Source organism: Octopus sinensis, linkage group LG21 (genome assembly GCF_006345805.1).
Source record: "Octopus sinensis linkage group LG21, ASM634580v1, whole genome shotgun sequence".
Classification (NCBI taxonomy): domain Eukaryota; kingdom Metazoa; phylum Mollusca; class Cephalopoda; order Octopoda; family Octopodidae; genus Octopus; species Octopus sinensis.
The window spans coordinates 24,753,376-24,892,499 of NC_043017.1; the positions used below are offsets into that span (position 1 = coordinate 24,753,376).

General features: G+C 38.4%; 6 protein-coding genes across 25 annotated transcripts in view; 4 read left to right on the forward strand and 2 right to left on the reverse strand.

Moving 5' to 3' along the window:
- Positions 1-610: 610 nt before the first annotated feature.
- Positions 611-15,469, forward strand: LOC115222870 (protein PFC0760c). 6 transcript variants are annotated; one of them, XM_036511938.1, is made up of 5 exons: positions 611-992; positions 5,066-5,134; positions 10,362-10,486; positions 12,265-12,455; positions 13,173-15,469. In XM_036511938.1, exons 3-5 carry the CDS (start codon positions 10,382-10,384, stop codon positions 13,324-13,326), a joined length of 450 nt encoding a protein of 149 aa, XP_036367831.1. In that variant the 5' UTR covers positions 611-992; positions 5,066-5,134; positions 10,362-10,381; the 3' UTR covers positions 13,327-15,469. The 6 variants fall into 5 exon arrangements, with proteins under 6 accessions (XP_036367831.1, XP_036367832.1, XP_029649096.1 ...); XM_029793236.2 differs by having other exon boundaries at positions 612-992; XM_029793238.2 differs by lacking the exons at positions 611-992; positions 5,066-5,134 and adding an exon at positions 2,290-2,306.
- An 11,184-nt stretch (positions 15,470-26,653) lies between these two features.
- On the reverse strand, positions 26,654-93,420 carry LOC115222818 (zinc finger protein 271-like). Its single transcript, XM_036511775.1, has 10 exons — positions 93,046-93,420; positions 89,574-91,132; positions 87,097-87,264; positions 81,764-82,713; positions 76,290-76,385; positions 67,640-67,806; positions 56,213-56,309; positions 54,930-55,373; positions 28,037-28,477; positions 26,654-26,673 (listed from the first exon to the last, which is right to left on the reverse strand). Exons 2-10 carry the CDS (start codon positions 90,770-90,772, stop codon positions 26,654-26,656), a joined length of 3,582 nt encoding a protein of 1,193 aa, XP_036367668.1. The 5' UTR covers positions 90,773-91,132; positions 93,046-93,420.
- Positions 93,421-93,876: 456 nt separating this feature from the next.
- Positions 93,877-103,370, forward strand: LOC115222819 (zinc finger protein 271-like). 2 transcript variants are annotated; one of them, XM_036511922.1, is made up of 2 exons: positions 93,877-94,145; positions 100,670-103,370. In XM_036511922.1, the coding sequence occupies exon 2, from the start codon at positions 101,018-101,020 to the stop codon at positions 103,040-103,042; it is 2,025 nt and encodes a 674-aa protein (XP_036367815.1). In that variant the 5' UTR covers positions 93,877-94,145; positions 100,670-101,017; the 3' UTR covers positions 103,043-103,370. The 2 variants fall into 2 exon arrangements, with proteins under 2 accessions (XP_036367815.1, XP_036367816.1); XM_036511923.1 differs by lacking the exon at positions 93,877-94,145 and adding an exon at positions 98,161-98,216.
- On the forward strand, positions 95,736-112,427 carry LOC118767407. The gene is made up of 2 exons (XM_036511935.1): positions 95,736-97,519; positions 112,412-112,427. The coding sequence occupies exon 1, from the start codon at positions 95,914-95,916 to the stop codon at positions 97,444-97,446; it is 1,533 nt and encodes a 510-aa protein (XP_036367828.1). The 5' UTR covers positions 95,736-95,913; the 3' UTR covers positions 97,447-97,519; positions 112,412-112,427.
- Positions 112,428-116,852: 4,425 nt separating this feature from the next.
- On the reverse strand, positions 116,853-121,012 carry LOC115222820 (zinc finger protein 726-like). Of its 2 annotated transcripts, none has more exons than XM_036511936.1 (3): positions 120,825-121,011; positions 117,748-119,540; positions 116,853-117,286 (listed from the first exon to the last, which is right to left on the reverse strand). In XM_036511936.1, exon 2 carries the CDS (start codon positions 119,228-119,230, stop codon positions 117,779-117,781), a length of 1,452 nt encoding a protein of 483 aa, XP_036367829.1. In that variant the 5' UTR covers positions 119,231-119,540; positions 120,825-121,011; the 3' UTR covers positions 116,853-117,286; positions 117,748-117,778. The 2 variants fall into 2 exon arrangements, with proteins under 2 accessions (XP_036367829.1, XP_036367830.1); XM_036511937.1 differs by lacking the exon at positions 116,853-117,286 and adding an exon at positions 117,633-117,691 and having other exon boundaries at positions 117,749-119,540; positions 120,825-121,012.
- Positions 121,013-137,609: 16,597 nt separating this feature from the next.
- Positions 137,610-139,124, forward strand: part of LOC115222836 (palmitoyltransferase ZDHHC9) — a 207,983-nt gene continuing 206,468 nt past the window's right edge. For 8 of the 13 annotated variants that reach the window (XM_029793168.2, XM_036511925.1, XM_036511926.1 and 5 more), the window contains exon 1: positions 137,612-138,841. In XM_029793168.2, the coding sequence (XP_029649028.1) occupies positions 138,540-138,841 (302 nt within the window). In that variant the 5' untranslated portion in view covers positions 137,612-138,539. Of the gene's footprint in view, positions 138,842-139,124 lie in introns of all 13 variants that reach the window. The other 5 variants (XM_029793167.2, XM_036511933.1, XM_036511934.1 and 2 more) reach the window with 2 other exon arrangements.

Sequence of the window (139,124 nt, forward strand, 5' to 3'; positions counted from 1 at the left end):
CCTAACTAACCGATTCCTGCCAGTATTTCTGTACGAGCTGTGCGGTCTTTGAAATATCTTATGTGAATGGCTGTACGATTTAGAGAGAGTATTTTACCGTTTATTATTAGGGAGGAGAAATTTTAATGAAAAATGGAAATATTAAGACCCATTTCATTCAACATGAGACAACATACACATACAGATGCGCCCACACGTACACACAGATACATAGACACAACTACATACAAATACACACATAGATATAAACACAAACACGTATACACAACTACAACCACACACACGCACACTCAGATAGATATACACTAACACATATAAAGAAATACAGACACAGATACACATACACATAGACACAACTACATACAAATACACACATAGATATAAACACAAACACGTACACACAACTACAACCACACACACTCAGATAGATATACACTAACACATATATAGAAATACAGACACACACACACAGATAGATATACACTAACACATATATAGAAATACAGACACACACACACACAGATACACATACACATATAAAGAAATACACACACACACTCACATACGGTATGGAGAAACTAAGCGATATTGTAATATTTCTAAAACGAGGCTAATGTATTGGACTTTAAAAAATAAATAAATAAGGCGCGTATTGAGGTTGGGGGATGGATCAACGGAAGAAACAAACGCAAACAATTATGGATTTGCGGAAATCAAAGCATATAGATGTATATTCTCTGTTGTTTACTGGGAATATTACCATCATCTGATTTTTAAATATCATTTTTGTCAACTCAAGTCATCACCATCGAATGATTTTACTCCATTTTTACTTGCATTTGTATCTTTATAATTTTAATGTCTCATAATTAATACCGATGACTGTATCTACGTTATTAATCACCACCACCACATCAATCTTCTGCCAATCTCTCATGACTACTGTATACATGAATACCAAATAGATCTCGAAACACTGCGCAAATTCTCAGGTATGTACTATAAAGCCCCCCACCAGCTAAAAATTCTCGTATTTTTACCCTATTTTGTATTTTATTTCGTTTGATTGATTTACTGGTATTTTGCGGGTCCTTGCGATGTGGCATTTGAAATCTCGCGGAATCCAGTCGACAAACCGATTTCGATTCCCATTTGAAACCGTTTCGCATTTATGCGTTACTCATCCAGTTTTATAGTAAGTAAACCAATGCATCGAACCCAACCAACAAAATTATTACCATTGAATCAAAATAAAAAACAGGCCGAGTTCAAAGTAAAACCCTTATGTAAACAATAATCATTGGTACATAATGTTATGCGGAACTGAAGTTGAACCATTAAAAGCTATACTGAATGAAGTAAGGTGTCCGGTTGTGTCTGGTTGAAATCATTTCTTTCCATTTACGTCACCGATATCTTTTGGAAAGACTTGCGACTTCGCAACATGCTGACTCCATTCAAGGACACGAGCTAATGAGACAGTCACCATGTAATTAATTAATAATTTCCCTGAAAACCACACTTTTTTTTTAGACAACGTATACGTGGATGTACGAAATAGACGTTGATAACTATGGCTGGAATATCGTTGATTACTCGACCAGGGTTAAGTTGGAGCTAAACGATAATTCATCAAGGACGCTATCAGAAGCAATTGATTATGTTCTTTAAAATATTTTACTGTAACTTTTGGTCATTTCTGCGGTCTTCATAACACAAAGGGGACCTAACTATAAAGATTAGCAGTCGTCTCTTATTGCATGATAGAAAGCATTCGCTATGAAAGAGCGCGCTAAATCTAAAACTACACTCTATTTTTTTAGTTTAGCTGTGTGGGATTATAGATATCTTAGAATATTTACAAACATATATACCACACACACACACAATAAAGTAATATTAGTGGAGAGACAAAAAAGGACGAGGGGCAGAATGGTTCGTTTTTGTGATCGTTTAACACAATCGTTTTTATTTGATTTTAGTGTAAAACTTACTACTGAGACAGGCTCAGTGAAATAATCTTCCCAGCCTGTTTATTATGATCTGTAGCATACATACTTAATGTTTACACTATGCTAGGCCAGTTTCTAATTCCGTCTCTCTGATATTTATTATGTTTATAATTAAGCAGGTCTATAAAAGATGTTATTATCTCTAGATAAATGCAAGACTTATAGTCAGTGTATATACATGAAATATACACAGATGGCTTTGTTATTACTCTTTTACTTGTTTCAGTCATTTGGGTGCGGCCATGCTGGAGCACCGCCTTTAGTCGAGCAAATCGACCCCAGGACTTATTCTTTGTAAGCCTAGTACTTATTCTATCGGTCTCTTTTGCCGAACCGCTAAGTGACGGGGACGTAAACACACCAGCATCGGTTGTCAAGCAATGGTGGGGGGGACAAACATAGACACACACATACATATATACGACAGGCTTCTTTCAGTTTCCGTCTACCAAATCCACTCACAAGGCATTGGTCGGCCTGAGGCTATAGCAGAAGACACTTGCCCTAGGTGCCACGCAGTGGGACTGAACCCGGAAGCTACTTACAACAGGGCCACTCCTGCGCCTATTGTGAAATAAGCATTGCAGTGAGTCGCATAAATCAGTTTCCAACCATTTCTTTTTATTTATAGATGTCTTTGATTACTATTTTATTGTGGTGGACCCCATAGCCATTCGGTATTGAAAAACTTGTTTTATAGAAACTTCTTTTATAATTTCTATTTTGTTTTTCACACATTGTGTAGGGTGAACTAGGTAAAATGTTGGAGAAAGGAACCTAGTTGTTCCTTGCAACACATCTAAAGCAACGTTTTTTTCAGGAACCATTAAAATACATTTGTGGATCCCCAATTTATGATTTTTGTTACGTGAACCCCCGCAAAAATTTATATCGAATCCGGGTGAGAATCACTAGTGTAAAATGCCTTACAATCTCAGCAGATAAAATGGCGCGGTAGAAGAGCCTTAGATTCAAAAAGAAACCTGTCAGAGTGAACTTGTGGTGTGATCCATCACCTGCCTAGTGACAGAGCCCGATTCTGTGGCAGAGTTCACCAAGTTGCCAATGGAGACGGTAACACAGCATGTCGCACCCCGGGTGGAAGAGAAAATTGCGATGTCGTCCAGTCTTTTCTCATCCTGCCTGTTAGAAACATATTTGATAATATCAATGGTTAGTGAGATTATTTCACGGAGGATCTTGTTTTCATAAGTTCTAAACTAAAGTCAGATAAAAACGATTTCGTTCGAGGCATACAAATACCAGCTGTACATTATAAAGCCTGGAACTTATTCTGTCGGATGTTGTTTTTGCCTAACTGCTAAATTATAGGGATGTAAACAAACCAACACCCGTTGTCAAGCGGTGGTGAGGGACAAGCATACACACACATGTATGTATGTACGACGGGCTTCTTTCAGTTACTATCAGTTCCACCCACAAGGCTTTGAACGGCCTGAGGCGATAGTAGAATAATCTTGCTCTAGGGACTATGCAGAATATTTTAAAATTAAAATACAATATTTTTTTATTTAATAAAATTAAGCCAGTGGAGGATAGCTTGTACATTTCTGTGCACCAAATTTGACTCGCGGGTCGCCTATGTTTGCAACTGCTAATTTAGCAGCTATTTTGTCGGTTCGCAACAGAATTCATGTCTCAACATGGTACAGAAACACTTTTTCCAAATTTGTCTCTGTTAATTTCAACCATTCGTCGTCATTTAATGTTCACTTTTCCACGTTTGTGTGGGGTCAGATGGAATTTGTTGCAGCAAATTTCTCTTCAGCCAGATGTCCTTCTTGTTGCCAACCCTCACCTATTTCCAAGTAAGATAATATTTACCGATGACCAGACATGTCTTCATGGAAGATTGGAAACAAGGGACATACATTGCAAGATACTCTCTCTCTTTACTCTTTTACTTGTTTCAGTCATTTGACTGCGGCCATGCTGGAGCACCGCCTTTAGTCGAGCAAATCGACCCCGGGACTTATTCTTTGTAAGCCCAGTACTTATTCTATCGGTCTCTTTTGCCGAACCGCTAAGTGACGGGGACATAAACACACCAGCATCGGTTGTCAAGCAATGCTAGGGGGACAAACACACACACAAATATATATATATATATACATATATACGACAGGCTTCTTTCAGTCTCCGTCTACCAAATCCACTCACAAGGCATTGGTCGGCCCGGGGCTAGAGCAGAAGACACGTGCCCAAGATGCCACGCAGTGGGACTGAACCCGGAACCATGTGGTTGGTTAGCAAGCTACTTACCACACAGCCACTCCTGCGCCTGGTGATATTTGTTTTACAAATATTACATTAAGACAAGACAGCAGTAACACAAAAACTTATATGATGGGTTTCTTGCAGTTTTGTCTACGAAATCCACTCCAAAGGTTTTAGTTGGCCTTTGGGTATAGTAGAAGGCACTTGCCCAAGGTGCCACAGCGGGCTTAAACCTGAGAGCAAATTTTACACCACACAGCTGCATCTGATTTATATCACCATTGGATGTCCACTTCTTCATGCTTGCATGGGTGAAACAGAAATTGCTGAGGCAGATTTTTCTACAGCTGGATGCCTTAGCTGTTGGCAAGCTGTTTAACCCTTTCATTACCATATTTATTTTGAGACGCTCTGTGTTTCTTTCAATTATTTTAAATATAACAAAGAATTTAGTAAAATAACTTAGTTACCATTAAGCTAGTGTTAGGAACATGAAATGTGACTAAGGTTTGGTGGAAGATTTTAAAGGCGGTTTTGGCCGGGTTGGTAATGAAAGGGTTAATATTTCCTCTATGATCAGACATGTTTTCACAGAAGGCTGAAAACAATCTCGTTTGTATGATGATGATGATGATGCTCATTAAACAACTATCATGTGACATCCAGACACAGCTACACAGCCATGTGTGCAAACACACAAGCAAATACACTCATATATATATTTATATATATGTATACACATATTTGTATATATATACTTATATATATGTATATATATATATATATATTTATATATATTCTTTTACTTGTTTCAGTCATTTTGATTGTGGCCATGCTGGAGCACTGCCTTTTAGTTGAAGAAACCGACCCAGGACTTATTCTTTGTAAGCCTAATACTTATTCTATTGGTCTCTTTTGAAGAACAATATGGTTACATATGTATAAATATATATATATATAATATATATATATATGTACTTATATATATATATATAAGTATATATATTTATAATTATATATATTTATGTGTGTGTGTGTATGTATACATACATGATGTGTGTGTGTGAGTACATATATATCTTGTCAATTCAATGAACGAACAATCAAAATGAAATGAATACACAATAAACATGAGTACATGCACCAGACATTAGTTTGACATTTGGTGAAAGGAGAGAGTTTTTAATGTTTCAAGCATGGCTTGTCGGGAAGAAGGGAGAAGTCCAAACAAAAACAAAGGAAAATCACCAATGGGCCACATGTGGTTACATTTCTGAAGTGACCAGAATGGAAGGAGATAGAGAAAGTGGGTATGTATGTATGTATATACTCTTACTCTTTTACCCATTTCAGTCATTTGACTGCGGCCATGCTGGAGCACCGCCTTTAATCGAGCAACTCGACCCTGGGACTTATTCTTTGTAAGCCCAGTACTTATTTTATTGGTCTCTTCTGCCGAACCGCTAAGTAATGGGGACATAAACACATCAGCATCGGTTGTCAAGCAATGCTAGGGGTACAAGCACAGACACACAAACACACACACATATATATATATATATATACGACGAGCTTCTTTCAGTTTCCGTCTACCAAATCCACTCACAAGGCTTTGGTCGGCCCGAGGCTATAGTAAAAGACACCAGCCCAAGGTGCCACGCAGTGGGACTGAACACACAACCATGTGGTTGGTAAACAAGCTACTTACCACACAGCCACACCTATATATATATATACTAGCTGAAGGTGACCCGCTCTACGCGCGGGTAAGAGTGTGGTTGTTACTTTCTGTTGCTTCCTTTCAGCACGTAAAAAGCACCGTCCGAACGTGGCGGAATGCAGCGCCGCCTTGACTGGCTTCTGTGCTGGTGGCACGTAAAAAGCACCAACTGATCATGGCTGCTGCCAGCCCCCTTGGCACCTGTGCCGGCGGCACGAAAAAGCACCCACTACTCTCACAGAGTGGTTGGCGTTAGGAAGGGCATCCACCTGTAGAAACACTGCCAGATCAGACTGAAGCATGGTGCAGCCTTCTGGCTTCCCAGATCCCCGGTCGAACTGTCCAACCCATGCTAGCATGGAGAACGGACGTTAAACGATGATGATGATGATATATATATGTGTGTATGTATGTGTATATATATATAATTATATATGTGTGTGTGTATATATATATATATATGTGTGTGTGTGTGTGTGTGTGTGTATGTATATTATATATATATATATGTATATAATATCTATATATGTATATACATGGTGCAAAAAATTGTGCAGCAGCTGTCCTGGCTATACCAAGCACAAATAAAGAATCTTGCCCACCACTGTGCAAGACTACCACAGTCAACAGACATGGGATGGCCTCCCCTAATGCCTGCACAGTTGTCACACCAATACTTTTACTAAATATTGGGGGCCTGTTGCATCATGATGAAAGCAAAATTTCTTTCGTGAGAGATCTTGCTGTATGCAATCAAGCCCTATGCATAGCACTCGTGGAAACTCACCTCAGCCCTGATATAGAGGATGCAGAAGTACACATACCAAACTATGCCATACTGCGAACAGACAGAAGGGAAAGGAACCATGGTGGAGTTGCTGTATACATCCGTGGCGACCTCACACCCCAGGTCTTACTGTCATACTCAAATTCGATATGTGACACTCTAATTGTAAAGGCAAGACAACATAATATGGTAATATGCCATACATATTGCCCACTGGATGCACCAAACCACATAGGCAAGTTTGAAGATTGCCTCACAGGAATTAAAGAAATTCTCATAAAACTGGAACACCACGTGACCATATTTCTTATGGGTGACTTCAGCTTATCCAACGTCAAATGGTCCGAAGATCTCGTACTCTCAGGAATGACTCATTGCAAGCAAGCACAGGTGGAGTCCCTGCTCAACCTCACCAATGTCCTATTCATGGAGCAAGCTGTACTCAAACCAACTAGGGTGAATAACATTTTGGATCTCTGCTTCACGAACAATATGGACATCATTCATGATGTGAAAGTGACACCGACATTAGTCTCGGATCACAAAATAATAGAACTGTCTATGTTTGGGCTGAAAGTACCCAGAGACATACAGCCTAAAGGAAGCACCCGAAATCTCTCCAATCTGAACTTCCAGAAAGCAGATTAGAAATCGATCCAAAAAGCGATCCTCAGAGAGGACTGGCTGAAATGTCTCTCCACACCAGACATTGACATGAAACGAGAATGTTTTATTTCTATTGTGCAAGCCATATACCAGAAATATGTCCCAGAGCACAAGGCCAAAACAAATAGGAACAAGATTCCAAGGGAGAGGAAGATCCTCATGAGACGATGGATGAAGGTTGCAAATCGGCTCAACCAACATCCCAAAAGTGGCAAAAGGGCCCACTTAAAAACAACACTGATGGCGATTGAAAAATAGGCTGCAACAATCCTATGTGAGGAAGAAAGCAGACAAAGAAGCTTGGGTTATAAAAAACATTAAGTCAAACCCAAAGGCCTTCTTTCATTACGCGAAAGAAACAGCCTCAGTATGCTGCAAAATAGGACTCCTCTTCCAGAAGCATGGCTCCCTTACAGACAGTCCAATGATGATCAGTGAGGAACTGAATGACCAGTTCAAAAGTGTTTTTACCACTCCGTTGGAACACAGACAAGTGAATGAATCAGTGGACTTTTTTGCCACCTCACCTATAACCAGCAACATAGTTACAATGGAATACATCGACATTAGCGAAGAAGATGCAAACTCAGCTGCTGATCCTAATGGTTTCCCAGCAATCCTCCTCAAATCGTGTAAGTATGCCCTGGCAAAACCCCTCCAGATTCTCTTCCAGAGCTTTCTTACAAATGGCAAACTGCCAAGCAAGCTGAAGAAGGGAATAATATGCCCAATACATAAAGGAGTAAGCAGAGCAGATGCCAAAAACTATAGGCTTATCTCTCTGACTTCACACATCAGCAAAGTCATGGAATAGATAGTCAGAGGGAAACTAATTGCAATCCTTGAAGAAAATAACTTGCCGAGTGATACCCAACATGACTTTCGACCAGGTAGCAGCTGCCTCACCCAGCTCTTACAACATTATGACTGGGTGTTGAGGCAGTTACTCAAGAACTCGAATGTGGATGTAATATACCTTGATTTTGCAAAAGCTTTTGACAAAGTAGATCATGGTATGATATGCCACAAACTGCGTGATCTCAGCATAGCTGGAAAACTTGGAGAGTGGTTACATGACTTTCTGAAAGATAGAACTCAGGCAGTTGTGGCTAATGGAGCCACCTCTATGAAAACATAAATAGTGAGCGGTGTTCCACAGGGCACTGTCTTGGAACCACTGCTGTTTATAGTGGCTCTCTCAGATATGCCCGGATAGCCATCCTTACAATCTATGCAGACAATACAAAAGTCTCGTAGAAAATACAGAACCCCAGTGATGTTGCACATCTGCAGCAGGAGTTGAACTCAATTTACAGATGGGCTAAGGATAATAGTATGCAGTTTAATGCTGAAAAATTCCAAGCGCTGCGCTACCAGCGTCCAAAACTGAATATGAAACTTACAGGGTACACTGGTCCACAGGGAATTTCAATCCCAGAGCCTAAATATATATATATATATTTATTTATTTCCGTGGGAATTATTGGTTGGCAAGCCAACCAACTATGGGATAGTACCTAGCCAATATGCTGCTGGTAGTGTACCCAATTATTAATACCCAATAGCTGGTTATTGCGTGGCAATTTTGCAGTTGGGCGTCATATATGGGTGGGTGTACAAAGTGGTTTACCCTTAATTTATAAGGCAAAAATATAAATTTAATTATATTTTAATTTAATTATAATTTATAAAGCAAAAAAGAAAATGGAGAGGATATAAAATTGACATACATTAGCCGGTAGACATTCTATTGTGTCTATTTATTCTAAAACATAAGGAAGTATTATAAGAATACATACACATGCAAAGACTGTGTGCTGCACAAATATATACTAGTAATACATAGTGGAGGCGCAATGGCCCAGTGGTTAGGGCAGCAGACTCGCGGTCATAGGATCATGGTTTCGATTCCCAGATCGGGTGTTATGAGTGTTTATTGAGCGAAAACACCTAAAAGCTCCACGAGGCTCCGACAGGGGATAGTGGTGATCCCTGCTGTACTCTTTCACCACAACTTTCTCTCACTCTTACTTCCTGTTTCTGTTGTACCTGTATTTCAAGGGGCCGGCCTTGTTACTCTCTGTGTCATGCTAAATATCCCCGAGGACTACGTTAAGGGTGCATGTGTCTGTGGAGTGCTCAGCCACTTACACGTTAATTTCACAAGCAGGCTGTTCCGTTGATTCGGATCAACCGGAACCCTCATCGTCGTTACCGACGGAGTGCTTCTCTCAGTAATACATAAAAGAGTAAAAGATCACTTCCTTACGGGCGTTTCTGCCACGAGGCCACGATATCCTCCATCTCTTCAATGTTCTGTAGGGATGGGTAGATAGAGGCTTCTCCAGAGGGTCTAAAGGGTTAGGAGAGCTGATACATATAAGAGTGAGTTACCAAGTTCTGCTCCTATTCTTCTTATGCCCTCTTCAATAAGAAAAATATGCTGTGCAAGTGTCTTCTGCTATAGCCCCGGGCTGACCAATGCCTTGTGAGTGGATTTGGAAGACAGAAACTGAAAGAAGCCTGTCGTATATATATATATATGTATGTGTGTGTGTGTGTGTTTGTGTGTCTGGCCCCCTAGCATTGCTTGACAACCGATGCTGGTGTGTTTACGTCCCCATCACTTAGCGGTTCGGCAAAAAGACCGATAGAATAAGTACTGGACTTACAAAGAATAAGTCCCGGGGTCGATTTGCTCGACTAAAGGCGGCGGTGCTCCAGCATGGCCGCAGTCAAAATGACTGAAACAAGTAAAAGAGTAAAAGAGTGTGACAAAATTTGAAAGCATTATTGCTGTGAAGTGCATACATGTATGTATAAACAGTTGTGTAGCAGTATACTATGTGTATGTGTGTGTTATATGAAGCTAAGGTTGCTTCTGTTTGATGGGTTTTTATCCTTTTGTTAACGATGTTGCTTCAATTTGTCATTGCAGTCCATAGCTGACATGCAAAGATGAGTGTATCAGACTTCATTGATCGACAAACTACTGGTGACCTTGACCTTTATGATGACATCCTCGAGGAAGACTTTGCATGTGAGAAGGAATCTCTTGCTGAGGTAGGTGGAAACACAAATATTTATTCCTCCTTCTAGAAGTGTTAGTACCCCTTAAAATCAGGACCGAAAAATTAGATACATATTGTCTTATTCACTTACTCCAATCCCCCACTCCCTATGGATCATAGGTCATTGATGACTTTTCTTCACTGTTCTTGACCCTCACCTGTCTGTTCTACTTCTCCTGTTGGATCCCTGCTTCAAAAGGGGAGTTGACTCTGAAGCCTTTCAGATGTTGCTGCATCATGGGGTGATGGGAAATCCTTCCTCTCCCAAGACTTGTTAGTTTTCATTTGCCGGTATAGGCCCTATGCAAACCTATTTTTACCCCCGGGGAGAAGCAGTCCATATCAGATTGGCCTTTAATCTTTGACCCTAAGAGCTTGTGCCACGGCTCTCAGGGTCATTGAAGCACATAAACCACTATACTGCAACAAGGACTGGACCTTGTGGCAAATGCATAGTAGTACTAGATACTCCTAAAAAGACAGGATGGTCTCAGCTGGAATGTCTTTGACCATAGAAGATCTGTTATATCAAGGGGCTAACCCTAACAACTTGTGCCCCTCTGTTTTTTTCTTTTTCTTGCCCATTGTGTATGTTTACATTACATGTCCATGGTTGTGTGGTAAGAAGCTTGCTTCCCAAACACATGGCTTTGGGTTCAGTCCCACTGTGCAAAACCCCAGACTGACCAAATCCTTGTGAGAGAATTTGGTTGACAGAAACTGAAAGAAGCCACACTCTCTCTCTCTTTTATATATATGTATATACTAGGGGGTGCTGAAAATTTTCTGGCTTTAAGGGGTATCATGAAAGGCCTGGTTGGAGGCCCAACCTTCTCAGTTCTTTTACAGGGCTAAGAAAAACTGAAGGACTGCTGCAATAAGTGTGTGAATCTGAGAGGGGAATATGTTAAGTAAAATCATAATCAACTGATTCTCCTGTCTTTCCTTTCACCCAAAACCAGGAACTTTTCAGCATCCTCTTATATATAGATACCATAACTTCTGACATATAAAGTGCACTTTTTTTCCTTGAAATTCCCTCAAAAAATCACCCTGTGACTTATATGCTGAAGGTCAGCTTTTGGGTAGTGTTATTAAGGATGGACACAACTGGTGATGATGGAGGTTAGTAATGATATTTGGTAGTGTTAAGGTAAGTATTGTAATTTAGTCTACCATGATAGCTTACCAAAGGGCATCAATCTAAATTTTCATGGTTTCTGTTCATGGAAATGTCTGAGATATTCAGCTCAGCTTGGAGATTCATGGCTAGCTGCAGATTAGGCCTGCTTAAATCGACTGGCTCCTGTGCTGGTTGGTATGTAAAAAACACCGTTTGAGTGTGGCTGTTGCCAGTACTGCCTGACTGGCCCTCATGCCGGTGGCATGTAAAAGCACCCACTACACTCTCAGAGTGGTTGGCGTTAGGAAGGGCATCCAGCGGTAGAAACTCTGCCAGGTGATCAAGATTGGAGCCTGGTGCAGCCATCTGGTTCGCCAGTCCTCAGTCAAATCGTCCAACCCATGCTAGCATGGGAAACGGACGTTAAACAATGATGATGATGATGTAGATATGTATATCTGTGTGTATGTATATATTTTAATATATATATACAGAGAGACAGAGAGAGAGAGAAATCCTACAAGGTGGTGCCCCAGCATGGCCTTAGTCCTGTGACTGGAATGAGTAAAAAATAAAGATACCCTAGCTAATGTCTTTGATGCCCAACCACTTTTGAGACTCTCTAATGAAATTATTTTTTGTTTTAGTTGCAACAAAAATACCAGGAAGCTCTGCAGAAGATTGCTACTTTGGAAAATACTGTGAAAGAACGCACTGCGGCTATGGAGTTACTGGAAAAGAAAAACGTATACTTGCAGAAGAATATATCGATGCTGTACAAAACTGCATGCACAGAAATCAAAAGGAAAAACGATAATATTGAGTCTTTAAGAGAACAGTAAGTTTGTTGGTCTATTTGTCTTTTCGTAATATTTTTTATTGACTCTATAACAGACAGGTGGAGTCTGGATGTCGCCATGTTACACCGAATAGCCTAACCACCAACTCACAAGCCTGATAATGAAGCAAATAGTATCATCATCATCGTTTAGCGTCCGCTTTCCATGCTAGCATGGGTTGGACGGTTCAACTGGGGTCTGTGAAGCCAGAAGGCTGCATCAGGCCCAGTCTGATCTGGCAGTGTTTCTACGGCTGGATGCCCTTCCTAACGCCAACCACTCCGTGTAGTGGGTGCATTTCATGTATGATGAATTTAAATTAAGGTGGCGAGCTGGCAGAATCGTTAGCACACCAGGCGAAATGCTTAGCGGTATTTAGTCTGCCATTACGTTCTCAGTTCAAATTCCGCCAAGATTGACTTTGCCTTTCATCCTTTCGGGGTTGATTAAATAAGTACCAGTTACGCACTGTGGTTGATATAATCAACTTAATCCCTGTCTGTCCTTGTTTGTCCCCTCTATGTTTAGCCCCCAGTGGGCAATATAGAGATAAATATGATGAATTTAAATCTTTCATCACAAAATTCCTTGAATACGTAGGAACCAATCAACTAATTTGTAGAACTTATTTAATGTCTGTGTGTCTTGATTGTGGAAAATATAATTTTACAATGCAACACACCTATTTATATTCTGATTTTTGGTTCACTTTCCAGATTGGAATCTTACGAAAAAGAAAACTATCTGAAGAAAAGACAGTCGGGATATTCAAAATGGAACGGTGATTATCAGAGCAACAGCAAGCCTTCACAAACTTATAGACGTAACTCTTATGAAAAAGAGAAATCCCCACATATGTACTCATTTTGACAACTTCCGTACACAATCTCATTCCGCCTATACCTCCAGTGATTCGATTATTATTTCAAAAATTTCTGAAGGTATTTTATATCATCAAAACAGGTTTGAACCCAATTCTCATTGCATAGCTCCTACTGTGCCAAGTGCAAAGTTGATGCCTTCTGATTCAGTATGATCACCTACATTCGAAAATATTACAACTTCTTCACAGACACTGAATACCCCACATTCTACAAATTCAAAATTAAATCGTTTTAAATGTGAAACAGAGAAAACTGCTGCTGATAAAAGTTCCTACAAGAAGTCTTTGTACGTCATCCATTATTTGAAAGTATTGACCTGAGAAAACCTGCTAGCATAAATATAACTTCCCTGCCTGACTGAATATCACAAGAAGCTTATAGAAAACAATTAAATGTTCAAACTCAAGAGGCAGTAAACATATCACAATCAACTGTTACAGGGATTGAAGAGATTTCAAAGAAAGTGATAGGAAATATTCCTAGCATTCTGGCTCAAGAGAACAAAGGCAGAATGAATGAAGATATGAGGAATGACATTCTAGTTGAGATTTGCAAAAGCCTGAAACAACAGATAATAGATTATTGGAAAGGAAACCATCAAGACACTCCAGAAATAAAACTAATTCTTCAAATATAAAAATGGAAAATTCCTCAAGAGAACATAAAAGGGAAGGTAGTAAACAACATCACTGCCAAAGGATGCCTTCGTCTACAAAAAAATTATCTTTGAGGTCTGAGACTACAAAATCTCATACTGCTCCACTCAAAGAAAAGCACAATTTATCTAATGACTCCAGTGAATTCGGTAATGCCAAGAGACAAGATTCTAAGTTGATTGATTGCCAGCAATCTGTAGAACCAATCAGTGTAGTAACACAACTGTCAGTAAAATCTGCAGGATCTGATGCAGAGAGCTCTAAATCTTCTACTGGAAAAGTCTCTCCAACGGACAAACATCGCAGTAAAATGTGCGATCCAGTTGTAACTTCACCAGAACTGACAACTAAATGTGATAGAAACCTCTCACCTGTTATTTCACAAAAGACCTCAGTCACATTGAATAATCAGGAACCTATAGTTACTGAGTGTTTTGGCAAATCTAATTTAGAAGATTCTCGTTCTTCTGTGATTACTCCTTGCTTTTCTAGCAGTGTGACAAACTCGATGGCACCTGAATCATTGAGTAGTAAAGATTCTGACTGCGATGATTCCATGACAAGGAAGAAAGCCTCTGTTCGTAAACTTTTCTCACCAAGTAAACCTGATTATGAAGTATCAGTGGAAAATCCTATCCAAGATGACACACTAGCAAAGAATCACAGCCTTGAGTTTTTGAATGAAATGAAAAAAAAACTATCACAAGAAATTGCTGCCCATAACAGAAGGCAACAAGATGAAGATTGTGAAGATACAACACAGTTAGTTGATATCTATCAGACTCATGATGAGGAATATTGCAGTAATGACAGTCTGAGAGAAGATCAGAATTCTCTCAAAACATTTTCTCCTCAGCCACAAAGTGATTTACATGCAGTCACTGAACAGTCAGAAACTGAGTGTGTAGACTTAGAAAAGGGGGGGATTGCGAGCGATGATGATGATGGTGACGACGACGACGATGATGAAGATGATGACGATGAAGATGATAATGATGACGATGATTGTAATGATGATCGTGATGATGATCATGATGAAGAACAATTTTCCAAGGACAAATTCTCACCTTCACACATTAGCACTAAGCATGGAAGTGAACATATTTCAGGGCAACCTTCCAAAAAAAGGAGTTTATTAGGGGATGAAACGTTAACTAAAATTAGGAATAAACATAATAACAGCTCTTCAAGAACTGAAAACAAAAAACGAAGAATAAATCGGTGAGAATTGAGACCTAAACAAAAGTTATTTTTAACACTATCTTATTTAAGTAAAACTGAATTTTATCCTCCTCTTCCTTTTCATCCTGTTTATGATATTGTATTTGTATGTTTACGTTACTTCCATGTCATTTATACACCACGTCTTCAATCGAAAATACACCGAAATACACAATTCAGTATTTTTAAGTGTGTATGATAATTGTGTAAGTTAATTGTCAATATTGCTACAGGGCAAGTAAAGAAAAATATAAAACATGGTGTTTATGTGTTTAAATAGATGGGGGGAAGCAAAAACATTTTATTTTTCATTTAATACTATACAGTCAGTTTTTTATATTTGTATTTACTGCCATCGCAACTTAATTCTGTTAAACATTTAATTAAAAAAGATTGACACAGAGTGTAAGAGAGATATGTTTAGTTTTTTTCTAAGACTCAGGTACTTCAAGACTGGTGAGATAGATATGGCTACATTCACCTTAAAACATCTGCAAAAGAAAAACATAGCTAGGGAGAGATTTCCTAAGTGTCTTAATAGAAAATATAGTTTGTAATAATTATAATCATTATGTGGAGGCGCAATGGCCCAGTGGTTAGGGCAGCGGACTCGCGGTTTCGATTCCCAGACCGGGCGTTGTGTGTGTTTATTGAGCGAAAACACCTAAAAGCTCCACGAGGCTCCGGCAGGGGGTGGTGATCCCTGCTGTACTTCTTCACCACTCTTTCTTCTGTTGGCCTGCTCGCTTAGCCAGCGGGGTGGCGTCATTCGAAGGCTAAAACAATGCGAACGCATTGTGACCAGCGATGTGTAGCAACATCTGATGGTCTGGTTGGTCATGTGATAATCATTATATCAGAACTAATGGCATTGCTAATAGGGGACCAAGGGGAGAACTGCTTCCTCATGACATTTTTCAAAATTGGCACCTTTTCAACAATTTTTAAATACTTTTATCATCATTTATCTTCTTTTTTTATAATTTTTTTTTTTTGTTAATCACATGGCCTTGGAAGAATTTTCTGGAGTCATTACTTTATTTGAATACCCACCTGTGTTTTTAAACTGTCTGCTTGATTTCCTGTGATCTGTTGGTGGCTGCTGACATTTGAAGAACCAAGACAAACCCAGACATCTTAACACTGGACGATGCTGTGGAGTTTCCTCTTTCTCACATCACACCTGTGTCAGCAGTTGTAAGTTAATGAAACATGAAATTAATACATGTGGAATACAATTATGTATTTTATAACTAACAAAATATTTCATGCAATAATAAATCTCTGAACAAGATGACCTCCCTTTGCAAATACCATAAGAGCGCAGAAAATGTGCCTAAAGCCAGCTGGAGACAATGATCTCTTGGGGCTAAAAGCTACAGTAACACCCACCCTTTGTGGTTAGCCATATTGAGATGGCTAGTATACTTTACGAAATATTTCATGTAATATAAGAAAAATGAGGTAAAAATTGTTTGGTATGTGTCACAGCACCTTTTTTTTTATGTGCTCGCTTCCCCTAACTTTAAAACCTGGATACATCTCTGATCAGAACCTCTGTTAAGGTAGTGGAGAAGGGAAAATAGTTGTTAAACATGTTGCAATAATTAATAATAATCCAGTTCTTCTGTTCTCAAATCACTGCTCAATTGTCTTTGCTTCCATATCTGGAGTGAGTTCTGTAGCTGATTCAATGACTCAATGACTGCTCATATCAAAGAAACAGTTTCATACCTCACCTTCTTTAATCTCATTTAAGGATCCTGTTAGTCAATATCTTAGTAGACTTTGCTTCAATGCTTCTGGTGTTGATAATATAAGTACCAGGTGAGTATTGTGGTTGATTCAACGACACAGTAAAATAACCACTGTTCACATCAAAGAAACAGTGTCATTGCTCATCCTCCCTAATCTTGAACAACACTAAATAAAAACCCCTCCAAATGTCAGCTCTCATATTCTCTGGTATCAATCCTCTCTGGCTGAGCATTCTTCATCTTTTGGGCTTGTAAGTGCTTGTGCCATGTAAAAAAGAACTTCTGTGCTGCTGCTGGTTCACACAATTCCCTTGAAAGCTATGCCGGTGATATGCAAGCTCTTTCTAGGGCTTCCCATGCTGCACAGGTCAAAGGATGAAAACCAGACTAATATGGACCACATCTTTCCAGAAGTAGAAATGGGTTCGTTTAGAGGCCTATACAACCAGCTAGAAGAAAGCAGCAAGGTTCAGACACATTGACGTTGATTCAAAACCAACAAGACCTGGGCAAGAGTAGACCAGAGTTGAGACCATGATCATCATCATTGTTAAATATCCATTTTCCATGCTGGCATGAGCTGGATGGTTTGACCGGAGCTGGTATGGTCAGGGACTGCACCAGGCTCCATTGTTCTGACATGGTTTCTGTGGCTGGATGTCCTTTTTATGTGGCATCAGCACCAGAGCTTTTAACACAGCATCAGCACATGTGCCTTTTATGTGGCACCAGTACTAGCATCACTTATGCTAAGGTGAATAGATCTTCTTGAGTACAGCATGGCACCAAATATCTCAGAATCATCGATGGCTTATACTCTGTATGGGATCAAAGGGCTTAAGTAAGTCCCATCTTGCAGAAAGTGAAAGTGAAAGTGAGAGAGAGAGAGAGAGCAGGTCTCATATGAAGCAGCTTTCAGTTAACTCTCAGAAAAATTTCACTGGCTGCAGATTTACTCCACTGCAAACTGATTGAGTAAACCTATGATGGAAGATGTTCCATGCTGTGATCTTACTAACTTTTCTGCTAGATAGTGTATCTAGGTATAAATCAACCAGTCTTTTGCATTCTTTAATATAGTAGGTTGTGATTTGACTGCTATTTCTAACAGATTGCATGGCTAGTTCAAGGCCAGTTGTGTTGGCATTGCTAAAACTTACTCAGAGTCACTCATTGCTACCTCAATGGCAGTATTCTTTTTATTGAAATTAGTTCACTTATGAGCACAAGTTTAACTGTGGTTATAGAGTTTGCTTTGAGTTCAGTACTATTACTTGGCACCTTGAGCAAATGTCCTTCCTTCATTAGACTGAACTGCTCTCTGTCTCTCTCTCTATATATATAGATACTAGCAGTATTGCCGGGAGTCGCTCAGGTTTGTTTCAACCCGCTGGAATTGGAATTTTTGAAAAGTAAAAATTTTGCATTATGTAGCCTGTTATTCTCTTCAAGTGAACATTTTTCTGGTTGGCGACACAGCAGTGAAAAAGTCGTAAAAAATAGGAATTTTCATAGAAAAAAGCACCTTTTTGATGTAAATAATTTTTGGTGTTAACATGGTCCGATTTGAATTTTATCTTCTACGGAAGGAAGAGCAACCCTTCTTGTATCATACTCTCAATTTTGGTCAACTTGCGCCGCAGGGTCTCGGAGGAGATAGTGTTAGTTGAAGGCTACCAAACCTGGCGCACACAGACAACTTCAGCTTTATATAGAGAGAGATAACACACACACATTAATACACATACATACACACACGTATGTATGTATGTATATATGTACATCTGTCCACTTCTTGCCATATTTTTATCCTTCACTTCCTACACACTCACACACACACACACCTTCTTAGCTTACAATTTCTTTCTTTCAACAATTGACAACAGAAGTACACTCGCAAATTAATACTACGAAAACTTAGCGACAGAAAGTAAATTAAAAACCAGTTTACCTTTTCTGTTGAGTTATCATGGCAATTCGACCGTCTTTCCTTAAATCTGTCTCTTTTCTTCAACTGAACTTACTTCCTATTGTTTCTTCAAGTCCTTTGTGAAATGTAGGAGTGTTTTTTTTTGTTCTTTCTCGAGAAAGTTTTGTTTCCTCGACACTAAAAACTAACGGGAAGTAGACAACAGTCCCAGTACAATTGGTGTAATAGTGTAACTCATAATGTGAGTGGCTAGCAATCTACTCACCATATGTCAGTGAATTGTTGGTGTGTGTTTGCAAATGTGTTCGAATGAGAAAGTGAATTGTGTTTGGCACCTTTTTTACTAATAACAAACACACGTGTGTTTGTCACTGTCATATATGTATATGTTTGCGTGTCTATGTGTGTAAAGAGAAAGTGTGGTAATAGAAAGAGTAAAGCATTTGAAGTGAGAGAGGGAAATCGTAAAATAATGAGTTTTCTCGAATTTTTGCTTAATTGGGGGTCAAATTGAAAGAAATTTATATGCCATGACCCAATGGAATGTACTTTGAAAAATCATAGGTAAATTCCAATTGAAGAAATTGTGTGAGGAGTAAATCGTTATGTATTTATTTGTTTCTGTTTCCTCTGTATTTTTTTTGAGTAGTGGTTTAAGGTACACTTGCAAAGAGAAAGTAGGAGAAAGTGTGGTAATAGAAGGAGTGAAGCACTTGAAATGAGAGAGGCAAATCGTAAAATATTTAGTTTTCTCGAATTTTTGCTTAATTGGGGTTCAAATTGAAAAAAATTTATATGGCATGACCCAATCGAATCTACTTTGAAAAATCATAGGTAAATTCCAATTGAAGAAATTCTATATTGTACAATTGTATTAAAAAGAAACATAGTCACAGGCAGAGAAAATCTGCCTTTTATAAGAGATATAGGCACAGGTTTGGCTGTGTGGTTAAAAGCTTGCTTCCCAACTACATAGTTCCGGGTTCAGTCCCACTGCATTGCACCTTGGGCAAGTGTCTTCTAATATAGCCTCGGGCCGATCAAAGCCTTCTGAAAGGTGGTTGATGGAAACTGAAAGAAGCTTGTGTATATATTATATATATATGTAATATATTTATGTCTTTGTCTCCCCACCCCATCGCTTGGCAACCAATGTTGGTGTGTTTACGTCCCTGTAACTTGGTGGTTTGGCAAAAGACACTGACAGAATAAGTACCAGGCTTACAAAGAGTAAGTCCTGGGGGTCGATTTCTTCAACTAAAAGGCAATGCTCCAGCATGGCTGCAGTCAGATGACTGAGACAAATAAAAGAAAATTTTATATAAAGAGCATGGTTTCCATCCAAGGAGGATCTGCCTCACAGCTTCAACAGTATTATGACTGGGTACTGAATGTGGTTGTGACATATCTTTTATTCTTTGACTTGTTTCAGTCATTAGACTGTGGCCATGCTGGGGTACTGCCTTGAAGAATTTGATAGTCAACTGTATTGACCCCTGTACTTAAAGCCTAGTACCTATTCTATCGGTCCTTTTTGCTGAATCGCTATGTTATGGAGACGTCAACACAGCCACAAACACTTATATATGACAAGCTTCTTTCAGGTTCTGTCTACCAAATCCACTCTCAAGGCGTTAGTAAAAGACACTTTGCCTGAGGTACCACACAGTGGGACTGAACCCAAAACCATGTGGTTGGGAAGCAAGCTTCATACCACTCAGCCATGCTTGTGCCTAATATGTAGACTTTGCAAAGGCTTTCAATAAAGTTGGTCACAAACTGCGTAACTTTGGGACAGTTAAAAAAGACTAAAGCACAGTTGTTTAAGGACACAATGCATAGCCCAGTCACCATCATCGTCCTTAAACATCTGCTTTCCATGCTGGCATGTTGAAAGGGGCTGTCCAGACTTCAACTGTCTGCTTAAGGGCTGGTTTCTATGGCTGGATGCCCTTCCTAATACCAACCACTTTACAGAGTGTACTGGGTACTTTTTACCTTCCACTGGCACAAGGGCGTCTACATGGCACCAGCACCTGCAAACAATATGCCTATATGCGTGAAAGTGCATGGCTCAGTGGTTAGAGCATTGAGCTTACGATCGTGAGGTTGTGAGTTTGAATCCCGGACCGGGCTGCGTGTTGTGTTCTTGAGGAAGACACTTTATTTCACATTGCTCCAGTTCACTCAGTCACAGGTGCCAAGCTATATCGCCCTGTGCCTTTCCCTTGGATAACATTGGTGGTGTGGAGAGGGGAGGCCAGTATGCATGGGTAACTGCTGGTCTTCTACAAACAACCTTGCCTGGACTTGTGCCTGGGAGGGTAACTTTCTAGGTGCAATCCCATGGTAAGTCATGACTGAAGAGGGTTTCTCTCACTATAGCTTTATTTAGGTTGGTGTGTCTTCTCAAGTACAGTAAATTGCCACAACAACCTGTTGCTTGACATGTCCTTAGTGAGGCTTCAGAAACTGAAACCACAATTTTACAATCAGGAGTCCAACACCCTAACCACTAAGCCACGCACCTCCACTGCGTATTTCTGAAAAAGCACAGAAATATGCCAACAGCAGATAAAAATCATTCAGTAGAAGCTTATTCTTTTGCCTCACTTCTTATCTCTTTCTTCCTGCACCACCATCTTTCTTTCTCTCACACACACATTACTAATACTTCATTTTAGAATCTATTAATATGATTATAAAACAAAAATGAGAATATAAATCGTTTTCAGATTAAAAAAAAAAATTGTACAAAGGGAGCTAACTGTGATATATTATATAGTTCAAATCCAACCCAAATCAAATCAATCACCCACCCTTTTATACTCTCAGGGGCTTGGGTGGATAAAACTAAACATCAGTTGTGCTACTGAAAGGGTATTCTTTCATTCAGAGGCGGGTAAGGTTATCTGTCTCAATGATTATAATAAGGCTGTAGGAAATGGAGCAGTTTACTAATGAAACATCATCACATGCGTGGCTGTGTGGTAAGAAGTTTGCTTTCCAACCACATGATTCCAGGTTCAGTCCCACCTCGTGGCACCTTGGGCAAGTGTCTTTAGACTGGCCAAATCTTTGAGTGGATTGAAAGAAGCCTGCCGTATATATATATATATATATATATATATGTAGGTCCCGGGTTGAGTCGGGGTTAACCACAGTAAATAAGGTACTTAATACATAGCAGAGTAAATTAATTTATTTTATAGAAGGAGCTTCTACAGGACTAGAACTGTTTCATTCAAAAGAAATCATCAGGAAGCTTGATGATTTCTTTTGAATGAAACAGTTCTAGTCCTGTAGAAGCTCCTTCTATAAAATAAATATATATATATATATATAATCAAAATAAGTAACAAGGATATCCGGAGGTAATGCAGTACGATCGTTTCATGCAACTCCATTTAATTGAACAATGCAATCATTTCATCACATCAGTTTAAAATGTAGAGCAATCTTCAGCTGCACAAAGACATAGAATTTAATTAAATTAGAACAGAAGGACACAGTATAATTTTACCTAAAATCTCCAAGAAGTTAAGGAGACAGACAAAGAACATGTTGTACCAACATCATAGTTGTAACTTATTTTGATTTTAATCACCTTATGTTGAAATTGATAATACCATACTAAATTCTGGTACCTCAACTTAAGTACCATATTCATCTGAATCTCTCTCTCTATATATATACATACATATATAATGTAGAAGTAAGAATCATTTCATATTTATATTTATTCAGCCATAGACCCAATATGTATGAATTTCCCCCAAAGTATATTCAATACATCAAACATAAAAATATATAGATATATACATTAAAAATATACTGAAAAAAATAAATACATATATAGGTCGACTTACAGATTATAAAACAAAGTCTATAAGATAAAAAGTTTTTGGGTGTTAATAATCCTACGGCCGTTTCTGGGAGTCCAGTTATAAAAAAGACATTTGCATTCATTACTGGACACCATCTCCTTCATCAGGGAAAATAAATTTCTAGAAAAGCTCAAATGTCCCATGTTTTTCTAATGGGAATTACCTACTGAGTGTTTTTATAGAGCTATATGCAAAAGACCAGGGAGTGGAAGTATTTTTGAATGGTTGGAGGAGATACAAAGCCCTTTTTAATGACTTTGTTTTATAATCTCTAAGTTGACTTATATATGTATTTATTTTTACAATATATAATGTATATATTTATATATTTTTACATGTTCATTTTTAGTGTATTATTACTTCATATGCTCTTAATATGTTTGTTGTACTGAATATACTTTTGGAGGAATTCATGCATGATGGGTCTAGGGCTGAATAAATATAAATGTATATGTAAATTGGATTTGCCTAAATTTGATTCTTCTACATTATTCTAACACCTCAGGTTTGTATATCTGGAGCACTTCAAAGCGAAGTCTATGCAATGGAGAAAAACTTTTCCTTATAATCACATATATATACAAACACACACACACACACACACATATATATACACTTACTATTTACTCTTTTACTTGTTTCAGTCATTTGACTGAGGCCATGCTGGAGTACCGCCTTAGTCGAGCAAATCGGCCCCAGGACTTATTCTTTGTAAACCTAGTACTTATTCTATCGGGGTCTCTTTTGCCGAACCGCTAAGTAACGGGGATGTAAACATACCAGCATCGGTTGTCAAGCGATGCTGGGGGGGGGGGAGACAAACACAGACACACAAACATATACATACATATGTATATATATACAACAGGCTTCTTTCAGTTTCCATCTACCAAATCCACTCACAAGGCTTTGGTCGGCCTGAGGCTATAGTAGAAGACACTTGCCCAAGGTGCCACGCAGTGGGACTGAATCCGGAACTGTGTGGTTGGTAAACAAGCTACTTACCACACAGTCACATGCCTGTGTTTGAACCCCCCACCACTACTTGACAACCAATGTTGGTGTGTTTATGTCCTTGGCAAAAGAGACCCACAAAAATAAAGCAGAGGGCAAGGGGCTAGGGACAACTCATTTGACTAAAGATTCTCCAGCATGGTTGCAGTTAAATGACCGAAACAAATAGATCACCATTTAACATCGGCTTTCTTTGCTGGCATGGGTTGGACAATTTGACCAGAGTGGACAGGGGATTGAGTGTTAGGAAGATGTTGTGGGGGAGAGATTTGTTAGGGGCAGATTGTGTTAAGGTAAGCTTGCAGGAGTGGAAAAGGAGAGTGGGTGATAGAAAGGGGGGGGAATGCAGTGACTAGTGTAAGATTAATTGTTGGGGAGGTTTGTCACAGGCACATTGATTTCATTAAGTCCAATGTGAGCAGATCCAAGCAGGAATTAGTGTTCTCAGGGGATGAAAAGCAGGTGATTTAATGATAGGGTTAATTATACACAGATGCACTTATACAAATATGCTATATGCATACATTCGTTTGTGAGTGTATAATATACACATATATAGCTCAGTGGTTACAGCATTGGGATCACAATCATGAGGTAGTAAGTTCAATTCGTGGACTGGACTGTGTGTTATGTTCTTGAGCAGCACACTTTATTTCAAGTTGCTCCAGTTCACTCAGCTGTAGAAATGAGTTGCGACATCACTGGTGCCAAGCTGTATCAGCCTCTGCCTTTCCTTTGGACAACATCAGTGGCATGGAGAGGTGTGGGGGCTGATATGCATGGGTGACTGCTAGTTTTCCATAAACAATCTTGCCTGGACTTGTGCCTCAGAGCGGAGCTTTCAACGTGCAATCCCATAGTCATTTGTGACTGAAGGGGGTCTTTACCCTTTACCCTTACATATACATAAGTACCAGGCTTTAATCCTTTAGCATTTAAACCGGCCATATCCAGCCCAAACCTGTTTCGTGTTCAAACTGGCCAGATCCAGCCCAAACCTGTTTCGTGTCCAAACTGGCCAGATCCAGCCTTCCACAGCTTTCTGGACAAAGTTATTCTTGAAATGACATTGTTATAATTTTGAAGCCACAAGATAATGCATGATTAATTCGAAACAATATGGATAAATAAAAGTAAGCATGACATTTGAGAGAATAATCTGAATGCAAAAAAGGTTAAAAAAAAATTCTGAAAAACATTCTTTTCAGCAATTGTTTAATGAAATAATTTATATATTCATTTTTGTTATTCCATTTTTTTTTTTGCATTTGTAATTCAGATGATACACAGGATATCATATACAGATATTATTATTCAAACATAGAAACAACTACCTAACTATCAGCCTTCCCTTCTTCCCAGAAATATAGTTGTTAATAATGGTTTCAAATATTGGCACATGGCCAGAAATTCAGAATGTGAAGATGGATAAAATGCCACTAAATATTCTGCCTGGCATACTAACAATTCAGCCAGCTTGCCGCCCTAATTTTCCTATTAATAATGCATCTATCATTCTTATAGCTCTTGCATAAATCATTCATTGCCTTTCTCTATCTAAATAATCTGTATTGTAATATTGCTGTAATATTTGTTTTCTTTTGGCAGTAACACAATAACCATCATTACATTTGTATAATATTTCTAAATGAGTATTATTTAACCCTTTAGCATTTAAACTGGCCATATCCAGCCTGGGTGTTATTGTCGACAGTGATTTGCGTTGGACAAAACACATCGCTAAAATTGTCAAGAAGGCTGAGGGTGTCTTGGCATCACTCACCAAATCCTTTGTGAGCCGTTCTCCGGCTATCTATCTGCAGCTTTATATAGCTATGGTAAGACCTCACCTGGAATTTGCATCACCAGTCTGGAACCCCTATCTTGCCCAGGATATCAATCATCTGGAAGCCATTCAGCGATGTGCAACCAAAGGAATACCCTCCATCAGGCATTTGCCATATTCTGAACGCCGTACTTCCCTGGGCATGGACACATTGAAACTCTGATGTCTGGCAGCTGACTTGGCAGACACCCATAAAATTATCAACCATCGTACAAACAATAACTCTGAGCACCTTTTCAAACTCCACCCATCTAACACCTGTGGACATATTTACAAAGTCAGAAAACAGCACAGCTCCCATGACTTTAGGAAACATTTTTTCACGCTGAGAGTTGCTGAAGCATGGAACAAACTGCCAGCATCAGTTGTTAGTTGTCGGAGCAGTGCATCCTTCAAAACTTCCATGCTTTCTGAGATTCGCCAACACTACACCTGATTTTCTCCCCTCCATACACACACAAGCATGTATCTGACTCATGCATTGTTCGCTTTCCAGACATTTGTACATTACTGCATATACTCTATATGCACTTTCTGACAAGTTGTGGTGCACCTGAGCACTGTATACAATAATTTCATTATATATATTATATTAAAATATTCCATCTGCTTTCTGTTCAAACTGGCTTGATCTAGCCTCTCACACCAACCTCACAATATCATTCTAAAAATTAACAGTTACCTCATCAAAATCTCAAAGCTACAAAATAAAGCTGATTAATTGAATAATGAGAAAAAAAATAAGCATTACATTTGATAGAATTATGTGAATGCTAAAGGGTTAAAGACTATCAACTTGGAGAGAGAGAAAAAAAAACCGAACAGAAGCAATAGTTTCATATCATTATCATTGTCATCATCGTTTAACGTCCGCTTTCCATGCTAGCATGGGTTGGACGATTTGACTGAGGACTGGCGAACCAGATGGCTGCACCAAATAAAAAAAAAAAATGAAATAAAAATTTAAACAAACAAAAAACAAAACAATTTCTTGGGGTTTCTTTACTTGTAAATGTCTCCACCTGAGGAAGCAGAAACGGAAAAAAAAAATGCTTGTAAACAGGTGAGTAAGCAACAGAAGGGATAGAAAGCTGCCTCTATAAATTCTATCTGACCCATAAAAGCATGGAAAAATTGACATTAAAGATAAGATACAGAAGTGCATGCATTTATAATATTGCCTTTGTTTTTATGTATGTTTGCTGATTGTGAACACTGGCTTCTCTGATGGAGCTGGTTTGCTTGCAGTCCACTGTGAAAGTATTGTCCACGCTTCTTAATATGTCTTAACACGTTGCACCATCACTGTAAACAAAAAGCCCATCCATACAGTGTCGTTTGTTTTAGGTTCTCTCAAGTTATTTGTTATTTAACAGAATAGAAAATTATTACCTCGCTTGGAAAGAACTGCAGTGGACAATAGGAAGTCCTTCCAGCCATAGAGACCCGTGTCCTGACATATGCTCCTCTGAGCCATGCAAGCATGGAAAAGTGGTTGCTGAAATGATGATGATAAATATATGTGTATGTGTGTGTGTGTGTGTGTGTGTGTGTAGAGGAAAAGGCACAGACATAGTCATCTGGTTGAGAAGCTCGCTTCTGAACCGTGTTCTTGGATTTAGTCCCAAGCTTGGCACCATCACCAAGTGTCTTTTACAATAGCTCCAGCCGAGCAAAGTCACGTGAGTTGGTTTGGGAGATGTAAACAAAAACAAGTGTATGTGTGTGTGTGTAGATAGTGGAACTTGGTGCAGTCTTCTGGTTTGCCACTCCTGTCAAGCTGTCCAACCCATGCCAGCATGAAAAACTGAGGGTAAATGATGATGATGATGATGATGATGATGAAGGGACTATTCTTTGGATACTTAGTGTTCTGTTTATCTTCTGCTTCTCTCTCATTTTAATGTGTTTCTGTCTTATTTAGTGACTTCCAGCAGAAAGTCATTTATCAGAAATACCTTGAAGTGGCTTCTCTTCTCTATAAATCAGTGTGAGTGATGTGAAGCCACCCATTTCCAGAGATGGAATTGCCAGAATATATCCTTTTGACTCTATGTGCAAGGCCTGACATTTTGTGGGAGGGGAACAGTTTGATTTCATGAAGTCCAGTACTTGGCTGGTACACTGAAAGGATGGAAGTCAAGCATGGCAGAATTTGAACCAGAACACCAAGGTAGATGAAATACCACTAAGCATTTTGTCTTGTGTGCTACTCCTCTGTATGAAGACGCTTGTGTCTAGTCAGTTGAAAACTTCTGGAGAATGATTTCCCACAGGTGTCACACAGGTAGAGCTTTTCTGCTCTGTGAACATATTTGTGATTTGACAAGGTACTTCTTTGAGAGAAAGATTTTCCACATATGTCACAGTGATAAGGCTTCTCACCTGTATGAGTGCGTTTGTGTAGAGTTAAATGAACGTTTTGAGAGAAAGATTTCCCACAGATAACACAGAGATATGGCTTCTCACCTGTATGAGTGCGTTTGTGTATAGTTAAATATTGTTGAGAAAATGATTTACCGCAGATATCACACTGATATAGTTTCTCACTTGTATTAATGTGTTTGTGTATAATTAAAGCTTTACCATAGGAAAATGATTTGTTACAAAAGTCACGAGGATTTGGTCCCTCTCCTGTATGAATATATTTGTGTTTAGTTAAGTATCTATTGGTAGAGAATGATTTCTCACAGATGTCACACTGATATGACTTTTCTCCCGAATGGATGCATTTGTGTTTGGTTAAATGTCTATTGACAGAGAATGATTGACCACAGATATCACAGTGAAATGGCTTTTCTCCTGTATGGAGACGTTTGTGTTCAGTTAAATATCTGTTCCCAGAGAATGACTGACCACAAATATCACATTTGTATGGTTTTTCTCCTGTATGGATACGTTTGTGTCCATTTATATTTCCCCTATTGGAGAATGTTTTACCACAGATATCACAGTGATATGGTTTCTCCCCAGTATGAACACGTTTATGCTTAGTTAAAGTACCACCTTCAGAAAACGATTTACCACAAATATCACAGTGATATGGAGTCTCTCCTGTATGAATACGCCGGTGTATATGTAAGGCACTACTTCCAGAGAAAGATTTACCACAGATATCACAGTGATACGGTTTTTCTCCTGTATGAACACGCTTATGTATAATCAAGTCACTGCTTCTAGAACAAGATTTACCACAAATATCACACTGAAATGGCTTTTCCCCTGTATGAATTCGTATGTGCTTATTTAAGTCAACATTTTGACAGAATGATTTACCACAGATGTTACAGCAATAGGGTTTTTCTCCTGTATGAATGTATATGTGTCTCCTTAATTTACTTTTATCTGGGAAGGATTTACCACAAATATCACAGTGATATGGTTTCTCTCTTGTATGAATATGTTTGTGATTATTTAAAGTGTGACTGTCAAAAAATGATTTGCCGCAGGTATCACAATGATAAGGTTTCTTTCCTGTATGAATACGTTTGTGAGCATTTAAGTTACCATTTACAGAAAAGGATTTACCACAGATATCACAGTGATATGGTGTCTCTCCTGTGTGAATGCGTTTGTGAGTGTTTAAGGCACCACTTGCAGAGAATGGTTTACCACAGATATCACAACGATATGGTTTTTCTCCTGCATGAATACGTTTGTGATCAGTTAGGTGGCTTTTATGAGTGAATAACTTTTTACAGATATCACAGGTATATGATGTTCCTTCTCTCTCTTTCTGCATATCATTAGGATAATCAATGCTTTCAGTTTCTGTTTTAATTTGAACTGACTCCTCACAGAATTCATTTTCCATAATTATTCCTCTTTGGCAACTTTGTTTCTCCTGTATTTTCTTAACAATTATTTCTACTGCTATAATTCCATAAAACGTGATTTTTATTGATGGCTGAAGATATTGCAAACTCCTGTGAAAATTTCTCCATGGTTAATTACAAAACAACCAACTCCTGAAGATATTCCAGGCACAGAAGTAGAAGAATTTTGCAAATGATCTCAAATCACAACAAACATTCTCCACTAATTCCATCACAAATTTATAGAAACAGAATGATATCCATTCTGTGGAACAACTTCCTTTTTAAAAGATGATAAATATCGACCACACATTTGAAGTAAGCAATACTTTTATGCCCACGTCATCTGATATTTCTGAAATAATAGAGAAACGGTATAAGATGGAGGGATACTTAAAAGTAGATTCAATGATGGAAAATTTGTTACATTTTCATATTGAAAAAACTTAATATAAACATTTACGTCGTCATCTGAACTTTAAATTTGTTATTAAAATTACATCAAACAACCTCACGAGAGGTCTATATATCACAGACTACAGCAGCGCTATCATTATTTATGCAAAACTATAAAATAGTGGACATAGGGCTTTAAACAAAAATTTTCCGCGCCCAAACTAATTTTTGCGTGTGGAGGTGGAGGGAAAAAGATGAACGATTTAAAATAAATATATCTTAATTGTAGTGTGAGAATGTATATATATTCTGATGATAAAATATATTATCTTTCAAAAACATCCCAAATTTATAGACTATATCGTGTATGTTTAAGAAATGGCTCATTATATATATATAGCAGAGAATGAGACATCGTTCATCTGTCTCCCCACTTCGCCTCCACCTACAACTGGGCGCGAACGAGGTTTTTTTTTCTCGTAAAACACTCAATTGAACTAGCTAGTTTAGAGTGGATTTTGTTCAGAATGGATCCATCTTTTTGATAGCAAAGAGGTAAGTAAATTTTTACCTGTCTATATACACGTGCACGCTATTGGAAAGACTTCCTCCCAAATTTTTTATTTTTATTTTTGCTTTTGCCAAAAATTGGCATTTTGAAATTTGCCCTCCACCACCACCATTCAAAAATTGACATTTTCCCTATCCCCTAAACCTAACCCTCAAACCCTAGCAGATTCGTATTCTCCGTAACCGAAAACGGGGGTTTGTGTTAAAAAAAAGAAATAATTATATATCTATATATATGTCTACATTTTACCTGTCTACACACACGCTATTATATATATGTATATATATATATATATATACACCAAATATACACAATTTCTATACATGTTTAATAACGAACCATGTAATTCACACCCAGGAAATTTTATTTCTGTAAAATGTTGCAAGTGGGCGAAACTTCTGAGGCTTCCAGCTCACCCCACTCCATATTTCGAACCGCAAAAAGGGTTTTCTACCTTGTCGGGATGGGTTATGTTAGCATGTCACAGGAATTCATTCAACGAAAAAAAAAAAAAAAAAATCCAATTCGCCACCCCCTTTTCCGAACCAAAATAAGGGATTTGCAGCATATTAGAGTAAGGAGGTCAGAGTACTTGATTCCACGCAAAAAATACGAATTTAGTGAAAATTCCGGGGAGAGGGGCTGCCCCCCTTCCGGACCAATTCCGAACCAAAATATGGGAGTTGCAGCATATTACGAGGTCAGGGTTCTTGATTCCACGCAAAAAATCCGATTTTTTTTTTTCTTTGTGAAAATCGTGCGGGTGTTACTCTGTAATTTTACCCAGGAGGGTAGTTCATTGTCAGGCGATTATTCTTTAACCCCAGGTCAGGTCTCACTGAGCAGAACATCGTTGCAGACATAACAATATCCGTTATTTCTCCTAAATCATACAAATTATTCAATCTGCACTTACGATTTCCTTTAACTCTGTTTATAAATCAAAAACGTGTAAGTTGCTTTAACGTATTTTCCATCTTCGCAATACACGTGCTTTTGAAATGAAAATATTTACTCTTCAGAATAAACATTATTTCGTTTCCATTTTGAAAAGAAATCAGGAAAAAAACAATTTTACCACGTAACGACGAACGTTTAAGAGTTAGTAATAACTGTATTGTAAAAGAATGTGTATTACGGGAGACAGAAAACAATTTAGGTAACAAGTAATTATTTAAATATAGGTGTGGTAAGTAGCTTGCTAACCAACCACATGGTTCCGGGTTCAGTCCCACTGCGTGGCATCTTGGGCAAGTGTCTTCTGCTATAGCCCCGGGCCGACCAATGCCTTGTGAGTGGATTTGGTAGACGGAAACTGAAAAGAAGCCCGTCGTATATATGTATATATATATATATGTATGTGTGTGTTTGTGTGTCTGTGTTTGTCCCCCTAGCATTGCTTGACAACCGATGCTGGTGTGTTTACATCCCCGTCACTTAGCGGTTCGGCAAAACAGACCGATAGAATAAGTACTGGGCTTACAAAGAATAAGTCCCGGGGTCGATTTGCTCGACTAAAAGGTGGTGCTCCAGCATGGCCGCAGTCAAATGACTGAAACAAGTAAAAGAGTAAAGAGTAAGGGAGCAACATATGGATGCGAGACCTGGACACTAAAGAAAGCTGACCAGAAGAGAATTAATGCATTCGAGCTTTGGTGTTGGAGAAGACTTTTACGGATTCCATGGACAGCGAGGATCACCAATGGAGAAGTTCTTAAGCAGATCAGGCCGAAAATGTCGCTAGAAGCTAGGATCACCAAGCATAGATTGGCATATTTTGGTCATATTATGCGGAGAAAATCCCCGGAGAAGGACATCATGCTCGGAATGGTCAGTGGCAAGAGAGGGACAGCGAGGCTCACCAATGGAGAAGTTCTTAACCAGATAAGGTCGAAAATGTCGCTAGAAGCTAGGATCACCAAGCATAGATTGGCATATTTCGGTCATATGCGGAGAAAATCCCTGGAGAAGGACATCATGCACGGAATGGTCAGTGGCAAGAGAGGAAGAGGCCGACCAAGAACCCGCTGGCTTGACACCATCAAGAGTGATACCGGAATGGACATAGCCAATCTGAAAGAAGCGGCCCAGGATAGAACTGACTGGAGGACACTCATCCAACGAGTAACCGAGAGTCGACTTCGACTGAGCGGATAGATAGATGGAAGGGAGATATATATTAATTTTAAGATGCATTAATGCATAACTGTATCAGAAATTATAGACTTGTTTGTCATCACTGCAATATGATGACTGTAGTAAACAATGTTTCCATTTCGTTTCAAGTAAAACGTCATGCTTTATACATTCCTCATATCTTCGAAATTACGCCGTAATTCTTCACATTTACCAAAAGTTAGATTAATGAAAGTGAAAAGAATAGAAAACGATTGAATGAAGAGAACATTAAGAACAAATATCTCGTATAGATCACAGTAATTATTTAGTAATTGATAGTGATCTAGGTTGTTAGTAAACAGATACATGTACGGTATAAATATGAGTACTTTACCGTCAATAAATTCAGATTTCTTTCGAAGTTAAATGATTGTTTTCAGAAGTGATATCAATGTCAACACGAGAGGAGAATAGTTCAAGGTGGTGGCGGGAGATTATATCCGGTTGCACATGCGCTGTGTGAAATGTGAATTGAAAGTAGCGTCTGCTCATGTGAAAATGAGGTACGCATGTGTGTGCGCGCGCGTGTAGTGATCTCGATTCTCGGAGCGGGCTGTGTGTTGGGCTCTTTAGCAAGACACTTTATTTCGCGTTGTTCCAGTTCACTCAGTTGTAGAAATGAATTGCGACGTCGCTATTGCCAAGCTGTATCAACTTTTGCCTTTCCCTTGGATAACATCGGTGGCACGGAGAGGGAAGGTTGGTATGCATGGGCGACTGCTGGTCTTCCACAAACAACCTTGCGCAGACTTGTGCCTCGGTGGGTAACTTTCTAGGTGCAATCCCTTGATCATTTATGACCGAAGGAGGTCTTGTGCCGGTGGCATGTAAAAAACACCATCCGAACGTGGCTGATGCCAGCGCCGCCTTGACTGGCTTCCGTGCCGGTGGCACGTAAAAAGCACCAACCGATCGTGGCCGATGCCAGCCTCCTCAGGCCTCTGTGCCGGTGGCACGTAAAAAACATCCACTACACTCATGGAGTGGTTGGCATTAGGAAGGGCATCCAGCTGTAGAAACACTGCCAGATCAGACGGGAGCCTGGTGCAGCTTCCTGGCTTCCCAGACCCCAGTCAAACTGTCCAACCCACGCTAGCATGGAAACGGACGTTAAACGATGATGATATATGTATATATAAGGCAAATGCTTTTCACTCCACAGAAACTGCATAAGCTATTCTGATTCCATCACAGTAATGGAAACCGTTCCATATCATCAGCAGGTATCTCAGGGTCATTACCGTTTCACTCTTTAGCCTGTATGCTTCGCCTGGGTTAGACAGCGATGACAGAACTAATCTTCTTCTGTAGAAGTTTTCCACTTGCAGTCTCTCATCAACTGTAGCCACCTTGAGCTTGTTTTAGTTGTGCTATCTCCATAGCTTTCTTCACTTGTCTGCATTCCAGTGTTCTTCTGTAGGAAACAGCACACTGACCAAGCTAAAAAGCAGCAGAAGCTGACTTCAATGGGGGAATGAGACTACATTCCTATCCCCTTGAAAAGGGCCAAATCAACTGAGTCCTGATATTTAGTTTTTCTTTACCTAGTAGGAAGTATTGTGTCTGTCCTCCCAGGATACAGAGAGTGTGACCATGATAATTGTTTTTGTACTCCTGGAGAGCAAGAATATGCCTGGTCTGAGTGATGTTACCACTATCTCCTCTAGGAAGACAAGTCTGCCCTTCAGGTCCACTTGCATCTCCTACTCTGAAGCTAAAAGCAAAACAGAAAACAAGCCCCCTACCATTGCCTTCATCTTGGGAGCTTTGTTACCTTCCTGTAATAATTTGATACTCTTTGTTGGTACTGACTGGTGCTTATTGGCAGACGATTTCTGCAAGGATCTTGCCACGACTCCACCTGTGTCAGCCTTCTTCCAAGCACCCTAGGACATCTGGTAAAACTGTGGTTCAGAATACAAAGAGTTGCTCCACACTAATTTCCCATGTGTCTATAGACTTTACTGCTCCTGTTCATCTTCCACACACAAACATTACTTCCTCTGTTAACCTTCCTGTGACACCACTGTACCTCTTGTATCAATAGCTTGCAATGGGTACACTGAATGAAATCCTGCCTACACATTGACTGGTGCTATTTACTGAAAGTGGGTAGGGTCCTATCTGTTTTCTACTTACTAGAATCTTGGTCTTTGTTAACTTTAAAACTTACTGATTCCAATTCTTGCCTCCAAACCTAGAATTCTTTTTAGTTCAGTTACAGATTCTGCCCTATGAGCAAGATCATCAACATATAGTAGCTTCCATAAGCTGCCGGTCTTAAATTACCAACTAATGTCCTGGAGGATGATGAATACGAAAATGCTGAGAACTGAGTCATTAGTCAATCCCTAGTTTCCTCAGAGACCACATCACAGAGCAAGGTACTCTGTTGAAGGCTTTCTCAAACAAATGCCAAGTACAACTGCTTCTTCTTAACTAGATACTTCTCTTGCAGTTGCCTATGACAATAGCATCAGTAGTGCTTCTCCCTGGCACAAGGCCAAACTGCATTTCAACTAGCCTGATTAATTATATTCGGAATTCTGTATATAGAATATATAATTCCACATGTTAATTTTCTACTTACTTTATATAAGGAGTGAGATACAAATCTAACTCTCTCTGTAACTTTTATCACCTGATCCAATAATTCAATGTCTCTATAATTACTTCTTCCTTAGGCATCTCCCTTACCCTAGTCACAACGGACTATAATGCCACTACACCAGTCACTGGAAATGAGCCCTCTTCAACAGGCCAATTGACTATACAGGTGACAAGACGATATCTTACTCTACCACATAGTCAAAGCATCTCAGCAGTAACTCCTGTTTACCAGTTTTCCTGTCGGCACAGCTTTAATAGCTTTATGTATCATACTACTCTCATGTAGGATAGACGGTCCCTTTTTTGGGGGGTTCACAAAGGAAAAACTCCTTTCCATTCTCCTGATTCAATAGTCTCTCATAGTAGCATAGCCTTTCACACACTTACGAGGGAATGCTGAAAAGTTCCTGGCTCTGGGTAAAAGAAAATACAAGCGGATCAGTTGGTTATATAATTATATTCATCATATTCTCCTCTCATATTTACACTTATTGCAGTGGTTTTTCAGTTTTTCTAAGCCCTGTATAAGAACTTGGAAGGTTGGGCCTCCAACCAGGCCTTTTATGATACCCATAAAGCCAGGAATTTTCAGTACCCCTTCATACATGCATTTGTATACTCAAGGTAGTATATCCTTGGTTATGGCATATAACCAGTCAGAAAGCTACCGTTTGTTTCATGTCTACTATTGCACTGGGCAATATAGAAAACACTGTTCAGAGATGGTGGCTTGAGGTACATAACATCTTTACTGATAGAGGTAAATACAGTCTTGGTCTGTTTGGAACTGAAAACCGAATTAAAAAAAAAAAGCCAGAGTGGAAAAGAAGAGTTGCCTCCCCTTGTACGATACTAAAATTACAATGAATTGCAAGTTACTGTTCTCTTCAAAAGTCTCAAAACTTCTTGTGTGTGTGTGTATATATATATATATATATATATATATATATATATATATATATATATATATATAAGAAGCCCGTTGGCCGCTCTGGCAACGATGACACTCGGATGGTGTTCTGTACTAGTAGGGTGCCAAGAACACCATCCGAGCGTCATCGTTGCCAGAGCAGCTAACTGGCTTCCGTACCCGTGGCACGTAAAAGGGCACCATTCGAGCGTGATCGTTACCAACGTCGCTTCACTGGCACCTGTGTCGGTGGCACGTGTAAAAAGATTCGAGCGAGGTCATTGCCAGTACCGCCTGACTGGCCCCCCGTGCAGGTGGCACGTAAAAAGCACTCACTACACTCTCGGAGTGGTTGGCGTTAGGAAGGGCATCCAGCTGTAGAAAGTCTGCCAGATCAAGACTGGAGCCTGGTGCAGCCATCTGGTTCGCTAGCCCTCAGTCAAAACCGTCCAACCCATGCTAGCATGGAAAACGGACGTTAAACGATGATGATGATGAATGCATTCTGTCCACTCAGGCGGGTGGCTGGCTGGTGTTAGGAAGGGCATCCAGCTGTAAAAACCATACCAAAAGAGACACAGAAGCTTGGTGCAGGCTCCTGTCAAATCATCCAACCCATACCAGCATGGAAGGTGGAAGTATGTGTGTGTACATATATAAATATATATTAGCTGATGCCAGCGCTGCCTTGACTGGCTTCCGTGCCGGTGGCACGTAAAATGCACCAATCCGATCGTGGCCGTTGCCAGCCTCGCCTGGCACCTGTGCAGGTGGCACGTAAAAAGCACTCACTACACTCACGGAGTTGTTGGCGTTAGGAAGGGCATCCAGCTGTAGAAACTCTGTCAGATCAGACTGGAGCCTGGTGCAGCCTTCTGGCTTCCCAGATCCCCGGTCGAACCGTCCAACCCATGCTAGCATGGAAAGAAATTAAGAGATTATATTAGAAGAAAAATCAAAACCAAGGCAGAACTAGTATCTAAAGTCATTTAGAATAATTTTAATTAGGGTAAGGTGAATTTGAAGTGGTATTCTGTAATCAGAGACAGGGCACGAATATTTTAGATGAGGAAAATTTACAGTTTATAAGGAATAAAGTAGTAAAATAGAAGAGTATAAGCAGGAGAATAATGTTCACAACTCATGTTTTTCCAGAGGATCTGGATGTTGGTCAATACTTCCATCATGGTACAGGTTTTTATAGGAGTACCGACCAACATCCATATCCTCTGGAAAAAGATGAGTTGTGAACATTATTCTCCGGCCTATATTCTTCTATTTACTACTTAGTTCCTTATAAACTGTGAATTCTATTCCATGTAAACTGTAAATTTTCCCTGTCTAAAATATTCATACCCTGTCTCTGATGATGGAATACCTAGTGCACAGACATACTAAGCAACCACTCGGGTTATCCCAGAAACGTCTGTAAGACTTCAAATTCACCTTACTCTAATTAAATTATTTTAACCCTTTCGTTACCAACCTGGCTGAAACCGGCCCTAGCTCTGATTACAAATGTCTTGTTTTCATAAGTTTTGAATTAAAATCTTCCACCAAACCTTAGTTAAAATTTATGTTCCTAACACTAGCTGAATGATAACTAAGTTATTTTATTAAATTCTTTGTTATGTTTAGAGTAATTGAAAGAAACGCAGAGCATCTCAAAATAAATACAGTAATGAAAGGATTAAATGACCTGAGATACTCATTCTGCCATGGTTCTGATTTTTTTCTCTAATATAGTATGTACATGCTATCACAGAACCCTAACGTGGATCCCTAGATCCAGTCTTAGCTGTGATCTTGGAACCTAATGGTTGATCCACTATAGCACTTATCCAGCATACCTATTCATTTAGATCACAAGTGAACAAAATCCCTCGTATTCTATATGCGTGGCATTTTGGGCAAGTGTCTTCTGCTATAGCTTCGGGCCAACCAATGCCTTGTGAGTGGATTTGGTAGATGGAAACTGAAAGAAGCCCGTCGTATATATGTATATATATGTATGTATATGTTTGTGTGTCTGTGTTTGTCCCCCTAGCATTGCTTGACAACCGATGCTGGTGTGTTTACGTCCCCGTCACTTAGCGGTTCGGCAAAAGAGACGATAGAATAAGTACTGGGCTTACAAAGAATAAGTCCCGGGGTCAAGTTGCTCGACTAAAGGCGGTGCTCCAGCATGGCCCCAGTCAAATGACTGAAACAAGTAAAAGAGAGAAAAGAGATATGAACAGAGTGTCTGAAGTGGTGTACAGATATTGTATAAGAAGAAGGAGGCAGAATTTTGAATAATTCTTTATTATCATTTTCATGTGTTCAAACTCTTCAAGATAATGCACAGAAAAATTCTTCCTCCTTTTACATAAATCGAAAAGAGGGTTTTGTTTTTTGCTTATAAGAGGAGAAATTTCGTTTCTTGGAGAGAGGGAGAAAGAGAAAAAGATAGGAAGGATAAGAAAGAGAAAGAAAAGCAAAGAGGAGGGGAAGAGAGACAGAGAAATAAGGCTTCTTTTCAATTAAGTGCATAAGTTGATCTTTTCAAATCAGGTTGTCTGTGTTTGAACTATAACGCTAATATACATGTTGCATGTATTGCATATAGAATAAGCAACGTTTATTTATGGAAGCATTCATGGCCTTCCTTTGACATCTCTTTTCCTCAATTAATACTCACTTTATGAGGATCATACCATGGATTCATGAGCAATACATGTTACAATACCATTATCACAATACTTTAGTTTGCTCCTGTATCCACAGACTTCACTGTGATATTAGCTTCTTTCTCACATAATGTTGCTGTCTTGTTTTGTCACTATTTACAGAAACTGACTTACTTCAAATATCAGGCGTCTCTATAAATAAGTGTGAATCACATTAAGCCACCCATTTCCAGAGGAGTAGACAAAAATATCTTGTTGATAATGGTTACTCGTCTCTATGAAGATGTGTCTATCTACTTAACTGCAAATTGCTCGAGAAAGATTTGTCACAGACTGTGATACCAGTGGCGGTGGCACATAAGAGAACCATCCCAACGTAGCCGTTGCCAGCGCCGCTCCGACTGGCCTCTGTGTCGGTGGCACGTGAAAAACACCATCTGATCGTGGCCGTTGCCAGCCTTGCTTGGCCTCCGTGCCGGTGGCACGTAAAAAGCGCCATCCGATCATGGCGGTTTGCCAGCCTCGCCTGGCACCTGTGCCGGTGGCACGTAAAAAGCACCCACTACACTCATGGAGTGGTTGGCTTTAGGAAGGGCATCCAGCCATAGAAACATTGCCAGATTTGACTGGGCCTGGTGCAGCCTACTGGCTTCCCAGACCCCAGTTGAACCGTCCAACCCATGCCAGCATGGAAAGCGGACGCTAAACGATGATGATGATCAGAGAAACTACTTTTCTGCAATATGAATATGTTTGTGATTGTTAAAAGCACTTCTGTGAGAGAATGATTTACCACAGATATCACAATTATATGGTTTCTCTCCTGTATGAATACGTTTGTGAGCATTTAAGTTACTATTTTCAGAGAATGATTTACCACAAATATCACAGTGATATGGTTTTTCACCTGTATGAAAACGTTTGTGAGCATTTAAGGAACTACTCGTAGAAAATGATCTATCACAGACATCACAATGATACGGCTTCTCACCTGTATGAATACGTTTGTGAGCATTTAAGATCCCACCTCTAGAAAATGATTTGCCACAGACATCACAGTGAAATAGTGTCTCTCCTGTATGGATACGTTTGTGAGTATTTAAATGACTGCTTAAGGAATAGGATTTACCACAGATATCACAGAGAAATGGTTTTTCTTCTGTATGAACACGCTTATGTTTAATCAAGTCACTGCTTGTAGAGCAAGATTTACCACAGATATCACAGTGATATGGCTTTTCCCCTGTGTGAACCCGTATGTGCTTGCTTAAGTCAACATTTTGAGAGAATGATTTGCCACAGAAATCACAGCAATATGGTTTTTCTCCAGTATGAATATATACGTGTCTTGTTAGTTTGCTTGGAACTGAGAATGATTTACCACAAGTTTCACAGTGGTATGGTTTCCTTCCTGTATGAATAAGTCTGTGAGTGCTCAAGGCACCACTCGTAGTAAATGATTTACCACAAATGTCACAATGATATGGTTTCTCTCCTGTATGAACACGTTTGTGAGAATTCAAGTTACCACTTTTAGAAAAAAATTTATCACAGATATCACATTGGTGTAGCTTCTGTTCTGAGCGAATACATTTGTGAGTATTCAATGTATGGCTTTTAGAAAATGTTTTACCACAAACATCACAGTGAAATGTTGTCTCTTGTGTATGGATACGTTCGTGCCTAAATAGCTGACTTTTGCAAGAGAATGATTTACCACAGATATCACATTGGTGTAGCTTCTGTTCCGAGCGAATACATTTATGAGTATTCAATGTATGGCTTTTAGAAAATGTTTTACCACAAACATCACAGTGAAATGCTGTCTCTTGTGTATGGATACGTTCGTGCCTAAGTAGCTGACTTTTGCAAGAGAATGATTTACCACAGATATCACAGTGGTGTTGTTTCTCGCCTGTATGAACACATTTGTGAATATCTAAGTGACCACTTTCAGAAAACGATTTACTAGAAACATCACAGGAGTATGGTGTGTCTTTTATCTCTTCCAACATCTCATCGGGAAAACCAGGGCTTTCAAACTCTGTTTTAATTTGAACTGGTTTCTCACAGAGTTCATTTTCCATAATTATTCTCCTCTGACAACTTCGTCTTTGATATTTCTGAAAGAATAGGGAAACGGTATAAGATAGAAGGGATACTTAAAAATTGGTTTGGGCATGACTGTGTGGTTAGGGAGCTTGCTTCCTAGCTACATGGTTTCGGGTTCAGTCCCACTGCGTGGCACTTTGGGTAGGTGTCTTCTGCTATAGCCCCGACCTGACCAAAACTTTGTGATTGAATTCGGCAGGCGGAAGTTACTGCCGTGTGTGTACATGTGCGTGTAGGTGCTTGTGCCTCTCCGAAAGAGAGAGAGGGATGGACGTACAAATATATGGGAAACTACCACCTGTGTCATCTTTTGTGAAAGGTAGGAGAGTCCAGTTTGCTGGACATTGCTGTAGAGCTGAAAACGAAGCAATTTCTACTCTTCTCCTCTGGAAGCCATCTACTCGCGATACTGGAGGATGCACACTCTCCTACCCTGATGTAATCTCCAGGGATACAGGCATCCAGCAACAGGACCTCCGTAATGCTATGATGGACCGTGAAGTCTGGCGTAGCATGGTAAATTCCATTGTCTCGACCACGGTCGAACAATGATGATGATTAATGATGGAAAATTTACCACGTTTTTATGTTACTCTTTTACTTGTTTCAGTCAGTTGACTGCGGCCATGCTGGAGCACCGCGACCCCGGGACTTATTCTTTGTAAGCCCAGTACTTATTCTATCGGTCTCTTTTGCCGAACCGCTAAGTAAGGGGGACATAAACACACCAGCATCGGTTGTCAAGCAATGCTAGGGGGACAAACACAGACAACCAAACATACACGCACACACACATATATATATACATATATACGACGGGCTTCTTTCAGTTTCCGTCTACCAAATCCACTCACAAGGCTTTGGTCGGCCCGAGGCTATAGTAGAAGACACTTGCCCAAGGTGCCACGCAGTGGGACTGGACCAGGAACCATGTGGTTGGTAAGCAAGCTACTTACCACACAGCCGAAACTTTAAATGTAAAATGCTAACATAAAGATTGATGTCGACATTTGAACTTTAGATTTGTTATTAAAATTACGTCAAAGAGTCTCATGCGAACTCTATACTTCACAGCTAACAGTAACCCTATCAGATTATTTATGTTAAGCCATAGAATAGTGGAGACGGAGCCTTCTTTCCAGGGAGGTCCTTCGTTGTCGGTCGATTACTGTTTAACTTCGGGTTATTTCAGAGCAGAACGTCGTTGCAGACATACAAGATCCGTTATTTCCCCTAAATCCTATACCTTATTCCATCTTCACTTGTTTTCTTTAACGTTATTTTTTTCATTAAACAAATATAAGTTACTATATTGTATTTTTTATTCCCTTAATACAGGTGTTTTCAAATCGAAATTTTCTCTTTAACTAAACAATATTTCGTGCTCGTTTCGAAACGAAATTAGCGACGCAATCTGACGATGTAACAATGTTTCGCAGTTAAATGTTTCCATGACTTTCGGAAACATTTTTTCACGCTCAGAGTTGCTGAAGCATGGAATAAACTGCCTGCGTCAGTTGTTGACTGCCATGACACTGCATCCTTTAAGGCCCTCATGCTTTCCGAAATCCGCCGAAACTACACCTGATTATATATACACTTTAGATGAGTTGTAGTGCACCCGAGCACTGTACACAATGTTTTTATTATTATTAATTTAAGAATTAACAATACTTCCATTGTCAAAGAATGTGCACTACGGAAGAGAAATAAACCCCATTTAGGTAAAGACAGGCTTAAGAAGAAAGAAAAAGTATTAATTGAACGAAGTAATAATGTAGGAGTCGTCAAAAATTATCCACCAGACCCAATATCTTCGAATTTACGCCGTAATTCGTCAGATTCACCTAAAGTTATATTAATGAAGATGAAGAGAAAAACACTTAGAAAATACCTCGAATTAATCACAGTGATTACTAAGAAGTCAGTGACGGCAGTCATATATATGTACTATAATATACTGGATAAATATGAGGACTTTTCTGTCAGTAAATTATGATTTCTTTCGAAATAAAAAGACTTGTTTTGGAAAAGTGGTTCCAAGACAGTGGCGGAAATTGACGTCCCGTTGCACATGCGCAGTGTGAAATGTCAGGGGGAAGCTTTCACTTTCTCGTCTTTAGACTGGAGTCACGGAGAAAGTCCTCTCGGTAGCACGCCGGGCGAAATGCGATTGTCTCCCTTTGACCGCGATCCGTAATTGAATCTGCCGGGCGAAATGCGTAGCCGTCTTTCGTCTGCCGTTACGTTCTGAGTTCAAATTCCGCCGAGGTCGACTTTGCCTTTCATCCTTTCGGGGTCGATAAGTTAAGCACCAGTTACGCACTGAGGTCGATGTAATCGACTTAATACCCGTGTCTGTCCTTGTTTAGTCCCTTGTAGGTAATAAAGAAATAAGTATTTCGTCTGCCGTTACGTTCTGAGTTCAAATTCCGCCAAGGTTGACTTTGCCTTTCATCCGTTCGGGGGTCGATTAAATAAGTACAGGTTACGCACTCGGGTCGATATAATCGACTTAATCCGTTTGTCTGTCCTTGTTTGTCCCCTCTGTGTTTCGCCCCTTGTGGGTAGTAAAGAAATAGGTATCTCTAGAAAATGGGTGAGGAAAAGACTTCGTTGTCAACTACAAGGGATTGTCTCCCTTTGACCGCGATCCGTAATTGAATCTGCCGGGCGAAATGCGTAGCCGTCTATCGTCTGCCGTTACGTTCTGAGTTCAAATTCACCTTCGTCTTTCATCCTTTCGGGATCGATAAATTAAGTAGCAGTTACGCACTGGGGTCGATGTAAACGACTTAATACGTATGTCTGTCCTCGTTTGTCCACTGTATGTTTAGCCCCTTGTGGGTAATAAAGAAATACGTATTTCGTGTAATCGCCACGTTCTGAGATCAAATTCCGCCGAGGTCGACTTTGCCTTTCATCCTTTCGGGGGTCGATTAAATAAGTACCAGTTACGCACTGGGATCGATATAATCGACTTTATCCGTTTGTCTGTCTTTGTTTGTCCTCTCCGTGTTTCGCCCCTTGTGGGTAGTAAAGAAATAGGTATAACAGTTTTCCCCGTTCCGTGACGGTAGGTCGCCTCATCTGGGATTCCACTTGCTGTGACACAAGCAGCAACTTGCTATATTCAGCTACAAGTCCAGTCTCCATTGTTCGTCAGGCTAAGAAAAGCAAACTGTCAAAGTATCGGTCGCTCCCTGCCAGGTTCATGGTAAGGCCTGTGGCGGGAGAGATGACCCTCCGAAGTGCGAGCGCCGTGAATCGAAGTGGCTGTTGCAGCGCAATCTCCCTCACCATCCCCGAGGATGCATTTTGTCTGCTAGGACCATAAATCGGTCTGAAATACTGGAATTTGTACGTTCCACTTTCTAATGTAAAGTTACTCCATATATCAAAACATCGTATGATGGATATTATTACACGTGGAATATACACGTGTGTGTGTGTATTTATTCGCGCAGTTGAGTGTATATGTGTGTATATATCTATATATATAAAAGTGAAGTTGTGTGAGTGTCTGTCTCCTACGATTTAGATTCCTAACTACTCCCACATTTTGCGGTGCAGTTTAACCAAATTCGGGTATCTTATAATAGTCGTGATTCATATCGAGCCCGTCTGGGTATTAGCGCGCGTCTACGATGAGTCTACGATTTTAAAAATAATTTACCATAATTTTTTTCCATTTTAACGCATATTTTTTAAATAAAGGGCTCACACCTGCACCTGTGTTGCTTCTCCCCCTTCTTCCCTCCCTCGTGAAGCTGTGGGGAAGGGAGTGTAAGGAAATCAACGTCGTAAAGCGTTGTCAAGGAGACCAGCGTTCTTTTAGAACAACGACTTCATGGCTTGAAGACACCAAAACAGAAATGGCTAAGAAAGCCCGAAAGCAAATTCTACAAAATCGGGAAACACGCCACACGGGGAAGGTTTCCCGTGCAAATAATTTGCACAACCGAATGTTTTAGTTGTTGCACAACTTTTACTTAAAAAATATTATCCAAACACAAACTTTTGAAGGCAATATTGTATGGCGATGGTACTTGTGAAATATGGTAATGGATTTAGTAGCGAAAAGGAGACAGCAGAGGTAATAGTATGGTGGTGGTGGAGGCGGTGGTAGTGGCAGCGGTGGTGCTGGTAGTGGTGATGGTGGTCGTGGTGGTGGTCGTGGTGTTGTTGTTGTTGGTGTTGGTGGTCGTGGTCGTGGTGGTCTTCGTGATGGTGGTGGTGATGGTCATGGGCGTAGTGGTGGTGGTGGTGGTGGTCGTGGTGGTGGTGTGGTGGTGGTGGTGTGGTGGTGGTGGTCGTGGTGGTGGTGTGGTGGTGGTCGTGGTGGTGGTGGTGGTGGTGTTGTTGTTGGTGTTGGTGGTCGTGGTCGTGGTGGTCTTCGTGATGGTGGTGGTGACGGTCATGGGCGTAGTGGTGGTGGTGGTGGTAGTGGTGATGGTGTTGGTCGTGGTGGTGGTGGTGGTGGTAGGTGGCTGAAGCTGTCGTCTGGGTTCTTACAATTTTTTCGTGTGTCGGTGGCGGCGTTGGCGTTCATGCTCGCACCTGCACCTGTGTAGCTCCTCCCCTTCTTCCCTCCCTCGTGAAGCTGTGGGGAAGGCAGGGTAGGGAAATCAACGTCGTAAAGCGTTGTCAAGGTGACCGGCGTTCTTTTAGAACAACGACTTCATGGCTTGAAGTCGCCAAAACAGAAATCGCTAAAAAAGCTGAAACAGATCCACAAAAACGGCAAAAACCGCCACACAGGGCAGGTTTCCTGTGCAAAAATTTGCACAACCGAATGTTTTAGTTGTTGCACAAATCTTTATATATAAAAGTCAAGTTGTGTGTCTGTCTCCTACGATTTAGATTCCTAACTACTCCCACATTTTGCGGTGCAGTTTAACCAAAACCGGGTATCTTATAGTCGTGATTCATATCGAGCCCTTCTGGGTATTAGCGCGCGTCTACGATGAGTCTACGATTTAAAAAAAAAATTACCATCATTTTTTCCATTTTAATGCATTTTTTCGCTATTATATAAGGGAGGTAACTCTCTAAAAATGTCTACGATGAGTCAACGATTAAAAAAAAAATTACCATAATTTTTTTTCCATTTTTAATGCATTTTTTTGCTATAACTCTCTAAAAATGCTTATATAGTTATTTCCCTTACAAACCCGAGCAACGCCGGGCGATACTGCTAGTGTTATATAAACAAAACGCACATACATGTATATGTGTGTGTGTGGCTTATATATATATGTATATATATATATATATATATATATATATATATATATATATATATATCGTCGGTAAATCATAAATCCGGAAAAGAAGCACATTCTAAGTTATAGAGCAGCAGGGTATATAGAATATCGTCGGTCTGTGGGGTTACGCAGGGTTTCACGTCCATAAAGCGGTAAGCTTTACAGTATTTCTTCAGACCCTAAACTCGTTGGTCTATGATATCTGTAGAAAATGGGGGGGGGGGAGACTTCGTTATGTCAACTACAAGGGATTGTCTCCCTTTGACCGCGATCCATAATTGAATCTGCCGGGCGAAATGCGTGACCGTATTTCGTCTGCTGTTACGTTCTGAGTTCAAATTCCGCCGTGGTCGACTTTGCCTTTCATCCTTTCGGGGTCGATTAAATAAGTACCAGTTACGCACTGGGATCGATATAATCGACTTAATCCGTTTGTCTGTCCTTGTCTGTCCTCTCTGTGTTTAGCCCCTTGTAGGCAATAAAGAAATATATATCTCTTGAAAATGGGGGAGGAAAAGACTTCGTTATTTCAACTACGAGGGATTGTTTCCCTTTGACCGCGATCCGTAATTGAACCTGTTGGTTTGTAGGTCCGAGGATGTTAGAAGGAATTTCCTGAAGTGCAAGCAGGGTTCATAAGCTTCTGTCCAGGAGTTAAGGATGTTCCATGGGTCGAGGGAGTCTTTTAATATCCTCGTCTGTTCGGCTATGCACAGCTTACAACGTTTGATCCCATTGATGTAGTGGCCTGGATTTTCTGGAATCTTCCGTATTACGTGTAGAGTTTCTTCATTTTCAATTGCCAAAAATGGATGGCTAATGACGTAGCGTATCTCCTCTCTGGGATCTTGAATGAGGATCTATGGTTGGAAAAATACTGCAAGAGGCCTTAGGATATTTTTGTTGATGCTGATGTTGTTGCTGAAGCTAATGTTGGTATTGGTGCGGATGCTGTCAATCCTGGGGTAGGGGACATCATCGGTGGCAGTGCTGTTGTCTTCTTCCAATCAAGACTCACGCCATTAGCCACAAAGAATAATCTCTAATTCGAGCCTACTCTAAGCTACGAAGAATGCGTGCGGCAACTTGAAGATTCACCCACCGCACGCGATAGACTGGCGGTTGCACGGACGCGAAAGCTACGTTGTTATCCTCATTCCGTAAATCGTAAAGGATAGCTTTTAACGGGTGGAGAACTGAACCATCCTGGGGTACAGAGGATTTGCAATCTAGACTAGGGTCTGAAAGTTTACCACACCATATTGGGTTACACCATGGTTCCTCTGCTTTGTGGCAGAAGTAGGAAGAAAGAGTGAGAGAAAGTTGTGGTGAAAGAGTACAGCAGGGTTCAACCCCCGCCGCCGGAGCCTCGTGGAGCTTAGGTGTTCTTGCTCAATAAACACTCACATTGTGCCCAGTCTGGGAATCGAAACTGCGTTCTTACGACCACGAGTCCTGTTGTTGGCACTATGGTGTTATCGGTGCTATTGCAGTAGCTGATGTTGTCACTGTTATCGTTGTTATCATTGGCAATGGTGCTGCTGCTATTTCTGTACAGGTTGTTATCGATACTGCCATTCCTGCTAGTGTAGTTGTCATTGAAAAAAGCCATGGCTGTCGCTCCTACCACCTCAGCTTCATAGATGACTCCCTTGGTTTCACAATGACCTCCCACTGGGCTTCTGTTGTGGTGCCTGAACGAGCATCCCACCTCCGTTCATGGCCTTGAATGTTCTTAATATTAGGGGCGCAGCTACAAGAAACCCTTCGGTTGTGTCTGTTGAATATGTATCCCTACCTACATAAACATGTAGATGTGTTATTAAAATTACGTCAACGAGTCTCATGCGAACTCTATACTTCACTGATAACAGATGTTTTCAGTTTGAATGGCAGTTTTTAAACATAATTTCTAGGTAACTAAGAAATTTTAAACTTTGTATACTGGTAGAATGTGTTTATAAAACATCTTTTTCTCTTGGCTTTATTGAGAAAATTCTATAGTTTGTAAGATATTTGTTGTTTTTCTTCTTCAATTTCAACGAATCAATGACGTCCATTGAGGTAAAAACATTCTGTGCCGTATGAATATGTCCATATCTGCTACCCTAAGGAATATCCTAACTACACACATTTCTATGTTGACGGAGAAGGAGCGGGGCAAACAAAATTATATTTCTGCCGTTCTTCCTTCTGTGGGTGTTAGGGCCTAGCATATAGCTAGCAGCTAGTGCCTCATTATAGTAGGGGACTGTAGCATCAAAAATCACTTGGCTAGAAGAAAGGTTCGTGACTCTCATGTACGTGTCCCCTTCCCCCAGAATTTCTTTCTTTATAGCTTTTGTAAAAATATGGATTTTTCAATGAAATTTTCTACTAGTTCACTTTAGTGTAAATTATGATTATATTGGAATTAGATGTGGGGGGAAAAAAGTGGGCATGCACACATGCATAGTAACACATATCACTAATATTGATACAAAATGAAACTTGAAATGTTGAAGACAGTTGTGATGTATGTCAGTATGTATCAAGCCGGCGAGCTGGCAGAAACGTTAGCACACCGGGCGAAATGCTTAGCTGTATTTCGTCTGCCGTTACGTTCTGAGTTCAAATCCCGCCGAGGTCGACTTTGCCTTTCATCCTTTCGGGGTCGATAAATTAAGTACCAGTTAACGTGGGGTCAATGTAATGGACTGAATCCGTTTGTCCTCTCCGTGTTTAGCCCCTTGTGGGCAATAAAGAAATATATATTTATTAAGGCGGCGAGCTGGCAGAAACGTTAGCACCCCAGGCGAAATGCTTAGCTGTATTTCGTCTGCCGTTACGTTCTGAGTTCAAATTCCGCCGAGGTCGACTTTGCTTTTCATCCTTCTGGGGTCGATAAATTAAGTACCAGTTATGCACTGGGGTCGATGTAATGGACTGAATCCGTTTGTCTGTCCTTGTTTGTCCTCTCTGTGTTTAGCCCCTTGTGGGTAGTAAAGAAATAAATATGTATCAATGCACACCCATGTAGTCTTTTATTTTTTCCTCATGCATTTTGCAATACGATTTTAATCTACACCATTTGAAAAGTATTCTGTGTGGTAAGAAGTTTGCTTCCCAACCACATGGCTCCAGGTTCAATGTGTGGCACCTTGAGTAAGTGTCTTCTACCATAGCTTTAGGCCAACTGAAGCCATGTGAGTGGACTTGGTAGACAGAAGCCCATTGTACATATATATATATATATCTGTGTTTGTTGTCTTTGAGATGATGCTCTGACTTTGTGGTGTGATCTGCAGCAAGCTAATGGCTTGATAGAGTGTACACATTACACATATAAATTGCATATTTCAGTTGCAGTTCACTCATGGCACTAACCTGATAACTTACAGAAAGAGTAACAAAAATTATCTAATATCTCTAAGGATCTTCCTGTGCACACAAATAGACTTTAAAAAGAAAATCCTAAAAAACAGGATTTTCAGAGTGAAATTTTTTTTCATTCTTATTTTCTTTGTATTTATAATCAGATACACAAGACACAAAATGCACATATGAATGTCTATAAAGGAAGAAACACCTACCTACCTGCCCCCCCCCCCCTTCTCTGTTACCAATATTCTTCCTCTCAGAAATACTGCTTTTAATATACTATCACTTGTAGAGCTCTTGTATAAACAATCTATTGGCTATCTGCAGAATAATAGTGCTATAATATTTGTTTTCTTTTGGCACTAACATTATAACCATCATTGTATTAGTATAATATTTCTTAAGGAATATTATTTAAACTCAGAGAAAAAAATCAAGAAACAATACTTTCATATGAAAATAAAATAACAAAACAATAATATAATATTTGAAGTTTATTTATTTGTGGAGGATACGTAGCTTGGAGGTTATGGTGTTGCTGTGTGTTCTGGAGCAAAGCTTCATCTGACATTGTTCTGCGATAACTTTCATACATGATGTGTAACACATCGTGCTACTGTTCAGTCAATCTCAATTTGGCAGACGGAGTCAGCTAATATACAGCACATACATTTGATCATCATCATCATCATCATCGTTTAACGTCCGTTTTCCACGCTAGCATGGGTTGGACGGTTCGACCGGGGTCTGAGAAGCCAGGGGCTGCACCAGGCTCAAGTCTGATCTGGCAGAGTTTCTACAGCTGGATGCCCTTCCTAACGCCAACCACTCCGCGAGTGTAGTGGGTGCTCCTTACGTGCCACCTGCACAGGTGCCAGGGGAGTCTGGCATCGGCCATGATCAGTTGGTGCCTTTAACGTGCCACCGGCACGGAAGCCAGCCAAGGCGGCGCTGGCATTGGCCACGTTTGGATGGTGCTTTTTATGTGCCACCGGCACTGGAGCCAGTCGAGGCAGCGCTGGCATCAGTATAAACAAATTATTTGTGCAGTTTCTGCAGCAAAAAAACTTTTTGGGAATACGAGAGACTACCATCCACACATCCATCCATTTACTTGTAAATGAATCTACTTTAGTTGTAGTCATATATCAAATATATTGTTAGAATACCCTTATCATATTGTTATAGCATGTTTTTTTGTGTCTACAGATACCACAGTGATATGGCTTCTCTTTCATTTTAATATATTTGTGTCTTGTTTAGCCATCACCAACAGAAATTAATTTACTACAAATATGAAGCTGATACTGCTTCTCTTCTGTTTAAATAAATGTGAGTTGTTTTAACCCTTTAGTGTTCACATTATTCTGCCAAAATTAATCCTTTTTTATCCACATTGTCTTGAACTAATCATGCATTATCTTGTAGCTATGAGATTTTGATGAGGTAACTGTTAATTTTTAAAACGATATTGTAGGGCTGGTGTGAGAGACCAGATCTGGCCAGTTTGAACATAAAACAGGTAGAATACTTTTTGTCGGATATGGCCGGTTTAAATGCTAACGGGTTAAGCCACCCATTTCCATAAAAAAAATAGCCAAACATGTCTGTGATATGGTTACTCCTCAGTATGAAGACATTTGTGTTTAGTTACTTCAAAATTCCTAGAGAATGATTTACCAAATATCACAAACGTACAGCTTTTGTTCTGTTCTGTGAATGTATTTGAGATTAGATAAGATACTTATTTGAGAGCATGATTTCTCACAGTTGGCAAACTGATATAGCTTATTAGTATATATAATATATAATAATAATGAAATTATTGTATACAGTGCTCAGGTGCACCACAACTTGTCAGAAAGTGCATATAGAGTATATGCAGTAATGTATAAATGTCTGGAAAGCGAACAATGTATGAGTCAGATACATGCTTGCATGTGTATGGAGGGGAGAAAATCAGGTGCAATGTTGGTGAATCTCAAAAAGCATAGAAGTTTTGAAGGATGCAGTGCTCCGACAACTAACAACTGATGCTGGCAGTTTGTTCCATGCTTCAGCAACTCTCAGCGTGAAAAAATGTTTCCGAAAGTCATGGGAGCTGTGCTGTTTTCTGACTTTGTAAATATATCCACGGGTGTGTATGTTTGTGTAGAGCTAAGTTAACATTTTGAGAGAAAGGTTTTCCACAGATAACACAAGGATATGGCTTCTCACCAGTATGGGTGTGTTTGTATATAATTGAAGCTCAACCAGGAGAGAATGATTTAATGTGAACATCATGGGCATGTGGTCCCTCTCCTGTATGAATATATTGATGTTTAGTTAAATATCAATTGGTACAGAATGATTTCTCACAGATGTGGCGTCCAACCTGTATACTCTTTTACTCGTTTCAGGCATGTGACTGTGGCCACGCTGGAGCACCGCCTTTAGTCGATCAAATCGCCCCCAGGATTTATTCTTTGTAAGCCTAATACTTATTTTATCGGTCTCTTTTTTGCCGAACCGCTAAGTTTACAGGGACGTAAACACACCAGCATTGGTTGTCAAGCGATGTTGGGGACACAAACACAGACACACAAACACGCACATACATATATATATACGACAGGCTTCTTTCAGTTTCCGTCTACCAAATCCACTTACAAGGCTTTGGTTGGCCCGAGGCTATAGTAGAAGACACTTACCCAAGGTGCCACGCAGTGGAACTGAACCCGGAACCAACCATGTGGTTGGTTAGCAAGCTACTTACCACACAGCCACTCCTGCGCCTATTGTCTATTTTTTTTTTAATATACATACATATATATACACATATATTATATGAGCAACCCTCTTCGGGAATCGGGCCGCATGAGCCGTGATTCATCGTCAAATAGGCAAAAATACTAAAAAAAAGTAGAAGACACTTACCCAAGGTGCCACGCAGTGGGACTGAACCCGGAATCATGTGGTTCGTAAGCAAGCTACTTACCACACAGCCAATCCTACACCTGTATGTGTGCGATTGTGTAGAGCTAAGTTAACATTTTGTGAGAAAGGTTTCCCACAGACATGAAAATGGTGTGGTTTCTCAGCTGAATGAATATGTCTATGCTAACTTAAGGAACCACTTTCAGAAACTGATTCACCACAGATATCACACTGATATGGCCTCCCACTTGCCTGAGATTGCTTATGCCTAGTTCAGGTACAACCTCCCGAAAATGACTAAAAGCAGGTGATATAGTGAAATGGTTTTAATTGTATATGAATACTAGCAGTATCGCCCGGCGTTGCTCGGGTTTGTAAGGGAAATAACTATAAAGCATTTTTAGAGAGTTATAGCCAAAAAATGCATTAAAAATGGAAAAAAAATTATGGTAATTTTAAAAAAAGAATCGTTGACTCATCGTAGACATTTTTAGAGAGTTACTTCCCTTATATATGCCAAAAATGCATTAAAAATGGGAAAAATTGATGGTAAATTATTTTTAAAATCGTAGACTCATCGTAGACATGCGCTAATACCCAGAAGGGCTCGATATGAATCACGACTATAAGATACCCAGTTTTGGTTAAACTGCACCGCAAAATGTGGGAGTAGTTAGGAATCTAAATCGGAGTAGACAGACACACAACCTTACTTTTATATATAAAGATTTAACACACCACTACTAGAATAGGATATTCAACAGATACACTCACGGAGTGGTTGGCGTTAGGAAGGGCATCCAGCTGTAGAAACATTGCCAGATTAGACTGGAGCCTGGTGCAGCCTTCTGGCTTCCCAGAACCCCGGTCGAACCGTCCAACCCATACTAGCATGGAGAACGGACGTTAAACGACGATGATGATGATGATGATGATCACAGTGAAATGGTTATTCTGCTGTGTGAACATGCTTATGTTCAGCGTGACAAGGCCGGCCCTTTGAAATACAGGTACAACAGAAACAGGAAGTAAGAGTGAGAGAAAGTTGTGGTGAAAGAGTACAGCAGGGATCACCACCATCCCTGCCGGAGCCTCATAGAATGAGATTTACCAGAAATATGACACTGAAATGGCTTTTCTCCCATTATGAATCTGTATGTCCTTGTTTAAACAAACATTTTCACAGAATGGTTTGCCGGAGTGGCTGTGTGGTAAGTAGCTTGCTAACCAACCACATGGTTCCGGGTTCAGTCCCACTGCATGGCATCTTGGGCAAGTGTCTTCTGCTATAGCCCCGGGCCAACCAATGCCTTGTGAGTGGATTTGGTAGACGGAAACTGAAAGAAGCCCGTCGTATCATCATCATCATCATCGTTTAACGTCCGTTCTCCATGCTAGCATGGGTTGGACGGTTCAACTGGGGTCTGGGAAGCCAGAAGGCTGCACCAGGCTCCAGTCTTATCTGGCAATGTTTCTACAGCTGGATGCCCTTCCTAGCGCCAACCACTCTGTGAGTGTAGTGGGTGCTTTTTACGTGCCACCTGCACAGGTGCCAGGCGAGGTTGGCAACGGCCACGGTCGGATTGGTATATTTTATGTGCCACCAGCACACGTATATATATATATATATATATATATATATATATATATGTATATGTATGTATGTATGTGTGTGTGTTTGCCCCCCTAGCATTGCTTGACAACCGATGCTGGTGTGACTACGTCCCCGTCACTTAGCGGTTCGGCAAAAGAGACCGATAGAATAAGTACTAGGCTTACAAAGAATAAGTCCCGGGGTCGATTTGCTCGATTAAAGGCGGTGCTCCAGCATGGCCGCAGTCAAATGACTGAAACAAGTAAAAGAGTAAAGAGAGCCACAAGTATTAAATGACTATGATTTTTCTCTTGTATGAATATATTTGTGTGTCCTTAGTTTATATGGAACTGAGAATGATTTACCATAAATCTCACAGTGATATGGTTTCTCTCCAGTATGAATACGCTTATGACTATTTAAGTTGCTACCTTTAGAAAACGATCTACCACAGATATCACGATATGGTTTCTCTCCTGTATGAATGGAGGCACTCTGTCGGTTACGACGATGAGGGTTCCGTTTGATCCGATCAACGGAACAGCCTGCTCGTGAAATTAACGTGTAAGTGGCTGAGCACTCCACAGACACGTGTACCCTTAACGTAGTTCTCGGGGATATTCAGCGTGACAAGGCCGGCCCTTTGAAATACAGGTACAACAGAAACAGGAAGTAAGAGTGAGAGAAAGTTGTGGTGAAAGAGTACAGCAGGGATCACCACCATCCCTGCCGGAGCCTCGTGGAGCTTTTAGGTGTTTTCGCTCAATAAACACTCACAATGCCCGGTCTGGGAATCGAAACCGCGATCCTACGACCGCGAGTCCGCTGCCCTAACCACTGGGCCATTGCGCCTCCCCTGTATGAATATGTGTGTGTCTATTTAAGTTACTACTTTCAGAGAATGATTTACCACATATGTCACAGTGATATGGTTTCTCTCCTGTATGAATACGTTTGTGAGAATTTAAGATGCAATTTTCAGAGAATGACCTACCACAGATATCACAGTGATATGGTTTTTCTCCTGTATGTACACGTTTGTGACTATTTAAATTACAACTCTTCGAAAATGATTTACCGCAGATATCACAGTGATATGGTTTTTCTCCTGTATGTGTACGTTTGTGACTATTTAAATTACAACTCTGAGAAAATGACTCACCACAGATATCACAATGATATGGCTTCTCTCCTGTATGAATACGTCTGTGCCTGTTTAAGGTACTACTTATAGAAAATGATTTACCACAGATATTACACTGATATGGCTTCTCTCCTATATGAACATATTTGTGTTTGGTTAAGGTACTATTTTCAGAGAACGATTGACCACAGATATCACAATGATATGGTCTCTCACCAGTGTGAACGCGTTTGTGAGTATTTAATTTACTACTTGTGGGAAAGGATTTACCACAGATATCACACTGATGTGGCTTTTCTCCTGTATGGATACGCATATGTGTAAGTAATGCACTATTTCTTGAGAAACATTTACCACAGATATCACAGTGATATGGTGTCTCTCCTGTATGAACACGCTTATGCTTAGTTAAATCACTACCTTTAGAGAAAGATTTACCACAGATATCACACTGATATGGCTTTTTCTCCTTATGGATACGCATATGTGTAAGTAATGCACTATTTCTTGAGAACATTTACCACAGATATCACAGTGATATGGTGTCTCTCCTGTATGAACACGCTTATGCTTAGTTAAATCACTACCTTTAGAGAAAGATTTACCACAGATATCACACTGATGTGGCTTTTCTCCTGTATGGATACGCATATGTGTAAGTAATGCACTATTTCTTGAGAAACATTTACCACAGATATCACAGTGATATGGTGTCTCTCCTGTATGAACACGCTTATGCTTAGTTAAATCACTACCTTTAGAGAAAGATTTACCACAGATATCACACTGATATGGCTTTTCTCCTGTATGGATACGCATATGTGTAAGTAATGCACTATTTCTTGAGAAACATTTACCACAGATATCACAGTGATATGGTGTCTCTCCTGTATGAACACGCTTATGCTTAGTTAAATCACTACCTTTAGAGAAAGATTTACCACAGATATCACACTGATATGGCTTTTCTCCTGTATGGATACGCATATGTGTAAGTAATGCACTATTTCTTGAGAAACATTTACCACAGATATCACAGTGATATGGTGTCTCTCCTGTATGAATACGTTTGTGTAAATTTAAGGTGCCACTTTTAGAGAATGATTTACTACAAATGTCACAATGATATAGTTTTCCTCCCGCGTGAATATGTTTGTGCTCAATTAAGCAACGTCTTTCTGAGAATGACTTTTTACACACGTTACAGAAATATGACGTTTTTTCTGTCTCTTTTCGCATCTCATCAGGAATATTAATACTCTCAGACTCTGTTTTGATTTGAATTGGATTCTTAGAGTATTCATTTTCCATAATTACTCCCCTCTTGTTCTTGTATTTTCTTTAGTTATTTCTGCTGCTATATTTCCATGGAACGCGATCCTTGCTGATGATTGAAGATACTGCAAAAATCTTTCGTAATAATGTCCAACTTTAATTAGAACATAACATACTCTTGAATGTATTTCAGGCAGTGAAGTAGTAAAACCTTACTAATGATATCACCAATTTTCTCAGATTTCAAAGAAACGGGATTATATCCATTCCATGTAGCAACTTCCTTTTCTTTTTAGATTATGATAAATATCGATGAAACATCTGATGTATGAGATACCTGTATGCCAATGGCATCTGATATTTCTGAAATAATAGAGAAACGGTGTAAGATATACAGGATTTTAAAAGTAGTTTCAGCGATGAAAAATTTACTAAATCAAATCAAACCAAATCAAAATAGATGAACATCAATGGAATTTGTATCCTTGTGGTACCAGTGCTGGTGGCACATAAGAAAACCATCCGAACGTGATCGTAGCCAGTACCGCATCGACTGGCCTCCGTGCTGAGGGCACGTAACAAACACCATCCGAGCGTGGCCGTTCGCCAGCCTCGTCTGGCACCTGTGTCGGTGGCACATAAAAACACCATCCGAGCATGGCCGTCTGCCAGCCTCGTCTGGCACCTGTTTTGGTGGCACATAAAAACACCATCCGAGCGTGGCCGTCTGCCAGCCTCGTCTGGCACCTGTGTCGGTGGCACATAAAATCACCCACTACACTCTCGGAGTGGTTGGCGTTAGGAAGGGCATCCAGCTGTAGAAACACTGCCAGATCTGACTGGCCTGGTGCAGCCTTCGAGCTTGCCAGACCCCAGTTGAACCGTCCAACCCATGCTAGCATGGAAAGCGGACGTTAAACGATGATGATGATGATGATGATGATGATTGATAAACTGTAAATGTAAACATTTCCGTCGATATTTGAACTTTAAATTTGTTAAAATTATAACTCATATGAGGTTTACACATCATAGACGACAGCAACACGACCAGATTATTTATCTTAAATTACAGAGTGGTGGACATGGGGCTTTCTGACCAGGAAGGTCTTCCATCGTTGGTCAATTACTCTTTAAACCCAGGTCAATTCAGACAGAGCAGAACAAGTCCAGCATCTTTTCGGTTTGAACGGCAGTTTTTTCTAGCGGTGTCATATGAAATTGTCACCCATAATTATGACCCTAGTATCGATCTATTGCATTTCAATCCGTTTTAGGGTTAGGGGTGAGGGGAAGGGTATCTTTTTTTCTTCACAAATGTAAATAAACCCAATCTGTTTCTTAAACGAGGGACATATTCATACGGCACAGAATGTTTTTTTTTTTACCTCAATGGACGTCAGTGATTGGTTGAAATTGCAGAAAAAAAAACAACAAATACCTTACAAACTATAGAATTTTCTCAATAAAGCCAAGAGAAAAATTTGTTTTATAAACACATTCTACCAGTATACGAAGTTTAAAATTTTTTAGTTACCTAGAAATCATTTTAAAAACTGCCGTTCAAACCTAGAAGATCCCGAGTCCATGCAAGTTACTCTTACTCTTTTTTTACTCTTTTACTTGTTTCAGTCATTTGACTGCGGCCATGCTGGAGCACCGCCTATAATCTTTTTTTTTTATAAGCCCAGTACTTATTCTATCGGTCTCTTTTACCGAACCGCTAGGTAACGGGGACATAAACACACCAGCATCGGTTGTCAAGCAATGCTAGGGGGACAAATACAGACACACACACGCATATATATATACGACGGGCTTCTTTCAGTCTCCGTCTACCAAATCCACTCACAAGGCATTGGTCGGCTCGGGGCTATAGCAGAAGACACTTGCCCAAGATGCCACGCAGTGGGACTGAACCCGGAACCATGTGGTTGGTTAGCAAGCTACTTACCACACAGCCAGTACTGTATTTTTTTTTGTATTATCCTTATACACGTGCTTTTAAAATGAAAATATCTTCTCCCCGTAGTAAACGATATTTCGTTTCCCTTCCAAAACAAAATCAGGAACACAATTTTACGATGCAACAATATTTAAGAGTTAATAATGTTTCCATTATAAAACAAGTAGCAGTATCGCCCGGCGTTGCTCGGGTTTGTAAGGGAAATAACTATAAAGCATTTTAGAGAGTTATAGCCAAAAAATAGCAAAAAATGCATTAAAAATGGAAAAAATATGATGGTAAATTTTTTTTTAAATCGTTGACTCATCGTAGACATTTTTAGAGAGTTACTTCCCTTATATTAAAAAAAATATGCATTAAAATGGAAAAAATGATGGTAAATTTTTTTTTTAATCGTAGACTCATCGTAGATGCGCGCTAATAACCAGAAGGGCTCGATATGAATCACGACTATAAGATACCAGGTTTTGGTTAAACTGCATTGCAAAATGTGGGAGTAGTTAGGAATCTAAATCGGAGTAGACAGACACACAACCTTTCTTTTATATATAAAGATATGTAGTAGAGGAAGAAAAAAATCTCGATTCAAATATAATTACAGGCAATTAATTCAATACCGACCTATGGGAAAAACATTAATTGTAAGATACAATAACAATAATAATCAGAAATTATGAACTTCCAATTTTTCTGATCATTGTAAATTCACGAACGTAGTGAACAATGATTCGATTTCATTTCACAATGTCAAGTAAAACCCATCGTGGTTTTATACATTCCTCATCTTTGAAATTAAGCCTTAATTCGTCATATTCACCAAAAGTTATATTAATGAAAGCAATAAGAAAAAAACCCCTATTGAATCAAGAGAAGAACATTAAGCAAAATACCTCGTGTTATTAAGAAGTCAGTAATGTTAGTCTTGTGTTATTATATGCACTCATTAAAGTCAGAAGCCCCCATCAGGGATTAATTTATCAATATTTAGCATCGAATCAGGCGACAGAATCGTTTGTAAGACCGGGCAAAATATTTGGCGGCATTTCGTGTCCTTACGTTCGGATTTTCAAATTCCAGCGAGGTTGACTGTACCTTTCCTTCAGTGGGCTCGATAAAAAATATGTACTAATTGAGTGCTGGGATCGATGTGATCGACTGAACCCCTCCACCGAAATTGCTGGTGTTCTGTCAAACTTAGAAATCGATATTTCGTATCGGGAATAAACATCCGGTTACACATGCGCTGCTTGAAATATCAGTTGGAGAGATAGACATGTGGGAATCTGTTGACAGTGGAGGCGCAATGGCCCAGTGGTTAGGGCAGCGGACTCGCGGTTTCGATTCCCAGACCGGGCGTTGTGAGTGTATATTGAACGAAAAACACCTAAAATTCCACGAGGCTCCGGCAGGGGATGGTGGTGATCCCTGCTGTACTCTTTCACCACAACTTTCTCTCACTCTTACTTCCTGTTTCTGTTGTACCTGTATTTCAAAGGGCCGGCCTTGTCACTCTCTGTGTCACGCTGAAAATCCCCGAGAACTACGTTAAGGGTACACGTGTCTGTGGAGTGCTCAGCCACTTACACGTTAATTTCACGAGCAGGCTGTTCCGTTGATCGGATCAACCGGAACCCTCATCGTCGTAATCGACGGAGTGCTTCCATCCATCTGTTGACAGATCGGCTGCAATTAAGTTTGGCTTTATTTGTGTTGAAAAAACTGCTTGTTGTTAAATATTTGGTCCAGATGGAGGATATGGGATCTTTTCAATTCTGAAGCCAGGACCACAGATCTTTCTACTTAACTAAATAATCTGAAACTTCGTATGCTGATAGAGTCTAGCAAAACAAGACACAGGTTGGAACTAGTTTATTTGAGAAAAATCTATTTTATGACTTTAATCGTAGATTAAAACTGCGAATTTTAACCAATCAGATTGTTTGTTTTCATGTGTAAAACTTGACTGCATTCTATTAGTGTGACGTAGAAAGCGCTTTTGTGACGTACTAACGTTCGTTTGAAAACTGTAAACAAACACAGAACGTAACGGCAGACGAAATACGGCTACGCATTTCGCCCGGCGTGCTAACGTTTCTGCCAGCTCTTTGTTTTTTTAATATTAAATTTCTTGCCTTTTGCACAAATAAATACAATAAGTGAAATGAAACGCATTAGCTTAGAAACGAAATCTTGTTAGAAGCCTCGTCACTGAGATGCTACTTCTTAATAGCAAACGAAAGCAAGTACTAACAGAATGGAAACATTTTCAATTTAATACATGTGGCTTATTAACTAGTTTTAAATATTGTTATTAGAAGGTGGCTGACTATAGGATCCTGGAAACATGAGTACGTTAAATAATTAGAAGGAGATTTCACGGAGACATGCGGTCTGTTTACATTTAAGATGTTTAATACGTCACCAAATTGGTGGTCGAGACGGAGTAAATAAAATAAAGCCGAATGACGGAATATCATTGGTTAAAATTCTAATTATTAAACAACGTTAAACTTAGAAGTTACAATTCCGTTTTCATTCTGGTTTACAATTAAGTTTACTTTTGACACATTCTACCAGTATACGAAGTTTCAAATTGTTTGGTTCTGTAGGAAAAATTTGAAAAAACTGGCTTCAGAATTGAAAAGATCCAGGATATGTAAACGGAACCCTTGTCCCGCCAATTTTTTTTTTTAACGAAATCTCACGTTTTTGGCTACGGAGATTCAGATTCTGAAAAAAAAAAAAAAAAAAAAACTTTCAAAAATCGCAACTTCAAAATTTCAGTTCCCCTTTCCCCAGGAGAGAATGATTTAATGTAAAAATCATGGGCATGTGGTCCCTCTCCTGTGTGAATATATTGATGTTTAGTTAAGTATCAATTGGTACAGAAAGATTTTCGCTTTTTCTGGAATTTTTTTTTTGGCGAAATACATACAAAAATACAGAGATTGTGATTTTGAAAAAAAAAAAAAAAAAAATTGCATGAATGGGTATCTATCCAGACCTATTTCTTTATTACCCACAAGGGGCTAAACACAGAGGGGACAAACAAGGACAGACATAGGTATTAAATCGATTACATCGATCCCAGTGCGTAACTGGTACTTAATTTATCGACCCCGAAAGGATGAAAGGCAAAGTCGACCTCGGCGGAATTTGAACTCACAACGTAACGCAGACGAAATACCGCTGAGCATTTCGCCCGACGTGCTAACGTTTCTGCCAGCTCGCCGCCATTTGATACTGCACGTTCAGTACGTCAGGGATGTTCCATCTTCTTGCTTCTGTACGTATTGACTCTCAAGCCACTACTGCGGAAGCTGGCGATGCTGAGAGGCATCCCACAAGAATGTCTCCATTTGCAGACCGATGTCACCATCATAGTGTCTAGCCACAGCTATATCAACCTGTCGGCAAGACACTAAAAGAATACAAAGTGGTAACGAGAGCGAAAATTAACCAGGAAAAGTCAATGGGGTTGCAGCTTAGCACCGGGAGAAGCAAGCCCATGCCATCCAACAGTGTCTCCCTCGTGGGATGCTGGACTGATGGATTGCTTAAATTGCTTGGGGTCTGGTTCGGTCCAGACCTCCAAATGGAGAAGAACTGGGACAAGATAACAAGTGGGGTAGTGACTCTCACTCAGCAATGGGCTGAGAGGAAGCTATCCCTAAAAGGTTTGGCGGAAGTGTTCTGATTTGGCAAGGTTTCTCTGGCTGGATGCCTGTTCTGACACCCACCACTCCAAGAGTGTAGCGGAGGCTTTTTATGTGCCACTCGCACGAGTGCCAATGACTTGACACTGGCATTGGCCCCCAACTACGGTCTCACTTGGCTCGACAGGTCTACACAGGCACGGTGTATTACCGAAGGTCTCAATCACCTATCACTGCGTCCATGAGGCCCAATGCTTGAACGGTCTTTTTTTTTTACGTGCCAGTGGCATAAGTGTTAGTAAGTCAGCACTAGCATTGGCCACGACTACGATTTCACTCGGTTCAACAGCCCAGTATATCGCCCAACGATTGAAGAATGCTTTTAATAGACCAATTACACGACACTGGCATCAGCCATGACTATGATCTTACTTGGCTTGATAGCTCTTCTCAAGCATGGCATCTCTCCAAACATCTTGGTCACTTATCATTGGCTCTGTAAGGTCCAACATTCGAAGATCATGCTTCACTACCTCGTCCCATGTCTTCTAGGGTCTACCTCTTCCATAGGTTCCCTCTACTGCCGGAGTGTGACACTTCTTCACATGGTTGTCCTCGTCCATATGCATCACATGACCATACTAGCAGAGTCATCTCTCTTGCACACCACATCTGATGCTTCTTATGTCCATCTTTTCTCTCAGGACACACTTTGTCATGCATACACACTGACATTACACATCCAGTGGAACATACTAGCTTCATCTTTACAAGCCTATGCATGTCCTCTGCAGTTACAGCCCATGTTTCATGGCTGTGTAGCATAGCTGTTTGCATAATACAGTCTGCCTTTCACTGTCCAAATTTGAAACCATAATATATATATACAGACAAAGGAACAACTACTTACCTATGTACCCTCCCTTCTTTACTATCCTGCATTTCCTTCCCCGCCACCCCAGAAATATTGCAACTGTTACTCTTATAGCTCTTGCATAAATCATTTATTGTCTCTCTCTATCCAAATAATCTGTATTGTAATATTGCTGTAATATTTGTTTTCTTTTGGCACAACAACCATCATTATATTTGTATCTCTTACTGATTACTATTGAAAGACTATCAATTTGGAGAGAGAAAAAAAAAAACAAAGTTTCATGTCAAAAACAGAAATGAAATAAAAGAAAAAAAACCAATATTTTTTTTTTTTAGTTTATTTACTTGTAGAGGTTATGGTGAGACCATGGTTTCAATTCCTGGGCTGGGCAGTGTCCTAACATACTCTCCTCTGAGCCATGCAAGCACAGAAAAGTAGACGTTACAATGATGATGGTGAATATATATATATATATGTATGTATGTGTAAGGAATAGGCACAGGAGTAGCTGTCGACTTAAGAAGCTTGCTTCTGAACCAGGTTTCCCTGGTTTTGGTTCCACTGTATAGCACCTTCAGCAAGTCTTTTATAACAGCCCCATCTGACCAAATTCTTGCAAGTTCATTTGGAAGTACATGCAAGAGTAAAAATCATGCCAAAATTAACCTTGCCTGTGCTAATGCCACATGAAAAGCACTCAGTCCACTCTGCAGAGTGGTTGGTGTTACAAAGGGCATCAAGCCACAAAAACCCTGCCAAAACACAGTAGCTTGAGTAGTCTACCTGGCTGGCTCCTGTCAACCGTCCTACCCATGCATGAATGGAAGACAAATGTTAAACGATGATGATCCTTCCTTCCTATCCGCTCAGTCGAAGTCGACTCTCGGTTACTCGTTGGATCAGTGTCCTCCAGTCAGTTCTATCCTGGGCCGCTTCTTTCAGATTGGCTTTGTCCCCCTCCAAAGCCCAACCGTTCTCCTCACCGTGGTGCTGGGGGTGGCAACGGCATATGGTAAGTATGCTGGCTAAATGGCTCTGGCCCGGGGAAAGACCTGGCCACCTACCCCAGTATCCTGGCCAATATACTCTATGGATCAAAAGTGTAAGAATTCTAATATGATGGTACCAAACACTGGGACCCCCGGGCTGCGGGATACCACGATGATGATAAATACATGTAAATGAGTAAGTTAAAATTGAACTTATTTGCATGTGCAATGGCCTCTCTGATGGAGTTGGCTTGCTTGCAGTTCACTGTAAAAGCATGTCCATGTTTCTTAACATGCTTTAACATGTTGCACTATCATTGTAAACTAGTGCTTTTCAACATTTTTGTTGGAGCGGAACCCCAAGGAATCATTCCACTGGCTCGAGGAACCCCTGTGCAATAATTTAATAGTCTTATGCACACATATCTGCACAGGAGAATTAAAAATTACTGCCGATTTTTAGCAGTTTTGTAACTTCTTGCGGAACCCCTGGACTGTACTGGCGGAACCCTGGTTGAAAACCACTGTTGTAAACAAAAGGCTTGTCCATACTGTATTGTTTGTTTTAGTTTCTCCACAACAGATCTGAGTCAGAATAAGTCTTTAAATCAAGAGTCAATAAATATATTTTGCTACATGGTTTGAGAATTTTCTACCATTTTAACGGTGAAATATGTGTGTTTGTCTATATCATAGGGCATGCCTGTAGGCGCGGGCATGGCTGCGTGGTTAGGGAGCTTGCTTCCTAACTACATGGTTTCGGGTTCAGTCCCACTGCATGGCACTTTGGGTAGGTGTCTTCTGCTATAGCCCCGAGTCGACCGAAGCTTTGTGATTGAATTTGGTAGGTGGAAGTTACTGCCGTGTGTGTATAGCTGCTCAGTGCCTCTCCGAAAGAGAGAGAGGGATAGTTATTATTTAAATATCTACTTTTCTGTGCCTGCCTGGGTCAAACATTTCATTGATGCAAAGTTACACATCACTGTGGCTAACTAAGTTCTTCATGGAAGATTTGAAACAAATGGCATTGCTTGTATGGCAGGGACACCTCACTTCCAAACATCACAATATCAAGACAAGGACACACACACACACACAAGGGAGCTGGGTTGAACTACTAGGAGACTTGAAAGAGAATATCCATCACATGAGCAAAACTTTATTCATGGATACACCAGGTAGAGAATGCCAATAACATTGACAGGAATAGTAGCCTCTTCTGGACATGCAATGTATGCATCGTATTTCATCTAGGCAATTGCTCTCTAACAACAGGAAGTGGCAACTAAATACCTGATTCATGAAACATATACATTTGATTCTAAACTCCCAGACTAGTAGAAAATGATGATTATGCCATGCCAGTGTTGAAGATATCACCCATATCATTAGTAGAAGTACAAAACTCATTAACATCACCAGTTGTAGTTATATACTCTTTTACTTGTTTCAGTTATTTGAATGTGGCCATGCTGGAGCACTGCCTTTAGTCGAGCAAATTGACCCCAGGACTTATTCTTTGTAAGCTTAGTACTTATTCTATCGGTCTCTTTTGCCGAACCGCTAAGCTACGGGGACGTAAACACACCTGCATCAGTTGTCAAGTGATGTTGGGGGGACAAACACAGACACAAAAACATATACACACACACACACACATATATATATACGACGGGATTCTTCCAGTTTCCGTCTACCAAATCCACTCACAAGGTTTTGGTCGGCCCGAGGCTATAGTAGAAGACACTTGCCCAAGGTGCCACGCAGTGGGACTGAACACAGAACCATGTGGCTGGTAAGCAAGCTACTTACCACACAGCCACTCCTGCGTTTATATATAAAATATATTGTTAGAACACCATTATGACATTGTTGTAGCTTCTTTCTTGTGTCTACAGATATCACAGTGATGTGGCTTCTTTTTCATCTTGTTCAGCCATCACCAACCGAAGTCAATTTACCACGAATATGAAGCTGATACTGCTTCTCTTCTGTTTAAATAGGTGTGTGTTGTTTTAAGCCACCCATTTCAGGAAAAGAAATAGCCAAACATGTCCCTCAGATATGGTTACTTCTCTGTATGAAGACGTTTCTGTCTGGGTAATTCAAAATTTCTACAGAATGGTTTACCACAAACATCACAAAGTTATAGTTTTCAGCTCTGTGGATGTATTTGTGATTAAGACAAGGTACTTATCTGAGAGAATGATCTGCCACATACGTCACAGTGATGTGACTGCTCACCTGTATCAGTGTGTTTGTGTATAGTTAAATATTATTCAGTATCACACTGATACGTCTCCTCAGCTGCAGGATTGGGTTTGTGTATAATTGAAGCTTCACCAGAAGAGAATGATTCACTATAAATATCATGGACACCCGGTCCCTCTCCTGGTGAGCTGGCAGAAACATTAGCACGCCAGGTGAAATGCGTAGCCGTATTTCGTCTGTCGTTATGTTCCGAGTTCAAATTCTGCCGAGGTCGACTTTGCCTTTCATCCTTTCGGGGGTCGATAGATTAAGTACCGGTTACGCACTGGGGTCGATGTAATCGAATTAATCCCTTCGTCTGTCCCTGTTTGTCCCCTCTGTGTTTAGCCCCGTGTGGGTAGTAAAGAAATATATACTTATGTTTAGTTAAGTATCTATTAGTAGAGAATGATTTCTCACAGATGTCACACTGATATGGCTTGTCACTTATATGAGTGCGTTTGTGTTTGGATAAGTCATTACTTTGAGAGAAAGATTTCCCACAAGTAGCACAATATGTTTTCTCACCAATATGTGTGTATTTGTGTTTAGCTAAATATCCATTCCTGGAAAATGACTGGCCACAGGTGTCACATTGTTATGGTTTACTCCTGTATGGATATGTTTATGCTTAGTTAAGGTAGGACTTTTAGAAAATGATTTACCACAGATATCACACTGATATGGTTTTTCTCCTGTATGAATCAATATGTATCTATTTAAGTCACCATTTTCACTGAATGATTTTCTGCAGATATTACAGCAATTCATACGGGTTTATCTCCTGTATGAACATATATGTGTCTCTGTAATTTACTTTTATATGGGAATGATTTACCACAAATCTCACAGTGGTATGGTCTCTCCCCTGTGTGGGTATGTCTGTGTTTAATTAGGGGAGATGTGTGAGAGAATGATTTGCCACAGATATCACAGTGATATGGTGTCTCTCCTGTATGAATACGTCGATGAATATGTAAGGCACTGCCTTCAGAGAAAGACTTGCTACAGATATCACACTGATATGGTTTCTCTCCTGTATGAACACGCTTATGTTTAATTAAGTCACTACTTTGAGAGCAAGATTTACCACAGATATCACAGTGATATGGTTTTTCCCCTGTATGAATTCGTATGTGTTTATTTAAATCATTCTTTTGGGAGAATGATTTACCACAGATATTACAGCAATGGGGCTTTTCTCCTGTATGAATATATATATGTCTTTGTAATTTACTTTTATCTGGGAAGGATTTACCACAAATCTGACACTGGCACGGTCTCTCTCCTGTATGAATACTTCTGTGTTTAGTTAGGGATGATGTGTGAGAGAAGGATTTAGCACAGATATCACACGGGTATGGTCTCTCTTCAGCATGAGTAAATTTGTGACTGTTTAAGTTACCATTTGTAGAGAATGATTTACCACAGATATCACAATGATATGGTTTCTCTCCCGTATGAATACGTTTGTGAGTATTTAAGGAACTACTCGTGGAAAAGGATTTACCACAGATATCACAGTGATATGGTTTCTCTCTTGTATGAATATGTTTATGGGTACTTAAAGTACCACTTGTAGAGAATGACTTACCACAGATATCACAACGATATGGCTTCTCTCCTGTATGAATACGTTTGTGATCATTTAGGTGGTGTTTCTGAGAGAATGACTTTGTACAGATGTCACAGGAGTATGGTTTTTCTTCTCTCTCATTCTGAATCTCATCATGAGAATCAACTCGCTCAGTCTCTATTTTAATTTCAATTGGTTCCTCACAGAATTCATTTTCCATAATTTTACTTCCAACTCTTGAAGATATTCCTGGCAGTGAAATAGAGAAATTTTGCTAATGGTGCCAAGTCACAACAACAATTATGTAACACCAATTCTATCACAGATTCATAGATGTGGGAATATATCCATTTTGTGTAGCAACCTCTTTTACTTTGTGTAAGATGATAAATATCAATGATACATCTAAGTTAAGTACTATTAAGCCAATGTCATTTTGATATTTCTGAAATAAAAGAGAAACAGTATAAGATGTAGGCAATATTTCAAATAGTTTCAATTATGGAAATTATACATATTGGTAAACTGTAAATACAAATATTTATGTCCACATTTGAGCTCCAAATTTCAGTGGAATCCTAGTTTATGCACCACATATAATCCCTCATAACTTTTTTGTATTTTGAAATTTAAAAAAAATTTCCAATCTTGTGTTATACACACAAGAATTCATATTATGGAAAAAAAATCAAAAACAAGATTGTTTTTGTTCTAGGCACATCTTATAATCAACTGATACCTTTCTTGTTTCTTTATAAACGACTAACAGTATCGCCCGGCGTTGCTCGGGTTTGTAAGGGAAATAACTATATAAGCATTTTTAGAGAGTTATAGCCAAAAAGTAGCAAAATAATGCATTAAAAATGGAAAAAAAATGATGGTAAATTTTTTAAAAAATCGTTGACTCATCGTAGACATTTTTAGAGAATTACTTCCCTTATATAATAGCGAAAAAATGCATTAAAATGGAAAAAAATGATGGTAAATTTTTTTTAAATCGTAGACTCATGCTAATACCCAGAAAGGCTCGATATGAATCACGACTATAAGATACCCGGTTTTGGTTAAACTGCACCGCAAAATGTGGGAGTAGTTAGGAATCTAAATCGTAGGAGACAGACAGCACACAACCTCACTTTTATATATAAAGATGTATTCATGTTTACCAATATCTTCCTCCACATAAACACATTTAATGGTCCTTCGCTGGGAGTTAAGCAAAAAATTCAGACTGTCAGCACAAAAAAGTTATGTGTAGTTATATGAGGTGTTTAAACCATAAATCCACCTACATTTAAAATAGTAGTACTAGGAGTAGTAGACGGTATTATGTTTCCTTTTCAAAACATAGGTAACAGAATTTGGTAAATTTAATTTACGAGTTAACAATACTTCCACGGTAAAAAAAAAAATACATATTACGGAAGAGAAAAAAAACAACAATATTAAATACATATCTTTATATATAAAAGAGAGGTTGTGTGTCTGTCTCCTACGATTTAGATTCCCAACTACTCCCACATTTTGCGGTGCAGTTTAACCAAAAGCCGGTATCTTATAGTCGTGATTCATATCGAGCCCTTCTGGGTATTAGCGCGCGTCTACGATGAGTCTACGATTAAAAAAAAATTACCCTCATTTTTTTTCCATTTTAATGCATTTTTTCTCTATTATATAAGGGAAGTAACTCTCTAAAAATGTCTACGATGAGTCAACGATTTAAAAAAAAATTTACCATAATTTTTTTCCCATTTTTAATGCATTCTTTTGCTATAACTCTCTAAAAATGCTTATATAGTTATTTCCCTTACAAACCCGAGCAACGCCGGGCGATACTGCTAGTTTAGGGATAAAAATGTTAATTCTAAGATGAAGGGTATAAGAGCCATCAGAAATTATGAACTTATGTTTGTAACCTCTGCAATATCCCGTTGGAAGTAAACAATGTTTTGATTTGATTTGATTTGATTTGATTCTTTTTTTTTTTTCTCTAGTTTTAGCTCAGAGCTGTGGCCATGCTGATGCACCGCCGTTTTGCTCCACTGTTATTACTAAGAGCCTCCTCCAATATGTGGCACTTGGTGAAGCATGGAGTTTGATACAGCTACCCTCATTTGCACCTCTTGCGGTGAGGTAGGTTCATCTGGGACTCTCGACAGGAAGATGTTCAGCTTTGATAAAAAAAACCCCTACATCTACTTTGTGCAAGTTCCTCAGACTCTTTGGGAGAATATTATAAAGCTGTGGGCCCTCGAAACCCAGGCTGTTTTGCAGTAACTGGTCCTGAAGCGTGATGGCATTGCTGGGACATTTGGCACTATGCAGTGTCGTCCCGTTCTGGAATTGGTGTAGCTTTCAATGCCAAAATTTGGCACAATTCCTTCCAGGATCTTCCAGATATATATTACCGCATAGTCTTAACTGTTTCATTAAGAAAAAAACCCCATATTTTTATACATTCCTTCTATATTCGAAATTACGCTGCAATTCCATACATTACACACAATTCATATTAATGAATTTGAAAAGCAAAACGATCGAATGACTAGAAGATCATTAAGAAGAATACCTCATATAAATCACAGCTGTTATTGAAAAATCAGTGATACAAACTCATCAGATGTGTCGTTACTATGACCTGTTCGAAGCGAGAAACTCATCAGCAATTCTTTGGTCGATGTTGGGAAGCGAAACTGAAAATGCGTTAGCGAAAATTGACATCCGGTTGCACATGCGCAGTGTGAAACGTCAGAATGTGGCGTCTGCTAATTCTAGGCTGGCCTTTTTACACGTGTGTGAATTTACATTGCTGTCGAATCTGTGTGCATATTTGTGTGTTCCTAGATATATATCTTTATATATAAAAGTCAAGTTGTGTGTCTGTCTCCTACGATTTAGATTCCTAACTACTCCCACATTTTGCGGTGCAGTTTAACCAAAAGCGGGTATCTTATAGTCGTGATTCATATCGAGCCCTTCTGGGTGTTAGCGCACGTCTACGATGAGTCTACGATTTAAAAAAAAAATTACCATCATTTTTTTTCCATTTTAATGCATTTTTTCGCTATTATATAAGGGAAGTAACTCTCTAAAAATGTCTACGATGAGTCAACGATTTAAAAAAAAATTTACCATAATTTTTTTTTCCATTTTTAGTGCATTTTTTTGCTATAACTCTCTAAAAATTCTTATATAGTTATTTCCCTTACAAACCCGAGCAACGCCGGGCGATACTGCAAGTATATATATATATGTGTGTGTGTGTGTGTATCTTGTCTAGAGATATGGAGATATGGGAGCACGAATATACTAGCACTATGACCAGGTGTTGCCTGGTCATAGTGCTAGTGCATGCATATACAGCTGCGTGCGTGTGCACATACACGCGAGTACTGTCCAAATCTCCAACCAATCACATACAGCTAGCTGGCATTCAATTAACGTATCAACTTTCGGGCATTTTGATTGGGTTTTGGATAGAAAATTCACTTAAAGTCACTTCTATTGATTTTTTAATGGCTTTGCAGGGTGACTGGGGAAACGTAAAGATGTGCACGACCACCCTTGGACGGTTTTGAATGACCATAGAAAGTGCAAGCCCTCTAACTGAAAAATTGTGGATTTGTATAAAGGACACACACACAGATATTTTGCCGTTTATATATATAGAGATATGTGTCTTGTTTCCTCTGGAAGAACATCTTATTCCATTATTACAATCCAATATGTGGACACTGTTGCTGCTATATGTTAGTCAAAATACAAAATTATGGGCTTGTTATTTAGGGAGTTATTATAGAAAAAAACAGGAAATTGGGATATTATTTTGGTATTATTTATTTACATGCGTTTCATTTGCTTACAGGAATTACAAACATGTACGTTAGATAGATATGCAATGAATTTCATCAAAGAGAGAAACAGAATAAATAAGGACAAAAGGTCGATTTCCTGTTTTAGTATTCACTAGCAGGCCCCGTGCTGTCAAAAATGACGGCTAATTGTAGTATTTCATATATAAATATAGATCGTAAATCACAGTAATACACTTGTCAATGTTCACACACATTTATATCCCTTGTACATGCACACACATATACTTAGAGTTGAAACGCTGTTTGATTTTTCTTTTCAGCATTGAATGTTCACTATCCCACTTCTATTGCACACACACACATACACAAACATCCACATACTTCCCTTTTACATACGCACACATATGCTCAGAGTTAAACGCTCCCACTTTCACTTTGCCATCACCCCTTCCTTTCTCATTCATATGCTGTGACAGAGGAAAACACGAGTATTATAGTAGATTTATTTATTAATGTATGTATTGTAACAAGTTTGCTTGTCTGCCTTTAATGAGACGAATAGCAGCTATCACGCCTGTTTTCTACAGAGTTTAAGTGATGGGTAATACATCGATCTAACCTTTCTGGTTTTATGCTGGTTCCCATCCCATCATGTGACTGATCAGCCAAGCATGGGCAATTTATGTCTATTTGCTAGAGCTCGTCATAAGCTATATAAGGAGAACCCATTCTGCTATTCTCTAGTGAGGTGGTTTTGCACAGTCGAGTTTGGATCTCAAGAGAGAGGAAGTTTATTCCATAGGTAGCTTTTGATGTGTACATCTTTTCCTGTCTTCCAGCAGAAGTCATGTCATGTATTTGTTTTCTTGCTCTACACTTCCTTACACCAACCACTCAGCAGAGTGGACTTAGAGCTTTTTATGTGACCCAAGTACAGGTGAGGTCAGTTTTAGTAAGGTTTTTACAACTGGATGCCCTAACAAATGCCAACCACTTTACAGTGTGGACTGGATGCTTTTTAAGTGGCGCCTGCACTGATGAGGTCACCAAGTAACTTGCAAGACGAAAATCTTTTGCAAAGAGAAGGGGCATTGGAGGAGGTGATCTTATATCAGATGATGATAGGTTATAGTGAGACAGAGAGACAGAAATAGGTGCCTTGCTGTAGAGGAGGCACAAAGTTACCCAGCTGGAGAGAGAGAGAGAGATCAACAATGAAGACAGACACAGGCGTGCTGCCACAAAGGAGATATATGGTTACCCAACCTGAGGGAAGAGAAGGAGAGAGAAAGAGAGAAAGAGAGAGAGAGTGGGAGACAGCAGGATAGAGATGGTGGCAAAGTGCTGGCCATACACATAAAGGACAGGGATCAGAATGTAAATGGGATGGTTGAGTAAAGGAAGAGAGAGATATAGATGCTGGCAAGTGCCGGGGCATACTCTTGAGGTTCGAACTCCGTAATATAAGTGGAATGATATGGCAAAAGAAGCGGGATTAGAATGTAAAGAAGGGTGGGGAAGTGAGTGGTGAAAACTTGGGCACATTTAGTGTAGGTACTGGATAGCAGTGTTACTGAGAAACAGGGCTGTGAGGACAGGATTGAGGAGTGAGAGGTAGGCAGTATATGAAGGAGGGAAGGTGAGGAAGAGAAGAGATATAGATTGGTTTGTTGGGATAGGGTGTATGAAAAGTTTTCTTGTCATGTGTTGGTGGAACTTGGGAGTGAGACAGGGCCCAGAAACTTAGGGTAAGGTGCAAGTCCATCACATCAACCCTGTGCTAAACTGGTACTTATTTTATCAACTCTGAAAGGATGAAAGACAAAGGTGACATCGGTGGAATATCAATTCGGAATGTAAAGATGGATGAAATGCCGCTAAGCATTTAGCCTGGCATACTAACAATCCTGCCAGCTTGCCGCCCTAATTTTACTACTAATATTACACAGGTCAGGGGCTAGCCGATGGCAATGATGCAGTGAGACAGGGTGTGTGGGTGGAACACAAAGGTCAGGGACAGGCAGGTAGCAATGAAATGATACAGTGAGTGAGACAGGGCCAAGAGGATAGGATTGGGGAGTGGGAGGTAAGCATGGTACATGAAGTGGAAATACACAAGGAAGAGAAGAAATGCAAGCGGTGTAGTTTGCTTTGTTGTTTCGGAGTGTGTGAGAAGTTTTCTTGTTAATGTAGGTTAGACACTCAGCACTTCTAGAACTCAGTTTCGCTGACACGAGTGGACCTTCTCAAAATCCTCATACTGCCAGATATCTTTCTTCATTATTATTTCCTCTATGAGGCCCAACATCCTGATATGCTTTTTAATTTTGTTTCTGTTGTTATTTTTTATACATAATTGATACACAGGTTATCATACAGATATTATATATAAAGATAAAGCAGGTGAGCTGGCAATATCGTACTACACTGGACAAAATGCTTCAGGTCATTTCTCTAGACATTATGCGCTGGGATACCAGTTGAGCGATCGTGGAAATTAACTAGACCTCCTTCTCCAAAATTGCAGTCCCTGTGCCCAAATTCGAAACCATAATATTTGATAAATACGTAGAAACAACTACCTACCTATCTGCCCTCCCTTTTTCTCAGAAATATTGCTATTACTACAGGTTTCAAAGTTTAGCACAAGGACAGACACTTGGAGGAAAGTGCAAGTCGATTACATCAACCCCTGTGCTAAACTGGTACTTATTTTATCAACTCTGAAAGGATGAAAGACGAAGGTGACATCGGTGGAATACTGATTCAGAATGCAAAGATGAACGAAGTGCTGCTAAGCATTTTGCCTGGCATACTAACAATTCTGCCAGTCCACCGTCCTAATAATGCTATTAATATTACAACTATCATTCTTATAGCTCTGGCATAAATCATTTCTTGCCTTTCTACCCAAATAATCTGTATGGTAATATTGCAGAAACACTTGCTTCCATTTGCCAGTAACACAATAACCTTCATTATATTTGTATAATATTTCTCAATGAATACTGTGTAAAAGCTTTCAATTTGGGGATAATAAAAACAAAAGCAATAGTTTCATATCAACAACAGAAATGAAATTAAAGATAAAACAAATAATTTAATTTTTTTGGTTTGATTTATTTGTGGAAGAATCCTGGAAAAGTCTTTGACGTTTTGAGTCTACGCTCTTCACCAGAAAGGATTAAATGGAAAAAAAATGGAGGGAGAATGAAAAAAAACCTGTCTTAGAGATTAAGTTCAGATTGACCCTGTTTGCATGTGCATTCACTGTTTGTGACCAATGGCCTCTCTGATGGTGTTGGTTTGCTTGCAGCCCACTGTGAGAGTATGTCCATGTTTCTTAACATGCTTTGATGTGTTGCACCATTATTGTAAACAAAAGTCTCATCCATAGTGTCATTATCACATTGTTATAGCATAGTTTTTGTGTCTACAGATGTCACTGTGATACGGCTTGTATTTCAATTTCATGTTTGTGAATTGTTTAGTCATTGCCGAAAGAAATTAATTTACCACAAATATCAAGTTGATACTGCTTATCTTCTATGTGAATAGGTTTGAGGTATGTTCCAGAGTAGTAGTAGCGAAAAAAAAAATATCTCTGTAATTACATTCACTCCTGTGTATGAAGATGTTAGTGTGTAGTTAACTGCAAATTTCTAGAGAATGATTTACCACAAATATCACAGAGAAACAGCTACTCTGCTCTATGAACACGTTCATGACTAGACGACTTACCACTTTGAGAGAATGATTCTCCACAGAGAACAGAGTGATATGGTTTCTCACTTGTATGTGTATGTTTGTGTTGAGCTAAACTTGTATTCCTAGAGAATAAATTGATGATAGATACCACAATGATACGGCTTCTCTCCTGTATGAATACGTTTGTGACTATTTAACTTGAGTCCTGCAGTGAGTGATAACCACGGATATAACAATGTTATGGTTTCTCTCCTGTGTGAAAAAGTTTGTGATGATTGAAGTGACCGATTTGAGAGTATGATTTACCACACACGTCACAGTGATATGGCGTCTCTCATGTATGAATACGTCGATGTATATGTAAGGCACTGCTTTCAGAGAAAGACTTGCCACAGATATCACAGTGATATGGTTTCTCTCCTGTATGAACACGCTTATGTTTAATTAAGTCACTACTTTGAGAGCAAGATTTACCACAGATATCACAGTGATATGGAGTCTCACCTGTATGAATACGCCGGTGTATATGTAAGGCACTACTTTCATAGAAAGACTTGCCACAGATATCACAGTTATATGGTTTCTCTCCTGTATGAACACGCTTATGTTTAATTAAGTCACTACTTTGAGAGCAAGATTTACCACAGATATCACAGTTATATGGTTTCTCTCCTGTATGAACACGCTTATGTTTAATTAAGTCACTACTTTGAGAGCAAGATTTACCACAGATATCACAGTGATATGGTTTTTCCCCTGTATGAATCCGTATGTGCTTATTTAAGTTAACATTTTGAACGAACGATTTACCACAGATATTACAGAAATGGGGCTTTTCCCCCGTATGAACATATTTGTGTCTCCTTAATTTACTTCTATCTGGGAATGATTTACCACAAACCTCACAGTGATATGGTCTCTCACCTGAATGGACAGCTCTGTGATAAGTTAAGGACGATTTGTAAGAGAAGGATTTATGGCAGATATCACAATAATATGGTTTGTCTCCTGTATGAATACGTTTGTGACTATTTAAGTTACCATTTGTAGAGAATGATTGACCACAGATATCACAGTGATGTGGTTTTTCACCTGTATGAATAAGTTTGTGTGTCTTTAATGCACCCCTTGTGGAAAAAGATTTACCACAGATATCACAGAGATATGGTTTCTCTCCTGTATGAATAAGTTTGTGTGTCTTTAATGCACCCCTTGTAGAGAATGATTTACCACAGATATCACAATGATATGGCTTCTCTCCTGTATGAATACGTTTGTGATAATTTAGGTGGGGTTTCTGAGAGAATGACTTACCACAGATGTCACAGGAATATGGTTTTTTCTCTCTCTCATTCTGAATCTCATCATGAGAACCAACTCGCTCAGTCTCTATTTTAATTTCAATTGGTTCCTCACAGAATTCATTTTCCATAATTTTACTTTTATTCTCATTTATTCATCTCTTGTTCTTGTGTTCTTTGATAAAGCATGACCTCTATTAATGTGTGAAGATGCTGCAGCCTCCTTTCTAAACATGTCCAAGTTTAAACAGAAAGCAACCAACTCTTGAAGATATTCCTGGCAGTGAAGCAGAGAAATTTTGCTAATGGTCTCAAGTCACAACAACAATTATGTAACACCAATTCTATCGCAGATTTATAGATGCGGGAATATATCCATTTTGTGTAGCAACTTCCTTTACTTTGTGAAAGATGATAAATATCAATGATACATCTAAGTTAAGTACTATTAAGCCAATGTCAGTTTGATATTTCTGAAATAATAGGGAAACAGTATAAGATGTAGGGAATATTTAAAACAGATTCAACGATGGAGAATATACATTTCAATAGCGATAAAGTATAAATTTAAATATTTACATCCACATCTGAGGTTTTAACTTTGGTGGAATCCTAGTTTATGCACAACATATAACCCCTTATAACATTTTTATATGTTGAAAATTTTCAATCTTGCGTTACACACACAAGAATTCACACTATTATGGAAAAAAAGAAATAGGAAATTGATTTTACTCTTTACTCTTTTACTTGTTTCAGTCATTACACTGCGGCCATGCTGGAGCACCGCATTTGGTTGAGCAAATCGACCGCAGGACTTATTCTTTGTAAGCCTAGCACTTATTCAATAGGTTTCTTTTGCCGAATCGTTAGGTTGCGGGGACGTAAACACACCAGCATCGGTTGTCAAGCGATGTTGGGGGGGGGGACAAACCCACACATATCTCTCTCTTTACTCTTTTACTTGTTTCAGTCATTTGACTGCGGCCATGCTGGAGCACCACCTTTAATCGAGCAACTCGACACCAGAACTTATTCTTTTGTAAGCCCAGTACTTATTCTATCGGTCTCTTTTTGCCGAACCGCTAAGTAACGGGGACATAAACACACCAGCATCGGTTGTCAAGCAATGCTAGGGGGACAAACACAGACACACAAACACACACACGCATATATATACATATATACGACGGGCTTCTTTCAGTTTCCGTCTACCAAATCCACTCACAAGGCTTTGGTCGGCCCGAGGCTATAGTAGATGACACTTGCCCAAGGTGCCACGCAGTGGGACTGAACCCTTAACCATGTGGTTGGTAAACAAGCTACTTACCACACAGCCACTCCTATATACACATACATATACACGACGGGCTTCTTTTCAGTTTCTGTTTACCAAATCCACTCACAAGAATTTGGTCGGCCAGAGGCTTTAACAGAAGACCCGTGCCCAAGGTGTCAGGCAGTGGGACTTAACCCGGAACCATGTGGTTCGTAAGCAATCTACTTACCACTCAGCCACTCCTACGCCTTTTGTGGGATTTAAGTGTTATTTAACTGATATTTTTAGCACATCTTACAACCACCTGATACTGTTCTCGTTTCTTTATCACTGACGTACAGTTTCTCCACATAAACACATTTAACGATCTTTTACTGAGATTTAAACAAAAAATTCATACTCTTTATATAAAAAAAAAGTTACTTGCGGTTATGAGGTGCTTACACCATAAACGCGCCAACTTCTGTTATTAAAACTATATCGAAGAATCACATGTGTGGTCTATATATCAATGGTTACGGCAACACTATTATATTATTTGTTAAACTATTAAATAGTGGACATGGGGCTTTCTGTTCAGAAACTGATGCGTCATCTTTCGAATACTGTTTAATTGGGACAGAGCAAAAAAATTCGTTGCAGACATACTAGATCCGTTATTTCTGCTGAAAATTACACGTTATTCCACCTTTATTTCTTTTCGTTAACGTTGTTTATAATTAAACACAAATTAGTATAATGTATTGTTCTATTCCCGTAATACACATGCTTTAGAATGGAAAATATTTCCTCATAGCATAAAGTATTTGGAAAATATTTCCTTGTAGTATAAAGTGTTTAATTTCCTTTTCAAAACATACGGAACAAAATTTTGCGATGTAACAATGTTAAAGATTTAATTAATAATACTTCCACAGTAAAAGAATGTGCATTACGGGAGAGAAAAACTTAGAAGTTATTAGTTAAATACAGACGTAAGGATAACAATATTAATTAATATTAATTGTAAAGTACAATAAGGTATAAGTGTAATCAGAAATGATGGACTTCTTATGTTTGTAACCTCTACAATTACCACGTCGGAAGTAAACTTTGGCAATGTTTCGTTTGTAGTACAAACGAAACATTGCCTAAACTTTGATTTCACTATTTCATAACAATGCCATGCATTTATAGGTTCCTTACCATCTTCGAAATTATGCTGCAATTCTTTACGTTACACAAAATTCATATTAATGAAAATGAATAGAAAAACGATCGAATAAAGGAAGTACATTAAGAAAAATACCTCTAATACATCACAGCTGTTATTAAGAAGTGAATAATGCTTGTCATATATATTGTTACTACATACTCGTTCACTGAGGAATTCCTCAGCGGATTCTGACTGGCGATTGTCGATGGTAAAAGACTTACAAAGAATTTGCTTAGAATTAGAAGGAAGGAGGGGGGGGGTTTCTCTCAAGGGGAGAGAACTGCTCAGAGCTTATAATCTTTTACTTTTCTTAATTGCTTTTGCGTATTATAATTATTTAGCAAGGTTATTTTCTAATGAGAGAGAGAGAGAGAGAGAGAGAGCATAAGAATTAATATTTCCATATAAATTTTTTTCTTGCTTCTCATTTTCGGTGTTCGAGAACCTGCAGGTGACATTATTTCGCTCTTATTGGAGCTTATCGACACAACGTAAGCTAGGGTCACGAAACTAGTTGGTGTATGTACCTTTAAAACTATACAAGATGGAAATTTTTTTCTTGTGTTTTTCTTTCTGACACCACTAAGAGCGAAGCAAATGAGTCGAGACAAAGAAGGAAAGCAATGAGATCCTCAGAGTCATTTAGAATTAAAATTGCATTATACAATAGTTCGATCAATATTTTCTGTTTTCTTTACATTAAACAGTGGAGGAGAGACGAAGAAGGAAATAAATTAGAAGTAAAAATAGAGTTAATTACAGACAGTGTAAAGATGGACGAAATACCGCCAAGCATTTTGCCTAGCATACTAACAATTCTGCCAGCACACCGTCCTAATAATGCTATTAATATTGCAACTATCACTCTTATAGCTCTGGCATAAATCATTTCTTGCCTTTCTGTCCAAATAATCTGTCTGGTAATATTGCAGAAACACTTGCTTCCATTTGCCAGTAACACAATAATCTTCATTGTATTTGTGTAATATTTCTCAATGAATACTATTTAAAGGCTTTCAACTTGGAGATAATAAAAACAAAAGCAATAGTTTCCTATCAACAACAGAAATGAAATTAAAGATAAAACAAATAATTTAATTTTTTTGGTTTGATTTATTTATGGAAGAATCCTGGAAAAGTCTTTGACGTTTTGAGTCTATGCTCTTCAAAAGACTCAAGAGGTAAAAAAAATGGAGAGAGAATGAGAAAAACGTGTCTAAGCAATTAAGTTCAAATGGATCCTGTTTGCATGTGCATTCACTGTTTGTGACCAATGGTCTCTTAACTCCAACATTGTTACAGAAAATGATGATTCTGCCATGTCACGCATATCTTCAGTGGAAGTACAAAAATCAATAACATCACCAGTTGTTATACAAAACATATTGTTAGAATACCCTTATCACATTGTTATAGCATATTCTTTCTGTCTACAGATGTCACTGTGATACGGCTTGTATTTCAAGTTCATATTTGTGAATTGTTTAGTCATTGCCTAAAGAAAGAAATTTACCACAAATATCAAGTTGATACTACTTATCTTCTATGTGAATAGGTTTGAGGTATGTTCCAGAGAAGTAGTAGCGAAAAAAAAGATATCCCTGTAATACATTCACTCCTGTGTATGAAGATGTTTGTGTGTAGTTAGCTGCAAATTTCTAGAGAATGATTTACCACAAATATCACAGAGAAACAGCTTCTCTGCTCCATGAAAATACTTGTGACTAGACAAGTTACTTCTTTGAGAGAATGATTCTCCACAGAGAACAGAGTGATATGGTTTCTCACCTGTATGTGTACGTTTGTGTTGAGCCCAGCTTGTGTTCATATAAAATAAATTGACCCTAGATATCACACTGATACGGTTTTTATCCCATATAGATATGTTTGTGCCTAGTTACAGTAGACCTATCAGAGAATGTATTGTCATAGATATCAAAGTGATATGGTTTTCATCCTGTATGAATTGTTTACAAAGGTTAAGGTACTACCAGCAGCAAAAAGATTTACCATAGATAACAGTGATAAGGTGTCTCTCTCTCTTGTATGAATATGCCTATGTTTATGTAAGGTAGTGCCTCAGAGGAAGACTTGCTACAGATATCACACTCTCCTGTATGAACATGTATGTGTCTCCATAATTTGCTTTTATCTGGGAATGATTTACCACAAATCCCAGAGTGGAATGGCCCTTCTGTATGGATACATATGTGTTTAATTAGGAGAGATGTGTGAGAGAATGATTTACCACAGACAACACAGTGATATAGTGTCTTTATTGTATGACTACGTCAATGTAGACATAAAGTACTGCCTTCAGAGTAATACTTGCCACAAATGTCACAGTGATATGGTTTTTTGCCTGCATAAGTCCGCATGTGCCTATATAAGCTATCATTTCAAAAGAATGATTGCCACAGATATTACAGTAATACAGTTTTTCTTCTGCATGAATATATATGTGTCACCCAAATTTACTTTTATCTGGAAATAATTTACCAGAGGTCACAATGGTACACGTTCTGATCTGCATGAACAGATTTGTGATTATTCAAGGTCTGACTACTAGAAAATGATTTACCACAGATATCACAATGATATAGCTTTTCTTCTGTATGAATATGTTTGTGGTTATTTAAGGTATCACTTCTACAAAATGACTTACCACAGATACCACAATGATACGGTTTCTCTCCTGTATGAATACGTTTGTGACTATTTAACTTACCACTTGTAGTGAGTGATTTACCACAGATCTCACAGTGATAGGGTTTCTCTCCTGTGTGAAAACGTTTGTGATGATTTAAGTGACCGATTTGAGAGTATGATTTACCACACACGTCACAGTGATATGGAGTCTCTCCTGTATGAATACGTCGATGTATATGTAAGGCACTACTTTCAGAGAAAGACTTGCCACAGATATCACAGTTATACGGTTTCTCTCCTGTATGAACACGCTTATGTTTAATTAAGTCACTACTTTGAGAGCAAGATTTACCACAGATATCACAGTGATATGGTTTTTCCCCTGTATGAATCCGTATGTGCTTATTTAAATCATTCTTTTGAGAGAATGATTTGCCACAGATATTACAGCAATGGGGCTTTTCTCCTGTATGAATGTATATGTGTCTCTTTAATTTACTTTTATCTGGGAAGGATTTACCACAGATCTGACAGTGGCACGGTCTCTCTCCTGTGTGAATACTTCTGTGTTTACTTAAGGATGATGTGTAAGAGAAGGATTTACCACAGATATCACAATGATATGGTTTCTCTCCCGTATGAATACGTTTGTGAGTATTTAATGCACTAATTGTGAAAAATGATTTACCACAGATATCACAGTGATTTGGTTTCTCTCTGGTATGAGTATATTTATGGGTATTTAAAGTACCACTTGTAGAGAATGACTTACCACAGATATCACAATGATATGGCTTCTCACCTGTATGAATACGTTTGTGATCATTTAAGTGGTGTTTCTGAGAGAATGACTTTTTACAGACGTCACAGGAATATGGTTTTTCTTCTCTCTCATTCTGAATGTCATCATGAGAATCAACTAGTTCAGTCTCTATTTTAATTTCAATTGGTTCCTCACAGAATTCCTTTTCCATAATTTTACTTCTCCATCAAATTCCTCTCTTGTTCTTGTGTTCTTTGATAAAGCATGTCCTTTATTGATGTGGGAAGACACTACAGCCTCCTTTAAACAGAAAGCAACCAACACTTGAAGATATTCCTGGCAGTGAAGCAGAGAAATTTTGCTAATGGTGCCAAGTCACAACAACAATTATGTAACACCAATTCTATCGCAGATTTATAGATGCGGGAATATATCCATTTTGTGTAGCAACTTCCTTTACTTTGTGAAAGATGATAAATATCAATGATACATCTAAGTACTATTAAGCCAATGTTGTTTTGATATTTCTGAAATAATAGAGAAACAGTATAAGACGTAGGGGATATTTAAAACAGATTCAACGATGGGGAATATACATTTCAATAGCGATAAAGTATAAATTTAAATATTTACATCCACATCTGAGGTTTTAACTTTGGTTAATCCTAGTTTATGCACCACACATAATCCCTCATAACATTTTTATATTTTGAATGTTTCCGAACAATTTTTCAAGCGTACGTTATACATACAAAACTTCATATTATTATGGAAAAAAGCAAAAAGATTGTTGTTATGGGATTCAAGTGCTATTTAGCTGTTATAATAATAATAATGATCATCTGATACTGTTCTCGTTTCTTTATCACTGACGTACTCTTTCTCCAGAAATATTTTAAATGATCCTTTACTGAGATTTAAGCAAAAAAAATCGTACTGTCCGCATAAAAATGTTATGAGTGGTTGTGGGGTGCTTAAACCGTGAATCTGCCTACATATTTTATTAAAACATTCAAAAATATAAGGAATGGCCATAATAGGACATTCGACTCACTAGAAAGAGCAGCCAAACTCAAACCGCTAAAAGTTGTAATTCTGAAATTGAAAGAGAAATAAAAACGTTGACTCAGGCCTGTCATGGAGAAACTGAAACAAACAAAACTCTATAGATGAGAATTTTTTGCTACCCTTATATTTATATATTTTATTAAAACTATATCGAAGAATCACATGTGAGGTCTATATATCACTGGTTATAGCAACACCATCAAATTAGTCGTTAAATAGTTGACCTGGGGGCTTTCTGTTCGGAAACTCATCCGTCATCTTTCGATCACTGTTTGAGACAGAGCAAAAACATCGTCGCAGAGATACTAGATCCGTTATTTCTGCTAAAAATTGCACATAATTCCACCTTTTTTTTTGTGTGTGTGTTCATTAACGTTGTTTATAATTAGACACATTAAAGTTAGTATAATGTATTGTTCTATTCTCATAATAAACATGCTTTGGAATGGAAAATATATCCAAGTGAAAAGTATTTCATTTCCTTTTCAAAACATACGGAACAGAATTTTGCGATTTAACTATGCTTCAGAGTTAAGTAACAATACTTCCACTGTAAGAGAATTTGCATTACGGGAGAGAAGGGAAAAAAGGCAATTTGGGAAACTTAGAAGTTATCTGTTAAATACACACCTACGGGTACCAATATTAATTGTAAGGTACAATAAGGTATAAGTGTCATCAGAAATGATGGACTTCTTATGTTTATAACCTCTAACGTCGGAAGTAAACAATGTTTTGATTTCACTATTTCATAGCAATGCCATGCATTTATAGGTTCCTTACCATCTTCGAAATTACGCTGTAATTCTTTACGTTACACAAAATTAATGAAAATGAATAGAAAAATGATCGAATGAAGGAAGTACATTAAGAAAAATACCTCGTATAAATCACAGCTGTTATTAAGAAGTGAGTAACGCTTGTCATATGTATTGTTATTACACATTCATTAACTGAGGAATTCCTTAACGGATTCTGACTGGCGATTGTCGATGCTAGGACTTAATTGTTGCTTTTTGAGTAAGAAGAGCCAGAGAGAAAGAAATTGCTCAGAAATAAAAGGGAGGGGAATTTTCCCTCAAGGGGAGAGAACTGCTCAGAGCTTATAATCTTTCATTATTTAACAAGGTCATTTTCTTATGAATGAGAGAGAGAGAGCATATGAAATAATATTTCCATATTGATTAATTTTGATGCTTCTCATTTTCGACGTTCGAGAACCTGCAGGTGACATTATTTCGCTCTTATTGGAGCTTATCGACATAACGTAAGCTAGGGGCATGAATTAGTTGGTGTGTGTGCTTTTAAAACATTGGGAAACTATACAAGATGGAATTTTTCTTCTTGTGTTTTCCTTTCTGACACCACTAAGAGCGAAGCAAATGAGTCAAGAGATAGAAAGAAAGCAATGAAATCCTCAGTCATTTAAAATTAAAATTGCATTATACAACAGTTCGATCAATATTTTCTATGTTCTTTACTTTTAACAGTGGAGGAGAGACGAAGACGGAAAGACACTGGAAGTAATAACAGAGTTAATTACAGATACTAACGCTTGGACGCGTACAATATATGAATATATATATGCATGCCCACACTCATGTACATACGTACCAGATTTTAAAATAAATGTGCTTTTCAGCTGTGATATTATAAAACGTCCAAATTCGAAATCATAATATATGATAAACATATAAACAACTACCTACCTATCTGTCCTCCCTTTTTCTCAGAAATATTTGCTATTACTACAGGCTTCAAAGTTTAGCACAAGGACAGACACTTGGGGGAAGGTGCAAGTCAATTACATCAACCCCTGTGCTAAACTGGTACTTATTTTATCAACTCTGAAAGGATGAAAGACGAAGGTGACATCGGTGGAATACTGATTCAGAATGCAAAGATGAATGAAGTGCCGCTTAGCATTTTGCCAGGCATACTAGCAATTCTGCCAGCTCTCCATCCTAATAATGCTATTAATATTGCATCTATCACTCTTATAGCTCTAGCATAAATCATTTCTTGTCCCTCTACCCAAATAATCTGTATGGTAATATTGCTGAAACACTTGGTTCCTTTTGGCAGTAACACAATAACCAGCATCATAATTGTATAATATTTCTCAATGAATACTATTTAAAGGCTTTCAATTTGGGGATAATAAAAACAAAAGCAATAGTTTCCTATCAACAATAGAAATGAAACTAAAGATAAAACAAATAATATAATTTTTTTGGTTTGATTTATTTGTGGAAGAATCCTGGAAAGTCTTTGACGTTTTGAGTCTACGCTCTTCACCAGAAAGGATTAAATGGAAAAGAAATGGAGGGAGAATGAAAAAAAAACGTGTCTGAGCGATTAAGTTCAGATTGACCCTGTTTGCATGTGCATTCACTGTTTGTGACCAATGGCCTCTCTGATAGAGTTGGTTTGCTTGCAGCCCACTGTGAAAGTATGTCCGTGTTTCAAAACATGCTTTGATGTGTAGCACCATTATTGTAAACAAAAGGCTCATCCATACAGTGTTGTTTGTTTCAGTTTCTCTATGACAGGCCTCAGTCAAAATGAGTCCTTAAAACAAGAGTCAGTAAATATACACAGCTACATGTCTTGAGTACTATTCTACCATTTTAACACTGAAATGTGTGTGTTTGTGTGTATATCATAATTATTATTTGAATGTCTACTTTTCTATGCCTGCATGGGTCAAACAATTCAGTGATGCAAATTTCCTACAGTCATATACCTTTCATGTCACCAATCCTCACCCGTTTTGAAGCAAGGTAAGACATTGCTGTGGCCAACCCAGTTCTTCATGGAAGGTTTGAAACAAATGCTATATCTTGTATCACAGGGACACTTCACTTCCAACTACCACATAATGTCAAGACAAGGATGCATACACACACACAAAGGAGCTGGATTGCACTAGTTAGAGACTTGGAAGAGAAATACCCATATGGACAGAAGGTTATGCATGGATATGCTAGCTACAGTTTGTGAGCAACATTGACAGGAATAATAGCCTCTCCTGGACATGCAATATATACATAACTCATCTGGAAGACTAAGCAACTGCTCACCAAGAACAGAAGATAGCAACTAAATACTTGAGTAACAAAACATGTGTGACTCTAAACATACACATTTGACTCTAAGAGTCAACACTGTAACAGAAAATGATGATTATGCTATGCCAGTGTTGAACATGTCATGCATATCTTCAGTGGAAGTACAAAAATCAATAACATCACCAGTTGTTATACAAAACATTGTTAGAATACCCTTATCACATTGTTATAGCATATTTTTTGTGTCTACAGATGTCGCTGTGATACGGCTTGTATTTCAATTTCCTGCTTGTGAATTGTTTAGTCATTGCCTAAAGAAATTAATTTACCACAAATATCAAGTTGATACTACTGATCTTCTATGTGAATAGGTTTGAGGTATGTTCCAGAGAAGTAGTAGCGAAAAAAAAAATCTCTCTGTAATACATTCACTCTTGTGTATGAAGATGGTTGTGTGTAGTTAACTGCAAATTTCTAGAGAACAATTTACCACAAATGTCACAGAGAAACAGCTTCTCTGCTCTATGAACATGTTCATGACTAGATGACTTACCACTTTGAGAGAATGATTCTCCACAGAGAACAGAGTGATATGGTTTCTCACTTGTATGTGTACGTTTGTGTTGAGCCCAGCTTGTATTCATATAAAATAAATTGACCCTAGATATGGTTTTTCTCCTGTATAGATATGTTTATGCCTAGTTACAGTAGACCTGTTAGAGAATGTTTTGTCACAGATATCACAGTGATATGGTTTCTCACTTGTATGAATCCGTATGTGTTTATTTAAATCATTCTTTTGAGAGAATGATTTGCCACAGATATTACAGCAATGGAGCTTTTTCTCCTGTATGAATGTATATGTGTCTTTGTAATTTACTTTCACTTGGGAATGATTTACCACAAATCTGACAGTGGCATGGTCTCTCTCCTGTATGAATACTTCTGTGTTTAATTAAGAATGATGTGCAAGAGAAGGATTTGAAGTAATAACAGAGTTAATTAAAGACACTCACGCTTGAATGCTTTGTGCATAAGTAGCAGATTTTAAAATAAAATTAAAACAAACTTGCTTTTCAGCTATTTCAATGTGAAATACCTTTTTATTTTTGCATAATACAGAGGATATCATATACAGATATTATATATAATGATAAAGAAGGCGAGCAGGCAACCTCGTTACTACTCCGGATGAAATGCTTCATGGCATCACTTCTAACTTTATGCTCCGAGTTGAATTTCTGAATTTCACACACACACACACACACACATATTTAATTATATATATTTTTTCCCTTTTATTTATATGTATGTATGTATATATATATATATATATCTAGATGCCAGTGCCGACTCCACTGGCACATAAAATACACCAATCCGACCGTGGCCGTTGCCAGCCTCGCCTGGCACCTGTGCAGGTGGCACGTAAAAAGCACCCACTACACTCACGGAGTGGTTGGCGTTAGGAAGGGCATCCAGCTGTAGAAACATTGCCAGATAAGACCGGAGCCTGGTGCAGCCTTCTGGCTTCCCAGATCCCCGGTCGAACCGTCCAACCCATGCTAGCATGGAGAACGGACGTTAAACGATGATAATGATATATATATATAGATCTAAAATTAAATAATGAGGGTAGAAATTGATATTAATCAATTAAAACCAGTGGCTTAGCATATTTTTCAAAAATCCGAAGATTAAAAGTTGTGTTTTGTAAGCGACAGACTACGCTGACGATCTTGCAGATATTTACATACATAAATATTAACAAGTGAAACCATGGTACGTAGGTAATCGGTTTTTATTTCATATATTTTCATTTGTCTTGCTCATTTTTACATTTTGGCATTCTGCTGAAATTTTTTTATTGAGAACACACTCTTCGTGGTAATGGCGATTTGACGTCTATATTTAGCACATTAAGAGTCCACTTTCGTGGTCATTCCTCTTAATTTTATATGTAATATATATATATAAAGATCTATCTATTTGTCTACATAATAGATATCTCTCTCTCTCTCTCTATATATATATATACACACACACAAAGGAGCTGGACAATACCTTTTGGACACTTGGAAGAGAAATAACCATCATTTGGGCAGAAAGTTATGCGTGAATACACTCTAGAGAATGCCAGCAACATGGAAAGGAATAGAAACCTCTCCTAGACATGCAATATATACATCATGTCTCATCTAGAAGTCTAAGCAGCTGCTCCACAAGGACAGGAGACAGCAACTAAATACTTGATTAACAAAACATATGACTCTAAACCTCCACACTGTCACAGTATATCTTATGGCACACCAGTGTCGATGACATCGCCCATCAGTTGAAGTGCAAAAATTAGTAACATCACCAGTCATCATCATTTAAAGTGCATTTTCCATGCTGGCAAGGGTTAAATGGTTTGGCAGGACCTCACCAGCTGAAAGGCTGTTCAGGCTGCATTTGTCTGTTTTGGCATGGTTTCCACACCTGGTTGCCATCCACTTTACAGAGTGTCCTGGGTACCCTTATGCAGCACCAGCACAGGTGTCTTTTGCATGGCACTAGCGCTTACAAACCAGCAAGATTAGGAATACTCAGCCGGAGAGGATTGTAAGTGACAAGACTGTATGCAAGGGCAACCAAGCTTTTACTTAGCTTTATGTCTTTCCAAACAGCAAATTGCAAGAGTCTCGGCCCCCTGTCATCCCTTATCTCTTTTGTGTCTACAGATGTTACTGTGATATGGTTTGTCTTTCATTTTAATGGCTGTGTCTTGTTTAGTCATTGCCTAAAGAAATTAGTTTATCAAGTTGACATGACCTCTTCTGTTTCAAGAGGTATTCAGAGGAGCAGCCAAAAAATATATCTGTGATATGGTCACTCCTGTGTATAAAGACGACTGTGTCAAGTCAATTGAAAATTTCTAGAGAATGATTCACCTCAAATATCAAAGAAACAACTTCTCTGCTCTATGGACATATTTGTGTCGAGATAAGTTCCTTCGTTGAGAGAACGATTCTCCACAGAGAACACAGTGATATGGTTTTTCACTTGTATGAGTACGTTTGTGTAGATTTAAGCTTGTATTCCTGGAGAATGACTGACCACAGATATTACACTGATATGGCTTTTCTCCTGTATGGATACGCATATGTATAAGTAAGGCACTATTTCTTGAGAAACATTTACCACAGATATCACAGTGATATGGTTTTTCTCCTGTATGAACACGCTTATGCTTAGTTAAATCACTACCTTTAGCGAAAGATTTACCACAGATATCACAGGGAAACGGTTTTTCTCCTGTATGAACTCGTTTATGGTGAATTAAGGTACTACCATCAGAAAATGATTTACCACAGATATCACAGTGATACGGTTTCTCTCCTGTATGAACACGCTTATGTTTAATTAAATCACTACTTTGAGAGCAAGTTTTACCACAGATATCACAGTGATATGGTTTTTCACCTGTATGAATCCGTATGTGCTTATTCAAGTCAACATTTTGACTGAATGATTTACCACAGGTATTACAGCTATAGGGTTTTTCTCCTGTATGAACATATATGTGTCTCCTTAATTTACTTTTATCCTTAAATGATTTACCACAAATCTCACAGTGAAATGGTCTCTCACCTGAATGGACACCTCTGTGAGTACTTAAGGATGACATGTGAGAGAATGATTTACCGCAGATATCACAATGGTATGGTCTCTCTCCTGTATGAATACGTCTGTGACTTGTTAACATACCATTTGTAGTGAGTGATTTACCACAGATATCACATTGATATGGTTTCTCCCCTGTATGAAAACGTTTGTGATTATTTAAGTGACCAATCTGAGAGTAAGATTTACCACAAATATCACAATGGTATGGCTTATCTCCTGTATGAATACGTTTGTGAGTAATTAAGGAACTACTTTTAGAAAATGATTTACCACAGATATCACAATGATATAGTTTCTCTCTGGTATGAAAAAATTTGTGATCAGTTAGGCGACTTTTCTGAGAGAACGACTTTTTACAGACATCACAGGAGTACAATCTTTTTTTTCTCTCATTCTGAATCTCATCAGGAAAATCAAGTCTGTCACACTTTGTTTTAATTTCAATTGATTCCTCACAGAATTCATTTTCCATAATTATTCTTCTCTGTCAACTTTCGTCTCTTGTTCTTGTACTCTTTGAAGTATTTCTACGACTATATCTCCATAAAGCGTGACCTTCGTTGATGTTTGAAGATACTGCAACTTCCGTTATAAATATGTCCAAGTTTAAAATGGAAAGCAACCAACTCTTGAAGATGTTCCAGGCAATGAAATATGAAAATTTTGCTAATGGTCTGAGGTCACAACAACAATTATGTCACACCAATTCTATCGCAGATTTATAGATGCAGGGATATATCCATTTTGTGTAACAACTTCCTTTACTTTGTGAAAGATGATAAATATCAATGATACATCTAAGTACTATTTAGCCAATGTCATTTTGATATTTCTGAAATAATAGAGAAACAGTATGAGATACAGGGTATGTTTAAAAGTAGATTCAACGTTGGGAAATATATTACATTTGAACAGAGATAAAGTGTAAATATAAACATTTATGTCAACATATGAGCTGTAAAAAATGAGGGTGGAATTCTGGTTTAAGAGCCCTATGTAACCCCTTATACTTTGGAATCCTCAGAAAATTTTTGTAAATTTGTGTTCAATACAGGAGAATTATTGAAAAACAAAGCAACAAATTCTGTTTGTGGGATTGAAGGGCTATTTAGCTGTTATTTTTAGCACATCTTATGACCACCTGATACCTTTATCATTTCTTTTTTCACTGACGTATAGGTGTTTACTAATATCTTTCTCCGCATAAACATATTTAATGGTCCGTTGCCAAGATGTAACCAAAAACTTTGTACTGTCCGCATTTCAGATTCTGATTTCGAAAAATTCGAAAGTTTAAAAAACATTTTGTTTATAAATTTGAAAAAAATTTTTCATATTTTTAATAACTGTATGAATTCTTGTGTGTAGAATACAGGGCGGAGGTAATGATCATGGACAGCACCCCCTTTGGGACTTTTTGGGGGTTTTACTTTTACATGAACACACTACATCGAGGGCAGAGATTCTGAATTTGCAAAAAAATCTGCATTTCAAAATTTAAATCCCCCACCTTCCCTAAATTTCTTAAATTTTCACTTTCTTAAAAAAAGTTTTTGGGTGATATACATATGCAAGAAATTAATGACCAAATATCTTACAAACTATAGAATTTTCTCAATAAAGCCAAGAGAAAATGATGTTTTATAAACACATTCTACCAGTATACGAAGTTTAAATTTTTTTAGTTACCTAGAAATTATGTTACAAACTGCCGTTCAAACCGAAAAGATCCGATTTAAATTTTGGAATGCAGATTTTCTTTTTGCAGATTCGGAATGTCCACTCTCGATATAGTGTGTTCATGTGGAAATAACCCCACCTCTAAATCCCAAAGGATGTGCAATCTATGACCTTTACCTCCGCCGAATACAGGAAAGTGGTTTGAAAATTTGGGAGAAATAAGAAAAATTACGCGAGATTTTACGGGGGACTTAAAACCACAATTCCACCAACATTTGTTATTAAGATTACGTAAGAATCACACGTGAAGTTTATATATATAACTAGCTACAGCAACACTATTATATTATTTGTTAAACTATTAAATAGTGGACATGGGGCTTTCTGTTCAGAAATTCATGCGTAATTGAGACAGAGCAAAAAAATTCGTTGCTGACATACTAGATCAGTTATTTCTCTTTAAAATTACACGTTATTCCACCTTTATTTCTTTTCTTTAAGGTTGTTTATAATTAAACACATTTAAGTTAGTATAATGTATTGTTCTATTCTCGTAATACACATGCTTTGGAATGGAAAATATTTCCTCATAGTATAAAGTATTTGGAAAACCTTTCCTTGTAGTATAAAGTATTTAATTTCCTTTTCAAAACATACGGAACAAAATTTTGCGATGTAACAATGTTAAAGAGTTAATTAATAATACTTCCACGGTAAAAGAATGTGCATTACGGGAGAGAAAAAATACAATTTAGGAAACTTAGAAGTTATTAGTTAAATACAGACGTAGGGATAATAATATTAATTAATATTAATTGTAAAGTACAATAAGGTATAAGTGTCATCAGAAATGATGGACTTCTTATGTTTGTAACCTCTACAATTTAACATTGGAAGTAAACTTTGATTTCACTATTTCATAACAATGCCATGCATTTATAGGTTCCTTACCATCTTCGAAATTACGCTGCAATTCTTTACGTTACACAAAATTCATATTAATGAAAATGAATAGAAAAAACGATCGAATAAAGGAAGTACATTAAGAAAAATACCTCTTATTACCTGTAATTAAGAAGTGAGTAACGCTCGTCATATGTATTGTTACTACATACTCATTCACTGAAGAATTCCTAAGCGGATTCTGACTGGCGATTGTCGATGCTAGGACTTAATAGTTGCTTTTTGAGTAAGAAGAGCCAGAGAGAAAGAATTTGCTCAGAAATAAAAGGGAGGGGAATTTTTCCTCGAGGGGAGAGAACTGCTCAGAGCTTATAATCTTTTACGCTTCTTAACCTCTTCTGTGTATTATCAGTTACCAAGGTAAGGCGGCGAACTGGCAGACACGTTAGCACGTCGGGCGAAATGTTTAGCGGTATTTCGTCTGCCGGTACGTTCTGAGTTCTAATTCCGCCGAGGTCGAGTTTGCCTTTCATCCTTTCGGGGTCGATAAATTAAGTGCCAGTTACGCACTGGGGTCGATGTAATCAACTTAATACCTATGTCTGTTCTTGTTTGTCCCCTCTATGTTTAGCCCCTTATGGGTAATAAAGAAATAGGTATTTCGTCTGCTGTTACGTTCTGAGTTCAAATTCCGCCGAGGTCGACTTTGCCTTTCATCCTTTTGGGGTCGATTAAATAAGTACCAGTTACGCACTGGGGTCGATATATTCGACTTAATCCGTTTATCTGAACTTGTTTGTCCTCTCTTGTGGGTAGTAAAGAAATAGGTATTTCGTCTGCCGCTACGTTGTGAGTTCAAATTCCGCCGAGGTCGACTTTGCCTTTCATCCTTTCGAGATCAATAAATTAAGTCCCATTTAAGGCGATGTTACGGTATAAAGTACCGGTATTAATTTTACATTAAACAAAAATTCATTTATCCTAGAAAAGAAGGCATGCGTTGCATATAATACACACACAGATGAATGAACCCCATTCAGATGTCAACAATACAGCCTCCACTATTATTGGTAATGCGCATGTACAACCGGATGTCTAATCTAATATTGGCAATGGAATGTCTGCTAAACAATTTCGGCAGAAATCGTAATTTACTGACAGACAAGTACTCATGTTTATACAGTGCATTGTAGGACACATATGTGTTTACTAACAACGTAGATCACTATCAATGACTAAATAATTACTGTGATTTATACGAGGTATTTTTTCTTAATGTTCTTTTCATTCATTCTTTTTCTTTTTTGTTTTCATTCATTCATGTTATCATTTCTGAAGAATTGCCGGCGTAATTTCGATGAGGCAACAAAAGTCGTTGGGTGGGCGGGATTTACACATTTGTAGTTATACCGATTCTTATATATTATTGTATCTTACAATTAATATATTTTTGTCCTAGGTCTGTATTTAATTAATAACTTCTAAGTTACCTAAATTGTTTTTTTCTTCTTCCGTAATACACAGTCTTAAACATTGTTACATTGCATAATTCTGTTCCCTATGTTTTGAGAAGGAAATACAATACTGTTTACTACGAGAAAATAGTTTCCATTCCAAAACATGCATTACGAATATAGACCAGTACATTATACTAACTTAAATGTGTTTAATTATAAACAGTATTAAATAAAAATGAAGATGGAATAACGTGTAATATTTAAGAGAAATAATGGATCATGTATATCTGCAACAATGTTGGGTAAATTTATAGTTTCACATTAGATTCAATGTTCTGCTCAGTCAGAATTGATCTAGGGTCAAACAGTAATCGATCGCCGATGAATGATCGGTTAATATATAGTTTAACACCCAGTCACCAAAACAAAAAGAACCCATCTAATAGGTGTAAAAAAAATTTAATATTCATTTTCTACACTTTTTTTTACACCTATTTGTGTTTGTCCCCCTAGCATTGCTTGACAACCGATGCTGGTGTGTTTATGTCCCCGTCACTTAGCGGTTCGGCAAAAGAGACCGATAGAATAAGTACTGGGCTTACAAAGAATAAGTCCCGGGGTCGAGTTGCTCGACTAAATGCAGTGCTCCAGCATAGCCGCAGTCAAATGACTGAAGCAAGTAAAAGGGTAAAGAGAGTAAATGTTTATATTTACAGTTTACCAATATTGAAATGTAGTGAATTTTCCATCATTGAATCTACTTTTAAGTATCTCCTGTATCTTATACTGTTTCTCTATTATTTCAGAAAAATATCAGATAACATTGGTATAAAAGTATTTCTTCAGATGCATCATCAATATTTATCATCTTTCAAAGGAAGTTGTTACACAGGATGAATATAATCCTGTTTATAAATTTGTGATGGAATTAGTGTGAAATGTTGTGACCTGAGACTAGGGGTTGTAAAAAATTAATTGCACTATATTGGTCCAGTTATTTGATTGGAGTCATATTGCCAATTAAATAATTGATTGCTATCATATCAATTAATTGCAATATTGTCATCGAAAAAATTTTTTAAATGGCTCATACTCCATTCGACGTTCAATTATTATTGGAAGTATTGTGTTGACTGCTGAGAATGATCCACACATTCTGTCACGCTTAAGAATTGACTATTATGTCTGTTGTCAAGTGTTGATGCTTGATTCGGACTGCTGAGAATGATACACATTCTATTGTGCTTCGGAATTGGCTATTGTGTATGTTGTCAAATAATTGCTGTCAAGTGTTGACTCTTGTTTAGGACTGCCGAGAACAATTCACACATTCTGTCATGTTTGGGAATTGGTTGTTGTCAAATAATCACTGTTGAGTGATTCTTGGTTCTGATTGTCAAGAACGATTCACACATTCCGTCTTCAAGTCATTAAATCGTAACTTCGTCTGCATCGCAGTTTATATCTTGAATTTCACTCCAATATATTAACTGAATCAGACTTTCATCAATGGTGTGGTGAAATATCTTCTATTTTAAACTGTAGCGAAACATCTTCTATTTTAAACTAACCCATGCCGCGTGAAAATGAGCAAATCGTCAGAAAATATTTTAACCAAACAGACAGTGAACATGTATGGAAATGCAAGTGTGGAAAAAAGTTGACCCAGAAAAAAGGAACTGGATGGACAAACCTTATGAATCATATAAAAAACCAGCACCCAGAGTATTCTACTACACAAGCTACTGGACAACCGTCTTCATCGAGTTTTCTTTCACCAAGAAGTAGTTTGGTCAGTCGCTCGGCTTTAAATTTTTATGGTTGGATTGAGTGGGTTTGTGTTGGTTTAAAACCATTTTCCTTTACTGAAGACCCACTGACTCATAAGTACACAAACTTGGGAAGTATAACAAATGTGGCCTTAAAGAAATACATGGAGAAACTTACTCAAGAAGTGGAAAAGAAAATATCTGATGAACTTCCAAGTAAATTTTTGTTGGTAATCGATGGCTGGACTAAGGGCTCGACGCATTTCATTGGACTTTTTGCATCGTATTCGTGCAATTATCAAAATGACTATTGTACTGTTTTGCTAGCATTTTCACCAATGGTAAGTGAAACATCAATCACTGCTTCTGATTATGTCGAATTTATAGAGTATGTGTTAAGTGTCTATAACAAAAATTTAGAAAATGTTGTAGCTATTACAGGCGATAACACCGAAGTGAATAAATCTATAGCAAATCTGTGTAGAATACCATTGATTGGATGTGCCTTTCATAAATTCAATCTAGCTGTTTCTGCTTATCTTGACAAGCAGGAAGTTCTGCTTAATAAAATTAATACGTTGATGGGCAAGCTAAAGTCATTAAAACTGGCAGGTAAACTTCGGGAAAAAACGCCTTTGCAACCTATACAAAGAAATAAAACCCGTTGGACCACTACTTATGACATGATTGAAAGGTACATCCAACTCAAGCCGTTTTTAGATCCTTTTCAAGACGATCCAAAGCTGGTCGATTATCTGTTGACTCAACTCGATCATAATGATCTGCAGACTCTAAAAGACAATTTAGGAAAGTTACGCTCAGTAACAATTGCCTTGCAAAGAACAGAATTAGATTTGGGAGATGCTCGAATTCTTTTTGACGAAATTCTTGCATTGTATCCTTACGAGGAGTTTAAAGAATATTTGCTTCCATCGGCAGCAATTGTGCACAGCCCAAATTTTGAAAGTGGAGCTGTGAAAATTTTACAACATGCAGAAGCAGAGCTAACTGCGGATGAAGTGGCTGCTCTCCATCAGCTGAAAGTGGTGACGGATACATCACAACAGTCTGATTTACCTGTAGAAGATGATGATTTTGCTTCAATTTGTTTGAAAAAACAAAAGAAAAATAAAATTTCACCTCAGCAGTACCTGAACTGTAGATTTTTGTTACCAACATCCAACATCTTGGAACGTTTCTTCAGCTCAGCAGGTTACGCTTTTAATGATTTTTGGCAATACTTAACACCGATGAATTTAGAAATGCAATTATTTCTAAAAGTCAATCGCGCTTTCTGGGATGAAGACCTAGTTTCAGAAATCTGCAATCGTTCATGACATTTTGCTATATTAGAAAATTCTAATTGTGCTACTCTTTTGAGAGACTCTTTCAATTAAAGACCTTCAATTTGTTTTACAACCACTGTACAATGTAGAGTATACATGTTGCTTGTTCCCCTATACCAAATCAAGAAAATTGAACTTTGAACATTTTCTGATAATAAAGTTTTTTAAAACTATAAGATGTGTCTTTATTTTCCTGTAATTTTGGCTCTTATCTAAATCGAAGCTAACTCTACAAAATATATGGTGTTTTTATGCTGGCTAAGGCTAATTGACAATTCATTGCAATAATTGATTGGCCTGTATCCAAATTGATTGATTGGAAAGGTTCCAATCAATTATTTACAACCCCTGCCTGAGACCATTAGCAAAATTCTCCTACATCCCTGTCAGGAATATATTTGCAAGTTGGTGGTTAAATTTTCACAAGAGGTTATGAAAAATGAATTCTGTGAGAAGTCAATTCAAATTAAAACAGAGACTGAAAGAGCCCGTACACTCAGACATACACGAATGAGACACACCCTCATGTGAACACGACAGCTTCCACTGACATTCATAATGCGCATGTGCAACCGGATGCCTAATTCATTATTCGCAGAAATCTCTTTGCTAGATTTTTATTATTTTTATTTCAGCAGAAATCATAATTTACTGACGGACAAGTACTCATATTTATTTACACAGTGCATCGCAGGACATATATGTTTACTAACAATATATACCACCATCGGTCACTTAATAATATCTGTGATTTATACGAGGTATTTTTTTTCTTAATGTTTCTTCATTCAATCGTTTTCTTTCATATTACAACTTTGGGAAATGTGAAGAATTCGGTACTAGGGGACCACTCTACGATACTAATACCAAGAATTCTGGCATAATTTCGAAGATATGAGGAATGTATAAAGACATGATTGTTTACTTGACATAGTGAAATGGAGTCGACCCGTTGTTTGCTACCAACATGATATTGCGGTGGTTACATCCATAAGAAGTCTGTAATTTCTGGTGCACTTTTGTGCATGCATTCGTATGCGACTAGCAATATTTGTGGTTAAACTAAAGCATTAAACTCGGTCAAAAAAACAACAAAAAAATATTTGTGTAATAGGTGTAAAACAACTTCCTCTAAACGAATATGAACAAAAAAAAAATGCGCGCACGCGAAAGGGGAGTGGGGGAGAGGCCTCGGAAAATTCACATCGGGAATTTCCGAAAGCGTCTGAGGGGCTGACCCGGACAGCACCTCAGTTTAACGCTTTAGTTTAACCATATTTGTACTATTTGGAAAGAGGTTTTTTCGACGTCGATCTCGTTTTCTTCTTGAAAATTCACATACACAAATGAAGGGGCGGAGGTAAAGGACATGGACCGCGGTTAAACTAAAACGGGTAGTGAGAACGAACCCATGTCGCATATACATACATGCACAAAAGTGCATAGCATGGCCGCGGCCTTCGGGCTAAAACATTTTAAAGGATTTTAAGGATATATGCATCACTTGCACATTATAAATATGCAACGCTTTTCTCAAGTTTAAAATGCGATGTTGCTTTTGTTATCTACGTACCACACATGCACACATACATACAGAAAAGAAGTATGTATAGCATATATGTACGTCGAAAAAGCCGTATTATTAGTGATAATATTTCATGTGTTTACAGTTGACATGTTCTGTCACGCACACGGAATTTAAAGAACGAATCTTGACAAGTCGATGACAAGTTTGAGACTCAAAACGATTGATTACCAATTGTTTTTGTTTTTGATTTTTTCTCCCGCAATACACATTCATTTACGATTTCAATCTTGAATTTATTCTCTAACATTCTTTACATCGTAAATTCTAGTTCCTGGTGTAGTTTTGAAACGGAAACTCTATTTTTGTTTGCACCAGGGAGAAAATATTTTCATTTCTTGTAATAACTTGTAATAATTAGGAGAGATGATGGAGCTTGTGTGTCTGCAACGATGTTTTGCTCAGTCAGAATTGACCTGGGGTTAAACTTTAATCGACCGACGATGATTGATCTTCTTAGCCAGAAAGCCCCATGTCCCCTACTTTATAATTTAATATAAATAATCTCATCGTGTTGCTGCAGCCAGTGATATATAAACATCACATGTTATTTTTTAATGTAATCTTAACAAATTTAGGCGGAATTCTTGTATAAGCACCCCATATAACTTTTTATGGATCTTTTCGGTTTGAACGGCAGTTTTTAACATAATTTCTAGGTAACTAAAAAATTTTAAACTTCGTATACTGGTAGAATATGTTTATAAAACATCTTTTTCTCTTGGCTTTATTGAGAAAATTCTATAGTTTGTAAGATATTTGGTCCTTAATTTCTTGCATTTCGGCAATTTCAACCAATCAATGACCGTCTATTGAGTTGAAAACATTCTGTGCCGTATGAATATGTCCCTCGTTTAAGAAACAGATTGGGTTTATTTACATTTGTGAAGAAAAAAAGATACCCTTCCCCCCACTCCTAACCCTAACCCTAAAAGAGATTGAAATGCAATAGATCGATTCTAGGGTCATAATTATGGGTGACAATTTCATATGACACCGCTAGAAAAAACTGCCGTTCAAACCGAAAAGATCCCTTTTTATTATTGGGAATTTTCAAAACATGTGTACAACAGAAATTAGCAAAATTTTCTGAAGATTCCAAAATATAAAAAGATTAGGAAAGGTGCTAAAACCAGAATCCATCCAAATTTAGAGCTGAAATGTGGACGCCAATGTTTACTCTGCACGCGTAAGAGAAAGCAGGGTATGGTAGTCGCTCGTCTTTGTGTGTTTGCAAAATTACTAGAAAACGGCTGAATGGATTTTCACCAAATTTGTCAGAAATACTCATTGGGTGAGTGTTTCGAACTCATGATTTTACTTTATCTTCAGAACTGGCGGACGGGTGAATCAAAATGATTTTTTTCTTCGATACATATGTATAAACGATAAGCAGGGGAAATAACTCTTGATGTAATTTTGTTGAAATATGAATTCAGCAGAGACTATATTTTTATTAAATAAAATTCTATTTTATCGTTGTGTTCGTGTAGGGTAGGCCTTGCCCATCCGATGCCATTTTTTTCTTTATATTTACAGTTTATCAATATTGAAATGTAGTGAATTTTCCATCACTGAATCTACTTTTAAGTATCCCCTGTATCTTATACTGTTTCTCTATTATTTCAGAATTATCAGATGACATTGGTGTAAAAGTATTTCCTCAGATGTATCATCAATATTTATCATTTAAAAAGTAAAAGGATTTGTTACACAGGATGGATAACATTCTGCTTCTATAAATTTGTGATGGAATTGGTGTGAAATATTGTTGTTGTGACCTGAGACCATTAGTAAAATTCTTCTACATCCCTGCTAGGAATATGTTTGCCAGTTGGTTGTTTTGTTATTAAACACAGAGATGTTTTCACAAGAGATTGCAGTATCTTCAGACACCAACAAAGATCACGTTCTATGGAATTGTAGCAGTTGAAATAATTGTTAAGAAAATACAAGAAGAAACGAGGAGGAATAATTATGGAAAAGGAATTCTGTGAGAAGCCAATTCAAATTAAAACAGAGATTGAAAGCATTGATTTTGCTGATGAGATGCTGAAAGAGATAAAAGAAGGATCATGTTCCCCTGATATCTATACAGAGTCATTCTCTCAAAAACGTAACCCAACTGATCCCAAATATATTCATACCAGAGGGAAACCATATAATTGTGACATCTGTGGCAAATCATTCTCTAAAAATAGTAACTTAAATACTCACAAACGTATTCATACAGGAGAGAAACCATTTCATTGTAATATCTGTGGTAAATCATTCTCTACAAGTGGTAACTTAACTAGTCACAAACGTATTCATACGGGAGAGAAACCACATCACTGTGATATCTGTGGTAAATCCTTTTCTGAAAGAGGTACCTTAAATAGTCACAAACGTATCCATACAGGAGAGAAACCATACTCCTGTGGTACCTGTGGAAAATCATTCTCCGAAAGAGGTACCTTAAATACTCACAAGCATATTCATACAAGAGAGAAACCACATCACTGTGATATCTGTGGTAAATCATTTTTTAACATCGGTGCCTTAAATACCCATACACGTATTCATACAGGAGACAAGCCATATTATTGTGATATCTGTGGTAAATCATTTTCTAGAAGTGATACTTTGAATACTCACAAATCTGTTCATGCTGGACAGAAACCATACCCGTGTGATATCTGTGGTAAATCCTTCTCTCACACATCGTCCCTAACTAAACACAGAAGTATCCACACAGGGGAGAGACCGTACCATTGTCAGATTTGTGGTAAATCATTCCCAGATAAAAGCAAATTACAGAGACACATATATGTCCATACAGGAGAAAAACCCTATGGCTGTAATATCTGTGGCAAATCATTCAGTCAAAATGTTGACTTAAATAAGCACATACGGATTCACACAGGGGAAAAGCCATATCACTGTGATATCTGTGGTAAATCTTGCTCTACAAGCAGTGACTTAATTAAACATAAGCGTGTTCATACAGGAGAAAAGCCATATCACTGTGATATCTGTGGCAAGTCTTTCTCGGAAGGCAGTGCTTTACATAAACATAGGCGTATACATACAGGAGAGACACCATATCACTGTCATGTTTGCGGTAAATCATTTTCTGATGGTAGTACCTTAACTAAGCACAAAAATATTCATACAGGGGAAAAACCATATCAGTGTGATATCTGTGGTAAATCATTTTCTAAAAGCCATACCTTAACTAAGCATAAACGTATCCATACAGGAGAAAAACCATATCAATGTGATATCTGTGGTCAGTCTTTCTCCAGGAATGGCTATTTAGCTAAACACAAACACACTCATATTGGTGAGAAAACATATCACTGTGTTATTTGTGGGAAATCATTCTCTCAAAGTAATGACTTATCCAAACACAAACGCACTCATACAGGTGAACGACCATATCATTGTGCTATCTGTGGAAAATCTTTCTCTCAAAGTAACGACTTATACAGACACAAACGCACTCATACAGGTGACAAGCCATATCAGTGTGACATCTGTGAGAAAGCATTCTCTACCAATAGATACTTAACTAAACATAAATATATTCATGCAGGAGAGGGACCGGATGTCCATGATATTTATAGTGAATCATTCTCTTCTGGTGAAGCTTCAATTATTCACAAACCCAATCCTGCAGCTGAGGAGACGTATCAGTGTGATATCTGCGGTAAATCATTTTCTCAACAATATTTAACTATACACAAACGCACTCATACAGGTGAGAAGCCATATCTCTGTGTCATCTGTGGGAAATCTTTCTCTCAAAATGTTCACTTAACTCTACACAAACGCACTCATACAGGTGAGAAGCCACATCACTGTGACATTTGTGGAAGATCATTCTCTCAGATAAGTACCTTGTCTAATCACAAATATGTTCACAGAGCAGAAAAACTGTACCTCTGTGATATTTGTGGCAAATCATTCTCTAGAAAGTTTGAATTAACTAGACACAAACGTCTTCATATACAGGAGTGACCATAACACAGATATTTTTTGGTTATTTCTCTTGAACATGCCTCACACCTGTTTATACAATATAGAATACACATCAACTTGATATTTTATAAATAAATTTCTGTTGGTGATGGCTAAACAAGACACGAACATATTAAAATGAAAGAAAAGCCATATCACTGATATCTGTACACAAGAAAGAAGCTGTAACAATGTCATAATGGTGTTCTAACAATATCATCATCATCATTTAGTGTCCGCTTTCCATGCTAGCATGGGTTGGACGGTTCAACTGGGGTCTGGGAAGCCAGAAGGCTGCACCAGGCCCAGTCTGATCTGGCAATGTTTCTATGGCTGGATGCCCTTCCTAACGCCAACCACTCCGTGAGTGTAGTTTGTGCTTTTTATGTGCCACCGGCACGGATATATTTTATATATAACTACAATTGGTGATGTTACTGATTTTTGTACTTCTACTGATGCTATGGGTGATATCTTCAACACTGGCATGGCATAATCAATTTTTTGTATTACAGTGTGGGGGTTTTGAATCAGATGTATAAGTTTCATTAATTGAATATTTAGTTCCTCAATCCTGTTCATGGAGAGTAAATGGTTAGCCTTCTAGATGAGATGTGATGTATATATTGCATGTCCAGGAGAGGCTATTATTCCTGTCAATGTTGCTGGCATTCTTTAGCTGGTGTATCCGTGCATAACCTTCTGTCCATATGGGTATTTCTCTTCCAAGTCTCTAACTAGTGCAATCCAGCTCCCTTGTGTGTATGTGTGTATGTATCCTTGTCTTGACATTATGTGGTAGTTGGAAGTGAAGTGTCCCTGTCATACAAGATATAGCAGTTGTTTCAAACCTTCCATGAAGAACTGGGTTGGCCACAGCAATGTCTTACCTTGCTTCAAAACGGGTGAGGATTGGTGACATGAAAGGTATATGATTGTAGTAAATTTGCATCACTGAATTGTTTGACCCATGCAGGCATAGAAAAGTAGACACTAAAATAATAATTATGATATACACACAAACACATACATTTCAGTGTTAAAATAGCAGAAAAGTACTCAAGACAAGTAGCTGTGTATATTTACTGACTCTTGTTTTAAGGACTCATTTTGACTGAGGCCTGTCATGGAGAAACTGAAACAAACAAAACTCTATAGATGAGCCTTTTGTTTACAATAATGGTGCAACACATCAAAGCATGTTTTGAAACATGGACATACTTTCACAGTGGGCTGCAAGCAAACCAACACCATCAGAGCTTCCAATCAACTAGGTGATAAGACTGAAACATATATGTAGGTTTCTTTATTTTATTTTTCCGGGTTTTACAACTTGTAACCAATTTATTTGTAATGTTATGTTTTTTAAAAGAAATTTTCATCATTTTATAACATACAAATAAATTATTCATACATCCACTTTTCCTCCGTTTTCTTTTTTCTTCAATATTAATAATATATATAATTTTAGTAATCCGTAGCATATACCAGTGACTTTTGCATTATATGATAGAGATTAACCAGTGGAATATCTTGGATTATATAATCCCTAATGAGGATATAATTTCCTCAAATTAACTATGTATATGTATATATAGACACAAGTGTGACTGTGTGGTCACACGGAAGAGAAAAAGATGGTTCTGCAGTTTTTTTGCTGCAGAAACTGCACAAATGATTTGTTTATACTGATCAAATGTATGTGCAGTATATTAGCTGACTCTGTCTGCCAATTTGAGATTGACTGAACAGTAGCAGGATGTATTACACATCATGTATGAAAGTTATCACAGAACAATGTCAGATGAAGCTTTGCTCCAGAACACACTGCAACACCATAACCTCCAAGCTATGTGTCCACCACAAAGAAATAAACTTGAAATAAACATAAGGCGGCGAGCTGGCAGAAACGTTAGCACGCCAGGCGAAATGCTTAGCAGTTTTTCATCTGTCTTTACGTTCTGCCTTTCATCCTTTCGGGGTCGATAAATTAAGTACCAGTTAGGCACTGGGGTTGTTATAATCGACTTAATCTGTTTGTCTATCCTTGTTTGTCCTCTCTGTGTTTAGCCCCTTGTGGGCAATAAAGAAATAAGAAATAAACTTGAAAATATTATATTATTGTTTTGCTATTTTATTTTCATATGAAAGTATTGTTTCTTGATTTTTTTCTCTGAGTTTAAATAATATTCCTTAAGAAATATTATACTAATACAATGATGGTTATAATGTTAGTGCCAAAAGAAAACAAATATTATAGCAATATTATTCTGCAGATAGCCAATAGATTGTTTATACAAGAGCTCTACAAGTGATAGTATATTAAAAGCAGTATTTCTGAGAGGAAGAAAAATAGGTAATAGAGAAAGTAGGGAGAGCAGGTAGGTAGGTGTTTCTTTATATATATCTGCATATTGTGTACTGTGTATCATCTGATTATAAATTAAAGTATTTCACTTAATGACAGTTGCAAAACACACTCAAGCACATTATTCTCTCTCTTTTACTCTTTTACTTGTTTCAGTCATTTGACTGTGGTCATGCTGGAGCACCGCCTTTAGTCGAGCAAATCGACCCCGGCACTTATTCTTTGTAAGCCCAGTACTTATTCTATCAGTCTCTTTTGCCGAACCGCTAAGTGACGGGAACGTAAACACACCAGCATCGTTTGTCAAGCAATGCTAGGGGGACAAACACAGACACACAAACATATACATATATACGACAGGCTTCTTTCAGTTTCCGTCTACCAAATCCACTCACAAGGCATTGGTTGGCCCGAAGCTATAGTAGAAGACACTTGCCCAAGGTGCCACACAGTGGGACTGAACCCGGAACCATGTGGTTGGCAAGCAAGCTACTTACCACACAGCCACTCCTGCGTGTTTGTGTGTATACATACACACAAATGTATGTGTGTGTGTATAATTTAACTCTATCACTAAATAATCTGCTTTAGGTTCACTGAGAATCACTAGTTTCTACATGAATCTCTTCATATTGAGATGCCTACATAAACCATTATGTGTTTGTCTATACATACATACATGTATCATTGTCATTGTCTAAATTTAGTGTGCAGCTAGGAGCTCACCAAGGCTCATTTCTCAGCGCTCACCAATTTATCATAGTCTTCCATGCCATAACAGAAGTGTTTAACCCTTTAGTGTTTGCATTATTCTGCCAAAATTAATGCTTTTTCATCCTCATTGTTTTGAACTAATCATGCATTATCTTGTAGCTATGAGATTTTGATGAGGTAGCTCTTAATTTTTAAAACAATATTGTAGGATTGGTGTGAGAGACCAGATCTGGTCAGTTTGAACATAAAACACACAGAATACTTTTGGCCGGATATGGCCGGTTTAAATGCTAAAGGGTTAAGATGGGTTACCTGTGGGGACTCCTCTATGCTGATGACCTTATTCTTATAGAGAAGTAATTTCATGTGTGGAGGCAAAACCTGAAATCAAAGACCTTCGAGTTAACTTAGCAAAGGCCAAAATCCTAGTAAGCAGATAACCTTTAAAGAAATGGGCCTGTTCAATATGTAAAAAAAAGTGGAGGGAGAAATTCCATTTGGTGTACCAAGTGGAAGCTGTGGACATAGATGGTGCAATGGATTGAAAATATTAACAGAAAGTAGTCATTGTGTGTAGCAGATGTTCAGGAACATCTGACAACACACAAAACTGATTTCCACAAATACACAGGAGATATTACTCTTTTACTTATTTCAGTCATTTGACTGCGGCCATGCTGGAGCACCTCCTTTAGTCGAGCAAATCGACCCCGGGACTTATTCTTTGTAAGCCCAGTACTTATTCTATCGGTCTCTTTTGCCGAACCGCTAAGTGACGGGGACATAAACACACCAGCATCGGTTGTCAAGCAATGCTAGGGGGACAAACGCGCACATATATATACATATATATGACAGGCTTCTTTCAGTTTCCGTCTACCAAATCCACTCACAAGGCAATTGTCGGCCCGGGGCTATAGCAGAAGACACTTGCCCAAGATGTCATACAGGGGGACTGAACCCAGAACCATGTGGTTGGTTAGCAAGCTACTTACCACACAACCACTCCTGCGCCTATTAGATATTAGATACTTTTTGTTACCCTTTCTGTAAGTTATCAAGTTAGTGCCATGAGTGAACCACAATTGAAATATGCAATTTACGTGTGTACACTTAACTCATTAGCTTGCTGGAAATCACACCACTAAGTCAGAAAATCATCTCAAACACACACAATCTACATCATTTGAAATGTAGTGTGGTAAGAAGCTTCCTTTCCAACCAGAAATAACTGGTCTAAGGGAGATACACTGACCCCGGACTTTTTATTTTTTGGTGATCTCTGACCAAATGACCTTAACGGATTTCTGCCTCTCAGAGGTGTAGAGTTACATTTGTTTTTGGGTTTAGAATCCGACAAAATGTCTGCGAGGCTAAGGCTTTTGTGGATGCGGAACCATTGGTCATTCTACGACTGGTCATTAACTTCATTAATATATATATATATATATATATATATATTATATATATATATATATTAGGCACAAGAGTGGCTGTGTGGTAAGTAGCTTGTTTACCAACTGCATAGTACTGGGTTCAGTCCCACTATGTGGCACCTTGGGCAAGTGTCTTCTACTATAGTCTTGGGCCGACCAAAGCCTTGTAAGTAAATTTGGTAGACAGAAACTGAAAGAAGCCCGTCATATATATATATATGTATGTATATGTTTGTGTGTCTGTGTTTGTCCCCCCCCCCCCAACATCGCTTGACAACCGATGCTGGTGTGTTTGTGTCCCCGTAACTTAGCAGTTCAGCAAAAGAGACAGCTAGAATAAGTACTAGGCTTACAAAGAATAAGCCCTAAGGTTGATTTGCTCAACTAAAGGAGGTGCTCCAGCATGGCCACAGTCAAATGACTTAAACAAATAAAAGAATATATATATATATATATATATATATAAACATACAATGGGTTTTTTTCAGTTTCTGTCTACCAAATCTACTCAAAGCTTTGGTTGGCCCAAGGCTTTAGTAAAAGACACTTGCTCAAGGTGCCACACAGTGGGACTGAACTTGGAACCATGTGGTTGGGAAGCAAACTTCTTACCACACAGAGTACTTTTCAAATGGTGTAGATTAAAATCATATGGGAAATACACGAGGAAAAAATAAGACTACGTGGGTGTGCATTCATACATACTGACATACATCACAACTGTCTTCAACATTTCAAGTTTCATTTTGTAGCTATATCAGTGACGTGTTACTATACATGTGTGCATGTCCAATTATTATTATTTTTTTTTTCACATAAGCGCAGGAGTGGCTGTGTGGTAAGTAGCTTGTTTACCAACCACATGGTTCCGGGTTCAGTCCCACTGCGTGGCACCTTGGGCAAGTGTCTTCTACTATAGCCTTGGGCCAACCAAAACCTCGTGAGTGTATTTGGTAGATGGAAACTGAAAGAAGCCTGTCATATATATGAATATATATATATATATATGCATGTGTGTGTTTCTGTGTCTGTGTTTGTCCCCCTAGCATTGCTTGACAACCGATGCTGGTGTGTTTATGTCTCCGTTACTTAGCGGTTCGGCAAAAGAGACCGATAGAATAAGTACTGGGCTTACAAAAGAATAAGTCCCGGGGTCGAGTTGCTCGATTGTAGGCGGTGCTCCAGCATGGCCGCAGTCAAATGACTGAAACAAGTAAAAGAGTAAAGAGTATTAAATTCCGATATAATCATAATTTACACTATCTGAAGTGAATTAGTTGAAAATTTCAGATGCACTGGAACAGCCATTCTGACTCACAGGGCTCACACATGCAGCCATTTCCACCCTGATAGTGGCGAGCAGGGATATAGTATGGGGTCCAAGAACATGCCATACATAATTAAACGGAAGCTTCTCAAACAACCACAGACATACTTCAATGGGAGCAAATGACGTAAGCCATGTTTGGGAGAGAGAGCATGAATCCTACAGTATTTCTTGATTAAATTCGTCCCTTTCTTAAATGAATTTGTCTTTTTCTCAAATGAATTCGTCGCTTTGATATCAAAGCCAATTTAGATCTTAAATATTTAAAAAATTAGACATCTATAAGTTTAAACCAACATACAAAATAATATCTTAACATGACAATAGTGAAAATAAACAAAAAACTAAACTTAAAATGATTTATATTTATTTTAAAACTCTTGTAATCATAGATATTTCACAAATCCATATTCAATGCTTTTGGGATGAAAAATGTTTAATGCTGATCATATCTTGCACCATTTACAGCAGCTGTTGAATCCATTGCAAGATACATTGCTGTTTTTAAAATATTCATTCTAGAATTGTCATGGGCAAATTTTCTGGTCTGTTGTAGAGATCATTTTTATAATAATAATAATATAATAATAATAATAATAATAATTGTGTACAGTGCTCAGGTGCACTACAACTCATCTAAAGTGTATATATAATCAGGTGTAGTTTCGACGGATTTCGGAAAGCATGAGGGCCTTAAAGGATGCAGTGTCATGGCAGTCAACAACTGATGCAGGCAGTTTATTCCACGCTTCAGCAACCCTGAGCGTGAAAAAATGTTTCCGAAAGTCATGGGAGCTGTGCTGTTTTCTGACTTTGTAGGCATGTCCACGTGTGTTAGACACATGGAGATCAAAAAGGTGTTCAGTGTTATTGTTGGTGAGGTGGTTGATAACCTTGTGGGTGTTTACCAAGTCTGTCGCTAGACGCCGGAGCTTCAGTGAATCCATGCCCAGGGAAACAAGGCACTCAGAATATGATTCTATTGATTATGCTTCACAAAAGATTTCAATTTGTTGAACATTTCCTCAATGGGATTAAACATTAACATAAGCCAAGGAGTGACTGTGTGGTAAGTAGCTTGCTTACGAACCACATGGTTCCGGGTTCAGTCCCACTGCGTGGCACCTTGGGCCGACCAAAGCCTTGTGAGTGGATTTGGTAGATGGAAACTGAAAGAAGCCCGTCGTATATGTATGTGTGTGCTTGTCCCCCCCAACATCGCTTGACAATTGATGCTGGTGTGTTTACGTCCCCGTAACTTAGCCTTTAGTCGAGCAAATCGACCCCTGGACTTATTCTTTGTAAGCCTAGTACTTATTCTATTGGTCTCTTTTGCCAAACCGCTAAATTATGGGGACGTAAACACACCAGCATTGGTTGTCAAGAGATGTTGAAGGGACGAACACAGACACAGAAACACACATATATATATATATATGTACATATATACAACAGGCTCCTTTCAGTTTCCGTCTACCAAATCCACTCACAAGGCTTTGGTCGGCCTGAGGCTATAGTAGAAGACACTTGCCCAAGGTGTGTGATGCAGTGGGCCTGAACCTGGAACCATGTGGTTGGTAATCAAGCTACTTACCACACAGCCACTCCTGCGCTCAATCTATTCACATTATCTTGTAGCTTTGAGATATCGATGATATGGTTGTCTAAAATGACATTGCAAGGCAAGTGTGAGGGGCCAGATCTGGCAGTTTGAACATAAAACAGGCAGAATACCTTTGGCCGGATATGGCCAGTTTAAGCACTGACGGGTCAAGGTATATTGAAACCTGTAAGGAAACCATTCATTGTATTTTGTTATGGAGCAAACTTCTTGCAGTCAACAGATAAAGGGTAAACACATCAAGTTTGTTGGCAGTCTTGCTGAACCGGACTGTTAGATGTATGCACTTCAAAGAGGTTAGCTCCTCTTCAGCAACACAGATCAGAAAGGCAGGCGTTGCAAATTGACATGAGAGACCATGACAAAATAGAGTGGATGGCTTTCTTATGGGTTCAACTATTCCTCAAGCATATTTCAACTGGTAACATATTTGCATTTATTCACTTCACTGCTATGCACTGTCATCCTTTATTGCAGGTAAAGTGAGCAGCTGGACAGCGCAACCAGTCATTGAACAATGATGGGAATATCATAAGAGGGACAGTGTCTCATGTCAGTCTATCCATTCTCTGTTACAGAAGAGGAGATAACCATTCTGAAATGCATGCATCCAACAGCCTGGTTAGGGAAGGCTCTGCAAACTGACTCAGTGTGTTTACTCCAACCTCTCTACAGTGAGAGATCTTTTCTATTACAAAATACAGTGAATGGCTCTCTTACAGGTTAGAATATGCCTCAAACATATTTGAACTGGTAATAAATTTGTATTTGAGATGCTTTGCCACACACAGAAACTACAGGAGCTACATAGAGGTTTTTGGAAGCTCTTCTGAATACATTACATTGCCGGAAACTCTTCTCAATCATGAATAGGTTTCTCATGGTCATGATTGTTTCACCCTTTAGCCTGTATGCTTTGCCTGCGTTGGGTAGCAAGGACTGAACTAACCTTCTCCTTCTCATATGTGTCTATACTTTTATGTATTTGAGTAGCATATACTTGGTCATGACATGTAACCAGTCATCATCATCATCGTTTAACGTCCGTTTTCCATGCTAGCATGGGTTGGACGGTTCAACTGGGGTCTGGGGAGCCAGGAGGCTGCACCAGTCTGATCTGGGAGTGTTTCTACAGCTGGATACCCTTCCTAACGCCAACCACTCCATGAATGTAGTGGGTGCTTTTTACATGCCACTGACACAGGGGCCAGAGGAGGCTGGCAAACAGCCACGATCGGTTGGTGTATTTTACGTGTCACTGACACGGACGCCAGGTTAGCACAGCAGGCCAATTATTGCACAGGTAATTACACACAACTCAACACTGACCTGAAGTATATGGCACTGATGCTGGCCTGAAGTATATAGCCACTTTAACGATGTATGTAAATATATAGCCTTGGTCAGTTTGCTGGTGAAAAATAAACAAATTGGAAACAAGCATTTCCTGATAGGGAAACCATTGGTAACTCTATGACCATATCAACTGCATCAGCAACGGAGTTACCAACAGCATTGTCAGGCCTGGAGCCTATCAGAGATATACCAGGAGTGCGAATTTAGCCACATCCCAAGTTTGTAAATATATGGGATTGGCCAGTACATCTTTCAAATATCGCTTCCGCAACCACCAGTCATCCTTCAGAGTCCCAGAAAGGGAGTTTGTCATGTCCCTGGTCCGCCATGTATGGCACCTCAATGATCAAGGAACCCTATGTGATATCAGGTGGAAAATAAAAGATCATCCAGGCCCATATATTAATGGGAGTGGCCGTTGCAAAATCTGCATTGCGGAAAGAGCCAAAATTCTTAAGGACTACATTAAACCTGGTACGTTAAATAGTTGTAAAGAAGTTTTCTTAAAGTGTGACCATTTCAAGCACTACCTTCTGGAAAATTGGAGATTTTTGTCTTGCAAGTTACTTGGTGACCCCACCAGTGTTGGTGCCACGTAAAAAAACATCCACGCCACACTGTAAAGTGGTTGGCGTTTGGAAGGGCATCCAGTTGTAAAGTAAAAAGCACTGTTCATTCTGCTGGGTGGCTGATACTAGAAATGACATTCAGCTGTGAAAATCAAACTAACCAATGCCAGCATGGATTCACCATCCATGCCGGCATGGATGGTGAATGTTAAACGATGATGATGATAAGGATTACGACACACAGGAACAACACCAACCTTCTTGATACTGATGGCTCAGAGCTTATACTCCAAACTAACTTATGCTAATGTACAGGTACCTGTATTTCATTTAAGTATTTAACCCTTTAGCACTCAGATTATTCTGTCAAATTTAACCTCATTGTTTCGAATTGATCATGCATCAGACGCTAGCTTCAAGAGTTGTGTATTTTAGCATGAAACTGTAGGGCCTATCAGCTTTGAATGTAAAACAGAAAGAATATTTGGGCCAGATATGATTGGTTCAAATGCTAAAGGGATAATATAGGTAGTTTTGACCAAGCTGACCATCCTGATTCAGGAAAAATTGGGACTTCAGAAAGGTTATGGAACCAAAGATTCTGGAAAATCGATGTTGTTCCTGTATATACATGTGGGTACATAGGTGCAAAACATAATGGAGAAAAAACTATTTGAATACCAAAGGTAGAGTGCAACACTGTTTTATTGAAGCAGAAAAATTTCACAAGCTGTTATTTGGGGTAATCAGGACAAAATCCCACTAGACAAATTTTAAACAAAAATATAAACTAATAAATATTAAAAAATTTTTTTATAAAATTTCACTTTCCTAAAATATTTTTATTGTAAAGAAAGAATAATCTTTGTTACTCTAGACACAAGGCCCGAAATTTTCGGGGAGGGGGCCAGTCGATTAAATCAACCCCAGTATGCAACTAGTACTTAATTTATCAACCCCTGAAAGAATGAAAGGCAAAGTCAACCTCAGTGGAATTTGAACTCAGAACTTAAAGACAGATGAAATACTGCTAATATCCTAGGGGAAATTGACTGCTGGGGGGATTTTGTCCTAGTACCGTTATTCAGAGTTACATATAACAGTCATGAGTATCCACAATAAAGCAATAATTTTTAAGAATTCTTGATTACCAACTCATTGAAGGAATATTTAACATTGATTGGGTAACTGCTTTCTAAAATAACAGTACGCTTTGGGATTATAAAGTGACTGAGCATAACAGAAAAATTATATAAACTTAAAAAGAAATAAATATTATAATAAACAATATAGGTACAGTTTTAGAAGTATGTCGTGGTCAAATGCACAGAAATAGTTCAGCAGATCAAAATCAAGCAGCAGTTTATTCTTTTTACTAGTTTTGTATATCTTTCTTCCTACCAGCAACCATCTTTCTTTCTCTCCCTCACAAACACACCACCAACAGTTCATTTCAGAATCTATTGTTAACGTGATAAACAAATGAGAGTATGAATTGTATTCAAATCAACACAATAAAACACTTTTCTGATAGACATAGTTCAAATCCCAAGGAAATCAAATCAATGAGCCAGCCTTTTATACTGTCAGTGAGATTGACAGAACAAAATGTAAGCGCAGGAGTGGCTGTGTGGTAAGTAGCTTGCTAACCAACCACATGGTTCCGGGTTCAGTCCCACTGCATGGCATCTTGGGCAAGTATCTTCTGCTCTAGCCTTGTGACCAATGCCTTGTGAGTGGATTTGGTAGACGGAAACTGAAAGAAGCCTGTCGTATATATGTATGTGTGTGTCTGTTTGTCCCCCTAGCATTGCTTGACAACCGATGCTGGTGTGTTTACGTCCCCGTCACTTAGTGGTTCGGCAAAAGAGACCGATAGAATACGTACTGGGCTTACAAAAGAAAAAGTCCCGGGGTCAATTTGCTCGACTAAAGGCGGTGCTCCAGCATGGCTGCAGTCAAATGACTGAAACAAGTAAAAGAGAAAAGAGAAAGAGAAAGAGATCCTGCTGAACAGATGACATAAGAGTAGTCGAGGTGCCTGTTTGACTGTAGCAGCTAGTGAAAGGGCATTCTTTCATTCAGAAGTGGTTTAGGTATCTGTCCCATATTGAATATAATAGGGCTGTGGGAAAAGGAACAAGGTATTGTTAGAACACCATTACAACGTTGTTATAGCTTGTTCTTGTTTCCACAGATTTCATTGTGATATAAGCTTCTCTCTCACATTTTAATATATTTCTGTTTTGTTTAGTTACTCTCTACAGAAACTGATTTGCTCCAAATATATTGCTGACACATGGCTTCTCTTCTCTGTCAATATGTCCAAGTCAGGTTAAGCAACTGATTTCAAGAGAAGGATTTTCCAAAAATATCTCATTGATATGGTTACACTTTTGTATGGAGATGTTTGTCTGGTAGTTGAAAATTTCTAGACAAAAGTTCACCTCAAAAACCACAGGTGTACAGCTCCTCTGCTCTGTGAAAGTATTGGTGATTAGACAAGGTATTTATTTGGCGCGAGCATGATCGTTGCCAGAGCAGCCAACTGGCTTCCATACCCGTGGCACGTCAAAGGGTACCATTCGAGCGTGATCGTTACCAACGTCGCTTCACTGGCACCTGTGCCAGTGGCACGTGTAAAAAGATTCGAGCGAGGTCATTGCCAGTACTGCCTGACTGACCCCTGTGCCAGTGGCACGTAAAAAGCACCCACTACACTCTCGGAGTGGTTGGTGTTAGGAAGGGCATCCAGCTGTAGAAACTCTGCCAGATCAAGATTGGAGACTGGTGCAGCCATCTGGTTTGCCAGCCCTCAGTCAAAATCGTCCAACACATGCTAGCATGGAAAGCGGACGTTAAACAATGATGATGATCAAGTCCCACATATGTCACAGTGATCTGGCTTCTTTCTTGTATGAGTGTGTTTATTTAGAGTTAACCCTTTTGTTACTGTATTTATTTTGAGATGCTCTGTGTTTCTTCCAATTATTGTAAATATAACAAAGAATTTAGTAAAATAATATCGTTATCATTGAGCTAGTGTTAAGAACATAAATTGTGACAAAGATTTGGTGGAAGATTTGAATTCAAAGCTTATGAAAACAAGACATTTGTACTAAAAAGCCAGAGCCGGTTTAAGCCGGTAACAAGTGGTTGGTAACAAAAGGGTTAAGCTAATACTGTGAGAGAATAACTTCCCACAGATAAGTGATATCGCATGTCACTAGTCTCATCACCATTTCATGTCCACTTAAATATTGTCGACAAGATGATGTAACAACGATATTGAAGAGAAACGGTCTCTCTGCTCCACAAACATATCCGAGATTGTTAAAAGCACTTAAATGAGAGAATGAGCTCCCACAGATTTCACACTGATATGGCTTCTCACCTGTATAAATATGTTTATGCTTAATTTAGATACCAACTCTAGAAAACAATTTGCGAATCTTTTCGATTTGAACGGCAGTTTTTTCTATCGGTGTCATATGAAATTGTCATCTATAATTATGACCCTAGAATCGATCTATTGCATTTCAATCTCTTTTAGGGTTAGGGTTAGGAGTGGGGGGAAGGGTATCTTTTTTTCTTCACAAATGTAAATAAACCCAATCTGTTTCTTAAACGAGGGACATATTCATACGGCACAGAATGTTTTTTACCTCAATAGACGTATTTGATTGGTTGAAATTGCAGAAATTGAAGAAAGAAAAAACAACAAATATCTTACAAACTATAGAATTTTCTCAATAAAGCCAAGAGAAAAAGATGTTTTATAAACACATTCTACCAGTATACAAAGTTTAAAATTTTTTAGTTACCTAGAAATTATGTTAAAAACTGCAGTTCAAACCGAAAAGATCCCAATTTGCCACAGATATCACAGTGAAATAGTGTCTCTCCTGTATCAAATCGTTTACGAGTATTTAAATGACCTCCTTCAGAATAAGATTCGTCACAGATATCACTGTGAAATGGTTTTCCTTCTATATCAACATCAATAGAAAATGTAGCTGTGATACCAGTGCCAATGGCATGTAAGAGAACCATCCGAACATGGCCGTTGCCAGCGCCGCCCCGACTGGCCTCTGTGCTGGTGGCATGTAAAATGCACAGTCCAAACGTGGCCGTTGCCAGCCTCATCTGGCCCCCGTGCCGGTGGTACGTAAAAAGCACCATCCAACCGTGGCTGTTTGCCAGCCTCGTCTGGCACCTGTGCAGGTGGCACGTAAAAAGCACCCACTACACTCACGGAGTGGTTGGCGTTAGGAAGGGCATCCAGCCGTAGAAACTCTGCCAGATCAGACTGGGCCTGGCGCAGCCCTCTGGCTTCCCAGACCCCAGTTGAACCGTCCAACCCATGCTAGCATGGAAAACGGATGTTAAACGATGATGATGATGATGATGATGATCAACATATTCATGTTTAATTAATTCACTACTTCAAGAGCAAGATTTACCACGGATATTGCAATGATATGGTTTTTCTCTTGTATGAATCTGTTATTGCTTCTTGAAGTGAACATGATGAATGATTTGCCACAGCTATAGACCAATAAGGCTTTTCTCCTGTGTGAATACGTGTGCCCTTAGCTTACTTGGAACTGAAAAATTGATTTACCACATATCACAGTCGTATGGTTTCCCTCCTGTATGAATATGTTCACGAGTATTTAAGGTACCCCTTGTAGAAAATGGTTTACTACAGATGCCACACTCGTGTGCTTTCTGTCCTGAATGAATACATTTGTGAGAATCTGAATTATCCCTTGTAGGAAACGACATACCACAGATATCCCAATAGAATTGTTTATGTCCTGTAAGAAAGTATTCATGAGTATTTAAGGTACATTATCATTGTTTAACGTCCGTTCTCCATGCTAGCATGGGTTGGATGGTTCAACTGGGGTCTGGGAAGCCAGAAGGCAGCGCCAGGCCCAGTCTGATCTGGCAGTGTTTCTACAGCTGGATGCCCTTCTTAACGCCAACCACTCCGTGAGTGTAGTGGGTGCTTTTTACGTGCCACCGGCACAGGTGCCAGACAAGGCTGGCAAATTGGCCATGATCGGATGGTGCTTTTTATGTGCAACCGGCACGGAGGCCAGGCGAGGCTGGCAACAGCCACGAACGGATGGTGCATTTTACGTGCCACCGGCATGGAGGCCAGCCGGGGTGGCGCTGGCAATGGCCACGTTCGGATGGTTCTCTTACGTGCCATCGGCACTGGTATCACAGCTACAATTTCCATTGATGTTGATCGATTTCGATTTCGATTTTCACTTGCCTCAACAGGTCTTCACAAGTAGAGTTTCACTTTTAAAAAATACTTTACCACAGATATCTCAGTGAAAAGATGTCTTTCTTGTACAAATATGCTGGTGTGTAGTTAGGTAACTCTTTTTAGAGAATGGTTTACCACAGTTATCACAGTGATATGGTTTCTCTCCTGTATGAATACGTTTGTGAGCATTAAAGTTTCCACTTTGAGCAAATGATTTACCACAGATATCACACTTGTAAGGTTTCTCCCCTGTATGAGTACGCTTGTGTATATTTACTTTACTACTGTGAGAATAAGATTTACCACAGATATCACAGTGATATGGTTTCTCTTCTGCATGTGTATGTTTGTGAGAATTCAAGTTACCACTCGTAAGAAAGGATTTACCACAGATATCACAGTGGTATGGTTTATCACGCGTATGTATACATTTGTGAGAATTAAAGCTAGTAATTTGGGAGAATGATTTATCACAAATATCACAGTGATATGGTTTCTCTCCTGTATGAGTACGTTTGTGGGTATTTAAGTTACCACTTTCAGAGAATGATTTACCACAGATATCACATTGATGTGGTTTCTCGCCTGTATGTGTACGTTTGTGGGTGTTTACACTACCACTTTCAGAGAATGATTTACCGCAGATATCACAATGGAATGGTTTCTCTCCTGTATGGGTACGTACGTGGGCATTCAAATTACCACTTTCAGTGAATGATTTACCACAGATACTACATTCATAAGCTCTATCACCTGTATGAATACGTTTGTGAGCATTTAGGTTACCAATTCGAGAGAATGATTTACCACAGATATCACAATAATATGGTCTCTCTCCTGAATGAATACGTCTGTGAGAATTGAAGTTACCACTTCTGGAGAATGATTTACCACAGATATCACAGTGGTATGGTTTTTCTCCTGTATGAATACGTTTGTGCTTATTTAAAGTACAACTCATAGAGAATGATTTACCACAGATATCACACCGATATGGTTTCTCCCCTGAATGAATACGCTTGTGATTATTTAAGTTACTACTTTTACAAAACGATTTACCACAGATGTTACAGTGATATGGTTTCTCTCCTGTATGAATACGCTTGTGAGCATTAAAGTTACCATTTTGAGAGAATGATTTACCACAGATATCACAGTGATATGGCTTCTCTCCTGTGTGAATACGTTTGTGAGTATGTAAGTCACCACTGTTAGAAAACGATTTCCCACAGATATCACAACGATATGGTTTTTCTCCTGTATGTATATTTTTGTGTATCTTTAAATAATCTCTTCTCGGAAACGATTTACCACAGACATCGCAGTGATATGGTTTTTTTCCTGTATGAATACGTTTGTGATGAGTTAGGTGATGCTCTTGAGAGAATGACTTTTTACAGACATCACAGGAATATGACATTTCTTCTGCCTCATTCTGCATCTCATCTGGAAAACCAGCACTGTCAGATTCTGTTTTGATTTCAATTGGTTTCTCACAGAATTCATTTTCCATTGTTATTCTTCTCTGTCAACTTCTCTTGTTCTTGTAGTGTTTGAAGTATTTCTACATTTCCATAAAACGTGATCTTAGTTGATGTTTAAAGATACTGCAACCTCTTTTGTAAATATGTCCAAGTTTAAAAGGAATGCAACCAACTCTTGAGGATATTCCAGGCAGTGAAGTAAAGATATTTTGCTAATGGTCTCAAGTCACGACAATTATGTCACACCAATTCTATCACAAATTATATCCATTTTGTGTAACAATTTCCTAAACTTTGTAAAACATGATATATCTTTACGCCAATTGTCATCCGATATTTCTGAAATAAGAGAAACAGTATAAGATATAGGAGACACTCATGAGTGGATTTCAACAATGGAAAATTTACACTAATTCTGTATTGATAAACTTTAAATATAAACATTTGCATCAACATTTAAACTTTAAATTTGTATTTAACATTACATCAAACAATCTCATGTGAGCTCTATACTTCACAGATAACAGTAACACGATCAAATTATTTGTTAAACTATAGAATATATTTCTTTACTGCCCACAAGGGGCTAAACACAGAGGGGACAAACAAGGACAGACAAACGGATTAAGTCGATTATATCGACCACAGTGCGTAACTGGTACTTATTTAATCGACCCCGAAAGGATGAAAGGCAAAGTCGACCTCGGCGGAATTTGAACTCAGAACATAACGACAGACGAAATACCGCTAAGCATTTCACCCGGCGTGCTAACGGTTCTGCCAATAGTGGACATAGGGGCTTTCTGCCCAGGAAGGTATTCCATCGTCCGTCGGTTGATTACTGTTTAACCCCAGGTCAATTCAGACAGAGCAGAACGTCGTTGCAGACATACAAGATCAATTATTTTCTCCTAAATATTACACGTTATTCCATCTTCGTTTCTTTTCTTTAACGTTGTTTATAATTAAACACAGGTAAGTTACTGTATTGTATTTTTACTATTCTCGTAATACACGTGCTTTTGAAATGAAAATATTTTTCTCTCCGTAAGTAAATAATATTTCGTTTCCACTTCGAAACAAAATTAGGAACAGAACGTTGTTAAGAGTTAACAAAACATCTGTTGTAAAAGCATGAGGATCAAGGATCAAGGAAAAGGGGGAAAACCCCCCCCATTCCTGTAACGTAGAAGCAATCGATTAAATACCTATTTCTTTATTACCCACAAGGGGCTAAACGCAGAGGGGACAAACGAGGACAGACATAGGTATTAAGTCGATTATTACCAGTGCGTAACTGGTACTTATTTAATCGACCCCGACAGGATGAAAGGCAATCGATTAAATACCGATCTTAGAAAATAAAAAAAAAAGCATTAATTGTATGAGAATCTTTAAAATTATGGAGTTCCTTTGTTTGTAATCACTTCAGTATCACTACTGTAGTAATCAATGTTTCGATTTCATTTCACTGTCAAGTAAATACACCAGGTTTCTTTACATTCCTCATATTTTCGAAATTACACCTTAATTCCTCGTATTTACCGAAAGTTATATTAATGAGATTTGAAAAGAAAGAAAACGATCGAATGAAGGAAATAAAGAAACCACTAAGAAATATACCTCGTGTGAATTACAGCTGTTCTTAAGGAGTCAGTGATGGTGGTCATATATATTAATACGAGTATTTTTCCGTCAGTAAATTATGATCGCTTTCGAAATAAAACTGATTGTTTTGAAAAGTGAATCCAGTTCAAGGCGGAGGCGGGAATTGATTCCTGTTGCACATGCGCAGTACGAAAAGTCAGCGAAAGCTTGCGGCTTTTCTGGCTAATGAGGAATACACGCCCTCTCCAGTATATGTGTATGTATAGTGCAGTGTGGAGGCGCAATGGCCCAGTGGTTAGGACAGCGGACTCGCGGTCGTAGGATCGCGGTTTCGATTCCCCGACCGGGCGTTGTTAGTGTTTATTGAGCGAAAACACCTAAAATCTCCACGAGGCTCCGGCAGGGGATGGTGGTGATCCCTGCTGTACTCTTTCACCACAACTTTCTCTCACTCTTACTTCCTGTTTCTGTTGTACCTGTATTTCAAAAGGCCGGCCTTGTCACTCTCTGTGTCACGCTGAATATCCCCGAGTCTGTGGAGTGCTCAGCCACTTACACGATAATTTCACTAGCAGTCTGTTCCGTTGATCGGATCAACTGGAACCCTCGTCGTCGTAACCGACGGAGTGCTTCTATAGTGCAGTGGTTTTCAACCAGGGTTCTGCGGAACCTTAGAGTTCTGCCCGTACAGTCCAGGGGTTCCACAAGAAGTTACAAAACTGCTAAAATCGCCAGTAATTTTAAATTTCTCCTGTGCAGATATATGTGCATAAGACTATTAAATTATTGCACAGGGGTTCCTCGAGCCAGTGGAATGCTTCCTTGGGGTTCCGCTCCAGCAAAAAGCTTGAAAAGCACTGATGCATAGTGTATACGGATGCTGGAAAGTTCCTGGTTTTGGGTAAAAGAAAATATGGGTGTTACCTGTTTGGCTACCTTTTATTTATCCCCCCCCCTCATGTATTTCTGATATAGTTTTAGTCTACTCCAATTGTAGAAAATTTCATTAAAATAATAAATAATAATAATGAAATTATTGTATGCAGTGCTCAGGTGCACCACAACTTGTCAAAAAGTGCGTATAGAATATATGCAGTAATGTTCAAATGTCTGGAAAGCGAACAGTGTATGAGTCAGATACATGCTTGCGTGTGTATGGAGGGGAGAAAATCGGGTGTAGTGTTGGCGAATCTCAGAAAGCATGGAAATTTTGAAGGATGCAGAGCTCTGACAACTAACAACTGATGCTGGCAGTTTGTTCCATGCTATTCATTTGTCTGAAAGTTTTGAAGTAATAAAATCAGAGGATACGGGTGGCACACTTTTCACATAGTCTCATTCTTTCTCGCTTTCTCTCTGTACATACATACAAACAAAAATACCCAGCTGTTGATATTAAAATTCCAATGAAGGAGCCTTGAATCTAGGTTAGAAACCGGCTCTTTCTCTATTGGCAAGAAATCTGCCTCCCACCTCCCATCACTTGGCAACTGATGCTGGTTTATTTATATCCCGGTGACATAAGCGATTTGACAAAATAAATCAATAAAGTAAAGACCTGATCTTTGAAAAATAAATTATTGATGGAGTCGATATATATATTTCTTTATTGCCCACAAGGGGCTAAACATAGAGGGGACAAACAAGGACAGACACACGGATTAAGTTGATTACATCGACCCCAGTGCCTAACTGGTACTTAATTTATCGACCCCGAATGGATGAAAGGCAAAGTCGACCTTGGCGGAATTTGAACTCAGAATGTAACGGCAGACGAAATACGGCTACGCATTTCGCCCGGCGCGCTAACGTTTCTGCCAGCTCGCCAGTCGATATATATATAGGTGTGCTCAGGACGACGAAATCATTCTGTATACATTCGTCCAGTGCCCGAGTATTGCTGACCTGTGTGGGTTTATGTCGAACAGCTACTGTCGCGTATAGGATGCATCCGGCTGTCAGCTGAATCATTAGTGAAGATTGCCCCGCCGATCTCCTTTAACCGGGAGGGCAAGGGAATTTTTCTTTGTCTGGTGGCTGTAGCAAAAGAGGTGGTATGGTGGACCCGTTATAAGGGCTAAAGTCAGGCATTTTCCTCTTTGGCCAAGGCCTCATCATTTTTTCAAGTTCCATTTGAAACGAAAGATGAAAGTAGAGAGGGAAGTGCTGTCTCGTAGCAAATTTATTAAAAGGTGGGTGAATGTCGGTAAAATGGCCAGGGATCAGTATGAACGGACCAATTCTGAGATTACACCTGTAAAAAAAAAAAAAGGTAATACAAAGAAGGGGCTCTCTACGCCTTTTTGACCAGGCACCCGTGGCTTTTATGGGTTTTTCCATGAGTAACCTTTCAAAGCACCTCCCCCCTTTTGGGAGTTTTACTGGTTATATTTTTCGCTGTTATTTTAATGTTTACACTGACTTTTCTTTTTCGCAAAACCCTTTGTACTTTTCGTCCTTTGTTTGTCCTTACATGTTTTTTGATTTATGTTAGCCCTTCTGGCCAATAAGACCCAAATTAATTATTATTATTATTATTATTATGGCAGCCGCAGTACAGAGTTGCTTCCCTTTGACCATAAGTTGGTTAAAACTGAAAACGCCGTTAACATAGCTGACGACTAGCACTTTGACTTATACGATAGGTGGCTGAGTATCTCGTAGCCAACTTTAATCTTAAAGTAAAATATGTACACGCACACACACACACATATAGATACATACATATATATATGTAGATATATATATACGTACATATACATAAATATATATATACATAAATATGCATACATGTATATATACATACATATAAATAAATATATATATTTGTATATATGTATACACACACATAAATATATATATACATATATATGCACAGATGTATATATACATACATATATATCTATATATATGTAAATACATATATATACATATATACATACATATATATATGTGTGTGTGTATATATATATATATACACACACATACTTATATGTACATATATACACACATACGTATATGTACATATACACATACATATATATGTATATATATATATATATATATATATAATATATATATATATATACATACACACATACATATATATATAAATATATATAAATATATATAAAATATTATTTGAGACAAAACCACTATTTTGCAAAACAAACAAGGAAAGACTTAATCAATACATAAAATTTAAAAAAACCGCCACTACAATCGTTTCTTGTCTTGATCGACAATCTTCAGGTAGACTTCCAATCTAAAAAATCAAAATTTTAAAATATAAAAATAATACTTTTAAATAATTAAAGTATAAATGAAAAAATATAAGTATATAATCCATATATAACCTATATATAATCCATATCGAAAATATAGACTAATTACCACGAATTCCCTAAAAAAAACCATAATAAAACAAAACTCTTAAAAACATATAACGATAAAATCTCCCTTTGCTAAACTCTATAACAAACCTATAAAGTAAACCCCCTAACCTAAACATTCACACACAAATACACACACGTAAACCACAGACTCACAACTTATACACATACCTATACTAACTTATAAACCTCAATATACACCAAAACCCACTCCCTCCCCACACAGACAAATTAACACATACATCCCAAAACCTAAATAACAAACCCATATACACATTCACACACAAAACACACACTCACACGCAAAACACTCACACACAAAAGATACATATACTCCCTCACATATACGCCATACATACTCACTAAACTCGACATATACAACAATACTTACACACCCACAAAAAACATTATATACATTTATGAGCTTTAACTCACCTTATCATCTCTAACAAACAACTTGCAGTAACCCAATCCCATTCTCTATGCCTACCTCACTACTACACTATTCCATTCACATTCCAAGCAACGCTAGTCCACCACCCGGTTATTCACGTGGCAAAACGAACACCACTCAAAAATTATGAATGAAACAATGTAAAAAAATAACCAACACCTAAAATAGACAAAATACCACGAATTACCTAAAAAAACCATGATAAACCAAAACTCATAAAAGCATATAACGATAAAATCTCCCTTTGCTAAACCCTATAACAAACTTATATAGCAATCCCCCTAACCTAAACATTCACACACACAAAAAACCCACACGTAAACCACAGACCCAAGACTTATACACAAACCTATACTAACTTAAACCTCAATATACACCAAAAACCACTCCCTCCCCACACAGACAAATTAACACATACATCCCAAATCCTAAATAACAAACCCAAATACACATTCACACACAAAACACACACACACGCAAAACACACACACAACAGATACATATGCTCCCTCACATATACGCATATACATACTCACTAAAACTCGATATATACAACAATATTTACACCCACACTCATACAGATAAATAAATTAATTATACAATTAAAAACTCACAACCAATCTCATATACATAAACACTCTTATGAAAACAACAATAATACATCGTAATTAACCAGAATATCAAAAATAACATTATGACATAAGGATAAATCAAATACATACTTACAATTCAGTTACAAATTATGAAGTGAAATTAGATTCTTAGCCGTTAAAAAACCAAACAAAATTACGTTACCATGGAAATAACTAATGTAAAAAAAGAATACGCGCCATAGAAAGTAAACGTCATTCATAGTATGAATGGAGAAATATAATAAATGGAACTAAAAAATATTTCCACGTAGCAAACCAACGCTACTTAAAAAAATTTATTATGAATGGATTCTTTAAAAACTATCATGAAAAATCAATTATATACATTTATGAGCTTTAGCTCACCCTAGCAACTCTAACAAACAACTTACAGTAACCCATACTCAATGCCTACCTCATTACCACCCTAATCCATTCATAATTCCAAGCAACACTAGTCCACCACCCGGTTACAATTCCCAACTCTACCCATTCATTCACAATTTCAACGACGTTCCCTTCAACAACTCTACATATAAGCCTCAACATATACACCGGAGATACACTTACACATCCGTGCGGATGGGTGAGAGTATACATTAAGTGTAGTGATGGGGCTCCCATTTCTAAACACATTTGTACCTGTGTGGTAGTCTCCATGTGTATATTCACGCACGGGTATAAATACAGGGGGTACACGCTCACTTCATTTACGTGTACCCCTCACATGTACATATGCATACTATTTTGGCTCGATATATGCAACAATGTAATCGCGCCCGTATGTGTGAGCATTCACTGGTTGTGCAATTCACCCATCTGGGTGTGATTGTGTGTAAACTTATCACTGTGGAGGTCGAGCTTGATACGTATATATTAGTGTGTATTAGGGGTTGTACGTACTAATTATGTACATGTGCTTCACGCACTTACGTCCATGTATGGAAGAATATATTGGGATTAATAAGTAGGTGTAAATAGGGTATGGGGGAGTTTTGTCATTGTATGGGTGTGGGTTTCATTTGTGATAGTGGTTAGTTGGTGATTATTAGTATGTTCTGTATATTAGGGCTAGTATGTATTATTCAAGTGTGTATAATTGTATATACATATATATACAAATATATACAAATATATACATATATATATACAAACATATATATGTATACACATATATACATATATAGATGTATACATATATATACATACATATATATATATATACATATATTAAAATCATCTAAGAGATACCACCATGCTAGATATAGCAGCCAAAACTTGACTCTTAGAGTTAAGTTTTGGCTGCTATATCTGTCAAGGTGGTATCTCTTAGATACCCTTCATGGCAGTGAAACATGTTATGTGAGTTCAGAAGACATGCGTAGGCTTGAAAGAAATGAAGCTAGCATGATCCACTGGATGTGTAATGTCAGTGTGCACACACGACAGAGTGTCAGTGTCCTGAGAGAAATGTTAGACATAAGAAGTATCGGATGTGGTGTACAAGAGAGACGTTTGCGTTGGTATGGTCATGTACTGTGGATGGATGAGGAGAGCTGTGTGAAGAAGTGCCACTCCCAAACAGTGGAAGGAATCCGGGGTAGAGGGAGACCCAGGAAGACATGGGATGAGGTGGTCAAGCATGATCTTCAAACGTTGGCCTTTACAGACGCAATGACAAAAGGAAACCTCTGGAGGTATGCTGTGACTGAGAAGACCTGGCAAATAAAGTGAGTTCACAGCTGTCACTTACACCAGCATCGCATAACCAGCCCACTCAAAAGTATCTTGGATTGTAGGGTGACATGCCGTGCTTGAGGAGACCTATTGAGTGAAGTACATCAACATTAACATCAATATTAAAATCAAATCAAATTACAATCAAATGGAAATTGTAGCTGTGACCCCCATGCATGTAAAAGGCACCATCTGAACATGGCCGATGCCAGCACCCCTGGCCCCTATGCCAGTAGCACATAAAAAGCACCTACTGCACTCTCAGAGTGGCTGGCATTAGAAAGAGCATCCAGCTGTAGAAACATTGCCAGATCAGAGTGGGACCTGTTGCAGATTTTAAAGCAACAGTAAGCTGGTGCAATCATTTTATGAACAGAAAAAAATCTGGTAATAAGGGAGAAAACAAAAACTGCCCCAAAACTCCTGAGAAATCTCGAGCACAAAGTAACCAGTTTTCACCAGTTCATCATCCAGCCGAGAAAAAGGCATCAGTTTCCATTGTCTGATATTGGAAATATGGATGAAACTCCATTAAACTTTGACATGCTGGGTAACAAAATGGTAGATTTGAGAAGAGTAAAAACAGTGCACGTTAAAAGCACGAGATATGAGAAAACGAGGTTTACAGTGGTATCATCCTACAAAATTAAAACCCATGGTTATTTTCAAACGTAAAAAAAGCCCAAAATAGATTTTCCTCTGGGTGTTTTTGTTCATTTTCATGAGAAAGAGTGGATGGATGAGAGTGATGTGAAATTATGAATTGAAAATATTCAGAGCAGGCGGCCAGGTGACATATGAAACGAATGCAGTTTATTGGTCTGAGATATGTTTTGTAGCCACATAACAGCAAATACTAAAACCTGGTTATCCAAAACTAATACTGATATTGCTGTTATTCCTGGTGGTTTGACTTCTATACTGCAGTCACTTGATGTCAGTTTAAACGAACCATTTAAAGATAATGTGAGATAGTGACAGAATGACTGGATAATGAATGGAGAAAAATCTTTTACAAATGATGGAGCTATGCGTGCTGCTTCACTTGATGTTCTCTATGATTTTGTTACAAAGGCATGGGGCAAAGTTGAAATTAGAAAATATGATAAAATCATTTAAAAAATAATAATAAATCTTAGAGCGAGTTATAAACAGTAGCTACAACACATCATAACGTATATTTGCCATTTAAATATGGCTAACCCCTAAGGGTGGATGCTACTGTAGTTTGTAGCCCCAGGAGGACACCTCCTCCAGCTGGCCATAGACACACTTTCTGTGCCCTAGCAGTGTTTGCAAAGGGAAGCCATCCTTCCCGTCTTATGATACACACGGACTCGAGTTTCTGGGTATTGACCCGTCATCGGCATGTGACAATCACAGTTGTCGATGAGAAGTAGATTCCCTTCACAAACACTTATACCTTTTTCCAATATCGATAGGCACTGATATCGAAAAAGTGTAAACAAGCAATAATAAATCTCAGAGCGAGTCTATCGATATTGGAAAAAGTATAAGTGTTTGTGAAGGGAACCTACTTCTCATCGACAACTGTGATTGTCACATGCCGATGACGGGTCAATACCCAGAAATTCGAGTCCGTGTGTATCATAAGTTGAAGACGGGAAGGATGGCTTCCCTTTGCAAACACTGATAGGGCACAGAAAGTGTGTCTATGGCCAGCTGGAGGAGGTGTCCTCCTGGGGCTACAAACTACAGTAGCATCCACCCTTAGGGGCTAGCCATATTTAAATGGCAAATATACGTCATTTAAAACATGCAGTATCTTTAATGCCATGGATGGTGCCGAAGATGATATTCTGGACAATAGCAATGATGAAGTCGATTCACCAGAACCAGACTAGAATCTTTACAATGATGGTATATGTGATGAATCTTGTGATATGTATGAGGAACTTTTAGAAACAGATAGTGAAAATTGTGAAGAATTTTATGGCTTTTAGATAAATACATGTGGTAGGTTTGATGTTTATTAATGTTATTTATCTTCATAGGAAAAAAAAAATTATATCTTGTGCTTTAATTGCAACTTCTGCCAAATAATTTTATTGAAAAATAAAGGTTGTGTGTGATCCAAATTGTGTTATTTACCACCAAATGATAATAGATATTTTATAAAAAATATAAATATGTTATTCTAACTGTTATTACTACAGTTATACATCACCATTAGAAGTTTTGAAAGCTTAGTTAAAGATAAAGGTTACTGTGAGTGCAACCATAACTTGAAGCTTACATTTTCTCAGCTGAGCTCGCATACATAAAAGTTGATTTCAATGATACAGAATTATTTCTTGAACAGGCTGTTTATTATGAAGATATGCCAATAATATATAAAGTAAAAAATGTTTTTATTACCTATATTATACTTTTTTTTATATTTTGTTAATCTTTTCATATATGTTTGTGGTTATTGCACCGAGGTTGAAGCTGGCTTACTTATAAAATCAATTAAAATTCAAAGTTTGATTTTTAGAATGGTGGTATAAGATGACCCCAAATTTTTAGGGTAAATTTTAAAATCTATCCATCCATCCATCCATCTACATATATATATATAATTAGGGTTCGGCAAAAAAATTTACTTTACCACACACCGAACTTTTAGAAATAGCAGCCAAAGAATTTAGCTATTTCTCCTAAATTCTTTGGCTGCTATTTCTAAAAGTTCGGTGTGTGGTAAAGTAAATTTTTTTGCTGAACCCTAATTATATAAAGTAATACTTAAATATACCGTAAATGATCTTTTTACATACTGAACACTGCTTGGTAAAATTATTAATTACTAATTAATTAATTTTACTCTTATTATTATTGACTACATATATATATCTATATATATAATCAAAATATCAAAATAAGCAACAAGGATATCCAGAGGTAATGGAGTATGATTGTTTCAAACAACTCCATTTAATTAAATAATGCAATCATTACATCAGTTTAAATGTAGAGCATTTTATTTGTGTTAGTCATATAACTGCAGCCATTTAGTTGAAGAAATCAACCCCAGGGCTAATTTTTTGTAAGCCTGGTACTTATTGTATCGGTCACCTTTTCCGAAGCAGTAATTTATGGGGACACACACATACATACACACACAAACACAGACATACATACATACTTAAAAAGCACCTACTACACTCATGAAGTGGTTGGCGTTAGGAAGGGCATCCAGCCGTAGAAACATAGCCAGATCAGACTGGGCCTGGTGCAGCCTTCTGGCTTCCCAGACCCCAGTTGAACCATCCAACCCATGCCAGCATGGAAAGCGGATGCTAAACAATGATGATATATATATATATATATATATACATATACACACACACACAATGGGCTTCTTTTCAGTTTCTGTCTACCAAATCCACTGACAAGGCTTGGTTAGCCTGAGGCAATAGTAGAAGACAGTTGCCCAAGGTACCATGCAGTGGGACTGAACATGGAATCATGTGGTTGAGGAGTAAGCTTCTTACCACAAACACACACATGTATCTATGTATGTATGTATATCTAAATGCTTGTGTCTTGCTGTCTGTGTTTGTCCCCACCCTGTAACTTAGTGGTCTGGTATAAGAGACCGATAGAATAAGTACCAGGCTTAAAAAAATAAATAAATTGGGTCAATTTATTTGAGTAAAAATTCAAGGTGGTGCCCCAGCCTGGCCACAGTTATTAGACTAGAACAAGTAGAAGATAAAAGATACAGTTGGCATCCACTATTCTAAAGTGGAATTGAATCTGGGCAGAGTCCTCTGGCTTGTCACATTGTGTTGAACAATCTAACCCATGTCAGCCTAAAAGACATACATTAAATGAGGATGATGATGATGATGATGATGATGACTACGATGACAACGATGATGACGGGTGTCTGCCATTTTATTTTCTCAAATTAGATTTATCAATTATCTCTAGAAAAACAATGACGCTGTGCTGATCTCATTCTCGCTCACAACATCATAAACGGAAAGTGTAACCTCTCGAAAGAGCTGTTCTTCACTCCTGCTCCAGAGCGTCTGCTGCGGGGGTCACTCCGAAAAGCTCTATCTGCGACGATTTCAACTCAATCAAAGGAGAGGGGCTTTCTCCGTCCGGGTTGCAGATCCGTGGAATAAGCTGCCGAACGAGATAGTGAAGATGCCGACGACCGCTTGGTTCAAAGACTCTCTTGACCAGAAATGGCCTGAACTCTTTGCATGAACACCCTCCCTGTACATAACTCCATATCCCCCTACATGGCCTTGCTTTTGCTTTTTGAGCCAAAAAATTAACTTAACTTAACAATTGATTCTGCTATTTTTAATTGTACTATTCTATCTCTACAAGATAACAGGATCTTTACCTTTTGACCTACAGATTTTAAAAAATGATTTTTTTGTAACTAAACACTTTCAAACTTTAGACACTGGTAGAATGTGTCATATAAAACATCTTTTACTCTTAGCATTTTTGAGAAAAACTTATATTTACGAAGTAATTTCACGTTAAAGTTCTCGTATTTTGGTAATTTCAACCAATCAATGACATGTATTCAGCTGAATAAAATTGCTGCTGTTGTTTGTCAACAAGAACTTCCGGCGGTGTATATTTCGTTTGTCACTGTTATCTACGATAACCCTAACCCTAAAACCTTAACCCTAACCCAAAAACCTTAAAACCAGTACAAACTCACGAACAATGTCATAAATAACCGTGACAAACGAAAAATACACCCCCAATAGTTGTTGTTGACAATCAACGGCAGTAATTTTATTCAGCTGAATACACGTCATTGATTGGTTGAAATTACAGAAATACGAGAACTTTAACGTGAAAGAACTTCGTAAATATAAGTTTTTCTTAAAAATGCTAAGAGTAAAACATGTTTTTTATGACACATTCTACCAGTGTCCGAAGTTTGAAAGCGTTTAGTTACAAAAAATTATTTTTTAAATCTGTAGGTCAAAAGGTAAAGATCCAGATAATCTGTCAGTCACCTTAGCATCACCAGTCAGGTTTACATGGCTAACGTTTTACTCTTGACAGTTAATTCACAGGAACATGTGAAAGTATGTAACCTAGCAGTTAAGGACGTTGGGCTCATGATCATGACACTGTGGGTTCAATATCTAACCTGGGTAGCATCCCAAAATGAGCAAAGCAAGGCACTTTATTTCCCTATTACTTCATCTACTAAACAGAAGTGAATACCAGCCAAGTGCTGGTGCTACATCACTTCTCTCCCTCCCTCCAGCTGTCGTATCCTGGATACTTGCTAAGGCCAAAAACAGGAGTGCTGAGAGGGGTCTGTATCCACTTGTGACTACTAAGGCACATAAAACTGTTGTGTGTTGATCTCTTAATGAATACACAGGGGGATTGAAAAGTAACGTCCTATTTTTAAATGCTTATTTTACTCATTCTCATTTACTTGTTTCAGTCATTTGACTGTGGCCATGCTGGAGCACCACCTTTAGTCAAGGAAATCGACCCCAGGACTTATTCTTTGTAATCCTAGTACTTATTCTATAAGTCTCTTTTGCCAAACCGCTAAGTTATGTGGATGTAAACACACTAGCATCGGTTGTCAATTGATGTTGTGGGGACAAGCGCAACACACAAACATACACATATATATATATATATATACGACGGGCTTCTTTCAGTTTCCGTCTACCAAATCCACTCACAAGGTTTTGGTCGGCCCGAGGCTATAGTAGAAGACACTTGCCCAAGGTGCCACGCAGTGGGACTGAACCCGGAACCATGTGGTTCGTAAGCAAGCTACTTACCACACAGCCTCTCCTACGCCTTATAATTTATTTATTAATTATAATTTTTTTCTTGAATTTGTTATGTATGTTGTTTAATGTTTTTTTCTTTTTCAGATTGATTATTTTGTTTGAAATTTAGAAGCCCTTCAAATATGGTCTGATCTCTTTAAACATATCTTCTGGAGTGATGAAGTGATATTCCACATTGGTGGGTTTGAGAAATGTCACACTTGCTTCTACTGGGCAGGAGAAGATCCTCATATTACCTCTGAAAAAATGCAGAACTGGTCCAAGGTAACAGTATGGTGTGGAATGACTTTGGACAGGATTGTGGATCCCTTCATCCTTTGCAATACCATAAATGCTGAAAAGTACCTCACCAAGCTGCAAGATGAAATTTGGCCAGTTACCAGAACTTGCAAGAATACTGAAGATTTCATTTTTATGCAAGATGGTGCTTCTCCACATTTTACTATTGTTGTTTGTCAATGGCTGAATGCCCACTTCCCTGGGAGATGGATGGGTCATTGAGGTCTGCATGATTGGCCAGCCAGAAGCCCTGATTTAACACCCTGCAACATTTTTCTTTGGGATTGGAGGGCAAATACGAGAAGTTATGTCTTCAAACTTGAAGGGCAAATACGAGAAATTATGTCTTCCATCCCACAAGAGTTCCTGATGAAATCAGTTGATGCAGTTCCCGGGCAGCTTGAGAAGCTGTTAGCAAATGCTGGTGCCTATATTGAATTTTAAATAAAATTCTTCACGTATTCATTTTTTCTAAAAATCATAGTTAATAAATAAATTATAAGTATTTTAAAATATGGAGTTACTTTTCAATCACCCTGTATATCAAATGCTGTACATTTGTTTAAATAAATAAAAACTGCCAGTCACGTGGCATACACGAGTTTTATATAAACTTTTGTCTATATATTTTTTTTGTTTTTTTCTATATACTTTTTTCCGTTTTTTCTTCTATATTTTGCAATTAAAATAAATGGGGGCACACAATTTATTTCATCGCTACAGGATCACGGTTGATGTTGTTACCCCTTCTCATACATTCTGCTGTTGGTTGTGCTTCCATTAGGGCAAGATAGAAATTCACAGCTTACGGCTATTTGATCCTTGTTCCTATACCTGTGCTTAGGAAATAAGCAAATTACAAAACTTGACAAAAACAATTAGCAAAAACATTGATGCATGCAACCAAGTCATGCTCACTTGCAAGTGGTGGCTCTAGTTTTATTTTTATAAGAGCTATAAAAGCAATTATTTTTGAATTCTGATACAGGCACAAAGGACCAAATTTTCAGGCAAGGATATAGTCCCTTATAGCAACACAGAACCTATACATCTGGCTGTCACTCATGAGTGAGTATGGCTTGACAACATTTAACATGCTGATTGTTTTATATGCCTATGTATTTGTGAACAATACAGACTCTCTTGGGTTCTCTCACCCTTAACTCAGCAGTACATCCAGGATGTGATAATTGGAGAGAGAGAAATGTGGTACTTATTTACAATTAATAAAAGGCTAAAGTAGAGTGGCAAGCTGGCAGAATCATTGGCACACTTGGCAAAATGCTTTACTAGCATTTTGTCCATGTTTAAATTCTGCTGAGGTGCACTTTGCCTATCATTCTTTCAGGGGTGATAAAATAAGTACCAGTTGAGCAGGGGACGGTGGGGGGGGGGTCAATGTTATCGACTTAACCCTTCCTTGAACTTGCTGGCCTTGTGCTAAAACTTCAAACCAATAGAAGGCCACTCAGACGGCAAGCTGGCAGAATTGTTAGCATGCTGCCAGCGTGCTAAAATGCTTAGTGGCATTTCAACCGTCCTTACATTCTGAATTCAAATTTCACTGAGGTTGACTTTGCCTTTCGTCTTTTCAGGGTTAATAAAATAAGTACCAGTTGTGCACTGGGGTCGATGTGATCGACTTACTCCTACCCTAAACTTGCTAGTCTTATGCCAAAATTTGAAACCAATATAAGGCCATTGTAAACACCATTTAGAGACAAAAAAGATTAACAGGCCCAATGAAGATACTCAAAGCATGTAGTTACTGGGCGCTGGATGATGGCATTACCAAATATACAGTAGAGTGCCTACCATTCCATTTTCACAATGAGATTTATCAATTCTTTCTGTATTGGCTACAGATGTTAACCCTTCAGTGTTCGCATTATTCTGCCAAAATTAATGCTTCTTCATCCAAATCATTTTGAATTAATTATGCATTATCTTGTAGCTATGAGATTTTGATGAGGTAGCTGTTAATTTTTAAAACAATATCATAGGGTTGGTATGAGAGACCAGATCTGGCCAGTTTGACCATAGAACAGGTAGAATATTTTTGGCCGGATATGGCCAGTTTAAATGCTAAAGGGTTTAAACAGGTCAATTGTTGATTTACCAAGCTTTCTTACTGGTGTGAGCAACAAGGGAGTCTCTTTGCAGCTCAGGTGGAATAAATACCACAAGGTATTACATTTCCTTCTCCCAAATTTCACTCACAAATCATTGGTCATCTTGTGACCAAACTAGAGGACACTTACTCCAGGTGCTACATAGTGTGGGTCAAAGCTGCAACCATGGTTGCTATGGTGGTGAAGCAAAATTCTAAAGTCCTCAGTCACACGTGTGTCCACAGCTGATGACACACACATCCTTCTTTAATATCCAAAGAGGTTGACATTTCATTTACTCCTTTGCAACTGTATATTGAAATGTAATGAAAAAAACTGACACATGTTAATCATAAACTTCTGAGTACTGACTTCAGTTCCTCCTGTAGGTACACCTTGGAGGTGGGTGGTCCAGTAGTGTACTTAGGAGAGGTGAGAGGGGCAATCTGCCCTGGGAGACGGTTTTACGGGAGCTCTGGTCTGCTGCATAAGCCCGTACAGGCTTATGGAGGCGGGGGGCTGGGCAAACTCAAAGGCTGCTCCCAGTGACACACACTTCAAGGAGAGGCGAGAGGGGCAATCTGCCCTGGGAGACGGTTTTACGGGAGCTCTGGTCTGCTGCATAAGCCCGTACAGGCTTATGGAGGCGGGGGGCTTGGCAAACTCAAAGGCTGCTCCCAGTGACACACCCTTCAAGGAGAGGCGAGAGGGGCAATCTGCCTTGGGAGACGGTTTTAGGGGAGCTCTGGTCTGCTGCACAAGGCCGTACAGGCTTATGGAGGCGGGGCTGGGCAAACTCAAAGGCTGCTCCTAGTGACACACACTTTAAGCAATGTCACTAGAATGGTCCCTGCCAAGATGAGGTGTCTTTAATTTATGGCATCTATAGTATGAAGATTTAATCTGTACTAAATTCAAGGACTTAGATACTTATGATTACGATGTATTTATTTTCAGACTGAGAAACGAAAGCGTGAAAATAGAGCTTCCAGGAATTTGTAAATGTGGTACAAGTAAATTGAAATAACGTGTCGTCGGTAATGTGACAAAGCTTAAAAGGGGGAAAAAAATGTGTATGTAATAACAAAAACTCATTAGAATAAGTTACAGTTTTTTTCCACAGAATATGACACGATGAGTGGAATAAAGGTATTATTACCAAGATAAAATTATTACTAATTTTAGACCGAAAAGATCCCTAATGGATCTTTAATTTTTGTGGCGAGTGCGATGGAGCACAAGTTACACCTTCTGTGAACCGAGGAACCGAGTCTACGACCCGTTTCGATTCCCGGTCCTGGTAGTTGTAGCCATGTGATTTCAATTACGTCATCGATGCTTACATTTAGTGCACAAACCTGGCAACTCATTTTCGTACTCTTACAAAGCTAGCTTACATATATATATATATATATGTATATATGAATAATCGCCACTGTTGAATAATAGAAAATGTAAGCTCTCAAGAAATCGAGTCCTCGATCGAATTTCGACCTGTTGAAACAACTTGTCTGCATTTTAAATTACCAACACCCCAATGCGTCGTATCTCGGACAAATGCCACTTACATTAGACTCGGACCGATTCGAGCTTTGTGATCGAAATTAGGAAGGTAGTACCTGTTGTCAAACCTGTCCGACGATTTCTACATGTAATTTAAAGTTCTAGCCTCGTCTCCCTACTGTATCACGCTGTTCCAGCCTAAGAATTTTATCAAGGGTACATATAGCTGTGTAATATTGCTCGCTTAGATGCTAATTTAACAAGCAGACAGTTCAGCCGATCGAAAAAAAAAAAACAAACAAACAAAAACTGAATGTTCTTCGTCAAAACCGACGCAGGACCTATCATTATTAGAGCGTCGCATAAAATGCCTTGCGGTATTTTTTCCGGTTCTTTATATTCCGAGTTCAAATCTCACCGAGGTCAACTTTACATTGCATTCGTTCGGGGTTTCGGTAAAATAAAGTACTTATCAAAGTGTTATGGGTCGACGAGGTGATCGATGGATTGATCAATCCCCTACCCATCAAAAATTCCGGCCTTGTGTTTTATATATTAGAAATAAATATTTTTTCTTGCCGACGTCTCATATTAGAGATAGAAGCTTATCTCACCGAGGTCAACTTTACATTGCATTCATTCGGGGTTTCGCTAAAATAAAGTACTTATCAAAGTGTTATTGGTCGATGAGGTGATCGATGAATTGATTAATCCCCTACCCATAAAAATTTCCGGCCTCGTGTTTTTTTATATTAGAAATAATAAATATTTTTTCTCGTCGACGTCTCATGCTTAGAGATAGAAGAAGCTTTTTCCCCTAATCACGGTTAATGCTTGTAGCTTTATGGTCTTCCGTAGTTGTTGAGCGAAAAAAGCGTGTTGTGCGCCTGCGCAATTAATTCAACTTCTGCCCAAACAGGAAGATCTGCTTGAATAGCTTGAACGGTGATGTAATGTTTATGCAGAACCTGTTCTCGCCAACTTCTGAAACCTTTCTCCTACAGAAATTGGTGAAGAAGAAAACCGGGAACGCATCATTTCCAAGGAAAGAAGAAGGATAAGAGGAAAGGAAAGGAAAGGATCCGAAAGAAGGGAACTGGCTTGCGAAAGATGCTAGGGGGTTAACCGATGCATTCTCCAACCAGTTCTCCTCTCTTCGATGTCACAGTTAAATGAATGCTAGCTCCTGTCTGTGTATGTATGTATGTATGTATATATGTATATATATATATCCATCTATCGTTTAGTGAAGTCGCAGCTGGACATTGATAACCGTCTATAAGGAAATTACACAAGAGAAAAAGAAGACTGTGTGAAAGACAAGAAGAGAAGAAAAACCCAAAAGAGAAATCAAAAACAAGACCTTCAACACATTGTTGCTTGCTGTCCCACACAGCAAATGTCTTTTCCTCTACTCTAAATGTAGTGTCTTTATCTATAACCCCCTGTATAAATACATATATATTGTATATATGTAGGATTTTTTTTTTTATAATTTACGATCGTTTTACAAAAGAATTTTCATACAGCTGAGATCATTTGCTTGTATCTTTAATCATAAATTATTTTATTCTACATATATTAAAGAAGAACCAAACCCAAACGGTATAATAGCCACAACCCCACCCTCTCGAAATACACACACAGGACGGTCTTATCCGGTCTTCATCCTTTTTTCATTTTTTTTTCTTAATTGTCACGGTTGATTAGATCATTCGAGGGAGAACCCAACAACACGAAACACACACAACACAAACTCAAAGACCCAAACCCCCCAAACAATTATAGCTATTAAGTGTTGTTATTATTATTTATTTCATGCCTGACGACGAAGGGGATAACGGTCCCGGGCTGGTCGTTGTCGTTGGAGAAGAAGGAGGTCCTTTAGGGGTAATGAAAGATCACTCGTACACTGCTGTTTCCACGGAGTCTCCAACGAAATTGTCCGAACAGGATATACCCGGCAGCAAAATGCCAAAGAAAGTCCGCAAATGGGAGATTTTTCCGGGAAAGAACAAATTCTGTTGTGACGGCCGAATAATGATGGCGAAACATACTGGAATTTTTTACTTTACTTGTACCTTGATAATTCTTACGAGTGGCTTGTTCTTTTGCTTCGAGTATGTATTGACCATTTTTCTAAATGCTTGTTGCTCTTGATGTATATTTTATATATCTTTCTCGTACATTCATCATTTTTGTTTTCTCTTTCAGAACTTTATTTTTTCTGCTCTTTTTTCTCTCTTCATCTTCCCATTCATTTACCAAGTTGAAAATATCTCCACTTTCAACTTCATAATACTAACACATTAACTAATATATAAGACTTGTGTATTTGATATCTTTCACTGTAAATATATATATATATATATACATCTGCGTAGTCTTTAAAATTAACTAGAC

Bases quoted from the DNA above. Each gene is read 5' to 3' on its own strand.
- LOC115222870 (XM_029793236.2), top strand. From the start codon at position 13,980: ATGGAAAATTCCTCAAGAGAACATAAAAGGGAAGGTAGTAAACAACAT.
- LOC115222818 (XM_036511775.1), bottom strand. From the start codon at position 90,772: ATGGAAAATGAATTCTGTGAGGAATCAATTGAAATTAAAACAAAGTGT. The intron at 87,265-89,573 runs ATATTTGAGGTG...TATGAATACAAG, and splicing joins GCAGAGAAGTTGTTTCTTTG to CTGGGCTCAACACAAACGTA. The intron at 56,310-67,639 runs ATCTGTGGTAAA...TATCATTGTGAC, and splicing joins AGAAACCATATCATTGTGAT to ATTTGTAGTAAATCATTCTC.
- LOC118767407 (XM_036511935.1), top strand. From the start codon at position 95,914: ATGCCGCGTGAAAATGAGCAAATCGTCAGAAAATATTTTAACCAAACA.
- LOC115222819 (XM_036511922.1), top strand. From the start codon at position 101,018: ATGGAAAAGGAATTCTGTGAGAAGCCAATTCAAATTAAAACAGAGATT.
- LOC115222820 (XM_036511936.1), bottom strand. From the start codon at position 119,230: ATGGAAAATGAATTCTGTGAGAAACCAATTGAAATCAAAACAGAATCT.